The sequence below is a fragment of the Rhinoraja longicauda genome, chromosome 14 (assembly GCF_053455715.1).
Source record: "Rhinoraja longicauda isolate Sanriku21f chromosome 14, sRhiLon1.1, whole genome shotgun sequence".
NCBI lineage: Eukaryota > Metazoa > Chordata > Chondrichthyes > Rajiformes > Arhynchobatidae > Rhinoraja > Rhinoraja longicauda.
Genome location: NC_135966.1, coordinates 11,180,079 through 11,324,257, shown reverse-complemented (window position 1 = coordinate 11,324,257; position 144,179 = coordinate 11,180,079).

Genomic DNA, 144,179 nt, shown 5'->3' with positions numbered 1-144,179 from the left:
CCGCCACAGTCAGGCTGTTGCAAGTAAGAATTTGTTTTGTGCTGCTGCAAGTAAGAATTTTATAACCCATGAACACCTAGCCCACAGCCAACACTGGACCGTTTCCTTGATCATCGTTATTCTTTTGCATATCTTTCATTCATTTGTTCTACATATCTCTCTTTATCACCGTCCATATCTCTCATTTCCCTTTCCCCTGACTCTCAGTCCGAAGAAGGGTCTCAACCTGAAACGTCACCCATCCCTTCTCACCAAAGATGCTGCCTGTCCCATTGGGTTACTCCAACTTTTTGTGCCTGTCTTAGAATTTTCATGTTTTGATTTTGAGACATAAGACAACAAAACACATCTTGAATATTGACTCTAGACTCTGCTTTAGGCAGTCTAGATCCGAAATCATATCCAAGAGAAGATTACACAGGATTGGATCCGATAGGGCAAAGCTAACAACAAAAAACAAGAGTTTCAGGAAAGGAAAAATTAATAATGTATGCGAATATGTGAAAGTTAACAATACTTTTTTCGGACAAATTTCAACAACCTCTCTAACATTGCATCTCTTAACACAACCATAAATTCTTGAATGCCTTATATCAGATTAACCAAACTACCACCTTGCAAACCTGTGTCAACAAATTAGTCAATTATTGGCTTGGGGTCATCACGGTGACGCAGCGGTAGAGTTGATGCCTTACAACGCCAGTGACCCAGGTTCGATTCTGTCTACGGGCGCTGTCTGTATAGAGTTAGTATGTTCTCCTCATGACTCTGTGGGTTTTCTCTGGGTGCTCCGGTTTCCTCCCACACTTCAAAGAAGTGCAGGTTTTTAGGTTAATTGGCTTTGGTAAAAAGTTATAAATTGGATTATAAAGTGTGTGGGGTAATGCTAGTGTGTGAAGATCGCTGATGGGAGCAGACTCGACAGGCTGAAGGGCTTGTTTCCACGCTGTATCTCTAAAACTAAAACTTAAACAATTATCGATTGATACTTCATTATCACATACTGCCAACAAACTATATTCACACAGATATTGGCGTCTTTCATCCAAGTGGGTCCAAGCCTTTGTCATTTATAAAGTCATAGAGTCATAGAGTGATACAGTGTGGAAACATTCCTTTCGGCCTAACTTGCTCACACCGGCCAACATGTCCCAGCTGTACAAGTCCCACCTGCCCGCATTTGGCCCATATCCCTCCAAACCTATCCTACCCCCTAGCCCTTACCTTTCACCCCATCAGCCATCGCATACAACACATAATCCTCTAACATTTTCGCCACCTCTAATGGGATCGCATCACTAGTCACATCTTCCCATCTCCACCCCTTTCTGCCTTCCACAGAGACCGGTCCCTCCGCAACTCCCTGATTAACTCATCCTTTCCCACCTAAACCACCCCCTCCCCAGGTACCTTTCCCTGCAACCGCAGAAGATGCAACACTTGTCCCTATACCTCCTCCCTCGACTCTGTCCAGGGACCCCAGCAGTCCTTTCAGGTTAGGCAGAGGTTCACTTGCACTTCCTCCAACCTCACCTACTGTATCTGTTGTTCAAGATGGGGAGTCTTATAAGAAGGGTCTCGACCCGAAACGGCATCCATTCCTTCTCTTCAGAGATGCTGCCTGTCCCGGTTTTTTGTGTCTATCTTTGGGCACAGCTTTTTGTGTCTATCTTTGGGTGTGAGAAGGCAGGAGAATGGGGTCGAGAGGGAAATATAGAATAGCCATGATTGATCGGCGGAGTAGACTCGATGGGCCGATTGGCCTAATTCTACTCCTATCACTTATGAACTTATGAAATTATTTCACGGGAAGTTTGGAATGAGCAGTGAATGCCAGCAATGTCAGGGACATAACCTGCTGTGAATAAATAATTAAATAAGCAGATAGACAAATTAATCAGTTAATGTCATATGTACATTAGTTCCCAGCTTCTCAATCACAAGAGGAGCTTGGCGTAAAAATGCTGCAAAGTATAATGGGTGATGTGAAATCAAGGCTTAAAACTCACAACAAGCCTTTCTGCACCTTTCAACCGCCGAACCATCCAGCCCAAACTACAATGGTGTGGCTACAACCTTGTCTCGAAGTCTCCTGTGTGCACAAGGATGAAGGTTGCTGGCACGCGACTTATATTAAAGAATTGGATAGAGTGCAGGAGAAAGCAGATTGTATATGCAGTGTGAATCTGCAACTGATGAGCCAAACGTTTTGGTCATTTCTCAAACCAGACTTTATTTTTAAAAATCTTTTAATGTGATTTATATTTGGTAAGAAGCAGTCTTTTCCCAGCGTAGATGTTTAGTTTAGTTTAAGTGTGTGGGAAGGAACTGCAGATGCTGGTATAGTTTAGTTTAGTTTAGTTTAGTTTAGTTTAGTTTAGTTTGGTTTAGTCATATGAAGAAAGACTGGATAGACTAGGCTTGTACTCGCTGGAATTTAGAAGACTGAGGGGGGATCTTATAGAAACATATAAAATTCTTAAGGGGTTGGAGAGGCTAGATGCGGGAAGATTGTTCCCGATGTTGGGGGAGTCCAGAACCAGGGGTCGCAGTTTAAGGATAAGGGGGAAGTCTTTTAGGACCGAGATGAGAAAACATTTCTTCACACAGAGAGTGGTGAGTCTGTGGAATTCTCTGCCACAGAAGGTAGTTGAGGCCAGTTCATTGGCTATATTTAAGAGGGAGTTAGATTTGGCCCTTTTTGCTAAAGGGATCAGGGGGTATGGAGAGAAGGCAGGTACAGGTTACTGAGCTGGATGATCAGCCATGATCATATTGAATGGCGGTGCAGGCTCGAAGGGCCGAATGGCCTACTCCTGCACCTATTTTCTATGTTTCTATGTTTCTAGTTTAGTTTAGTTTAGTTTAGTTTAGTTTAGTTTAGTGATACAGCACGGAAACCAGCCCTTTGGCCCACTGAGTCTGAGAAGACCAGCGATCACACGTACACAAGTTTTATCCTACACTAGGTATAATTCACAGAAGCCAATTAACCTATAAACCTGAACATCTTTGGAGTGTGGGAGGAAACTCACGTGGTCACGGGGAGAACGTTCAAATTCTGTACAGACTGCACCCGTGGTTAGAATTGAACCCGAGTCTCTGGCGCTGTGAGGCAGCAATTATACCGCTGCACTACTGTGCCACCACTAAACAGATGCGTTCATTACATTTAGAAAAGTAGGTACAAGAAATAGAAAATAATAAAAAATGCAGTGTTTACATGGACAGATACAATCTGCTGACATCTGCAAATTGTTGAGGTGATTGATGCTGCATTGATATGATACCACTTGAATTTGCTCAATTTTGATGTGAAAACATTTACACTTCAGGTTTACATAAATTAAAGTGTGCTTAATTCAAAATGTTCCTTGTTTCCTCATTGGTCTACCATCAGTAACATTGTTCCTTACCCAGATAACAGTTAATCTCTACCGTCTAAACCTGTCCAAGATAACATTAACAGAAGATTACATTAATGCGTGTGCCTGCTTGATGTGAAGTATTTCAAGGGCAGCCTTGATGCAATAATGTCCCTATCTTTAGCTGCCTCATTAAACTATAATATTTATAAAGGAAGCCTTATTCCAAAGCGGAAGTTTGGAAAAACAATCACTTTAGTCCGAGAGGTGAGGAATCGATTTCCTTTGGATGTCTTCACGTGGATTGCAGGACAGAGTTGGAAGAAAAGAACCAACAGAAAGTTACAACCAGTTAAAGAGCAACATTACCCTGCTGGAAGAAGGGCAGAAAAGGCAACCATTTCCTAAGTGTAGTTGATGAGAAGAATTTCAAGAGAGACAGGAGTTGAATGTTTTTTTGTCATGTTCCAGATAGAACAATTAAATTCATTACCTGCAGCAGCACAACAGAATATGTGACCACAGTGCATTGTAAACAATATAATAAACAAGAAAGAAAAAAGTTCAGTGCGTGTATATATACACATAACCGCACATACACATATATTATATTCCAATATATATATATATACAGTATATAGGAAGGAACTGCAGATGCTGGTTTAAATCGGATAGACACAAAATGCTGGAGTAACTCAGCGGGACAGGCATGTAGGGTCTGAAAAGGTCTCGACTCGAAATGTCACCCATTCCTTCCCTCCAGAGATACTGCCTGTCCCGTTGAGTTACACCAGCATTTTGTTTCTATCTTCGACACATATACACACATACACATAAAAAACAAACAATAATAGTGCAATAATAATAATAATAGTCTACGTAGTTGATAGCTTATTTGGAGGTTGTAGTGTTTAATAGCCTAATGGCTGTAGGGAAGATTTCCAGAACCTCAAACGAAAACCTGGGGAACCTTTCATCAGCAATGAGAATAAGTAGAGTAATTTTCAGATTCCTAGAGGACTGTACATTTCCTTCTCAGGGAAGGTGATTTAAACTACCTTCACCAGGTCGAGAACTGCCACATGGTGTCAAAAGTGGGTCAGATTGTTCATGAACAGTAATGTGTACATTTACTTTTGTTTTTATTGATGTGCATTCTCGATCACTCTTTACCTCTCATCAGCAATTAGAAATAACCAAATAACGATGAGTAAGGGTGATTGGTACGGGTGTCAAGGGTTATGGGGAGAATACAATACAATACAATACAATACAATATATCTTTATTGTCATTGTACAGGGGTACAACGAGATTGGGAATGCGCCTCCCATACGATGCAATAAATTAATTAGCTAGTCAGTATTAATTTAAACAACCCAATGAAACAAATTAGAACAGTGTTAAAACAGAATAAAATGCAAGTAGATCTGTGCCGGTTCACTGTGCCATGTGACCATCCGGCTCAGCAGGACCGGTTCACCCTCTACACATTTGGGGCAATTTTCGAGAGACCAATTAAGCTGCAAATCCGCACGTCTTTGGCAGGAGAATGAGGTTAAGTGGAAAGATAAAGCAAGTGTGATTGAATGGCAGAGTAGACTCGATGAGCCGAATGGCCTACTTCTGCTCCTATGACCTATGAACTTACGAATGCAGGGCGGCACAGTGACGCAGCTGGTAGAACTGCTCCCTCACAGTGCTAGAGAACCATGTTCGATCCTGACCTCGGGTACTGTCCGTGTGGAGTTTGCAAGTTCTCCATCTGACCGCGTGGGTTTCCTCCAGGTGCTCCTGGTTCCTCCCACATCCCAAAGACGTGCGGATTTGCAGCTTAATTGGTCTCTCGGAAATTGCCCCAAATGTGTAGAGGGTGGATTAAAAATGTGGGATAACATAGAACTAGTATGAACAGGTGATCCATGCTGGTGTAGGGAAAAAAACTGCAGATGCTGGTCTAAATCGAAAGTAGACACAAAAAGCTGGCGTAACTCAGCGGGTCAGGCGGCATCTCGGGAGAGAAGGAACGGGTGATGTTTGGGGTCGAGAATCTGAAGAAGAGTCTCGACCCGAAACATCACCCATTCCTTCTCTCCCGAGATGCTGCCTGACCCGCTGAGTTACTCCAGCTTTTTGTGTCTACCTTGGATCGATGCTGGTCATGGATTTGATGGGCCGAAGGACCAGTTTCTATGCTGTATCTCTGAACTGAACATCAAACTTGCCATCATTCTCCACATCCTCCAAATGATTCGAAAGGCAAAGTGTAAAACAAAATGAGGTAATAATCTTTGATCTCACTTGCTATTCTTCGGAACTTTTTCCTGCCTTCATTAGAAATGCCACTTCTTTACTAATTGAAAGAATTTTAATTGATGGAACAGCAGAGTTAATCAATACTGTAAACAGAAACAGGTCTCCACGAGGCATGTGTCAGAAGATAATGATTATTTTGACCTTTTAATTTTTTTGTTAATTTTCTATTATGGCTGGATTAAAGTAATTGACAATTCCCATGAAGGTCTGATCATTCTCATTCTTGGCAGTCAGTGGGAATATTAAGCATTGGAAGGAAAAAACAATCCCACACAGATGTTGCAAATCCAGACAAACAAAACAGGAATTGCTGGAAGCACTCAGCAGGTCAATAGCACCAACAGCAAGAGAAACAGTGGTGACATTTTGAGTCAAGGGCACTTCATCAGAACTGGGAAGGTGACAAGAAAAGTGTGTAGATACACGAAAGGTGGAGGGAAAATGTCCATGAATGGGGTGTAAACCAGAGTTGTCATGGTAACAATTGTTATAAACTCAAGGGAAAACAAATGGTGGCACAGCGGTAGAGTTGCTGCCTCACAACGCCAGACCCGGGTTCGATCCGGACTACGGGTGCTGCCCGTATGGAGTTTGCACGTTCTCCTCATGACTGTGTGGGTTTTCTCCGGGTGCTCCGGTCTCATCCCACACTCCAAAGATGTGCAGGTTTGCAGGTTAATTGGCAGGTTAATGTCAGTGCACGGGGTGATCATTGGCCGGCATGGACTCGTTGGGCTGAAGGTCCTGCCATATCCCTAGAGCCTAAAGTCCCGCTCACTCATATGCAAAGACAGAGCGGGGCAATGAAAGTGAGCTAAATGGGTTTTTTTTTGGCCGGAGTTTCTTTGTAGCCACGATGAAAAATGTGATGGCGTCTCAGTGCCATAGATAATACCTTAAATAAAGTGCCTTATCCATCCATATTTTGGGAGTCTGCACACACACAATGAATTATACTAATGGACTATCTATCGTATTATTCTCTGCAATAGTCTGAATGTTCTTCTTTTGATCTCATGCTAATATTTTTCTTCCAAGACCAGTAAGTTCACGGAACAAAGTGCAATCAATTTATTTCTTGGCAATTAGTCTGTCTATTTGAGTTCAACAAAAGATAGCCTGACAACATTCTCTTGATATGCGTAGACATGAACGTGGTCAAAATCTAAGAGTCATTGTTGGTCAGAAATATCTGCGCCAGTGATAGTTACTGTGCCTAAAAGAAGAAGCTTAGAGGCTGGGCATTCTATGCCACTTAGTTTAGTCTAGTTTAGACATACAGCGCGGAAACAGGCCCTTTGGTCCACCAAGTGCAATGCTTGTATTTATATCAAGAGGACTGGATTACATCTCTGTTTTTGTAGGCTGAGGCTCTATAAGGTTCTGGTCAGGCCGCATTTGGAGTACCATGAGCAAATCTGGGCCCCATATCTGAGGAAGGACGTACTGGCTCTGGAGAGGATCCAGAGGGGGTTTACAAGAATAATCCCAGGAATGAGTGGGTTAGCATATGATGAGCGTCTGACAGCACTGACATAGCGGAGTGAGGGGGTATGGGGAGAAGGCAGGAACGGGGTATTGATTGAGAGTGATCAGCCATGATCGCATTGAATGGCGGTGCTGGCTCGAAGGGCTGAATGGCCTACTCCTGCACCTATTGTCTATTGTCTATTGTCTATTGTACTCGCTGGAGTTTAGAAGGTTGAGGGGGGACCTCACTGAAACTTACAGAATAACGAAAACATAGATAGAGTGGATGTGGAAAGGATGTTGGGCCGAAGGGCCTGTTTCCCTGCTGTATCTCTAAATTAAACTTAGATAATCAGGAAACAGAATTAAAAGCTGCCTTTGAAATGATGTTCGCATTCCGTGAATGTACATGAAACATTTGGGTAAATCAATGTCTAAAAGGGAGGTCCAGTCCTGAAATATCACCTCGCCATGTTCTCTAGAGATGTTGCCTGATTTTTTTTAATAGCAAGAGATGAGTAGGTGATGGGACCCTTCTTCAGATCTAATCCATGTTTTCCAAAGTCACCACAGAGTTGTCCCGCTGCGTTACTCTAACAATTTGTCTCTCTTTTTGTAAACTCGCTCCTTGTATCTGCAACAAATGCTTGAAGGTTTGGGATGGCTCTGCATGAAATGTATAGCAGGTTGATTGTTAAAATGGTTGGCTCTTCAAGCTCTGACATGATACTGCTCCGTAAGTCGTCGGAGTTGGTTTCCTATGTTTGACTTCTTATCGTTCATTCTCAGCTCGTGTGGGCTCTGTGCAGAGTGCTGACACTCGTGTGTCCCCTGGGGCCGGCCTGTTGCAATGCTGTCACTGGGGAGGTACGCAAGGTCCAAAGAGGCCAGGCCGCTTCATGTAACAGCATGTGCAGGAAGGTACTGCAGATGCTGATTGACACCGAGGATGGACACAACATTGGAGGATTAGGAGGGAGATCAGGGAATTGGGATAAAAGATTGAGGGGGAATCTTATAGAAACTTACAAAATTCTTAAGGGGTTGGACAGGCTAGATGCAGGAAGATTGTTCCCGATGTTGGGGAAGTCCAGAACAAGGGGTCACAGTTTAAGGATAAGGGGGAGGTCTTTTAGGACCGAGATGGGAACGTTTTTTTTCACACAGAGAGTGGTGAATCTGTGGAATTCTCTGCCACAGAAGGTAGTTGAGGCCAGATCATTGGCTATATTTAAGAGGGAGTTAGATGTGGCCCTTGTGGCTAAAGGGATCAGGGGGTATGGAGAGAAGGCAGGTACAGGTTACTGAGTTGGATGATCAGCCATGATCATATTGAATGGCGGTGCAGGCTCGAAGGGCCGAATGGCCTACTCCTGCACCTATTTTCTATGTTTCTATGTCTAAGATCAGGGTGGCACAGTGGCATGGCGGTAGAGTTGCTGCCTCATAGCGTCAGGAGCCCGGCTTCAATCCTGACTACGGGTGCTGCCCGTACAGAGCTTGTGCGTTCTCCCTGTGACCGCGTGGGTTTCCTCCGGGTGCTCTGGTTTCCTCCCACTGGTCTGTAGGTTAATTGGCTTCTGTAAAATTGTCGCCAGTGCGTAGGATAGAACTAGTGTATGGGTGATTGTTGGTCGGTGCAGACTCGATGGGCTGAAGGGCACCTTTTCTCATCGTATTTTTAAGCTAAACTTAACTAAACTAATCAAGGATAGACACAAAATGCTGGAGTAACTCAGCGGGTCAGGCAGCATCTCTGGAGAAAATAGGTGAACCCATTCCTTGCCTTCACCAACCCTTTCCTTCAGAGATGCTGCCTGACCAGCTGAGTCACTCCAGCATTTTGTGTCTATCTTCATGTAGCAGGATCTCTGCCTCACCATCAATCAAACAGGCGATTGAAGTCCCGGGTCTTCCATCATCTCTCCTTGCCTCCATTTCCTGGCTTCTTATTTATCTTCTCATCCATTGTTTTGGCAGCCAATTTGCTTGTAACAGGCTTTGAGCTACATTGTCAAAACTTATTGAATGGGCACAATCACAGGAGTTGAGTGTGAGTTTAGTTTATTGACAAGTGTACCGAGGTACAGTGAAAAGCTTTCTTGTCTTTTGTTGCGTGCTAACCAGTCAGCGGAAAGACAATACTTGATTACAATCGCGCCATCCAGAATGTACAGACACATAATAAAGAGAATAACGTTTAGTGCAAGATAAAGCCAGTAAAGTCTAATCAAAATTAGGAAAAAAAACTTTTGTGTCTACCTAAAGTCTGATCAAAGATAATCTGAGGGTCTCTAATGAGGTAGATAGTAGCTCAGGACCGCTCTCCAGTTGTTGGTCGGATGGTTCAGTTGCTTGACAACAATCATTAGTTTCAGTTTCTGTTTCAGTTTAGATTATTGTCACGTGTACCGAGGTACAGTGAAAAGCTTTTGTTGCGTGCAAACCAGTCAGCGGAAAGGCACTACATGATTACAATCGATCCCTTTACAGTGTATAGATACATGATAAGAGAATAACATTTAGTGCAAGGTAAAGCCAGCAAAGTTCGATCAAGGATAGTCCGAGGGTCATCAAAGAGGTAGGTGGTAGTTCAGCACTGTTCTCTAGTTGTGGTTGGATGATTCAGTTACCTGATAACAGCTGGGAAGAAACTGTCCCCGAATCTAGTGGTGTGCGTTATCACACTTCTATCCCTTTTGCCTGATGGGAGAGGGCAGAAGAGGGAGTGGCCAGGGTGCGACTCATCCTTGATTATGCTGCTGGCCTTGCCGAGGCAGCGTGAGGTATAAATGGAGTCAATAGAAGGGAGGCTGGTTTGTGTGATGGTCTGGGCTGCGTCCACAATTGGCTGCAATTTCTTGTGGTTGTGGATGGAGCAGTTTCCAAACCAAGCCGTGATGCATCCTGATAAAATGCTTTCTGTGGTGCATCTGTAGAAGTTGGTGAGAGTTGTAGGGGACATGCCAAACTTCCTACACCTTCTGAGGAAGTAGAGGGGTGGGTGTGCATTAATGCCAGCAAGCCTTTGGCAAAGCAACCAATGTTTTGTCTCCATTGGGTAGATACATTCTCTTGAAGAGCTGTTGGCACGGCACGTTTGATATTCCACTGATATCACTATTGGCAAGTTATGTTCCCAGTTGGAACATAAAGAAGGCATATGGTATGCTTGCTGGCAGTGGTTGGGGCATTGAATCTAAGAGTCAGGATGTCATGATGCAGCTCTATAGGACTTTGGTTAGGTCAAATTTGGAGTATTGTGGGCAGTTCTCCTTGCTCAATCACGGGAAAGATATGGAGGCTTTGGAAAGGGTGCAGAGGAGGTTTGCCAGAATGTTACATCGAAACATGGAAACAGAGAAAGTAGCTGTAGGAGGAGGCCATTCGGCCCTTTGAGCCAGCACCACCATTCATTGTGATCATGGCTGATCGTCCCCAATCAATAACCCGTGCCTGCCTTCTCCCCATATCCCTTGATTCCGCTAGCCCCTAGAGCTCTATGTAACTCTCTCTTAAATCCATCCAGTGATTTGGCTTCCACTGCCCTCTGTGGAAGAGAATTCCACAAATTCACAACTCTCTGGGTGAAAACATTTTCTTCTCACCTCAGTTTTAAATGGCCTCCCCTTTATTCTAAGACTGTGGCCCCTGGTTCTGGACTCCCCCAACATTGGGAACATTTTTTCCTGCATCTAGCTTGTCCAGTCCTTTTATAATTTTGTATGTTTCTATAAGATCCCCTCACATCCTTCTAAACTCCAGTGTTGCCTGGCACAGGGGGGTGTTCGCTACAGGGAGAGGTTGGACTGACTCGGAATGTTTTCTCTGGAATGCCGGAGGTCGGGGGAAAGATCTGATAGAAGTATTTAAAATGATGAGAGGAATAGATAAGATGGACAGCCAGAACCCTTTTCCCAGCATAGATTTAATGTGAGAGGGGCAAAGTTTAAAGGATATGTGCGGGGCAATTTTTCTACACAGAGGGTGGTGAGCACCTGGAACATGCTGCTGAGGGTGATGGTTGAAGCAGATACGATAGTGGCATTTAAGAGGCATTTGGATATGCAGGGAATGGAGGGATTATGTGCATGGAGACAATAGACAATAGACAATAGGTGCAGGAGTAGGCCATTCGGCCCTTCGAGCCAGCACCGCCATTCAATGTGATCATGGCTGATCATTCTCAATCAGTACCCCGTTCCTGCCTTCTCCCCATACCCCCTGACTCCACTATCCTTAAGAGCTCTATCTAGCTCTCTCTTGAGTGCATTCAGAGAATTGGCCTCCACTGCCTTCTGAGGCAGAGAATTCCACAGATTCACAACTCTCTGACTGAAAGAGTGTTTTCCTCATCTCCGTTCTAAATGGCCTACCCCTTATTCTTAAACTGTGGCCCCTTGTTCTGGACTCCCCCAACATTGGGAACATGTTTCCTGCCTCTAACGTGTCCAACCCCTTAATAATCTTATACGTTTTGATAAGATCCCCTCTCATCCTTCTAAATTCCAGTGTATGGATTAAGAGATAGATAGGCATATGGATATGCAGGGAACGGAGGGATATGGATTATGCGCATGGAGATAAGAGATGGTCTTGGCATAGAAACATAGAACCATAGAAAATAGGTGCAGGAGGAGGCCATTCGGCCCTTCGAGCCAGCACCACCATTCATTGTGATCATCACTGATCGTCCACAATCAGTAACCTGTGCCTGACTTCTTCCCATATCCCTTGATTCCACTAGCTCCCCAGAGCTCTATCCAACTCGCTCTTAAATTCATCCAGTAATTTGGCCTCCACTGCCCTCTGCGGCCGAAAATTCCACAAATTCACAACTCTCTGGGTGAATTCGGCACGGACAGTGCGGGCCGAAGGGCCTGTTTTTGTGCTGTACTGTTCTCTGTTCCATGTTCTTTGTTCCATATTAATGTTGTCCCTAGAGTAACAGTAAGGTTAGCCACAAACTCAAATGCATGGCTTTTAGTTCCCTGATCCACTGGTTATGTGTTTGGATGGGGGTTTTGACCATTCTTTTACATGCACACTAATACCATAAGGACTTTGTCCCGAGCAGCCCGACATCTATCCAATCCAACAACGCAAAGTGACATTTATATTGTTGCCACAAAACTTGCTTTAATGCAGAGATTTGGTATAATTAATGTGAGTTACAAAATAATATTTGGCTTCTTATTTAAAGCAAATGTTTGCTTTATAAATTAATCTAAGTGCATCTCGGAGAAACATTTACATGGCATCTATGCATGCTCCAAATAACTCCTGAGGCTGGCTTTTCTCCAGTTTTTTTGTACATTCCTTGACCTGCGAATTCTTGTACATCAACTATTAATGTTTTGTGGAGCATCAAAAAGTATGTTTGGTTTGTTGAAAGCTTTCAACCGGAGAGCCCTAGGCAAATTTGCTAATTAAAGATTTATGAAATATGAAGTGCAAAGATTTCAGAAAAGTCGTGGCCTATTTGGAAATGTTCAGCATTTTCTGGGGAACTCGTCTGAATTGAATTACTTATTTGACGTTATTGAGATATTTTTCAGGATCTGTATTTGACTGGCAAAATCGGCAATTACTTTAATCTCTCATTGTCCTTGATAAGATAGTGATGATCCATCTTCTCAAATGCTTGCATTCCTTCTGGTGAAAATACTTCAATGACGTTCTTTAGTAGAAGTTTGAATCACCACTGGTGAAGGAATGGCAATTTATGCCCAATATCGGGGGGGAAGTTGATTTGCAAGCGAACCTGTTGATGGAGGTGCTCCCATGTACCTGGTGTTTTTGTCTTTAGACTTTAAACTTTGGTGATACAGCACGGTCACAGGCCCTTTGGTCCACTGAATCCGTGCCGACCAGTGATCAACCCCCTACACGCACTAGGGACAAATATTTATACAACTTATATAACTTCTACAAGCAATAAATGCCATGGGGTAGGTGGTTAGACAATCTCTTGTTTGACATGGTCGATACGTGGCATTTTTGAGGTAGAGCAACTCACTAACCAATTCCTAAATGTTGCATTCACATTCATATTGCTAAACCGTTGTTACTGAGAAACGTGCATTGTATTGCCTGATTGAGGAATGTTCACTCCAACAGCAATGTGAGAGGCAAACTGTGGAGTCAGTGCGAACTGAACTGAACAATGGTCAGCCATTGAATGGCGGAGTAGACGCGGGCCGAATGGCCTATTTCTACTCCTATCACTTAAGATCTTCTGACCTTGTAATGGTACTGAGAGAAGATATAAATTGCATGTTTGTTGGCCAAATGCTTAGCATGTGGATTTGTGTAGGGGGTATCTGCAGATGCTGGTTTAAATCGAAGACAGACACAAAAAGCTGGAGTAACGCAGCGGGTCAGGCAAGCATCTCTGGAGAAAAGCAATAGGTGACGTTTCGGGTCGAGACCCTTCTTCAGATTTGTTGGATTTGGTTAAAGGAAGGAACAAACATATATTGTGCACTTACGGATTGTGAAGTGTGACAAAATGTGTGAGACATTGGCTAGCTGGAGAGATAGAGAGAGAGAGAGAGAGAGAGAGAGAGAGAGAGAGAGAGAGAGAGAGAGAGAGAGAGAGAGAGAGAGAGAGAGAGAGAGAGAGAGAGAGAGAGAGAGAGAGAGAGAGAGAGAGAGAGAGAGAGAGAGAGAGAGAGAGAGAGAGAGAGAGAGAGAGAGAGAGAGAGAGAGAGAGAAACTCCCTGCTAGTTCAACTGAATATAAATGGCCTAAAAGGCTTAAACTCAAAGGACTGGAGCTTCAATAAACATCAGCAGGCCCCATCCAAAGGAAACCTGTGTGGACTGACCGTATGAGACAGGCAGTATCTGTAACCTCAAAATAACTGGTGGCTCGGACAATAATGTCAATTAGTTTGACATGACCTTGAGCTTCTGATTCTTAAAAAACAACATTTCTTTGGGGAATTTGTTACAGCGGGACCTGCTTTCTTTGCTGAGATGATACAAGTAGACCTGCAATCATCAGTGAACATCTTTACTTCTCATTTTATGACAGAAATAAATTCCAAACCCAGATGAATATTGCACTGCACTTAGTTACTGTCAATACCATTACCAGGTTCTCCATTATCGTTGTGGGTCATGGTGGCACGGCGGTAGAGTTACTGCCTTACAGCGCCGGGGTCCAGGGTTCGATCCTGACCACAGGTACTGTCTGTATGGAGTTTGTACGTTCTCCCCGTGACCTGCGTGGGTTTTCCCCGGGATCTCCGGTTTCCTCCCACACTCCAAAGACGTACAGGTTTGTAGATTAATTGGCTTGATATAATTGTAAACTGTCCCCAGTGCGTGTTGGATAGTGTTAGTGTGAGGGGATCGCTGGTCGGTGCGGACTCGGTGGGCCGAAGGACCGGTTTCCATGCTGTATTTCTAAACTGAACTAATTTGGTGCACGTAATTCATCCAGTCTGAAGAAGGGTCTCGACCTCAAACGTCACCCATTCCTTCTCTCCCGAGATGCTGCCTGACCCGCTGAGTTACTCTAGCATTTTGTGTCTACCTTCGATTTAAACCGGCATCTGCAGTTTTTTTCTATACATAATTCATTCTTTACTAGTAATGATTCTCACTCAAGAAATTTCAATTAGTTATCACTGGGACACCATGAGGGAATATAGAATTTATGGAAATGGCGCACGAGCTGAGGTTTCAGACCTAGCTCAAGGCGTTAGCTGGTATCTACATGAAGACAGGTGTAGGTTAACAATCAGAGCCAAGGAGAAGGTGTGGATGTTGGCAATTGGGGAAGTGGTTGGCCAGATGCACACTGGAGAAGCCTGTAGACAGACCATTCCTGTTCTTCCTAAACTCGAGGGCTAAAGAGGGCACTCACTTTTCTAAGCAGGCAGCTTCCACCTCCATCCTACAGCTGAGGTCCATCAACGGTGGAAGACCTGGGGTGGCACGGTGGCGCAGCGGTAGAGTTGCTGCCTCAGGGCGTCACGGACCCGGGTTCGATCCCGCCTACGGGTGCTGCCTGTACGGAATTTGTACGTTCGCCCCCTAACCATGTGTGTTTTTCCCGGGAGCTCCAGATTCCTCCCACCCTCCAAAGATGTACAGTTTTGTAGGTTAATTGGTTTTGGTAAGAATTGTAAATTGTCCCTAGTGTGTGTAGGATCGTCAGCGGGGACTCGGTGGGCCGAAGGGCCTGCTTCCTCGCTATATCTCTAAACTAAACTAAAACCTAAATCTAATCAATATAAGCACATTTCAAACTAGCTTCCCAATTCAGGAGGGCTCGATTTGAATCTTCACTCTGCCTCATTTGTATTGAATACCGGGATCCGGTGAAATCTAAAGGGCCTGGTTCCCCCTGTTTTTGGTCATGGTTCATGTATATCACTTTAACCAACTCTCCTGACTCTCTACCTACCTTCCAGGGTTGGAAAGGGTTATGATCTTAAGACCGTGGCATCTGACTGTGATATTCCACATCTTCCTTTGCTGTGATAAACTAATCCAGCTAAATCCACCCTAATCTGTATGGATTTAAAGGAGAAAGAACATTGTTTTATTCACAACTCAATGCAAAGTCATCAACTTGAAATGTTAATTCTGTTTCCTTTTGAGCTGCTGAGAAGTCCTGGCATTCTCTGTTTTAGTTTAGTTTAGTTTAAAGGTACAGTATGGCGAGTCTGAAGACGTGTAACTTTGTCAAAGAAGTTTATTGCGATAGCAATATTCAGTTTCAAAGATAACAATCGAGATCGCAGACAACCATTAAACTTAAACTATACACATCGAAGTCCTCTCCCAACTAACTGGTTTTGGGTGCCAAACCAACCACGTGACCTCGCTGGCCAATCCGAGGGTTCGACTCTCAGGACCAATCCCTATGGTCGCCACAACAGCGTGGAAACAGGCCTTCGGCCCACCGAGTCCATGCCAATTAACCTACGAATCTGTCCCAGAGAAAACCCACGCAGGTTACGGAGAGAACATACAAACTCCGTACAGTGAGCACCCGTAGTCAGGATTGAACCCGGGTCTCTGGCGCTGTAAGGCAGCAACTCTAATGATTTGGACGAGGGAATTGAATGAAACATCTCTAAGTTTGCGGATGACACGAAGCTGGGTGGCAGTGTTAGCTGTGAGGAGGATGCTAGGAGGCTGCAGAGTGACTTGGATAGATTAGGTGAGTGGGCAAATGCATGGCAGATGCAATATAATGTGGATAAATGTGAGTTTATCCACTTTGGCGGCAAGAACAGGAAAGCAGAGTATTACCTGAATGGTGGCCAATTAGGAAAAGGGGAGATGCAACGTGACCTGGGTGTCATGGTACACCAATCATTGAAAGCAAGCGTGCAGGTGCAGCAGGCAGTGAAGAAAGTGAATGGTATGTTAGCATTCATAGCAAGAGGATTTGAATATAGGAGCAGGGAGGTTCAGCTGCAGTTGTACAGGGCCTTGGTGAGACCGCACCTGGAGTATTGTGTACAGTTTTGGTCTCCTAATCTGAGGAAAGACATTCTAGCCTTAGAGGGAGTACAGAGAAGGTTCACCAGATTGATCCCTGGGATGGCAGGACTTTCATATGAAGAAAGACTGGATAGACTAGGCTTATACTCGCTGGAATTTAGAAGACTGAGGGGGGATCTTATAGAAACATATAAAATTCTTAAGGGGTTGGAGAGGCTAGATGCGGGAAGATTGTTCCCGATGTTGGGGAAGTCCGGAACCAGGGGTCACAGCTTAAGGATAAAGGGGGAAGTCTTTTAGGACCGAGATGAGAAAACATTTCTTCACACAGAGAGTGGTGAGTCTGTGGAATTCTCTGCCACAGAAGGTAGTTGAGGCCAGTTCATTGGCTATATTTAAGAGGGAGTTAGATATGGCCCTTGTGGCTAAAGGGATCAGGGGGTATGGAGAGAAGGCAGGTACAGGTTACTGAGCTGGATGATCAGCCATGATCATATTGAATGGCGGTGCAGGCTCGAAGGGCCGAATGGCCTACTCCTGCACCTATTTTCTATGTTTCTATGTTTCTACCGCTGCACCCTAGTTATTTTATTTAAGGTTTCTGCATTTGCTATATCTTAGCTGCTGCTGCATTCAAGTGAGTTCACACTGTTGCATTTTTTTTTTAGCTCTAAACATCATCTTTACTGTGCTAAAGCCAAAGCCGCACTCAGTACTGGAAATGGCATGTTGTGAAAGTGTTATTAATGTGCATTAGTACATTCTTCATTTGTTAACTGTCTTTAGAGGGGTCCCAGAAGGCTAGAGGATTGAAAGCATTAGAATTATGTTCACAACAGGCAGAACTGCAAATCTAACAATGGGGAAATGGTCAACGTGATCTCATTTGTAGGGAAGCATTTAGAAATATTATCCAAAGAACTTTCTGTCAAAATGGCATAATTCACGCCTTTCCCTGCATAATGCAGCAAATTTGAGCTTATTGAGTCATGGAGACACACAGCGTGCAAACAGGCCCTTCGGCCAAACTTGCTCACACCGACCAACATGTCCCATCTACACTAGTCCCCACCTGCTTGCATTTGACCCATATCCCTCTTAACCTATCCTATCCATATACCTGTCCAACTGTTTCTTAAGTGTTGTGATAGTACCTGCCTCAACTACCTCCTCCGGCGGCTCGTTCCACATACCTACCAACTTTTGTATAAAAAGGCTCCTATTAAATCTTCTCCTCCTCACCATAAACCTATGTCCTCTGGTTCTTGATTCCCCTACTATGGGTGAAAGACTCTGTACATCTACCCTATCTATTCCCCTCATGATTTTATACACCTCTAAATGTTCACCCCTCGCCCTCCTGTGCTGCAAGGAATAAACTCCTAGCCTCCTCAACCTCTCCCTGTAGCTCAGGCCCTCGAGACTTATAGAAATATAGAAAACATAGAAACATTGAAAATAGGTGCAGGAGGAGGCCATTTGGCCCTTCGAGCCAGCACCCCCATTCATTGTGATCATGGCTGATCATCCACAATCAGTAACCCGTGCCTGCCTTCTCCCCATATCCTTTGATTCCGCTAGCTCTATCTAACTCTCTTTTAAATTCATCCAGTGAATTGACCTCCACTGCCCTCTGTGGCAGAGAATTCCACAAATTCACAACTCCCTGGGTGATAAAGTTTTTTCTCATCTCAGTTTGAAATGGCCTCCCCTTTACTCGTAGACTGTGGCCCCTGGTTCTGGAGTCCCCCAACATTGGGAACATTTTTCCTGCATCTAGATTGTCCAGTCCTTTTATAATTTTATATGTTTCTATAAGATCCCCTCTCATCCTTCTAAACTCCGGTGAATACAAGCCCAGTCTTTCCAATCTTTCCTCATATGACAGTCCCGCCACCCCGGGGATTAACCTCGTGAACCTATGCCTCACTGCCTCAACAGTAAAGATGTCCTTCCTCAAATTAGGAGATCAAAACTGCACACAATAACTCCAGATGTGGTCTCACCAGGGCCCCCCTGTACAATTATCTTTTAATTTTTTTTTAAATTTCTGCATCTTGTCCTGCTAATCCATAATGATAGTCCTTTGTGTGGTGGCATGGCCATGGGTATCTAAATTGTGAGGCATTGGGGGTGGAGGGTGTACCAAACAAGCTTCACCCATGAAACAAATGAAAACACCTTGGAAGCCAAGCAAATAGGTTCAGGTTTATTATTGTTCCGTGTACAGTGAAAATCTTTGTCCTGCATGCTATGCAAATAGATCAGACATGCATACATAGATACATAGAAAATAGGTGCAGGAGTAGGCCATTTGGCCCTTCGAGCCTGCACCGCGCCATTCAATATGATCATGGCTGATCATCCAACTCAGTATCCTGTACCTGCCTTCTCTCCATACCCCCTGATCCCTTTAGCCACAAGGGCCACATCTAACTCCCTCTTAAAAATAGCCAATGAACTGGCCTCAACTACCTTCTGTGGCAGAGAATTCCACAGTTTCACCACTCTCTGTGTGAAAAAAAATCTCGGTCCTAAAAGACTTCCCCCTTATCCTTAAACTGCGACCCCTTGTTCTGGACTTCCCAAACATCGGGAACAATCTTCTTGCATCTGGCCTTTCCAAACCCTTAAGAATTTTGTAAGTTTCTATAAGATCCCCCCTCAATCCTCTAAATTCCAGCTCAGTTCAAACTCAAGTGGTCCGGGTGAGGACCATGCAAAGCTTCCAGGACAAAAGGTGGGATACAGAAGATCTCCCTTGCTGAATTTTCCAAGGTACACTTTGCAGATTCATGTAGAAGCAGCACAGGTCAGCAAAGATTGTTCTAATCAAGGTAAACAAAGCTGACATTTCCAATAAATTATAATCGCAGGCCTGCTTCCTCTCCTACTGCTGATTCTTTGCACTGTGGGTCCTTATTCATTCATTTACCAACAAACCCATTTACCATAGGGCTTTATTTTTTTGTTTAGTTTGGTTTAGTTTAGAAATAAGCGCGGAAACGGCCCACTGACTCCGCACCGACCAGAATCAATCCAGCACATGAACACACTAGGGACAATTTACACCTACCAAGCCAATTAACCTACAAAACTGTGTGTCTTTGGAGTGTGGAGGGAAACCGAAGATCTCAGAGAAAACCCACGCAGACATGGGGAGAATGTACAAACTCCGTACAGACAGCACCCCGTAGTCGGGATCGAACCCGGGTCTCTGGCGCTGCAAGCTCCATAAGGCAGCAACTCTACTGCTGCGCCAGCGTGCCGCCCTGACTTTTGAGCCTTTGATAAAGTAAACTGCTCCTGAATCATTATCGTTTTCAAATAAGATTAGATAATTATATTCTTTGCTCACGAGTACAACACAACCCCCATAGCTGCGTAAATGAATTTGAGAATAATTTTCAATGATTAACCACATGAAAATAAATTATATGAATACTAATGATGTAAAACTGACTCAAATTTCTTTGAATCTTTTGCTGATGAACTATCCTTCATGATCACATGCCAACTGAACATTTTCTCCAAGGACAGAAATTTGAACAAAAGTTTCAAGTAGTCTTTATAAACCGTGTTCAATAAAAGAAAAAAAAAGCCTATAAGTGGATGGGATTTTTTTTCCGAGTGAATTCTCAGCCATTTGAGGCTCTGGAATTATTGGTAATCGTCTGCTTCCTGGGGCGCAGATACAGTGACAGAGCCCTTGGAGTGACCTTTGCAGAAGTAAACGCAAGACAAGTGTATAAGAGTTAATTAAAATGAGAGTTTTAGTGGGCCATTAACGAGACCAATGTATTAAGGAATGACAAAGGGTCATTCACACTTTTTACACAAAGCGTTGTGGGTGTATGGAACAAGCTGCCGGAGGAGGTAGTTGAGGCAGGGACTATCCCATCGCTTAAGAAACAGTTAGACAGGTACATGGAAAGGACAGGTTTGGAGGGATATAGGCCAAATGCGCGCAGGTGGGAATAGTGTAGCTGGGACAAATTGGCCGGTGTGGGCAAGTTGGGCTGAAAGACATGTTTCCACGCTCTCTGACTCTATTTCTCTAAATAAAAGGCGTCACGGTGGCGTAACGGTAGAGTTGCTGCCTTACAGCGCCAGAGACCCAGGTTCGATCCTGACTACGGGTGCTATCTTTGTACGGAGTTTGTACGTTCTCCTCTTGACCGCATGGGTTTTCTCCGGGTGCTCAGGATTCTTCCAACACTCCAATGATGTGCAGGTTAGCAGGTTTATTGGCTTTGGTAAACATTGTAAATTGTCCCTAGTGTGTAGGATAGTGTTAGTGTACGGGGTGATCGCTGGTCAGCGTGGACTTGGTGGGCTGGTTTCAGTGCTGTATCTCTAAACTCAAAGTCAAACTAAAATAAAATGTAATAAAAAGGAACTGCAGGTGGTAGTTTATACCTGATAGGCACAAATCGCTGGAGTAACTTAGTGTGTCCACACAGATCCCTCGGCCCCTTCCTAGCTGCGGCTGCCCCCAACCCCGGCGACCCTTGTCTGCAATGCGGCCGACCTTGGGCCACAGCCATTGACCCTGCCGATCCTCGCCTCTCCCCCGGTCGCCAGCTGGCCAGGCCCAGTTCCATACCCAGAGTCTGAAGAAGGGTCCTGACCCAACACTTCACCGATCCATGTTCTCCAGAGATGCTGCCTGACCCGCTGAGTTACTCCAGCACTTAGTGCCTCTTTGTGTATTAACCAGTATCTGCATTTCTTAGTTTCTATTACTAATACCATAATACTCTATTACTCGGTAATCCCTTACTTGGTTATAGCGGACAATCGGCAACAACAGACACCTCCCCTCGGTGGCGCAACGGTAGAGTTGCTGCCTTACAGCGCCAGAGACCCAGGTTCGATCACGACCGCGGGTGCTGCCTGTACGGAGTTTATACTTTGTCCCTGTGATCTGCGTAGGTTTTCTCTGGCATCACTGGTTTCCTCCCACACTTCAAAGGGGTACAGGTTTGTTGGTTAATTGGCTTTGCTAAAATTGTAATTGTCCCAAGTGCGTGTAGGATAGTGTTAGTGTGCGGGGATCGCTGATCCGGGCGGACTCGGTGGGCCAAAGGGCCTGTTTCCACGCTGCGGACGCAAGCTAAGCTAAGCTAAATAGTAAAATCAATAAAGGAAGACTAGAAAAAGGAAGCCTGGGACCCAAGGCCCAGGAACTGAGAGAGCAAATGGACTTTGGGGAAATGCCAACGCATGAGATCATCCACTTTTAGTTTAGCCTAGTTTAGAGATACAGCACGGAAACAGGCCCTTTGGCCCACCGAGTTCGCACCGACCAGCGATCATCGCACATTAACACTACCCCACCCACACTCGGGACAATTTACACTTATACCAAGCCAATTAACCTAAAAACCTGTACGTCTTTGGAGAGTGGGAGGAAACCGAAGATCTCGAAGAAAAACACATGTGGTCACGGGGAGAACGTACAAACTCCATACAGAACAGCACCCGTAGTCGGGATCGAACCTGGATCTCTGGCCCTGTGAGGCAACAACTCGACAGCTGCTCCACCGTGCCACTTACTTTACTGAAAGCAGTGACAAGACATACACATTGAATTACTGGCTCATTAGTTTTAATATTCTTGTTTGGAACAGCCTGAGCAAGAACGTTCAAGGTGAATTCATATCATGCCACACATGAATAAGATGTTACAGTTTAGGGATGTGCATTACCTTAATTTAAAATTGATATGCAACATTTTCATGAACAATGGCTTCTGCTAAAACTCTCCCTTTTCTTAAATTGCCAATTTAGTCCCTTAAAGCATCAATTGCCTTCTGCACATACCTCAGGGGTGAATCTGAAGGTTACGGATTTAATTCTCACCCCAGAATCCAGCACATGAATCAAGGTTTATATCCAATGCAGTACAGAGGAAGTACTGTGCATTTATAAATGCTGTCTTTTGGATAGGAAATTAAACTAAGCTTTTGTTTGTTCACTCAGGTGAATGTAAAAGTCCAGGTGATATTACTTTAAAGATCAGCAGCAGAGTTGTTCCTGAAGTCATGACCTTTCAACCAGCTTCATTTCTTGGGTCGTTATCACTATTTTTGGGAACTTGCTGTGTATTTTGACCACTCTGCATCCAACACAGGATGCCATTTGACCACTATGCTTCCAACACAGCTCCAGATTCAGGGACAGCTTCTTCCCAGCTGTTATCCAGTGACTGAACCGTCCTACCAACAACTAGAGATTATTCTGAACTACTATCTGCCTCATTGAAGACCCTCAGACTATCTTTAATCGTACTTTCCTGGAATTTTTCTTGCACTATACATTAATCCCTTTATCAAGTATCTGTATACTGTGGATGGCTTCATTGTATTTATGTACAGTTTTTTTCACTGACTGGTTAGCATGCAACAAAAAGCTTTTCACTGTACCTTAATGTAAACTGTGCCTCACTGTACACGTGACAAGAAACTAAACGAAGACTAAAGAGGAGTTTCTTTAGCCAGAGTGTAGTGAATCTGTGGAATTCATTGCCACGGACAGCCAAGTCATTGGCTATTTTTAAAACTAAATTGATTGGTTCTTGATCAGTAAGAGTTTCAAAGGTTATGGGAAGGAGGTGGGAGAATGGGGTTGAGAGGGGAAAGTAGATCAGCCATGACAGGCAGCATCTCTGGAGAGAAGGAATGGTGACGTTTCAGGTCGAGACCCTTCTTCTCGACCCGAAACGTCACCCATTCCTTCTCTCCAGAGATGCAGCCTGTCCTGTTGAATCACTCCAGCTTTTTGTATCTATCTTTGGTTTAAACCAGCATCTGCAGTTCCTTCCTACATGGTAGATCAGCCATGATCGAATGGCGGAACAGACTCGATGGGACGAGTGGCCTAATTCTGCTCCAATGTCTTATGAACATATGAAGACTAATCACACATCAAAAGTCCGCAATTGGGATGTTTAGAGATTGTGGAACCTTGTAGAGCATTGTGTAAGAAAATAACTGCAGATGCTGGTACAAATCGATTTATTCACAAAATGCTGGAGTAACTCAGCAGGTCAGGCAGCATCTCGGGAGAGAAGGAATGGGTGACGTTTCGGGTCGAGACCCTTCTTCAGACTGATGTCAGGGGGGCGGGACAAAGGAAGGATATAGGTGCACGTAATTCATCCAGTCTGAAGAAGGGTCTCGACCCCAAACGTCACCCATTCCTTCTCTCCCGAGATGCTGCCTGACCTGCTGAGTTACTCCAGCATTTTGTGAATAGAGCATTGTATAAATGCATGTCTCTTTGATCTCTGCTGAGCATTCACTAGTGAATGCTATCTGCCTCTTGGCCACCGGGATCACAACAAAATCTGTTCTTACCTAATATCAGTACAGTTATACTTTCAGATTACTGGATGTCAAACAATAAGCAGAAGACGAGTCGATTACCCTCTGTACCTCCGTGAGGAGCAAGCTAATTATATGTAGGAAGGAACTGCAGATGCTGGTTTAAACCGAACATCGACACAGAATGCTGGAGTAACTCAACGGGACAGGCAGCGTCTCTGGAGAGGAGGAATGGCTGACATTCCGGGTCGAGACCCTTCTTCAGGCTAATTATTGTTCCCTCTTCCCCTCTCCTCCTCCTTCCTCACCTGTTCAGTGATATATTTGTCGTGCCAGCTGGGTATTCTTGCAAGCAGGCGGCACCAAGACTGCGTGCAACACTGAGTGACTGCAAATGGTTGACAGCACAGAGTCTGGACCGATTAATTATGCAATTAATATCTGTTGGAGATAATAATCATCCTAATCTTTGGCACAGGAGCCTTGAAACCGCACACCATTGTACTCACAACCTCTATTCATCTTGCAGTGAGCAGTTATGTCTTGATCATCTTGAGACTCTTCGCATCTGCGCAAATTTTCAGTGTTTAGTTTAGAGATACAGCGCGGAAACAGGCCCGTCGGCCCTCTGAGTCTGCGCCCACCAGCGATCCCCGCACACTAACACTATCCTACGCACACTAGGGACAATTTACAATTTTACCAAGCCAATTAACCTACAAACCTGTACATCTTTTGAGTGTGGGAGGAAGCTGGAGCACCCGGGGAAAACCCATGCAGGTCACGGGGAGAACGTACAAACTCCGTACAGGCAGCATCCGTAGTCAGGATTGAACCCATGTCGCTGGTGCTCTAAGGCAGCAACTCTACCGCTACGCCACCATGCAATATGACAAAGGCCTTGAAATTAAGGAGGTTAAATTCAACCTACTGAAAAAACATCCAGAACTCCTTCTACGTCCGCTACTTTTCAAATCCATTGGGTAGCTGAGAATCTTGCAGCCCCAACACTACTATCTGATTTATACCTCAGTGAATGGAAATCAAAATCCATGCAGATGCTGGAAACCTGAGATTTAAAAAAAAATGCAGATAAACACTCAGAAATCAGGCTGCATCTGTGGGGAATGAAACAGAGTTAACATTTCAGGAGGACAGCCCTTTGTCAAAACGAATAACCTTTAGTGGACACAAAATGCTGGAGTAACTCAGCGAGACAATCAGCATCTCAGGATAGAAGGAATGGGTGACGTTTCGGGTCGAGACCCTTCTTTAGACCTGAAGAAGTCAGAGTCTGAAGAAGGGTCTCGACCCGAAACGTCACCCATTCCTTCTCTCCAGAGATGCTGCCTGTCCCGCTGAGTTACTCCAGTATTTTGTGTCTATCTTTGGAGAAGGAGCATATTGAATGGTATTCAAAGCCTTGAGGCCAGGCATCAGGAGCACACGCAGGCCTCGCAAGCTGGGCACTAGAACCTCCCCGCTTAACCAGGTACCCCTGATGGTCTGGAGGGATTGTATCGGATGGTAGTAGATTCTTCTTCAGGTAGAGCAGGCAAAATGTCCAGTAAAGTCTGATTAAAGATAGTCCGAGGGTCTCCAACGAGGTAGATAGTAGCTCAGGACCGCACTCTAGTTGATGATAGGATGGAGACACAAAATGCTGGGGTAACTCAGCGGGACAGGCAGCTTCTCTGGAGAGAAGGAAAGGGGTGGCATTTCCGGTCGAGACACTTCTTCAGACTGATATCAGGGGAGTGGGTGGGATGCTTCGGTTGCGTGCTAACAGCTTGGAAGAAACTGTCCCCGAATCTGAAGCTAAGTGTTTTCACACTTCTTTACTTCTTGACTGATGGGAGAGGGGAGAAGAGGGGTGTGTCTACCTTCAGCAGAATATTGCTTGAACTGGAGGACTTTAGCCATGGGGAGAAACTGATTTTCTTGTTGAAAGATTTTCTTGAAAAAGATTTTCTTCTTTTCCTATCATTGATGGAAACTGAGGAACGACCTGTTGGAAGTATATGAGGTTACGATAAATAATCAATATTGTTTTCTCATGGTCAGTTTTTCAAAAACATAAGCGGATAGGGTTGAGATAATGCACAAGGAGTTTTAAAGGGAATGGGAGGGGTATTTTTTTACACAGGGATTGGTTGATATCTGAATCATACGACGGAGAAGGTGGTAGAATTGGATACAGTCACCATGTTTAAGAGACATATAGACAGATGGATAAATAGGCAAGGCATAGAAGTTTTCAAGAGAGAGTTAGATTTAGCTCTGAGGGCTAAGGGAATCAAGGGATATGGGGAAAAAGCCATAACGGGGTACTGATTTTGGATGATCAGCCATGATCTTATTGAATGGCGGTGCTGGCTCGAAGGGTCGAATGGCCTACTCCTGCACCTATTTTCTATGTTTCTATGTTTATTTTCTATGTTTCTAAGAGGGAGTGACCGGTTTAATCAATCCCACTTTAACAATCTCACTGACTTCCTCTATAATTCTTCTCTTCCACCGTATCTTGTAATTGTTTTAATTCTGATCCCATACGGTACGATACGGTAGAATGTTATTTATCCCAGGAGGGAAATTGTTCTTCCAACAGTCGTAAAAACACAAAATACATGAAACATGAAATTAAAGTGAGGAGTGACAAGGATTGGGGGATGTGCAAAGATTGGGGGTTGTGGGGGGGGGGGGGGGGGGGAGGGGGAGAGGGAGGAGAGAGGGGAATCAGTCTCAGTCGACCCCACGACAGAAGGGGGAGGAGTTGTAAAGTTTGATAGCCACAGGGAAGAAGGATCTCCTGTGGCGTTCTGTGCTGCATCTTGGTGGGACCAGTCTGTTGCTGAAGGTGCTCCTCAGGTTGGCCAGTGTGTCATGGAGGGAGGTGAGCTGCATTGTCCAGGATGCTCCACAGTTTGAGGAGCATCCTCCCCTCCATGACCACCTCCCATGAATCCAACTCCACCCCCAGGACAGAGCCAGACTTCCTCATGAGTTTGTTCTCCAGTTCAGTTGAGAGGTGACTGCCCCTCCTTCTGCACAAAGCTCTGCCTGACCTGCTGAGCATTCACTGCTTTTGATTTTGATTTTTAAGCGTGTGGCCGATTCACTGATAATTGCGCGCTGCAGAAAGTAAATGACTTCAGCAGGGGAGAGCGTAGGGGAAAACAACTCCTTTGTGGACAGGCAAAAAAAAGTTGCGATTATCCAAAAAATAATTAATATAAGACTGCCCTTCTCTTCTATTATATGTGCGAAGCTAAGGAGCAGGGAGACAGGGATACGGTTGTATATTGCTGAAAGCAGCCTGATCATTTATCTTTTGAATTCATTTAATGGTCTTCTTTTCAAGCAAAAATGGAAAACTCTAATTCCGCTTCCTATTATGTGCTGCTCGTGACTATCATTTTAAATGGTGATATGCACACGTTCTTACAAATGCAGACTGTCATCTTGAAACTTTCAAATGTCGTTAATTAGATCTGGCACAGAGAGCGAATAATTAGAACAGGTGGCGGAACAGTCAAAGAATAGCCTATTGTCCATTGAATTAAATGCTGTTGAACCACATTGCAAAGCTACTTCTCACCTTCTACCGCTGCACCATAGAGACCATCCTAACACATGGCATCCCTGTGTGGTATCTCAGCTGCAAGGAGGCAGAGAGGAAAGCTCTTCAGCGGGTAGTCCATAGAGCTCAGAAGACCATTGGAACACAGCTACCAGCCTTGGAAGGCATCTACAACACACGATGCCTTAGAAAAGCCACCAGCATCTACAAAGACTCTTCACACCCCTGCAACAGTCTGTTCGAACCTCTACCATCGGGCAAACGATACAAGGCCTTCTACGCCCGCACCTCCAGACTCAGGAACAGCTTCAACCCCAGGGCCATAGCTGCTATGAACCGGTCCTGTTGAGCCGGATGGTCACATTGCACAGTGAACCGGCACAGATCTACTTGCACTTTATTCTGTTTTAAAACTGTTGTAATTTGTTTCATTGGGTTGGTTAAATTAATACTGACTAGCTAATTAATTTATTACATCATATGGGAGGCGCATTCCCAATCTCGTTGTACCCCTGTACAATGACAATAAAGATATATTGTATTGTATTGTATTGTATTGTATTGTATTGTATTGTATTGTATTGTATTGTATTGTATTGTATTGTATTGTATTGTATTGTATTGTATTGTATTGTATTGTATAAATATCTGTGGTTTAAAGGCCTGGATGGAGTGGATTTGGAGAAGATGCTTCCAGTAGTGGGAGAGTCCAGGATCGGAGGCCATAGCCTTAAAATAAAAGAACGTACCTGTAGAAAAGGAGATGAAAAGGAATTTACTTAGTGGTGAATCTGTGGAATTCACTGCCACAGAAGGCTGTAGAGGCCAAGCCATTGGGTATCTTTTAAGATGGAGATTGGCAGATTCTTGATTTGTACGGGTGTCAGGGGTTATGGGGCGGGGGCAGGAGAATGGGGTTGAGAGGGTAAGATACGTCGGCCAGGATTGAATGGCGGAGTAGACTTGATGGGCCGAGTGGCCTAATTCTGCCCCTATGAACATGCTGATACAGTGATATCAGCATGTCAATATGTCCTCTAGTGGTGACGGATGTGAAGAGTGGGCCGGTGGGAAAGGCAGTGGGGTATTGTCTCCAGCGCCTTCAAGGTTGGCTGCAGGAGGCATGCAGGGGACACAGAGGCAGTCGGGCGAGGAGAAGGCCGTCGGGTTGTAGTCCTGCAGCAGCCTGGGGCTTACCTGGACTTACCTGGGCTTACCTGGGCTTACCTGTGGCTTACCTGGAGCTTACCTGGGCTTACCTGGACTTACCTGGGGCTTACCTGGACTTACCTGGGCTTACCTGTGGCTTACCTGGGGCTTACATGGGGGCTTACCTGGGGCTTACCTGGGCGTAACTGGATCAGGGGCGCTCAAGTACTTCCAGCATGTGGACCCGACTTTGAACTTAGAGACTTTTCCTTTGTAGACTGCGCCAAAATATGGTGACGGTGCATTTTTTGGGTTGTGCAAAATAATTTTGCTGTGCTGGGCATGTGAATGCAGAGAGTTGTTTACCCAGACTAATGGAACCAAGAACCAGAGGTCATCGGTTTAAGGTGAGAGGGGAAAGATTTAATAGGAACAAGAAACTGTAGATGCTGGTTTACAAAAAAACAATGCAAAGTGCTGGAGTAAGTCAACAGTCAGGCGGCATTGCTGGAGAACCTGAATAGGCAACGTTTCAGGTTGGGGCTGATGAAGGGTCCTGACCCAAAACATCACCCGTCCATGTTCTCTGGAGATGCTGCCTGACCTGCAGACATTAATGACATTTGAAAGTGACCTCAAGCACTTTGTGTCTAAGATTTACTCGGAACCCGAAGGGCAAATTAATCACACAGAGGGTAGTGGGTACATGGACCAAACTGCCAGAGAAGGTAGATGAGGCAGGTACTATAACACCATTTAAAGGAGATTCAGACAGGTAATGGATAGGAAAGATTTAGAGGGATACTGGCCAAATGCAGGCGGGCGGGATGGGCATAGTTCGGACATCTTGATTGGCATGGGCAAGTTGGGCCGAGGGGCCTGTTTCCATTCTCTACGACTCTGTGCCTTTATAGGCAACCTCAGAAATTGATCAAATTCATTCGAGGGTGGGGTTTACGATTGGTGATGCTGCTAATTATTGTCCGGGGCGGCACGGTGGCGCAGCTGTAGAGTTGCTGCCTTACAGCACCAGGGACCCGGGTTCGATCCTGACTCTGGGTGCTGTCTGTATGAAGTTTGTACGTTCTCCCCGTGACCGCGTGGGCTTTCTCCGAGATCTTCGGTTTCCTCCCACACTCCAAGGACGTACAGGTTTGTAGGTTAGTTGGCTTGGCATAAATGTAAATTGTCCCTAGAGTGTAGGATTGTGTTAATATGTATGCGGGGATCACTGGTCAGCATGCACTCGGTGGGTCGAATGGCCTATTTCCACACCGTATCTCTAAACTAAACTAAACTAAGCTAATGGAGGCAGATGGCAAGGCACTGCCACTTTGGTGTGTCGGCCATTACGTAGGGGCTGCTCTGGGTAAGGACAGTAGATTCCCCTCTCCCGAGGAACTTTTGTGAACCAGAAAGTTTTTCTAAAAAGAATCTGGAAGTGTACGATAATAATGTCAGTCCCACTGATTTCTCTTGATGACAGCATTGAATATAGTCTCTGGCAGCTCACTGAATCAACGAGAGCTCTTGAGTTAGTACCATGCGACCAAATCTTGTAGCCCTGCCAGCATTAATACAGAGAATTTACACCATGAGCGATTAGGGATTGAAACCAGTGCACTGTTGGTACTTTCATGGTCCACTTTGCTCACTTCGTTGTTGCTGGAAACATTGTAATATATACACTGTAAAATGAACACGTACAATTCATGACACTAAATGTCAACAGGTATCTGATAGGGTCACAGAGTCATAGAGTGTGGAAACAGGCCCTTCGGTCCAACTTGCCCACACCTACCAACATGTCCCATTTACACTAGTCCCACTTGCCTGCATTTGTCCTGTCTATGTACCTGTCCAAATGCTTCTTAAACATCGCGATAGTCCCTGCCTAAACTACCTCTTCTGGTAGCTCATCCCACACATGCACCGGCCTTTGTGTGAAAAAGTTACCCCTCTGGTTCCTAGAAAATCTTTCTCACTTCACCTTAAACCTATGCCCTCTGGTTCTCGATTCCCCTATTCTAAGCAAGAAACTGTGCATCTACCCAATCTATTCCTCTCATGATTTTATACCATCTGATATTTTAATTTTATCATTTCAGTGTCTACTATGAGGTAAATGTTTCATTATTCCAGAGTTACACCAGAGTTCATAATTTCATAGCGAGGAAACAAAACAAACAAAACAAACATGAAGGAACATAACACATGATGATTTTCTGATGAAGGGTCTCGACCCAAATTGTCTCCTATCCATGTTCTCTAGAGATGATAGGCGATTGCCAAACATTTTAACTTCCCTTCTCATTCCCACACTGACCGATCTGACCTGGGCCTCCTACACTGTCAGAGTGAGTGAGGCTGCACACAAATTGAAGGAACAGCACCTCATATTTTACTTGGGCAGCTGACAACCCAGCGGCAAATTGTACAGGGCATTGGTGAGGCCGAATCTGGAGTATGGTGTGCAGTTCTGGTCGCCAAATTATAGGAAGGATGTCGACAAAATGGAGAGGATACAGAGGAGATTTACTAGAATGTTGCCTGGGTTTCAGCACTTAAGCTACAGAGAGAGGTTGAACAGGTTGGGTCTTTATTCTTTGGAGCGTAGAAGGTTGAGGGGGGACTTGATAGAGGTTTTTTAAATTTTAAGAGGGATGGACAGAGTTGACGTGGGTAGGCTTTTCCTCTTGAGAGTGGGGAAGATTCCAACAAGGGGACATAACTTTAGAATTGAGGGACAAAAGTTTAGGGGTAACATGAGGGGTAACTTCTTTACTCAGAGGGTGGTGGCTGTATGGAATGGGCTTCCGGTGGAAGTGGTGGAGGCAGGCTCGATTTTATTATTTAAGAGTAAGTTGGATAGGTATATGGATGAGAGGGGATTGGGGGGTTATGGTCTGAGAGCAGGTAGATGAGACTAGGTCAGAGAGAGTGGTCGGCGTGGACTGGTAGGGCCGAACGGGCCTGTTTCCATGCTGTAGTTGTTATATGGTTATATGGTATGAATATTGTTTACTCTAATTTCAAGTAACCCCTGCATTCCCTCTCTCGCCGTTCCTCCCCCACCCTAGTCGGCCTGCTAGTTTCACTGTTCGCATTCATATATCCCTTCGTTATCACCTCTTCCGCAGCCAACAATGGACCATTGTGGGCTCACCTTTCCTTGGTCATCGATGCCGGCTCTGATTTGTTCTGAACCTTTTAGTACCTCTGATTTCAATAGACAATAGACAATAGACAATAGGTGCAGGAGTAGCCCTTCGAGCCAGCCGCCATTCACGATGATCATGGCTGATCATCCACAATCAGTACCCCGTTCCTGCCTTCTCCTCATATCCCTTTGCTCTGCTCTCTTTAAGAGCTCTATCTAACTCTCTCTTGAAAGTTCTGACCTGCTGACTCCAGCATTTTGTGATACCATCTAAGTTATTAATGTATATTGTAAATAGCTGCGATCCCAGCACCGAGCCTTGCGGTACCCCACTAGTCACTGCCAGCCATTCTGAAAGAGACCCATTAATCCCTACTCTTTAGAAACATAGAAACATAGAAAATAGGTGCAGGAGGCCATTCGGCCCTTCGAGCCATTCATTGTGATCATGGCTGATCGTCCCCAATCAATAACCCGTGCCTGCCTTCTCCCCATATCCCTTGATTCCACTAGCCCCTAGAGCTCTATCTAACTCTCTCTTAAATCCATCAAGTGATTTGGCTTCCACTGCCCTCTGTGGCAGAGAATTCCACAAATTCACAACTTTTTGGGTGAAAACGTTTTTCTCACCTCAGTTTTAAATGGCCTTCCCTTTATTCTAAAACTGTGGCCCCTGTTTCTGGACTCACCCAACATTGGGAACATTTTTCCTGCATCTAGCTTGTCCAGTCCTTTTATAATTGTATATGTTTCTGTAAGATCCCCTCTCATCCTTCTAAGCTCCAGTGAATACAAGCCTTTGTTGCCTGTCTGCCAACCAATTTTCTATCCATGTCAGTACCCTACCCCCAATACCATGTGCTCTAATTTTGCCCACTAATCTCCTATGTGGGACTTTATCAAAGGCTTTCAGAAAGTCCAAGAACACTACATCCACTGGCTCCCCCTTATCCATTTTCCTAGTTACATCCTCAAAAAATTCGAGATGATTAGTCAAGCATGATCTCTCCTTCGTAAATCCATGCTGACTCGGACCGATCCTGTTATTGCTATCCAAATTTTCCACTATTTCATCTTTTATTATTGATTCCAGCATCTTCCCCACCACTGATGTCAGACTAACTGGTCTATAATTCCCTGTTTTTCTCTCTCTCCTTTCTTAAAAAGTGGAATAACATTAGCTACCCTCCAATCCACAGGACCTAATCCTGAATCTATAGAACATTGGAAAATGATCACCAATGCACGATTTCGAGGGCCACTTCCTTAAGTACCCTGGAATGCAGACCATCAGGCCCTGGGGATTTATCGGCCTTCAGTCCCATCATTCTACGGAACACCATTTCCTGCCTAATGTGAATTTCCTTCAGTTCCTCCGTCACCCTGGGACCTCTGGCCATTAGTACATCTGGGAGATTATTTGCGTCTTCCTTAGTGAAGACAGATCAAAGTACCGGTTCAACTCATCTGCCATTTACTTGTTCCACATAATAAATTCACCTGCTTCCGTCTTCAAGGGACCCAAATTTGTCTTAACTTTTTTTCTCCTCTTCACATACCTAAAGAAGCTTTTACTATCCTCCTTTATATTCTTGGCTAGCTTACCTTCCTACCTCAACTTTTCTCCCTGAATTGCCTTTATAGTTATCCTCTGTTGCTCTTTAAAAGTTTCCCAATCCTCTGGATTCCTGCTTATCTTTGCTATGTTATACTTCTCTTATATTTTTATACTGTCCTTGACTTCCCTTGTCAGCCACGGTCGCCTCTTACTCCCCTTAGAATCTTTCTTCCTCTTTGGAATGAACTGATCCTGCACCTTCTGTATTATTTCCAGAAATACTTGCCATTGTTGTTCCACCGTCTTCCCTGCTATGGTCTCTTTCCAGTCAACTTTAGCCAGCTCCTCCCTCATGCCTCCATAGTCCCCTTTGCTCAACTGTAATACTGACAATTCCGATTTTCCCTTCCCCCTCTCAAATTGTAGATTAAAACTTATCATATTATGGTCACTACCTCCTAATGGCTCTTTTACCTTGAGTTCCCTTTATCAAATCCGGTTCATTACACAACACTCAACCCGAACTGCCTTCTCCCTGGTCGGCTCCTTCACCCCTGACTCTCAGTCTGAAGAAGGGATTCGACCCAAAACATCGCCTAATCCTTCTCTCCAGAGATGTTGCCTGACCCGCTGAGTTACTCCAGCATGTTGTGTCTATCTTCGGTGTAAGCCAGCATCTGTAGTTCCTTCCGACACATTCTCCAGAGATGACGACTGACCTGCTGAGTTACTGCAGCACTTTGTGCCCTTTCATGAACTTCCCCACTTCTTTCTGAAGGTCCTGCAAATATGATGTCAGTTTTTAATCTGAACATGAAAATTAGGACATTTCTACAATATTAATGATTTATGCATTTTATCAGCCTGATTGTCTCATCCCGAGAAATGAATTAAAAATGAATTTTTAATTTACTTGACGAATTTTATTGGATCAGATTCTCACCCCTGCAAGACATGATCTGATCTGAATGGAAGCAGTATGTCTTTTCATTGAAATATTGGAAAAGTGGAGGGTGAGTGAAGATTTAATTGGTCTGTATGAAATGATGAGGGGTGGATATAAGTTGGATGGAAAGTGCTATTTGTCAATGCTTCGAGGTTGATAATTATGTGATGTAGTCATTAGAAGTTTAAAGGGAGAATTATAGAGTCATAGAGTCATAGAGTCGAATAATGTGGAAACAGGGCCTTTTGCACAACTTCACCACACAGGCCAACATCCCATTTGCATTAGTCCCAGCTGCCTGCGTTTGGTCCATATCCCTCTAAACAATAGACAATAGACAATAGACAATAGGTGCAGGAGGAGGCCATTCGGCCCTTCGAGCCAGCACCGCCATTCAATGTGATCATGGCTGATAACCTGTCCTATCCATGGACCTGTCTAAATGTTTCCTAAAAGTTGCGATAGTACCTGCCTCAATTACCTCCTCCGGCAGCTCGTTCTCTTCGCCCACCCCCCTTTGTGTGAAAATGTTATCCCTGTACACCCTGATAGGAAAGGTTGCGAGGGATATGGGCCAAACCTGGGCAAGTGGGACTAGCTTAGATGGGGCGTGATGAGTTGGGCCAAAGGGCCTGTATCTGTGCTCTGTGACTATGACATGATCTGAAAACAATCAACTTGACAGAAACGAACGTTAGACTAGCGTACATACATTCTCCTCAATCGACCGACTCCAGTCTCATGTTCTTAGACATCTCAGGAGTCTTTGAACTATCTTGAACCACTGGCTCTGAAACTAAGCAAAGGGAAGCATAAGATGTTGCCAGGACTTGAGGGCCTGAGTTTTGGGCAGGCTAGTTCTGTACTGCATGGAGTGTAGAAGAATGAGAAGTGATCTCATGGAGATGTATAAGATCATGAGGGGAATTGATAGGGTAGATGCACTGAGTCTTTTACCCAGAGTAAGGGAATCAAAAAACCAGAGGACATAGGTTGAAGGTGAGAGGGGAATTTTTTAATGGGAATCTAAAGGGCAACTTTTTACACAGACGGCGGTGGGTATATTGAACGAGCTTCCGGAGGAGTATAATAAGTGTAAGAAAATAATTGCAGACGCTGGTACAAATCGAAGGTATTTATTTCACAAAATGCTGGAGTAACTCAGCAGGTCAGGCAGCATCTCAGGAGAGAAGGAATGGGTAGTTGAGGCAAGTACTATGACAATATTTAAAAGGTATTGGAACAGGTACATGGATAGGAGAGGTTTAGAGGGAATGCGGGCAGGTGGGACTAGTGTAGATGGGGTAGCTCGGTCAGCATGGGCAAGCTGGGCTGAAGGGCCTGTTCCCATGCTGTATGACACCATGACTATGAATCTAGGGGTAAGGGTATCATACTTTACTTTTCAAAGTAGCCAATATTCTTCCTAAGGCACAACATTTCTGCACATCACAACAAATAGCTTTTGAAATATATCTGTGTGGCAACACGAGAACAAAGATTAATCAAAGCAAGCAAAGAAGCTGATTTAAATCAATAACATATGCCCACAGCCGACATACGTATCATGCTGCATTCATTTGTAATCTGCATTCAATTCCACCGATGCACTGAAATATTTTCATTTCTATCTCTTCGAGCAGATTCGGAGAATTGCCCATGGCTGGGACATATTTTAGCAGAGTGCTTTTCTGAATTAACTTTTCTCTTTTTTTCCGCAACCTATTCAGAATGGAAGTGGCAGGCACTTTTGGTTATTAAGAGCACCATTCCTCTCCTGGACAATGAACATCATTAGAGATAGAGCACATTATCGACCTTGTGCACAGTAATGCCGCATAATCTGATTTCTTTCATTCAAAGCGGTAATCTCTTGAAAGACTTGCAATGTTCGGTATTTTCTGTTTAGATACCTGATCTGAAGGATTTTAAATTGCTACTTTAACTTTTTTTTTTTTAAACTCTGCCTTCAGAAGAGTGACAACAAACATAGATGGTGTCTGATTATGAAGTAGAGCAGTGTTGAATGGCAATCAGTGGCTGGCTGGCTGCAGTCTTGGTTTTCCTCCATTATGTAGGGCATCAAGTAGCAAAATTTAGGGCAGCAAGGTGGCACAGCGGTAGAGTTGCTGCCTTACAGCGCTTACCCGGGTTCCATCCTGGCTATGGTTGCTTAGCTGTACGGAGTTTGCACATTCTCCCCGTGACACGCATTAGTTTTCTCCGAGAACTTCGGTTTCCACCCACACTCCAAAGAAGTACAGGTTTGTAGGTTAATTGGCTTGTTATTAATGTAAAAATTGTCCTTAGTGTGTAGGACAGTGATAATGTTTGGGGATCACTGGTCGGTGTGGACTCAGTGGGTAGAAGGGTCTGTTTCTGTGCTGTATGTCTAAACTAAACTAAGCTAAACTAAACTAAACTAAACTAAACTCACTGCCTCAGAAGGCAGTGGAGGCCAATTCTCTGAATGCATTCAAGAGAGAGCTAGATAGAGCTCTTAAGGATAGCGGAGTCAGGGGGTATGGGGAGAAGGCAGGAACAGGGTACTGATTGAGAATGATCAGCCATGATCACATTGAATGGTGGTGCTGGCTCGAAGGGCTGAATGGCCTACTCCTGCACCTATTGTCTATTGTCTCAACTAAACTAAACTAAACTAAAAAAAATGGACTCCACTTTCTACCTCTTTGTAAATAAATTGGTGGATTTTCTAATGGGAGACAAGGCAATTTGCAGAGCTAAAAAAGATCAAGCAAAACAACTTTCAAAGGAGCAATGGTAACCCTTCCTTAACTCCATCTGCTATTCAGGCAGACTGAATAAACAGCATTGCAAAATAGGCTTCCATAATCTAAGGCAAGAACCACCAAGATTAAAGTAAGAATCCAGAGTTTAGAAGATGATACGGAATGATATTGTGCGTGAATCAAACATTTCATTACTTGGAACAACATTGCACACAGCAGGCATGGTATCTCATTTTAGTTCTGTACTAAAGCAAGTGAAACGACCATATTTGCAAACTGCAAGAACGTCCTACATTTTAAACTGAAATTTCTACGATGTTCTAATATACCTCGAGTTCTCAGCGGTGGAGTTGTTGCCACACTGTGCCAGAGACCTGGGTTCGATCTTGACTACGGGTGCTGTATGTATGGAGTTTGTACTTTCTCCCTGTGACCACGTGGGCTTTCCTTGGGTGCTCCGGTTTCCTCCCACACTCCAAAGACGTGTGGGTTTGTTGGTTAATTGGCTACTGTAAATTGTCCTTAGTGTGCAGCATAGTGCTGGTGTACGGTATGATTGCTGGTCAGCATTGATTCCATGGGCCTGATAATTTACATTGTATAACGATGCTATTAGCTGGTATAGTTAATTAGAGATATTGATATTTTGTTGTAGATGGTTACTTTTATTGTTGTTTTAGCTAATAGAAAATGAACGTTTATTTTCAGTAGAAAGCAGTGAAATGGATGCTTGTTGCAGAATAGTGTTATCATTGGGAAAGAAGTGAAGAAAGCCAATGGAATGTTGGCCTTCGTAACAAGAGGAGTTGAGTATAGGAGCAAAGAGGTCCTTCTACAGTTGTACCGGGCCCTGGTGAGACCGCAACTGGAGTACTGTGTGCAGTTTTGGTCTCCAAATTTGAGGAAGGATATTCTTGCTATGGAGGGCGTGCAGCGTAGGTTCACTAGGTTAATTCCCGGAATGGCGGGACTGTCATATGTTGAAAGGCTGGAGCGATTGGGCTTGTATACACTGGAATTTAGAAGGATGAGGGGGGATCTTATTGAAACATATAAGATAATTAGGGGATTGGACACATTAGAGGCAGGAAACATGTTCCCAATGTTGGGGGAGTCCAGAACAAGGGGCCACAGTTTAAGAATAAGGGGTAGGCCATTTAGAACGGAGATGAGGAAGAACTTTTTCAGTCAGAGAGTGGTGAAGGTGTGGAATTCTCTGCCTCAGAAGGCAGTGGAGGCCAGTTCGTTGGATGCTTTCAAGAGAGAGCTGGATAGATCTCTTAAGGATAGCGGAGTGAGGGGGTATGGGGAGAAGGCAGGAACGGGGTACTGATTGAGAGTGATCAGCCATGATCGCATTGAATGGCGGTGCTGGCTCGAAGGGCTGAATGGCCTACTCCTGCACGTATTGTCTATTGTCTATTGTCTATTGAATGTGCTTATTCGTATAGGAGTGAGAGGGAACAGACAGGCGCTAAAGGGTTTCTTTGTTCTTAAATGAGCCCCTTGTTCTATAGTGTTAGCTTGGGTGTTGAAGCGGTTCGTAGCAAGGCCATGCAGCTGCAAAGGTTTTCCTTATTCCACAATAACAACTCCTTATATGGGCATGTGTGAAAGAAGGAAAAGTTAGTTTCAAATCCACTTTAGGTGAAAGCTTGTGACCTGTATTAATGGTTTTGTTTTCTCTGTGACCATGTGAATTGTATTTAGATTGTAATTGGTTGTTGACTTCCTATGTAACACCCCTTTTCCTTTCTGTATAAAAAGTAATCAATTGTGGAAAAGTTGTTCTTTCCCTCTCCCTAGTTGAGATCTTTTCAGACACTGCCTATCTGGAGATCCTCACGGGAAGAACCCCACTGTGGAATAAAATCTGTTGTACTCATCCAGTATTCAGAATATTTTATATCCAGACTAAAGGTAAAGAACTTGGATTATCAGGCCAAATTACCTGTTTCCATGCTATATCTCCAAAGTCTAAAGTTAAAAGTGAAGTTCTCAATAAAATAATCATGACAATTTTTTAATTATATGAGATGCTTCATGGGGTCCATTGCAAATAGTTGAATTGTTAAACCCAGGCCATGAGACTGTATTTATAATGCTACCACTCTTTCACTGGCTCATCATGTGCCTATTGTCAGTGCTACCCCTTAGTTTAAGTAAATATGAAAATATTCGATATTTCCTTTTATGGGCGGCATGGCAACGCAGCGGTAGAGTTGCCGCCTTACAGCGCTTACAGCGCCAGAGACCCATGTTCGATCTCCATTACGGGTGCTGTCTGTACGGAGTTTGTACGTTTTCCCTGTGACCGCGTGGGTTTTCTCTGAGATATTCGGTTTCCTCCCACACTCCAAAGACGTGCAGGTTTGTAGGTTAATTGGCTTGCGGGGCAGCGGTAGAGTTGCTGCCTTACAGCGCCAGGGACCTGGATTCAATTCTGACTATGGGTGCTGCCTGTACAGAGTTTGTGACCGCGCGGGTTTTCTCCGGGGTGCTCTGGTTTTTTCCCACATTCCAAAGCCGTGCAGTTCTGTAGGTTAATTGGCCAACGTCCGAGTCAGTGGGCCGAAGGGCCTGTTTCCGCGCTGTATCTCTAAACTAAACTAAACCTTTTCCATTCCTCTAGAGTGAAGAAAAGAATTCATGTAGCATGTACATGTACATCGCCGTATGTATATGTATATGTCCACTCGCTGGAATTTAGAAGATTGAGGGGGGATCTTATAGAAACTTACAAAATTCTTAAGGGGTTGGACAGGCTAGATGCAGGGAGATTGTTCCCGATGTTGGGGAAGTCCAGAACAAGGGGTCACAGTTTAAGGATAAGGGGGAAGTCTTTTAGGACCGAGATGAGAAAACATTTCTTCACACAGAGAGTGGTGAATCTGTGGAATTCTCTGCCACAGAGGGTAGTTGAGGCCAGTTCATTGGCTATATTTAAGAGGGAGTTAGATGTGGCCCTTGTGGCTAAAGGGATCAGGGGGTATGGAGAGAAGGCAGGTACAGGATACTGAGTTGGATGATCAGCCATGATCATATTGAATGGCGGTGCAGGCTCGAAGGGCCGAATGGCCTACTCCTGCACCTATTTTCTATGTTTCTAGGTACACTAATTCATGTACTCTGGAACCCCTGGTCGGCGTGGACCAGTGGGCTGAAGGGGCTGTTTCCGCGGTGCATCTCTGAACTAAACTGAAAGTTCACAGTTGCTGAGATAATACAGTGTTGTGCAGTGTGCAAGAGGCTGATGGTTGTTGGGAAGAAGCTGTTTGTGAACCCGGAGGACTTGGTTTTCAGACTCCTGTACCATCTCCCCAATGGTAGCTTGAACCTGTACCATCGTCCTGATGGTAGTAACGAGATGAGAGCAAGACCAGGGTGATGTGGGTCTTTTAATGATGTCGGCAGCCTTGCTCGAGAGCGTGGGTCTCATCAGTGCTGTAGGTCTCATCAGTGCTGGGGAGGTCAGTACTTGTGATGGACTGGGCAATGACGATCACTCTCTGCAGCCTCCATGGTTCCAGGGTGTTGGAGTTACCAAGCAAGGCCATGATGTGACCAGTCACAATGCTTTCCACTGTACACCAGTAGAGGTTCGATAGAGTATTCAGTGACATACTGAATCTCCTAGTGGGCATTGATGCGTTTTCTTTGTGATTGTACCGATGTGCCTGGGCCCAGGACAAGTCTTCAGAGATAAGGCCACCCACAAACTTGAAGCTCCACTTAATACAAAATACTGTGCCCCAATGTCAAAGTAGTTGCAGAGCATAGAGTGAATTTTATTGCCTTCAATTGCTTAATAGTCTAATCAGAGGTCCTTCATATCATATCATATCATATACATACAGCCGGAAACAGGCCTTTTCGGCCCTCCAAGTCCGTGCCGCCCAGTGATCCCGCCCAGTGATCCCCGTACATTAACATTATCCTACACCCACTAGGGACAATTTTTACATTTACCCAGCCAATTAACCTACATACCTGTACGTCTTTGGAGTTGTATGATTATTTTTAGTTTGAACTGATTGGCAATTGAGTTTGAACACAAGCATTTAGCCAATCAAAATGCTATTATCAAACACTAATTAAATCGTTGTTGGCGTTTAAACTTGTTTAACTGGAAACTGATTCCCGTAAAAATCAGTTGTAGCCTGCTCAGCTAAGAAAGCACACCAACGCCGCTACCTCAGGAGACGAAGGAAATTTGACATGGAAACATCGATTCACAACTCTCTGGGTGCAAAGGTTTTTCTTCATCTCAGTCCCAAATGGCCTTCCCCTTATTCTTAAACTGTGACCCCTGGTTCTGGACTCCCCCAACATCAGGAACATTTTTTTCTGCATCTAGCCTGTCCAATCCCTTAAGAATTTAATATATATGTATAAGATCCCCTCTTGTCCTTCTAAATTCCGGTGAATATAAGCCCAATCGATCCATTCTTTCATCATATGTCAGTCCCGCCATCCCGGGAATTAACCTGGTGAACCTACGCTGCACTTCCTCAATGGCAATAATGTCCTTCCTCAAATTGGGGAAATTGAGCTTTGGGATGGTAAAAAGGATACATTTATTTTGAAAATGACATGAGGCAATTTTGTTCTATTACTGAAGTGAAAGTTCAACGGAGAACAACGGAGGCGCGGTGGCGCAGCGGTAGAGTTGCTACTTTACAGCGCCAGGGACCCAGGTTCGATCCTGACTACGGGTGGTGTCTGTACGGAGTTTGTACGTTCTCCATGTGACCTGCCTGGGTTTTTCCCGGGATCTCCAGTTTCCCCACACACATTCCAAAGACGTACAGCTATTAGGCTATTTGGATTGGTATAATTGTACAAATTGCCCCTAGTGTGTAAGATAGTGTTAGTGTGCGGGGATCGGTGGTTGGAATGGACTCGGTCTAAACTAGACTAAAAACCAAACAAGGGTGCAGAGATTAACGATGAGAGGGAAAAGATTTTAAAAGGTCCTGAGGGGCAACTTTTTGTCACATTTATTTTGAATAAAATGGTGGTTAAATGGAACAGGATGCCAGAGAATGCTGTCGAGGCGGGTTGAAAGGCAATGTTTAAAAGAACATTTGGACAGGTACATTAAAAAATGAAAAGGTTCAGAAGGGATATGAGCCAAACACAGGCAAATGGGACCAACTCAGAAAGACATCTTGGTCAGCATGGATATGGAGCAGGAGATTTAGCTTGGGTTGGGCAGTGTGCCAAGGATCTATGAGTCTGGACTAAGCAGAGATGGGAGCTGTGAAAGTAGATGGCACAAAAGCCAGAGCCACCTTGTAAGTCAATGAGGATAGTGCGATTTTACAGACATCAAGCTGAAGAAAATCGTTTGTCATCCCGGCCCTTCTGACAGGCAATTACAGATTGGTGTAAGAGCTTTTGGGTCAATAGAGGCACGATGTAAAACATAGGAAGAAACAAAAGTCAAGGAGAATTTGACATTTCTGACCTCTTTAAAATTATGTTCCTTACATTTCTGTACCGAAGAATGTTCCAATAAAATATCAAACCTAATCCAGATGAAGCTGCAACATCTTGAAATGATCCAGCAGTCTGATAACAAATGTCTGCAGTACCAAAATCTTAGGTTGCTCTTTTAGTGCCAATAATTAACCTTGTTGTAAAAAGGGAAACAATTGTTCATTTAGTTTACTTTAGTTTAGTTTAGAGATACAGCGTGGAAACAGGCCCCTCGGCCCACCGAGTCCGTGCCGACTGGCGATCTCCCCGCGCACTAGTTCTATCCGACACACCAGGGACGATTTGCAGAGGCCAATTAACCTACAGACCCGCACGTCTTTGGAATGTGGGAGGAAACTGGAGCCCCTGAAGAAAACCCACGCGGTCGCAGGGAGAACGTGCAAACTCCGTACAGACAGCTCCCGTAGTCAGAATTGAATCCGGGTCCCTGGCGCTGTAAGGCAGCAACCCTACCGCTGCGCAGCCATGCCACTGATAATCTGCGATGTACATCGGAAGATTGACAATAGACAATAGACAATAGGTGCAGGAGGAGGCCATTCGGCCCTTCGAGCGAGCACCGCCATTCAATGTGATCATGGCTGATCATTGGCTATCTCATTCTTTCTTTTAGCCAATAAGTAGTTCAGCATTCTGGTCTTTGATCACACAATCCCTCATTGTCCCTTTGACCATTTCAGGGGGCTGTTCAGACTTGGCCACATTGGTGGGACTGCAGTTCACAGTTTGCCTAAAGCAACAGGGAAATTCGTAAGTTGGACATGTTTTACATAGAAACATAGAAAATAGGTGCAGGAGTAGGCCATTCGGCCCTTCGAGCCTGCACCGCCATTCAATATGATCATGTATCCAGCTCAGTAACCTGTACCTGCCTTCTCTCCATACCCCCTGATCCCTTTAGCCACAAGGGCCACATCTAACTCCCTCTTAAATATAGCCAATGAACTGGCCTCAACTACCTTCTGTGGCAGAGAATTCCACAGACTCACCACTCTGTGTGTGAAGAAATATTTTCTCATCTCGGTCCTAAAAGACTTCCCCTTTATCCTTAAGCTGTGACCCCTGGTTCTGGACTTCCCCAACATCGGGAACAATCTCCCCGCATCTAGCCTCTCCAACCCCTTAAGAATTTTATATGTTTCTATAAGATCCCTCCTCAGTCTTCTAAATTCCAGCGAGTATAATCATGGCAATTCACTGTTTTTTAAGTTGTGGATACAAGCTTTTAAAATTCATGTTATTTTTTTTCATGGAATCATGGGATGGTAACAAAATAACAGGAAGGATTTAGATCGATCGTTTCGCTGAACACCTTCGCTCAGTCCGCCCGGACCTACCTGATCTCCCGGTTGCTAAACATTTCAATTCCCCTTCCCATTCATACAATGACCTTTCTGTCCTAGGCCTCTTCCATTGTCAGAGTGAGGCTAAGCACAAATTGGAGGAACAGCATCTCATATTTAGCTCGGGCAGCTTACAGTGGTATGAATATTGATTTCTCCAACTTCAAGTAACCCCGGCATTCCCTCTCTCTCTATCTCTATCTCTCCCCCACCCAAGTCGTACCAGCTTCTCGTTTTCACCCAACAAACGCCTGCTTCCTTTATCATTGTTACTTTTTTGCATATCTTTCATTCATTGTTCTTTATCTCTCTACATCATCATCTATATCTCTCATTTCCCTTTCCCCTGACTAGTCTGAAGAAGAGTCTTTTGACCTGAAACGTCACCCATTCCTTCTCTCCAGAGATGCTGCCTGTCCCGCTGAGTTTCTCCGGCTTTTTGTGTCTCTCTAGGGTTTAGATCTGTTGAGTTTGTGCTGGTTCTGCATAAGAATAGTCTAGCTGCTCCCACACACCCGCCCTCTCCCCAGAGTCCTGCAAGTACTTTCCTCTCATGTAGTTACTCAATTCCCTTTTAAACTTTACAATCGATTCTGCCTCCACTACTACACTCGGCAATGCATTCCAGAGCCCAATCACTTACTGTGTTACAAAACGTTTGCCTTCTTGTCACTTTTGGTGTCTTTGCTGTGAGCTTCATTCCATGTCCGTTAATTCATGATTCCTCCAATAATGGGAACAGTTCTGCTCCATTGACGGTCTTTGCCTTTCCAGATGTTAAATACTTCTCTCACGTCACCTTCACTGAGCCAAGGAGAATAACCCAACATCTTTGGTATCCATTTATTCACAAAATGCTGGAGTAACTCAGCAGGTCAGGCAGCATCTCGGGAAAGAAGGAATGGGTGACGTTTCGGGTCGAGACCCTTCTTCAGTCTGAAGAAGGGTCTCGACCCGAAACGTCACCCATTCCTTCTCTCCCGAGATGCTGCCTGACCTGCTGAGTTACTCCAGCATTTTGTGAATAAATACCTTCGATTTGTACCAGCATCTGCAGTTATCTTCATATATATCTTTGGTATCCATATAACTAAAGGTTATAAATACCTGGTATAATTTTATCAATTCGTTTCTGCACTTTCTCCAACCCGTCACATTGTCCTTAAACTTGTGCACGTTCAGTTTAGTTTATTGGCACATGTACCGAGGTACAGTGAAAAGCTTTGCTGTGTGCCAGCCAGCCAGCGGAAAGACAATACGTGATTACCAATATTGATTAGACAATGCAGATCTTCTTAGATCTGCCTGCTCTTCTCCGTCTTTTAGAATTAGTCCTCTAGTTTATGTTGCCTCATCCCCCCTTTCCTCCCATCAAAGTGTAGCATTTATAATTTAACGCCACTGAATACAAACACCTCCAATCCAAGACCACAAGAAATTGCAGCAAATTATGGACGCAGCCCAGACCATCACACAAACCAACCTCCCTTCCATTTCCAACCTCCCCTCCACTCCCTCTTCTCTTCCCCTCCCCCTTCCCAGATCTCCCTCTATCTTCCTGTCTCCACCTATATCCTTCCTTTGTCCAGCCACCCCTGACATCAGTCTGAAGAAGGGTCTCGACCCGAAACGTCGCCCATTCCTTCTCTCCCGAGATGCTGCCTGACCTGCTGAGTTACTCCAGCATTTTGTAAATAAATCCCTTCCATTGACTCCATTTATACCTCATGCTGCCTCGGCAAGGCCAGCAGCATAATCAAGGACAAGTCGCACCCCGGCCACTCCCTCTTCTCCCCTCTCCCATCAGGCAAAAGGTGTAAAAGTGTGAAAACACACACCTCCAGATTCAGGGACAGTTTCTTCCCAGCTGTTATCAGGCAACTGAATCATCCTCCCACAACCAGAGAGCAGTGCTGAACTACTAGCTACCTCTTTGATGGCCCTCAGACTATCCTTGATCGGACTTCGCTGGCTTTACCTTACACTAAATGTTATTCTCTTGTCATGTATCTATACACTGTAAATGGATCGATTGTAATCAAGTATTGTCACGTGTGGAAACAGGACAAAGTTAACTCCTCCTCCCATTCCCACACTGACCTTTCTGTCCTGGGCCTCCACTTTTGCCAGAGTGAGGCCCAGCGCAAATCGGAGGTACAGCACCTCATATTTCGCTTGGGCAGCTTCCACCCCAGCGGTATGAACAAGTAACTCTTGCTTTCCCTCTCTCCATCCCCTCCCCCCTCTAAATTTATCCGACCAGTCTTCCTGTCTCCGACTACATTTTATCTCATTTTGCTTTGTTGTCACCATTCTCCCAACTAACAATGATCTATTCTACATTTTCCTTGATCTCCATTTCCTTTGTCCTGTTTTCACACCTTGCACTTCCTTATCTGCACACTACCTTATCTATTCCTCTCATGGTTTTGTGCACTTTTTTTTATTTCTCATGGCAAAAGCAGCAACACTGTGGAAATCCAACTGAGGGCAAACAATCACACGGTGGGCAGAAAAAAAAACAGAGTTTGAAAAGCTCTCTTAGAACATCCCTGAAGAGTATCAACATTGACACATGTCACTGGGAATGACAAGCATTGGATCAGTATGTTTGATGACCAGCACAAAAAGTGGTGCCCAGTCACACAAGGAAATGGTGAGCAATTTTGGACACCGTATCTGAGGAAGGATGTGCTGGCTCTGGAGAGGGTCCAGAGGAGGTTTACGCGAATGACCCCAGGAATGAGTAGGTTAACCTTTGATGAGCGTTTGTCGGCACTGGGCCTTTGTACTCACTGGAGTTTAGAAGAATGAAGGGGGACCTCATTCAAACGTACAGAATAGTGAAAGATCTGGATAGAGTGGATGTGGAGAGGATGTTTCCACTAGTGGGAGAGACTTGGACGAAAGGTCATAGGCTCAGAATTAAAGGACGTTCTTTTAGGAAGGAAATGAGGAGAAATTTCTTTGGTCAGAGGGTGGTGAATCTGTGGAACAGATTGCTACAGAAGGCTGTGGAGGCCAAGTCAGTGGATATTTGTAAGGCAGAGATAGATAGATTCTAGATCAGTACAGGTGTCAGAGGTTATGGGGAGAAGGCAGGAGAATGGGGTTAGGTGGGAGAGATAGATCAGCCATGATTGAATGGCGGAGTAGACTTGATGGGCCGAATGGCCTAATTCTACTCCTATTCCTTATGATCTTATGACATTAAGCGCGAATGGAAGAAGCAAAGCTGAAAAGGGAATCTCAAAAGTCATCTCTAATGCCAGGGCATGGCTACTCCTCTCTCACCTGTGTGAAAGGAATTCTCCAGCTCTGGTTGGTCTAAACAGCCACCTCCATTACACATAACAACAGAAGGCTGTGGAGGCCAAGTCAATGGATATTTTTAAGGCAGAGATAGATAGATTCTTGATTAGTATGAGTGTCAGGGGTAATGGGGAGAAGGCAGGAGAATGATGTTGAGAGAAGAAGATAAATCAGCCATGATTGAATGGCAGAGTCGATTTGATGGGCCAAATGGCCTCATTCTGCTTATGAACTCACTTATGAACATTATATGAACATTATAAACTAAATGTCAAGTCAAGTCAAGTTTATTTGTCACATACACATACACGATGTGCAGTGAAATGAAAGTGGCGATGCCTGCGGATTGTGCACAAAAAAGAATTACAGTTACAGCATATAAATAAAGTTAATAAGTTACTATAGTGTAGACAAAAATTTAGTCTCTGGAGTTATAAAAGTTGACAGTCCTGATGGCCTGTGGGAAGAAACTCCGTCTCATCCTCTCCGTTTTCACAGCGTGACAGCGGAGGCGTTTGCCTGACCGTAGCATCTGGAACAGTCCGTTACTGGGGTGGCAGGGGTCCCTCATGATCTTACTTGCTCTGGATCTGCACCTCCTGATGTATAGGTCCCGCAGGGGGACGAGTGTAGTTCCCATGGTGCGTTCTGCCGAACGCACTGCAGGGCCTTCCTGTCCTGGGCAGAGCTGTTCCCAAACAGCTGTCATGTTCTTATTCGAGAATAAGTCTTTACTTTAGACTTTAGAGATACAGCTCGCAAACTGTCCCTTTGGCCCTCAGAGTCCGCGCCGACCAGCGATCACCCTGTACGTCAGCAGTCTCCTACATACTAGGGCCAATTTACAATTTCACTGAAGCCAATTAACCTACAAACCTGCCTGTCTTTGGAGTGTTGGAGAAAACTGGAGCACCCGGAGAAAACCCATGTGGTCACGGGGAGAACGGACAAACTCCATACAGACAGCAACGCTAGTCAGGATTGAACCGGGGTCTCTGGTGCGGTAAGGCAGCAACTCTACCACTGCGCCACCCTGTATCACAATAAGTGATGACCAACAACAAACAATCCACCACTTAAAACCCTCTCCTCGCATTGCTAATCCTCCTCGATATGATGTAAATCTCCCTTCAGCAGTTTTGCATTGGAACTGTTTCTGTAAGTGTTTGCAGAGAATTGCTGGAGTGAGTTGGTTAGAAACTGCTGACGCCATGAAAAGAATTGTCGGTGAACTGATCTAAGTTGAGCCCAGAGACAAAGAACAGCTTGTGAACCCAAAGTTATAATTGGTAAATCCTAAGGCAGAGTTGTGAGCAGCAACCCACGAGGAGGATGAAGGTAATGAGGTAATGTTGACTCGTCCCCTGAGATCATGCCCAATTTGGAAGGGTCACAATCCTGTTGATTGGTTTTTGAGCTCGTGAGGAGAAGTGCAGAAATTGATGGTCAAAATATTTTTTGTGTAGATAAAAAAAGCCGATGCATCAGTGTTTTGCAGATTTGTTGTTTTGGTTTGGCTTGGTAGACTTCCAGTTTGTCTTTAAAGTTTAAATAGACAGAGTGGAAACAGGCCCTTCGGCCCACCGAGTCTGCACCATGCATCGATCGTCTGTGAACTAGTTTTATATTATCCCACTTTTGCATCTTACACACAAGGGGCCATTTAATCTACAAACCCACCGTACTTAGAATGTGAGAGGAAACTGGAGCACCCAGAGAAAACCCATGCGGTCACTGGGAGAACGTAAACATCCCGCACAAACTGTGCCTGTAGTCAGGATCGAACACGGGACTCTGGCGCTGTGAGGCAGCAGCTCAATGGCTGTGCCGCTGTGCCACTCTGCTGGATTTGTCTCCTTTGCCTTGGATATTAACAACTGTAAGCTGTGAATGTTGTTGTTCGTCCTTCGGGTTCGAAGGTGACCATGACTTCACTTTCATATTTTCATATTTTTTTCATATTTCAGATACAGCGCGGAAACAGGCCTTTTCGACCCACCAAGTCCGCACCGCCCAGCGATCCCCGCACACTAACACTATCCTACACACACTAGGGACAATTTTTACATTTACCCAGTCAATTAACCTACATACCTGTACGTCTTTGGAGTGTGGGAGGAAACCGAAGATCTCGGAGAAAACCCGCGCAGGTCACGGGGAGAACGTACAAACTCCTTACAGTACAGTACCCGTAGTCAGGATCGAACCCGAGTCTCCGGCGCTGCCTTCGCTGTAAAGCAGCAACTCTACCGCTGCGCTACCGTGCCGCGTTCAGTTGGAGGATTGGTGACTGTGGGTCCGGAAGTGACTGGTGAGGCCAATCCGGGCCCAGAAGACACGCCCACACGTAGGACACAAGTGGATGGGTGCTGCAATGGAAGTGGAGGTAGCCCGGGCCTTGCGCGCGGTGCGTTTCCTCTGAGCCTCTGCAGTGCGTCTGTTCTCTGTTGCACGGGCTCCTGTGGTGAGCTTGCTACGCCAGGTTGGACAGTCCAGAGCAAGAGACTCCCAAGTGCTGAGGTTGATGTCCAAGTCTTTGAGGGACACTATGAGGCAGTCCTTAAACCAGAGATCCTGGAGAAAACCCACGCAAGTCACGGGGAGAATGTATAAACTCCGTACAGAGACTACCTGTAGTCAGGATTGAAACCGGGTCTCTGTGGAATAAGCTGTGAATAAAGATACCTGAAAACCTACCACCAGACTCTGAGTGTGATTAGCAGTAGTGCAGCGGTAGAGTTGCTGCCTTGCAGCGTCAGAGAGACCCGGTTTCAATCCTGACTACAGGTGGTCTCTGTACGGAGTTTGTACATTCTCCCCGTGACTTGCGTGGGTTTTCTCCAGGATCTCTGGTTTCCTCCCATACTCCAAAGATCTACAGGTTTGTGGGCTAATTGGCTTGGTATAATTGTAAATTGTCCCTAGCGTGTAGGATAGTGTTAGAGTGCAGGGATTGCTGGTTGGCGCGGCCTCTGTGGGGCTAAAGAGTGCAGTGATTGTAATGCGTGGTTGCAGATCCACTTCTGCGACCAACACACAAAGAGTCAGCTGGGTTGGGCGCCTTCTTGGATCAGTTAGTGGAAGAACTACCAGTCGCCAAGAACTACCCATCTTGGAAGCGGACTATACACTGAAAAAAAAGATACGGTTAGCCTCAGGGTCAAGGGGGAAAGTTTAAACGTAAAGCAGAAATGATCTTTTCTGAAGATAAGAGTCCACTAACCATCACTTATAAAGCTGGAACAGTTTCATAGCACTAAAAAGTTGAGATGAAAATCACATTTTGCAGGAAAAGAATGCAATCTCCACTGGAAGTATTTCTTTCTTTTTGTTAAAAAATGGAACTATTAGATCCTTTAATTAAAAAATAATGGGCCACCAAAGTGATTTATATCCATGGATTTTATGTCAGCTTTAAGAATCTGAAGTCGAAATTGTTGTCGTTTTCCTGAGGCAAGCTGCTATAAATCACCCCCCAGATCCATTACTCTGCTAATATACTTTACTATGAGATTAATTTAAAAGCATCATTCAACCTCTTTTCATATTGAACATCTCAAGTATGGACCTCCTGAGAGATTGGAGAAATAAATTAATTGCCTTCCTGCTGAATTGTGTTAATGCTAAAGCAAGGTAATGGGCCATGGTATTTTATTGTTGGTTCAACATCCTCCCATTGACAGTGGGAACATTACAGATGGCCATGGAGGTCAGAGATTGATCTGTGGACACCATGTTCTGGGCACTTGTTCATCAATTTTAAACAGTGGATTGTCAAAAATTATGGACATTACCTTGAAATATCTTGCATCCTTCCAATCTTAAACCTACTAGGTTACAACTTACAAACCAGCGATATGAATATTGATTTCTCTAATTTCAAGTAGCCCTTGCATTCTCCCTCTCTGATGGCGAGGAAGCAGGAGAATGGGGTTAGGAGGGAGAGATAGATCAGCCATGATTGAATGGCGGAGTAGACTTTATGGGCCAAAATGGCCTAATCCTGCTCCTATCACTTATGATGTTATAAACTCTCTCCTTCCCTCCCTCACCCGAGCCGTCTTGCTAGTTTCATTAGCCAGCAATGGGCCATTTCTGGCATCATCGGTGCCTGTTGGGATTTGTCCTGCACCTTTTCATGCCTCTAGTTTCCCTGTCCCCTGACCCCCAGTCTGAAGAAAAGTCTCGACCCGAAACATCACCTATTCCTTTGCTCTAGAGATGCTGCCTGTCCCACTGAGTCACTCCAGCATCTTGTGTCTATCTTTGAATCTACTAGAAGCAGGTTGACGTACAGAGAGGTCTTGGGGGTGAAGTCCATAGCTCCTGAAAAATGGCAACGCAAGTCGATAAAGTGGTAAAGAAAGGGTTTGGTATGTTTGTCTTCATCGGTCAGGGGGGGCCTTGAGTATGAGGACGGGGAAGCCATGTTGCAGCTTTATTGGACAATGGTCAGGGGGGGGCCTTGAGTATGAGGACAAGGAAGCCATGTTGCAGCTTTATTGGACAATGGTTAGGCCGCATTTGGAGCGTTGCGTGGACTTCTGACCACCACATTACAGGTAGGAAGTGGAGGCTCTGGAGCGGGTGCAGAAGACATTTTCCAGACTTCTACCTGGATTAGAGGGTATTAATGATAAAAAGAGATAGACACAAATGCTGGAGTAACTCCGCGGGTCAGGCAGCATTGCCGGAGAAAAGGAATGGGTGAGGTTTAGTGTCGAGACCCTTCTTCAGAGGTAAATAGAGTAGAGTAGCACAAAAGCTATTGGGGGGGTGGGGGGGGGGAGGGGGATTAGCAGGGTGAGCAGCAGGACAGGGGTGGTTGGGAGTTGAGGAGCTGAATGGCCTTGGGGACAAAGGTTGCCCTTTGCCTCTGGGTCCGACAGCCTGGACAGTGAAGCGGGCGTCCTGAGGGGAGCCACTCAAACACAGAGAACAGGACCTTGGCATCTGCTGGTTGCAGAGGGTGGAGAGAGAGGGCTCCGACATGGAGTCCAATAATTTTGGAACAGACTTTGGCTGTGCTCTGCAGGCGATTTCTGTTCTGAAGGCTGATGGAGTGGAACCAAAATCATGCGAGGCATAAATAGGGAAGACAGTCAAAGGGTTGGAAATGTCAAAGTCAAAGACTACAGGGCAAAACTTTTAAGGTCTTCTTCTTCTTCTTTCGTATGTCAACTACAACAATCAAAAGTGGCAATTGGTGCTTCAGTGTACCGCAGTTGACGCTTTGCTGCAAATGTCTCCAGTTCCGTAGAACTACCCAGGGTGTGTAATGAAGACATAAAGCAGCTCCCACCCACTTTTAAGTCAATAGTCAATAGTCAACTTATTTGTCACATACACATAAATGTGCAGTGAAATGAAAAATTACCCGCAGTTCAACAATAAAAGACCAATAAAAATAAGCAATAAAAATATGCAATAACACATACAACCATAGCCCAACACCAAACAAAAGAAACATCCATCACAGTGAGTCCCCTCCAGTCACCTCCTCACTGTGATGGAAGGCCAGAATGTATTTTTCTCTTCCCCTGCCGTCTTCTCCCGCGGTCAGGCTGTTGGAGTTGCCACATCGGGGCGGTCGGGGCTCCCGACACTGAAGCGCCGCGCCGGACGGTGAAAGGTCCGCGGCGGGCCGACCCCCGTGGCGGGCGAAGACGCTGTCGCTGAGAGAGCTGAGAGGTGAGAGGGGCAAAGTTTAAAGGTGATGTGCAGGGCAAGTATTTTTACACATAGGGTGGTGGGTGCCTGAAAAATGTTGACATGTGTGGTGGTGAAGGCAGATAAGATGGTGGCTTTTAAGATGCTTTCAGATAGGTACATGGAAATGCAGGGAATGGAGGGAAATACTCTTGATGGGGTGCAGACAGAGGAGACTAGTTTAATTTAGCATCATGTTTGACACTGATGTTGTGGGCTGAAGGGCCTGTCCAGTGCTGTGTAGTTCCATGTGCTATATCCAGCCACCAAGCAGAGACGTGGCTGCAGGAGGATCGGGCCTGGGAACTTAATATACATCCTATAGAAAGGGCAGGCAGGTGGGCAGAGGCCGTGGGGTAGCTCTGCTGGTGAGGGACGAAATTCAGTCTCTTGCGAGGGAAGACATAGGGACTGATGAGGTAGAGTCACTGTGGATTTAGTTGAGGAATTGTAAAGGCAAGAAGACACTAATTGGTGTTACCTACAGACACCCAAATAGTAGCCCGGATGTTGGGTGTAAGGTGCAGCAGGAGTTAAAACTGGCATGTAAGACAGGTAATGCCACTGTGGTGATGGGGGATTTCAATGTGCAGGTAGACTGGGAAAATCAGGTTGGTTCTGGACCCCAAGAAAGAGAGTTTGTAGAGTGCCTCTGAGATGGATTCTTAGAGCAGCTTGTAATGGAGCCTACCAGAGAAAAGGCAATTCTGGATTTAGTGTTGTCCAATGAACCAGATTTGATAAGAGAACTCGAGGTAAAGGAACCGCTTGGAGGTAGTGACCATAATGTGATTAGTTTTAATCTGCAATTTGAGAAGGAGAAGGTTAATAGGCAATAGACAATAGACAATAGACAATAGGTGCAGGAGTAGGCCATTCAGCCCTTCGAGCCAGCACCGCCATTCAATGCGATCATGGCTGATCACTCTCAATCAGTACCCCGTTCCTGCCTTCTCCCCATACCCCCTCACTCCGCTATCCTTAAGAGCTCTATCCAGCTCTCTCTTGAAAGCATCCAACGAACTGGCCTCCACTGCCTTATGAGGCAGAGAATTCCACACCTTCACCACTCTCTGACTGAAAAAGTTCTTCCTCATCTCCGTTCTAAATGGCCTACCCCTTATTCTTAAACTGTGGCCCCTTGTTCCGGACTCCCCCAACATTGGGAACATGTTTCCTGCCTCTAATGTGTCCAATCCCCTAAGTATCTTATATGTTTCAATAAGATCCCCCCTCATCCTTCTAAATTCCAGTGTATACAAGCCCAATCGCTCCAGCCTTTCAACATACGACAGTCCCGCCATTCCGGGAATTAACCTAGTGAACCTACGCTGCACGCCCTCCATAGCAAGAATATCCTTCCTCAAATTTGGAGACCAAAACTGCACACAGTACTCCAGGTGCGGTCTCACCAGGGCCCGGTACAACTGTAGAAGGACCTCTTTGCTCCTATACTCAACTCCTCTTGTTACGAAGGCCAACATTCCATTGGCTTTCTTCACTGCCTGCTGTACCTGCATGCTTCCTTTCATTGACTGATGCACTAGGACACCCAGATCTCATTGAACTCCCCCTCCTCCTAACTTGACACCATTCAGATAATAATCTGCCTTTCTATTCTTACTTCCAAAGTGAATAACCTCACACTTATCTACATTAAACTGCATCTGCCATGTATCCGCCCACTCACACAACCTGTCCAAGTCACCCTGCAGCCTTATTGCATCTTCCTCACAATTCACACTACCCCCCAGCTTAGTATCATCTGCAAATTTGCTAATGGTACTTTTAATCCCTTCGTCTAAGTCATAAATCGGAAGTGTCAGTGTTGCAGTTGAACAAAGGGGACGATGAAGGCATGAAGGATTTATGAAAGGGAAATCATTTTTGAGGAGCTGGACAAGGTAGACTGGAAAGGGATCCTAGCAGGATTGACGGTGGAACAGCAATGGCAGGAATTTCTGAGCATAATCCGGAAGATGCAGGATCATTTCATTCCAAAAAGGAAGAAAGATTCTAAGGGGAGTAGGAGGCAACCGTGGCCGACAAGGGAAATTAGTGATGGAATAAAACTAAAAGAAAAGATGTATAACACAGCAAAGAGTAGCCAGAAGCCAGAGGATTGGGAAACTTTCATAGGACAACAGAAGGTAACAAAACGGGCAATACGGGCTGAAAAGATGAAGTACGAGGGGAAGCTGGCCAAGAATATAAAGGACAGTAAAAGCTTCTTTAGATATGTTAAGAGAAAAAGAGTAGCAAAGTCAAATGTGGGTCCCTTGAAGGCAGACATGGGTGAAATTATTATGTGTAACAAGGACATGGCAGAAGAGTTCAACAGGTACTTCGGATCTGTCTTCACTAAGGAAGACACAAACAATCTCCCAGATGTATTGGAGGACAGAGGATCTAGGGGGGTAGAAGAACTGAAAGAAATTTTCATTAGGCTAGAAATAGTATTGGGTAGACTAATGGGACTGAAGGATGATAAATCCCTTAGGCCTGATGGTCTGCATCCCAGGGTCCTCAGGGAGGTGGCTCTAGAAATAGTGGATGCATTGGTGATCATTTGCCAATGTTCAATAGATTCAGGATCAGTTCCTGAGGATTGGAGGATAGCTAATGATATCCCACTTTTCAAGAAAGGAGCGAGAGAGAAAACGGGGAATTACAGACCAGTTAGCCTGACTTTGGTGATGGGAAAGATGCTGGAGTCAATTATTAAAGAGGTAATAACGGTGCATTTGGATAGCAGTAAAGGGATAAGTCCAAGTCAGCATGGATTTATGAAAGGGAAATCATGCTTGACTAATCTTCTAGAATTTTTTGAGGACATGACAAGTAAAATGGATGAAGGGGAGCCAAGGATGTAGTGTATCTAGACTTTCAGAAAGCCTTTGATAAGGTCCCGCACGGGAGATTGGTGACTAAAATTAGAGCACATGGTATTGACATGGTAGGGTGTTGACATGGATAGAAAATTGGTTGGCAGACAGGAAGCAAAGAGTAGGAGTAAACGGGTCCTTTTCAGAATGGCAGGCAGTGGCGAGTGGAGTGCCGCAAGGCTCGGTGTTGGGGCCGCAACTGTTTACCATATATATTAATGATTTGGAAGAGGGAATTAGAAGCAACACTAGCAAGTTTTCGGATGACACAAAGCTGGGTGGTAGTGTAAACTGTGAATAGGACGTTAGGAGGTTGCAGGGTGACCTGGACAGGTTGAGTGAGTGGGCAGATGCGTGGCAGATGCAGTATAATATAGATAAATGTGAGGTTATCCACTTTGGCGGCAAATACAAGGAGGCAGATTATTATCTCAATGGAGTTAGGTTAGGTAAGGGAGAGGTACAGAGAGACCTGGGTGTCCTTGTACACCAGTCACTGAAAGTGGGCATGCAGGTACAGCAGGCAGTGAAGAAAGCTAATGGAATGTTGGCCTTCATAACAAGAGGATTTCAGTCCTTCTGCAGTTGTATAGGGCCCTGGTAAGACAACATCTGGAGTATTGTGTACAGTTTTGATCTCCTAATTTGAGGAAGGATATCCATGTAATTGAGGCAGTGCAGCGTAGGTTCACGAGATTGATCCCTGGGATGGCGGGACTGACGTATGAGGAAAGATTGAAAAGACTAGGCTTGTATTCACTGGAGTTTAGAAGGATGAGAGGGGATCTTATAGAAACATATAAAATTATAAAAGGACTGGATAAGCTAGATGCAGGACAAATGTTCCCAATGTTGGGCGAGTCCAGAACCAGGGGCCACAGTCTTAGAATGAAGGGGAGGCCATTTAAAACTGAGGTGAGAACAAACCTTTTCACCCAGAGAGTTGTGAATTTGTGGAATTCTCTGCCACAGAGGGCAGTGGAGGCCAAATCACGGGATGGATTTAAGAGAGAGTTAGATAGAGCTCTAGGGGCTAGTGGAATCAAGGGATATGGGGAGAAGGCAGGCACGGGGTATTGATTGGGGACGATCAGCCAAGATCACAATGAATGGCGGTGCTGGCTCGAAGGGCCGAATGGCCGCCTCCTGCACCTATTTTCTATGTTTCTATGTTTCTAAGCAAATGGAGAACAGTGGATAATGCATGAAAGCTGTGCCAGAAACTCCTTTCTTTTGATAGAGCACAAAAAAAAATGTTTTTCACTGTACCTCAGTATGTGAAAATAAACTAAACTAAACTAAACTAAACTAAACTATAATAATAATAATAATAATGCATTACATTTATATAAAGCTTTTCAAACACTCAAAGACGCTTTACAGGGATTACTAGAACATAGAGAAGAAAATAAATAGATAAATAAGTAAATGAACAGAAAAAGGAGACAGAAGGTGAGGTGACGGTCAGTGGTCGAAGGCAGTGCTGAACAGGTGAGACTTCAGTGATGTTTTGAATGTGATAGCAATGTGGCTATCTACCATTGATCAAAAATTGCAGCACAGTGGCATAACTGGTAGAGTTGCTGTCTCAATACGCCAGAAACCCAGGTTCGATCCTGACCTCGGGTGCTGTCTGTGTGGAGTTTGCACATTCTCCCTGTGACCGCATCGGTTTTCTCCAATATTACAAAGACGTGCGGGTTTGTGGGTTAATTGCCATCTGTAAATTGCTCATAATGCTCAAGGAGTGGAAGCAAATGTGGGATAACTTAGAACTGGTGTGAATGGGCGATCAATGGTCTTCTTGCGCTCAATGGGCTGAAGGGCATGTTTGCGAGTTTTGTCTTTCAACCAATTTTCATAAGCATAATGCTATTCTTTATTTGCCTTGTGGTTTAGCTGCAAGGCTGAATATCAGCTTCGAATAACTAACCTGGCTTGACACCAGTTCTCATTTACTAAAAAGGATTTTGTGTTTGTCCACTATTTCCTTTAATTGTGGCTTTGCAGATTTGAAATGGTTAAATTCCTGCCTGCAATGAGTTTATAGCAATAGATGTATAAAGCTGACACAAGCCTGTCTGACACAATTAAACCAACTGGTTTCATTAGCTTGAAATTTTTATTGTGTATTTGCAGTATGGTATAAAACATTAAAAACAATTTTAAAAATTCCGATTCAGATGAAGATAATTTTATGCTTCAATGGGATGTTTTCTGAACAGTCCATTTGGAGGGAGACAGCTGAAAAAAAAATCAGAAATCATTCAGCTTTCCGATAGAAATTTCATACAAACGAGCCTCTCTATTTTTGAAACCACAACGTTTTTCTTATTAAGTGGTTCGATTAAGTGCGGCACAGCAGCGCAGCAGGTGGAGCTGCTGCCTCACAGCGCCAGAAACCCGGGTTCGCTCCTGACCTCTGGTGCTCTCAGTGTGGAGTTTGCATGTTCATACTGTGGCTGCACATGTTTCTTCCAGATGCTCCGGTTTCCTCTCACATCCTGAAGATATGCAGGTTCGTAGGTTAATTGGCCTCTGTCCATTGCCCCTGGTGTGTTGGGAGTGGATGCAAAAAAAGGGATAACATAGAACCATGATGTTATTTGTTCTATGGTTGATCAATGGTTGGCATGGACTTGGTGGGCCTGTTTAGATACAGCATTGAAACAGGGCCTTTGACCCATTGGGTCCACACCGATCGTTGATCACCCATTCACACTAATTCTATATTATCCCACTTTCGCATCCATTCCCAACACACTAAGGAGAATTTACAGAGGCCAATTAACCTATAAACCCACAGGTGTTTGGGCTGTGGGAGGAACCCGGAGCACCTGGAGGAAACCCACACAGTTACAGGGGGAACGTGCAAACTCCACACAGACAGCGCTCATGGTCAGGATTGTACCCTGAGTTTAGTTTATTGTCATGTGTACCGAGGTACAGTGAAAAGCTTTTGTTGTGCGCTAACCAGTCAATAGACAATAGACAATAGACAATAGACAATAGGTGCAGGAGTAGGCCATTCGGCCCTTCGAGCCAGCACTGCCATTCAATGTGATCATGGCTGATCATTCTCAATCCGTACCCCGTTCCTGCTTTCTCCCCATTCCCCCTGACTCCACTATCCTTAAGAGCTCTATCTAGCTCTCTCTTGAATGTATTCAGAGAATTGGCCTCCACTGCCCTCCGAGGCAGAGAATTCCACAGATTCACAACTCTGACTGAAAAAGTTTTTCCTCATCTCTGTTCTAAATGGCCTACCCCTTATTCTTAAACTGTGGCCCCTGGTTCTGGACTCCCTCAACATTGGGAACATGTTTCCTGCCTCTAATGTGTCCAACCCCTTAATAATCTTATACGTTTCGATAAGTTCCCTCTCATCCTTCTAAATTCCAGTGTATACAAGCCTAGTCGCTCCAGTCTTTCAACATATGACAGTCCCGCCATTCCGGGAATTAACCTAGTAAACCTACGCTGCACGCCCTCAATAGCAAGAATATCCTTCCTCAAATTTGGAGACCAAAACTGCACACAGTACTCCAGGTGCGCTCTCACTAGGGCCCTGTACAACTGCAGAAGGACCTCTTTGCTCCTATACTCAATTCCTCTTGTTATGAAGGCCAACATTCCATTGGCTTTCTTCACTGCCTGCTGTACCTGCATGCTTCCTTTCAGTGACTGATGCACTAGGACACCCAGATCACGTTGTACATCCCCTTTTCCTAACTATGAGGCAGCAGCTCTACCAGCTGCACCACTGTGCCCTCCTTAAATAACCGCCCTTAGGTCTCATGTGGGGGGAAACCCGTACGTTCACAGAGAGAATGTGCAAATTCCATGCAGATAGCACCCAAGGTCAGGATCGAACCCTGATCTCTGGTGCTGTGAGCTGGTAGCTCTACCAGCTGTGCCACCCTGCTGTATCTTTCCCAAGTCGCAACTTTCAATCAATAAAGTAGCTGTGATAAACTCATGTGCACAGGAAGAAGACATGTTTCTTTCAATGTCGAGCACAATGGCTTGCTTTGAAGGTGGCGATGCTGTGCTGATTGTATCTCAGTCCCAGTATGGGGCAGTAAATTACACAAACAGATAGATAAATGCAATCTTTGTTCACTTTTTTTTTTGGACATATTTGTGAGGGCCTTTAGCAAAGGAATCCATTCCATGTTTTATGTTACTATAATTATACTAAAGTCCTTACAGCTGAGCCACCAGGAGCAGATGCGGCTGAATTTTGAACTCCCAGCACCTATTTAAATGGCCTCCCACAGACTAAGCTCTGTTAATCGCCTTCATGCACTGATAATACCGCCACATGGTCAGAATGGATCTTGCAATTTGCCCATTCATTGCAAATGGCATGGCCTGACATACTCCTGAAGTGCAGTTACATTAAATGTAGAAATTGCTGCTTTTACACATTAAATATTTGTGGCATTTTCAACCAGTTCAGTAATAATAATTTTTCAAAAGTGTCTGGAGAGAGAGAAAAAAAATCTTATGGTTGCCTCATCCAATTTTCTGATTAAAAAAAAAAGTCTGTGGCACTAATTAGCATTTTAATGGACTGCAATTATCTGCAATTCACTTTAGGATAACTAGTTCCCAAACAGTTTAGTTTCACTGCTTTCAATGAAACTTTCTGAAGTGAAAATACAAAAAATCAAACACTGCCTGCATATTTTTGTTCCTTGGCGTGGTGTACATTAATGCTTTCTTTGCTGTTTATATGCCCTTATGTCTAAAATACCTTGGTGTTGTAGGGCATTATGGGCAACACGGTGGCGCAGCTGGTAGAGTTGCAGCTTCACAGCGCCAGAGATCCAGGTACGATCCTGACTAAGGGTGCTGTCTGTGTGGAGTTTGCACGTTCTCTCTGTGACCGTTTGGATTTCCTCCTGGTGTTCTGATTTCCTCCCACATCCCAAAGACGAGTAGGTTTGTAGGTTAATTGGGCTCCGTAAATTGCTGCTAGTGTGTAGGAAGTCAAGTCAAGTCAAGTCAATCTCCACCACCACACACTCTACCCTGACAAACTGCATCACTGAAATAAAATCTTGGCTTCAATTCAATTTCCTCAAACTCAACTGCAACAAATCTGAAATCTTCATCATTGGACCAAAAAACGCTCACCAAATCCACCCACAACTTCACCCTCAATATTGATGGTCTCCCAGTATCCACCTCCCCTCACATCCGGAATCTTGGAATCATCTTTGATCAAACCCTCTCCTTCGACAAACACATCAAACACATCACCAAGACAGCCTTCTTCCACCTCAAAAACATCGCCCGTCTCCGTCCATCCCTCTCCTCCACAGCTGCAGAAACCCTCATCCACGCCTTCATCACCTCCCGTCTGGACTACTGCAACAGCCTCCTCTATGGTTCACCCTCAAAAATCATCAATAAACTCCAATACATCCAGAACTCCGCTGCCCGTCTACTCACCCACTCCCCGATCCGTGACCATATCACCCCCGTCCTTTACAAGCTCCACTGGCTCCCCATCCCCCAGAGAATGCAGTACAAAATCCTCCTCATGACCTACAAAGCCCTCCATAACCTGGCCCCATCCTACCTGACTGACCTCCTCCACAGACACACTCCCACCTGCACCCTCCGCTCTGCTGCTGCCAACCTCCTGTCCCCCCCCATCCGGACCAAACTCGGATACTGGGGGGACAGGGCTTTCTCCATCGCTGCTCCCACACTCTGGAACTCACTACCCCAAACTGTCAGAGACTCCTCCTCACTCACCCCATTCAAAACATCACTGAAGTCTCACCTGTTCACCACTGCCTTCAATCACTGACCGTCACCTCACCTTCTGTCTCCTTTTTCTGTTCGTTTACTTATTTATCTATTTATTTATTTTATTTTCTATGTTTTAGTAAACCCTGTAAAGCGTCTTTGAGTGTTTAGAAAAGCGCTATATAAATGTAATGCATTATTATTATTATTATTATTATATGAAGTGAATGAAAAATGAAAAATGGAATATAGAACAGGTACATGGATAGGATAGGTTTAGAGGGAAATGGGCCAAATGCAGGCTGATGGGACTAGTGTAGATGGGGCATGTAGGTCGACATGGGCAAGTTGGGCCAAAGGGCCTGTTTTCATTCTGTATCTCAAAACTAAACTAAACATTTCTCTGTACTCATTCAGGGTCTAAAGAAGGGCTTTAGCTACTGCCACAAAAATCAAGACTGCTCAGAGAGAAAATTAAATAAATATGTCTGAGAAAGGATCTGTGAAAGGAACTGAAGGGGCACTCTGGTAAAGAGCTAGGCAAATACGATGGGCTAAATGGCCTCTTACCTTGTAACCATTCTATTGTTCTCCATGAGGTCAAGCAAGTTGATGTTTCCCAAGATTTAAGTCACATACACCATTATAATAAACCTCAAATAATGGGTTTTATTACATTTAAATCTTTAGCTTGACAACACATTATATATAGTCAGTCATAGAATGATACAGCGTGGAAACAGGCCCTTCGGCCCATCTTGCCGATGCCGGCCACATGTCCCATCTACACTAGTCCCACCCGCCTGCGTTTGGTCCTTATCCCTCTGAACCTGTCCTCTCCATGTACCTGTCTAAATCTTTCTTAAATGTTGCAACAGTCCCTGCCTCAACTACCGATCTGGCAGCTCGTTCCATACACCCACCACCCTTGTGTGGAAAAAGTTATCCCTCAGGTTCTTATTAAATCTTTCCCCCCTCACCTTAAACCTATGTCTGGTTCTCGAATCCCCTACTTTGGGCAAGAGACTCTGTGTATCTACCTGATGTGGGATCCCACTATTTTCCTTATTAGAACAGTGTACATGAGACACTGAAAGAATTTCATCATTGTGAATTGCTTGGAGAAGCCCTGAGGGAGCAAAGGCCCTTATATACGGCACGGTAGCGCAGCGGTAGAGTTGCTGCTTTACAGCGAATGCAGCGCCGGAGACTCAGGTTCGATCCTGACTACGGGTGCTGCACTGTAAGGAGTTTGTACGTTCTCCCCGTGACCTGCGTGGGTTTTCTCCGAGATCTTCGGTTTCCTCCCACACTCCAAAGACGTACAGGTATGTAGGTTAATTGGCTGGGTAAATGTAAAAATTGTCCCTAGTGGGTGTAGGATAGTGTTAATGTGCGGGGATCGCTGGGCGGCACGGACTTGGAGGGCCGAAAAGGCCTGTTTCCGGCTGTATATATATGATGATATGATATAAATTAAAGATTCCTTCTCTTTTAAGTACTGTACTTGTTTTTTTCTGTTTGTCTTTGGGCAAGGTAGCACCTGCCATGTGCTGCATCTTACCACCTCTTGTCCTTTTTATTAGTTTCAATGCTTTGAGGCCACTTTCAGCTAGTTACGATAAACATCACAACCCAAATGAAAATCTGAAGTACACCCTTTCATTCAACTTAATCCGTGTAGCCAGAGTTTCAGCACTTTTGTTTATTCCCTCCCATCTGTGCCTGTTTGACATGCATTTTAATCACCCATGACCACATTATAGATCCATCTTGGGCGTCTATAAATAACTTGTGCTCACTTCGAACCATCGAGCACTGTTGTTTTTCCCCTAACTGCTTCGAGGATTATCTTGGCCAAAACGTCATCCAATCTGTTTCTTTCACACGGTTTATTATAGATCCAGATGTGTTAGTAATTACGGCTTCTGCACTCATGCCCTGTTCTATTCCATTCACATTATGTCATTCCCTTGTACCTCAACAGATCAATGATAACAAATCATCCACCACATCACACACAAAGTGAGGATGTTACAATTTAAAAACATTACATTGTCATAGATGTACATTTATTGAGAGAGGAATTGAGACAAGCAAAATATATTTCCCTCAGGAGCCCTGGCAGGCATCGGAGGCAGGTGACACATTCCATCTGTGTGGAAAGGAATGAAAAGGCGAATCCAGCATTTAAGGAAAAAACGTAACGAGATATTGTTACAAAATCCCTTACAATGCTTTCGTTTTAACCTACCAGCCTGTACGTCTTTGGAGTGTGGGAGGAAACCGAAGATCTCGGAGAAAACCCACGCGGTCACGGAGACAACATACAAACTCGGTACAGACAGCACCCGTAGACAGTATCGAACCCGGATCTCCGGCGCTGCAAGCACTGTAAGGCAGCAACTCTACCATTGTGCCACCATGCCGTACTTTCGTATACGTGACTATAAACTATACTGAACTAAAGAATGTATAAAGTCCATACAGACAGCACCCATAGTTAGGATCACACCCAGGTCTGTGGCGCTGTAAGACAGCAGCTCTACCCGCTGCACTACCTTGCCGCCCTACACTAGGCTAAACTAAATCAGTGTCCATTGGCATTATAGCTGAAACCCCAGGAATGAAAGGTTAGAATTTGGACACACTGACACTGAATCTCTGTAAAGGTGAAATTTGGAGTTACAACATTTTGAAGGTTCAAACTGCCGGACTACTATCTGAATTATAAACATTTTTAAGAAAATATAATGAACTTTCTTACAATTGTGTCAATGCGCTCGCTACACAGTGGTGCAGCGGGTAGAGCTGCTACCTTGCAGTGTGTGCTGTCTGTGTGGAGTTTGCACGTTCTTCTTGTGACCGCCCGGGTTTTCTCTGGTGCTCTGGTTTCCTCCCACATTCGAAAGACATGCGGGTTTGTAGTGTGTAGGATGCGAATGTGGGATAACATAGAACAAGTGTATGGGTGATCGATGGTCGGTGTGGATTCGGTGGATTGAAGGGCCTGTTTTCCCGCTGTATCTCCAAACTGAACTAAACTATACTAAACTAAAAATGCACTATTATTATTAATCTTTAATAGGTTAATTTCCAATGTGTACCTCAGCCATTAGTTTAGTTGAAATTAGTTTGGAGATACAGCGTGGAAATAGGCCCTTCGGCCCACCGAGTCACACAGACCAGCGATCCTCGCACATTAACACTATCCTACACACACTCAGGACAATTTGCATTTATACCAAGCCAAACCTTCACGTCTTTGGAGTTTGGGAGGAAACATCTTGGAGAAAACCCACGCAGTGAATGGGAGAACGTACAAACTCCGTACAGACAGCACTCTTGGTCGGGATCGTATCCAGGTCTCTGGCGCTGTAAGGCAGCATCTCTACTGCTGCGCCACCGTGCCGCACACTAAGTCGAAGGCCAGAAGCTCCTCAGCTGTCCTGAGGTGTTCTTTAATGAGCTGGCAGATTGAGCAATGACTCTGGAGTTCGCTGAAAATGTTCCCTTCTTATTTCAGAACCAGATGGTCTATCTCTTCAAAGGTAACAGCTTGATGCATCAAATACTAGTTTCTTTGAAGTTAGATGCTACAGTGTTAAAAGTGTGGACCATTTACTTATGAGAACTGAATTATCAAAATGAAACTTGCATTGAAAATAGCAAGCACTGAAATAACTTTCACTGGGATTCAAATTTACAACACAATCAAAAATTAGTTACGTTTACTACCCAGTGAAGAGTAAGTGCATTATATTTTTGAAATAATGAACAAAGTCCTGTCCCGAAATTCTCTTGAGAGGAATACAATAAACTTGCTGCCATTGATCATTAGAGTTCAGAAGTGTGGAAAATCTTCTGAAAATTGAAGTGAGAGCAGGTGGTTATATAATGGAGCAGCGTACACCATCTGCAATATATTTCACCAATGTTACATTAAAACAGCGAATATCATATTACGCAGCCAGTGAAAAGATGAATGTTTTCTTATCTTACTTACCTTACCGTGTGGTGCCACAGTGGCTGCCTCGCCAGCAGTCTGTCTCGTCCTTTCCTTTCTTTGATGTTTTTGAGTATTAAATGTACGTTTTCGTGTTCTTTAGCTTTGTTTTATGTGGGGGGTGGGGTGGGTTGTTAATCTCTTACCTCGACAGAGATGCGATGTTTCTCCGTATCGTATCTCCGTCCGCATTGCGGCCTAACATCGAGGAGCTGGCAGCCTCTTGCTGGGTATCGACGTTGGGAGCTCCAACCGTGGGAGCCTGCAGGACTTGACATCGTGGAGCTGGCGGTCCCTGTCGGGGATCGACCTCAGAGCTCTCAAACCGCGGGAGCCTGCGGATTCAACACTGTAGATCTCGCGGTCCCTGGTTAGGGAACGACTTCGGGAGCTTTGGCCGCGGTAGCTTCGACCGCTTTGCTTGCGGGAACTTCGACCGCCCCGACGCTGGAGCTATGACCGCCCCGACGCGGGGGGTTCAACAGCCGGCTGCGGGAGCTTCGACCGCCCAGACTGTGAATGGTTCGATCGCCCCGACTGCGGATGGTTCAACTGCTCTGACGCGGGAGAATAAAGAGTGAAGACGATTAGACTTTATTGCCTTCCATCACAGTGAGGAACGTGGGGAATCCGCTGCGGTGGAAGTTTATGTTAACTTTTATGTACTTGTGTGTCTTGTTGCTTTTTCTGATATGATTGTATGGTAAATCGAGTTTCACTGTATCTTAAATGGTACACGTGACAATAAAATAAATACCTTTGATCCTTTGAAAGAAAAGGCCTATCTGATGGTTTACATTAGAACACACGGTTTTACCCTTTACAGCCTAGTGTGTGTAAACTTACATTATCGGCATGGTGGCACAGCGGTAGAGGTGCAGCCTTACAGCGCCAGAGAGCTGAGTTCCATTCTGACTAAGGGTGCTGCTTGTACGAAGTTCGTACGTTCTCCTTGTGACCGTGTGGGTTTTCTCCGGGAGCTCCGGTTTCCTCCCACATTCCAAACATGTACAGGTTTGTAGGTTTACAAGTTCACAAGTTATAGGAGTAGAATTAGTCCATTCAGCCCATCGAGTCCACTCCGCCATTCAATCATGGCTGATCTCTGCCTCCTAATCCCATTTTCCTGCCTTCTCCCCATAACCCCTTGACACCCGTTAATTTGGCTTTGGTACAAAAAAAATTTGTAAAGTGTTCCTAATGTGTAGGACAGTGCTAGTGTACGGGGTGATCGCTGGTCGAAATGGACTCGGTGGGCCGAAGGGCCTGTTTCCGCTATGTATCTTTAAACTGAACTAAACTCAACTATCAGAACTGGGAGAATAGCTAATCCTTTGCAGGATTATTTTAAAGCCTCTGCTTTTTTGAAACCAAGCCTTGACATTATATTTCTTCTTTTTTGGAGTTCTAAAACATTGTGTGTGTGGTGCTAAGGCAAAATTAGGGCTCCCCACTGATAGCAAAGTTAATCCTCAGTCAGTGTGTAACAAAGCTTGTGATGATACCAATCAGAGGGGCCTGGAAACTGCTGAAAACCAGCACTCGGCAATTTATCTACTGGGCACTAATAATATACAGCTCCATATGGTCGGTTTCCCTTCATGGCACAGCACAAAGGATATCACTGTTCCGTGTCTGTAGATCAAAGCCTGATATTTTTTTTAGTTTAGAGATATAGCCCGGAAACAGGCCCTTCGGCCCACCAGGCCCTTCGATTCACCAAACAGGCCCTTCGGCCCACCAGGCCCTTTGGCCCACCAGGCCCTTCAGTCCACCAAACAGGCCCTTCGGCCCACCAGGCCCTTCAGTCCACCAAACAGGCCCTTCGGTCCACCAAACAGGCCCTTCGGCCCACCAGGCTCTTCAGCCCACCAGGCCCTTCAGTCCACCAAACAGGCCCTTCGGTCCACCAAACAGGCCCTTCGGTCCACCAAACAGGCCTTTCGGCCCGACCAGCGATCCACGCACACTAACGCTATCCTACACACACTCGGGACAATTTACAATTATACCAAGCCGATTAGCCTGCCAACCTGCACGTCTTTACAGCGTGGGAGAAAACCGGAGATCCCAGAAGAAACCCATGGGTCACAGGGAGGATGTACAAATTCGGTACAGACAAGCACTCGTAGTCAGGATTGAACCTGGGCATCTGGCGCTATGGGGCAGCAACTCTACGTGGCCATGGTGTGGCCTATGCTGGATAGCATTTGGAAAAAAACGTTAGACTTTAGAGATACAGCACGGAAACAGGCCCTTCGGCCCACTGAGTCCGTGCCGACCAGCAATCATCCCTTACACGAGCACTATCCTACACACTAGGGACAATTTTTTATTTTTTTTAACCAAAGCCAATTAATCTACACACCCACACATCTTTGGAGTGTGGGAGGAAACCGGAAAGATTTTGAGCTTAGGAAGCACCGTTTATTTTCTTTGCAAATTTAGTTGTGTTTAGTTCAGAGATACTGCATGGTAACAGGCCCTTCGTCCCTCAGAGCCTCAATGAAAACTCAGTCACAGAGGTGAACATGCAAACTCTGTACAGACAGCACCCGTAGTGCCGGAGAAAACCTACACAGGTCACGGCGAGAACATACAAACTCCATACAGACAGCAGTCTTAGTCAGGATCGGACTCGGGACTCTGGCGCTATAGGCAACTATTGCTGCGCCACTGTGCCACCGGAATATGGGCCAAATGCAGGCAAATGGGACTAGCTGAGATGCAGTATCTCGGTCGGCATTGATGAGTTGAGCGGAAGGACCTTTTTCTGTGCTGTACGACTCTATGACATATCAGGTCTGGCACTGTAGTCAACAAATCTACCGCTGATCCACTGTGCTGTCACATTTGTGCAGAAGCTCTACCCAAACCCGTGACGCAGTCCATGTTGAAATCCAGTACAATAACGGTGGCGCAGCGGTAGAGTTGCTGCTTCACAGCGCCAGAGACCCGGGTTCGATCCTGACTATGGGCGCTGTCTGTACGGAGTGTGTACGTTCTCCCCATGACCTAAGGGTTTTCTCCAGGTGTTCCGGTTTCCTTCCACACTCCAAAGACGTACAGGATTGTAGGCTAATTGGCTTGTTAAAATTGTAAATTGTCCCTGGTGTGTAGGATAGTGCTAGTGTATGGGGATCGCTTCGCTGGCCGGCACGGACTTGGTGGGCCGAAGGGTCTATTTCCGCACTGTATCTTCAAACTAAACTAAAGTAAACTAAACAGAATGGCCTTGTACAGCCTCTGACTCGATGCCAAAAGTGGCCATTGATGAACTGCCAGCGCAGATTTGGAAATAATCACTCAGGGACAAGGAAAACTTTTGTTCAGGACTGCATGCCCAAAACATAAAATCATTGGAATTAATGTGTACATTTAATTAAATTGGTCTCAAAGACTAAAGATGTTTGCCTTATGGAAATATGTAACAGGATATGCAAATCTGGTGGGGATTAATAAATTGATAATCTATCTATTACTAAAACTCTCTGTTTGTTTGTTATGAGGCTCGATGTATGTATACATATATATACATATATGTATTAGGATATTTGTGGCGTGTTTTTGAGCCCCGTCACATGACGGTGCTACAATTTTAGGACCTCCTTACTCACCTTTGTCCTGGGGACCTTTTCACCCAAGTTTCATTCAAATTGGTCTTATAGTTTTAAAGTAACAGAAATTTTAAAGTTTAAAAACTACCCTTCACACTGATTTCTTGCCATCTTCAGCGTGTAACGTCACAATGGGACCCCGCCCGAGTGATGGCCAATGGGGGGGGGGGGCTCATGATGACGGTCGGGGGCGGTACCTGGCATGTGGGGGAAGCGACGCCCAATTGGTCCATGCTCCAAGCGGGGGGGGGGGGGGGAGGGGCGCCGCAACCGCTATTCCCACACTTCGCCCACGGCCCACCCGGCCATGGACCAGCTCTCCATGGACCCTTTCCCCGCCCCCGCTCTTCCCTCTCCTTCGAGCTGCATGAAGCGCCAGCAGAGATCCAACAAAATGGCCACCGTCACTCGCTTCGCTTCGCCGTTTGCCTCGCCTCGCCTCGTCGTGCCGCCGATCAGCGCTGTACGCACGGGGCACGGGTAAGTCGCTTTTGCCGCAAACGGGTCCACGGATCGGAAAGGTGAGGCCCGTTGATGTTGAGAGGGGATGGGGTGGGTGAATGGGGGGTGGAGTTGGGATTGGGGGGAGGGGAGGGGGGCAATGGAGGCAGGGGGGCAGTGGAGGTCGAGGGGAATGGGAGTGGGGGTGTGGGGAGGAGGAAGGGGGAAGGGGGGAGTGGGGGTGGGGAGGGGAGTGGGAGTGGACGGGGAAGGGGGAGTGGAGGGGAGGGCGGAATGGGGGCGGGGCAAGGGGTGGGGTAGTGGGGGGGGGGCGTGTGGGGGGTTTAACTTGGCATCTAGTACGGCACGGACTTTGTGGGCCGACAGGCCTCCGCTGTACCTTTCTAGGTTATAAGTTGTATACATCTGCTGCACGGTGGCGCAGCGATAGAGTTGCTGCCTTGCAACGCTTACAGCGCAAAAGACCCGGGTTCCATCCTGGCGATGGGTGCTGTCTGTGTGGGGTTTGTACATTCTCCCCAATGACCTGCGTGGGTTTTCTCCGAGAACTTCGGTTTCCTCCCACACTCTAAAGACGTGCAGGCTTGTAGGTTAAATGGCTTGGTATAAGTGTAAAATTTGTCCCTCGTGTAGGACAGTGTTAATGTGCGGGGATCGCTGGTCAGTGCGGACTCGGTGGGCCGAAGGGCCTGTTTCCACGATGTATCTCTAAACTCAACTAAAATCAGCCATTCCACCCATAGATGCTGCTTGACTCATTGAGTTCCTCATTCTCTCTGATGTAAAGCAAACATCACTGCCTGTTGTCCCAGATTGCAGAACTCTATTAATCTTTCAACATTATCAGCAAAACAAACAATTTTCCAATTATCAAATTGAGTTTATGGTTATTTATTATGCCCAAATTCACTGCCAGAGGGATTTTTTTTTTGTGTATGGCAAGGACACATAAATTAAAATTCAAAAATATATTTTATGCTTCTGTAATACAACGCACTGGGATGTCCTGAGGTTATAAAGCAAAAATAGATAGTTATATCTTTAATCTTGTAATTCTCTCTGATGTAATGCAAACATCACTGGCGTTTCTTCATTTTTGATTTTATTTCACAGGAGGTGACATCCTTGTGATTTTGACCTGTGCACATACTATTGACTCAACGTCCTTTTAGTTTGTTTCAGAGATACAGCGTTGAAACAGGCCCTTCAGCCCACCAAGTCTGTGCCGACCAACGATCACACGCACACTAGTTCTACCCTAAACACCAGGGACAATTTACAGAGGCCAACTAACCTACAAGCCTGTACGTCTTTGGAAAGTGGGAGGAAACCGGAGTGCCCGGAGGAAACCCACGCGGTCACGGGGAGAATGTGCAAACTCCGTACCGGCAGCACCCGTAGTCAGGATCAAACCTAGAACAGTAACAGGCCCTACGGCCCACAATGTCCGTGCTGAACATTTTGAGCCAGCACCGCCATTCAATGTGATCATGGCTGATCATTCTCAATCAGTACCCCGTTCCTGCCTTCTCCCCATACCCCCTGACTCCGCTATCCTTAAGAGCTCTATCTAGCTCTCTCTTGAATGCATTCAGAGAATTGGCCTCCGCTGCCTTCTGAGCTAGAGAATTCCACAGATTCACAACTCTCTGACTGAAAAAGTTTTTTCCTCATCTCCGTTCTAAATGGCCTACCCCTTATTCTTAAACTGTGGCCCCTTGTTCTGGACTCCCCCAACATTGGGAACAGGTTTCCTGCCTCTAACGTGTCCAACCCCTTAATAATCTTATACGTTTCGATAAGATCTCCTCTCATCCTTCTAAATTCCAGTGTATACAAGCCTAGTCGCTCCAGTCTTTCAACATATGACAGTCCCGCCATTCTGGGAACTAACCTAGTAAACCTATGCTGCACGCCCTTCTTTGCCTTCATGTGATCCATATCCCTCCATTCTCTGCATATCCGTGTACCTATCTAAAACTCGCAGTCAAGATCGAACCCTGGTCCCTGTAAGGCAGCACTTCTACCGCTGTGCCACTGTGCCGCCCTACATCATGGAATATAATATTGAACGAGTGCGTACACAGCAAATGATGTTTATTAAGTAAGATCACACAAGAGGAAGACATTAATTTGAATTGTTGAAGTTCCACTGCATGAAGATGTCATGTCAGACATTTATTATGGTGCACAGTAATTCATATTGACGACGAGATTAATAATGCAATTTGATTACAATGATGATTAGAAGGATATTTTGTCGGCACAATGAATTTTGATCTCACCATCATTAAAAGGGAATTAACATCACTCCTGGCATGCATGCATTGGTAATCGGGCAGTGGAGCACAATGGCCTGTCCAATGGTACTGGAAAATAGACACAAAGTGCTGGAGTAACTCAGCGGGTAAGGCAGCATAGAAGATAGACACAAAATGCTGGAGTTACTCAGCGGGTCAGGCAGCATCTCTGGAGAAAAAGGAATGGGTGATATTTCGGGTCGAGTCCCTTCTTCAGAGCGAGAGTCAGAGGAGAGGGAATCTCGAGATATGGAAGGGTAGGGTGTGGAAATGACAGATAAAAGCAGATATTGCTCAAGGAAATGTAGAATGGTTCAGCATCCCTGGAGAAACATCCATACTCATCTTGGATGCTGCCTGACCCGCTGAGTTACTCCAGCACTTTTTTTTGTAAACCAGCATCTGCAGTTTTTTTTTGGTAAACCAGCATCTGCAGTTCTTTATTTCTACAATTGGTACTGGAGTTGGTCATGGTTTATGATCGTCACATGTACCAAGAAGCTTTTGTTTGCGTGCTATCCGATTAAATCAGATAACGCTATCCATGAACACAGTCAAGCCATAACAAGTACAACAGGAGAGGATGTTTCCACTAGTGGGATAGTCTGGGACCAGAGGAACAGCCTGGGAATAAAAGTACATACCTTTAGAAAGATTATGAGAACGAATTTCTTTAGCTAGAGGGCGATGAATCTGTGGAATTAATTGCCACAGACGGCTGTGGAGGCCAAGTCAGGGGTTATGGGGAGAAGGCAGGAGAATAGAGTTGAGAGGGAAAGATAGATCAGCCATGATTGAATGGCGGACTAGACTTGATGGGCCAAATGGCCTAATTCTGCTCCGATAACTTACAAACATGATTGATAAGTACAGCTAGCAAAACATAGAATTACAAAATGAAAAGAGATTTAGAAGAATGGAGTGATTGTCATGGATGATGGTGGGTCCTCTTCTGGGGCCGTTCACAGGTGATAGTAGAATTAGGCCATTCGGCCCATCGTCTACTCCACCATTCAATCATGGCTGATCTCTGCCTCCTAATCCCATCTTCCTCATAACCCTTGACACCCGTTCTAATCAAGAATTTGTCCATCTATGTCTTAAATTGGCAATGAGTTCCACAGATTAACTGCCCTCTGAATAAAGAATTTCCTCCTCACTTAGAGAGCGCCCTTTAATTCTGAGGCTATGACCTCTGGTCCAAGACTCTCCCACCAGTGGAAACATCCTTTCCTCATCCGCTCTATCTAGGCCTTTCATTATTCTGTAATTTTCAGTGAGGTCCCCCCTCAACCTTCTAAACTCCAGCGAGTACAGGCCCAGTGCTGTCAAACGCTCATCATATACTAACCCACTCATTCCTGGGATCATTCTTGTAAACCTTCTCTGGACCCTCTCCAGAGCCAACACGTCCTTCCTCAGACATGGGGGCCCAAATTTGCTCACGGTACTCCAAATGCGGCCTGACCAGCACCTTATAGAGCCTCAGCATTACATCTCTGTTTCTGTATTCCAGTCCTCTTGATATTAATGCTAGCGCACTTGCTAATACTAATGCAAACGGTCGCTATGCTCCTCCACCATCTTGCCCTGAAGGAAACATATCCACTGCGGGATTTGCTGCACAGCCACATTGTCTCACCATTAATAATATTCGGCAGAACACAGTTTTAATAAACTTTGAAGTAGAAACATAATGCAACATCTTTTTGATCACAGCAGTGATTTGTAGAAGGCAAACACACATGGCCATAGTTAATCGCGATTTTAATAATAATAATTATGAATAATTTCTTGAGGGCACCTTTGAAACTGTTTTTGCACATAATTATAAAAATAATTATATGCTCCATAATCGTGTTGTGTTGGATAATCGCGTTAGACCTTGTCTCGTATACACCTGTCACGTTGACTCAACAATTGTTTCAAGTTTGAAATAAGTGTAACTGTGAACTTAGGGGCTGTTACTGCTCTCTAATTACAACATAACTTGTGTGGCGAAGGTGTCTGAAATCGAAAGTAAGACATCTATGTTACAATGTTGCATTGTTTCCATCATGAATTTAGTTTAAACAAAACGTGGGCAGCGCGGTGGTGTCGCGGTAGGGCTGTTGCCTTACAGCGCTAGAGACTCGGGTTCAATCCTAACTACAGGTACTGTCTGCACGAAGTTTGTATAATATCCCCCGGTCTGTATAGAGTTAGTTCTCCCTATAACCGCTTAGTATGTTCTCCAGTTTCCTCCCACACTCCAAACATGTACAGATTTGTAGGTTAATTGGCTTTGGTAAAAATTGTAAATTGTCCCTAGTGTGTGTGGGATACTGCTAGACAATAGACAATAGACAATAGGTGCAGGAGTAGGCCATTCAGCCCTTCGAGCTAGCACCGCCATTCAATGCGATCATGGCTGATCACTCTCAATCAGTACCCCGTTCCTGCCTTCTTCCCATACCCCCTCACTCCGCTATCCTTAAGAGCTCTATCCAGCTCTCTCTTGAAAGCATCCAACGAACTGGCCTCCACTGCCTTCTGAGGCAGAGAATTCCACACCTTCACCACTCTCTGACTGAAAAAGTTCTTCCTCATCTCCGTTCTAAATGGCCTACCCCTTATTCTTAAACTGTGGCCCCTTGTTCTGGACTCCCCCAACATTGGGAACCGCTGGTTAGCACGGACTCGGTGGGCCGAAGGGCCTGTTTCCACCCAGTACCTCTAAACTAAACCAAGCTAAAAGAGATAATTTCATGTAGTCTGTGATTACGAATCTGAAAATAATTTTAACGAAGGAAACAGGCCCTTCGGCCCACCGGGTCCGCACCGACCAGCGATCCACGCACATTACCACTATCCTACACTCATTAGGGACAATTTACACACACACCAAGCCAATTAACCTACACACCTGTACGTCTTTGGAGTGTGGGAGGAAACCGAAGATCTCGGAGAAAACCCATGCGGTCACAGGGAGAACGTACAAACTCCGTACAGACAGCACCCGTAGTCGGAATTGAACCCAGGTTTCCGGCGTTGTAAGGCAGCAACTCCACCACTGCCCCACCGTGGCCACCCAAATACCTGCACTCAATCCACCCTTTCTCGCAACAGTTCTCCAGTCTGAATTAGGGTTCTGACCTGAAATATTACCTGTCCATTTATTTTGAGAGGACTACAATATAAAAACAGGGATGTAATGCTAAGGATTTATACGGCATCGGTCAGACCACGTTTGGAGTCGTGTGTGTGTTTTGTGCCCTCGTATCTGAGAAAGGATGTGCTGGCATTGGAAAGGGTCCAGAGGAAGTTGATGAGAATGATCCCAGGAATGATTGGGTTAACATATGATGAGCGTTTGAGGGCACTGGGCTTGTACTCACTGGAGTTTAGAAGGATGAGGGGCGACCACGTCGAAACCTACCCAATAGTGAAAGGCTTGGATAGAGTGGATGTGGAGAGGATGTTTCCACTGGTGAGAGAGTCTAGGACCAGTGTCCGTAGCCTCAGAATTAAAGGACGCACCTTCAAAAAGGGGATGAGGAGGAATTTCTTTAGTCAGAGGGTGGTGAATCTGTAGAATTCATTGCCACAGAAGACTGTGGAGGCCAAATCAATGGATATTTTTAAGGATGAGATTGACAGATTCTTGATCAGTACAGGTGTCATTGATTATGGGGAGAAGGCAGGAGAATGGGGTTGAGAGGGAGAGATGGATCAGCCATGATTGAATGGCGGAGGAGGCTTAATGGCCCGAATGGCCTAATTCTGCTCCTATAACGTATGAACTTACGAACTATTCATGTTCCTCAAGGTTGCTCTCTGACCCGTAGAGTTACTCCAGCATTTTGTGTCCTTCTTTGTAAATCGGCATCAGCAGTCCCTTTTTCCCTACAGTCCCAATGTTCGGCAGTTCCGAATCAACATTGTCCAACGTATCTCACAAGGCCCCAGCAGCAGCATTGAATGGGGGAGTAACGTCAGCTCATGTGGAAAAAAAATAGAATTTTAAATCGACGAAGTTTAAAGAATACAGCTTTGTGCAAATGAAACAACACAAGCCTGCAATTTGGAATAAATTACCATTTACAAAGTGGCAGTGTATTGGCAAGAGATACAATTACAATTAGTATAAGAAAATAACTGCAGATGCTGGTACAAATCGAAGGTATTTATTCACAAAATGCTGGAGTAACTCAGCAGGTCAGGCAGCATCTCAGACTGAAGAAGGGTCTCGACCCGAAACGTCACCCATTCCTTCTCTCCTGAGATGTTGCCTGACCTGCTGAGTTACTCCAGCATTTTGTGAATAAATACCTTCAATTACAATTAGTGATAACCCAGTTGCCCAGTTGCCCCTTAAAGTTCTTTTTTTTTAAATGGACTCTTAAAGTATAAGAATGTGTCAGAAGGATCAAGAAATCAATAAAGCATCTTCATAGACACTCGCACATGCTTTCTCACTTCATGGAGAAATTGGTGCTCATTTTGTGCAAAAGAGGTAAAATTGCAGCTTGCAACAAAATATATAACTGTACAGAATACTAGAAACCCGTAAGATTAAGAAATAGTCCACTTTTTTGTCCCTTTGGTAACCATTGAGACATTGTAGCTAAAGAGAATCTTATCATCTTTAACCTGTCAAGTGTACGTATTTCCAATAAAGATTCATGATTACATTCAGTATAACAGCATTAGTCATTTTGCTATTGTAAGCTACTTCCAACCTACAGAATATTAAAGTTGCCAAAGTGTCATTTATCTTCGTTGTGTGATGTGGGTCTGAACCAGCATTATCCTGCAGGGCAATGTTCTCTCCTTTGGAACTGTGATTGAAACGCTGTCCATGCAGAAACAATGTAGATCTCCCTCTTTAAAGACAGCTTCGAGCCAGTTTCTAAACCAATGAAATGTTCTTAGTCACAACATGCATGACGTGATATGATGAGTCTCCACTATTCTTGATTCTTGATTATCAGGGGTTATGGGGAGAAGGCAGGAGAATGGGTTTAAGAGGGAGAGATAGATCAGCCATGATTGAATGGCGGAGTAGACTCAATCTGTCCGAATGGCCTAATTCTGCTCATCACTTATGACCTTATAGACAATAGACAATAGACAATAGGTGCAGGAGTAGGCCATTCAGCCCTTCGAGCCAGCACCGCCATTCAATGCGATCATGGCTGATCACTCTCAATCAGTACCCCGTTCCTGCCTTCTCCCCATACCCCCTCACTCCGCTATCCTTAAGAGCTCTATCCAGCTCTCTCTTGAAAGCATCCAACGAACTGGCCTCCACTGCCTTCTGAGGCAGAGAATTCCACACCTTCCATCTCCGTTCTAAATGGCCTACCCCTTATTCTTAAACTGTGGCCCCTTGTTCTGGACTCCCCCAACATTGGGAACATGTTTCCTGCCTCTAATGTGTCCAATCCCCTAATTATCTTATATGTTTCAATAAGATCCCCCCTCATCCTTCTAAATTCCAGTGACCTTTTGTCTCCCAACATTAACCTTAATGTCTCTGTAGTGTCGAGGATTCTTGGGGCTGGATTACAGTAATACTGATTCCAATCGCCAGGGTTCAACATGGAGCGACTGGCCTGTCAGATCATGTTCATAAGTGATAGTAGAATTAGACTATTCAGCCCATCAAGTCTACTCCACCATCACAGCACATTTATCTTTCCCTTCTAACCCCATTCTCCACATAACCCCTGATACCCGTACCAATCAACAATCTATCTATCGCTGTCTTTAAAAAATATCCATTGACTTGGCCTCCACAGCCTTAACGGAAATAATTTCACAGATTCATCACCCTCTGACTAAAGAAATTGCTCTTCATCTCCTTCCTAAAGGAACGTCCTTTAATCCTGAGGCTATGACCTCTGGTCCTAGACTCTCCCACTAGCGGAAACATCCTCTCCACATCCACTCTATCTAGGCCTTTCACTATCCGATAAGTTTCAATGAGGTCCTCCCTCATCCTTTATTAGTCCAGTAAGTAGAGGCTCATCATGTGTTAACCCACTCATTCCTGGGATCATTCTCGTAAACCTCCTCTGGACCCTCTTCAGTGCCAGTACATCCTTCCTCATATATGGGGCCCAAAATTGCTCACAATACTCCAAATGCAGTCTGACCTGCGCCTCATCAGCGATCACCCTGTGGAGTGAAGAGACCTGTGGAAGAAGTCTGTAACTCAGAGACGTAGATATCTGATCATCTGCAAATTGATTTTTCTTTGGGAGTTGAACCTAATTAGAACTGATTTTAAGTTGAATTCAACCACTATGGACTTGACTGGCTACTTCCACTTGGAGCAATTTACAGAGACCGATTAACCTACAAACCTACGCACGCCTTTGGGATGTGGGAGGAAACCGGAGCACCCGGAGGAAACCCGCGCGGCGCCGGGGAAAACGTACAAACTCCACACAGACAGCACCCGGGATCAGGATCGAACACGGGTCTCTGGCACTGTGAGGCAGCAACTCTACCAGCTGCACTTACACGGGCAGGTCTTAAACCATCCTGAATCCCATTCTATGTTAAAATCGGGTTGATAGAATATAGACACAAGATAGACACAAAAAGCTGGAGTAACTCAGCGGGTCAGACGGCATTTCTAGAGAAAAGGAACAGGTGACGTTTCGTGTCGAGACTGACTGCTACCAAATCAACATCCTTCATTTGCCGTTCACTATTTTGCTGGTGGAAATGAACGATGAATGATTTGTTAATCTTTACTGCTTATTTCTTACTCAAGGGATTCAAGCACAAGGTTTTAGCAAAGTTAGTGGAGAAAAAAGGATCAGCTTTTACGATATGAAACGACACGACAGAACTTTATTTATCCCAGGAGGGAAATTGATCTGCCAATGGTCATAAAAACACAAAACACAAAATACATGAAACATGAAATTAAAATGACGAGTGGAAAGGCTTGGAGGATGTGCAAAGATTGTGGAGGGAGAGGGGGGGAGGGGGGGGGGGGGGTCAGTCTCATTCTACCGCACGACAGAAGGGGGAGGGGTTGTACACTTTGATTGCCACAGGGAAGAAGGATCTCCTGTGGCGTTCTGTCCTGTATCTTGGTGGAACCAGTCGGTTGCTGAATATGCTCCTCAGGTTGACCAGTGTGTCATGGAGGGGGTGGGCTGTATTGTCCAGGATGCTCCGTAGTCCTTTTCCAAGTTTTGCGGACATAATGAATGCCCAAGGATTAGGACTCAATGCCAGTAAAACAGCCTAGAAATCCAAATGAACTCTAATGGGTGCCACAAATGTCTCTTACTAATGTTTTGTTCATAGAGTCATACAGACACACATCATGGAAAAAGCCCCCCTCAGCCCAATTTCTCCCATCAAGCAAAAGTTATAGAAGTGTGAAAATGCACACCTCCATATTCAGCGACAGTTTCTTCCCAGATGTATAACAATATAACAGTATAACAGAGCTTTATTTGTCATTCGGTACCGAGGTACCGAACGAAACTACATAGCAGTCATACAAAAAAAGAACACAAGACACATGACCCCAACACAAACGTCCATCACAGTGACTCCAAACACCCCCTCACTGTGATGGAGGCAACAAAACTTCCACTCTCTTCCCCACGCCCACGGACAGACAGCTCGTCCCCGACCGACCCGCACAGTCCCCGCAAGGGGATGGAAGCCCCCGCGGCCGAATCGCACCGGGTGCTGAAACGTCTCGCGGCCGAGCCGGGCGATGAAAGGCCCCGCGACCAAGCCTTGCGCAGCTAAATCCCGTGGCCGAGCCGCACCGGGCGATGTTAAGTCCCGCGGCCGAGCCGCACCAGCGATGAAAAGTCCCGCGGCCGAGCTGCACCAGGCGATGTAAAGTCCCGCGGCCGAGCCGCACCGGGCGATGTTAGGCCCCGCAGCCGAGCTGCACCGGGCACTGTTAAGTCCAGCGGCCAAGCCGCACCAGCGATGTAAAGTCCCGCGGCCAAGCCGCACCGGGCACTGTTAAGTCCAGCGGCCGAGCCGCACCAGCAATGAAAAGTCCCGCGGCCGAGCCGCACCGGGCACTGTTAAGTCCAGCGGCCGAGCCGCACCGGGCGATGTTAGGCCCCGCAGCCGAGCTGCACCGGGCGATGTAAAGTCCAGCGGCCAAGCCGCACCGGGCGATGTAAAGTCCAGCGGCCAAGCCGCACCGGGCGATGTAAAGTCCAGCGGCCAAGCCGCACCGGGCGATGTAAAGTCCAGCGGCCAAGCCGCACCGGGCGATGTAAAGTCCAGCGGCCGAGCCGCACCGGGCGATGTTAGGCCCCGCAGCCGAGCCGCACCCCGCGCCGTGAGGAAGAGAAAAGTTTCCCCCACCCCCCCCACCACCCCCCCACCCACACCACCACCCCCCACACATACACAACCAAAAAAATAATACAAAAACCATCCCAACACCGACACACAACAAAAAAAAAGGAAAAAAGACGAACAGACTGCTAGCGAGCCGCAACCGTTAGGCGCCGCCACTTCCATGCTTATCAGGCAACTGAATCATCCTACCACAACCAGAGAGCAGTGCTGAACTACTATCTGCCTCTTTGGTGACCCTTGGACTATACCTTGAATGGACTTTGCTGGCTTTTCCTTGCACTACACGTTATTCCCTTATCATGTATCTGCACACTGCAAATGGCTCGATTGTAATCATGTATGCTGCTGGATAGTATGCCACAAAAGCTTTTTACTGTGTCCGGTACACGTGACAATAAACTAAACCGAACTGAACTTGTCCATGCTGATCAAGATGTCCATCTGAGTTGGTCCCATTTGCCTGTGTTTGGCTCATATCCCTTCTGAACCTTTTCTTTATCTATGTACCTGTCCAAATGTTCTTTTAAACGTTGCCTTTCAACCCATCTCCATAGCATTCTCTGGCAGCCTGTTCCATTTAACCACCCCTTTTAAAATCTTTTCCCTCTCATCTTTAATCTATGCACCCTTGTTTGGCTTTTAGTCTAGTTTAGAGATGCAGCGCGGGAACAGGCCCTTCGGCCCACCGAGTCCATTCCGACCAGCGATCCCCGCACACTAACGCTATCTTACTCACGCTAAGGACAATTTTACAATTTTACCAAGCCAATTAACCTACAGACCAGTACATCTTTGGACTGTGGGTGGAAACTGGAGTTCCCATTGAAAACCCATGCTGGTAACGGGGAGAACATACAAACTCCGTACAACAGCAGCCGTAGTTAGGATCGAACCCGGGTCTCTGGCACAGTATGGCAGCAACTGAGCCACCATGCCACCCAGATCAGCCATAATTAGATGGCAGAATAGACTTGATGGGTCAAATGGCCTAATTCTGCTCCACTGGCTTATGAGCCGTTCAAACCGGTGCTTTTACTCACCATCTCCTCCATTTCAGGTGTATGAAGGAACTGCAGATGCTGATTTATACCCAAGATAGACGCAAAAAGCTGGGGTAACCCAGCGGGTCTGGCAGCATCTCTGGAGAAAAGAAATAGGTGACGTTTCGGGTCGAGATCCTCCTTCAGACGGGATCAGCCATAAACTTTCATCTCTTTCTTGCAAAAGGCACAGCATGTCAAAGCTTAAAGGCCTAGTTACAAGCCGGCAGGGATTTTGGAGACATAAGACTCCGGTTACAAATTATTTATGAGGCTTTCTGCCTGCAAAAGAATGTTGGTATTGTTGAGTTTGACCGAGTAAATATTTTAGTGGTCAACCAGACTGAATCCTGTTGAGGGAATGGTGTTAATATCGACCCGAGGGATGCCTCCCCCCGTTTTAGAAATGTATCTATTGCTGGAGTTTTAAGAAATATTAATCTTCTGAAAAAAATGGTCAGCTGGCAGGCTTCTATGTGTCCGGATGATGGGCTGATATGGATTACTAAGTGGTCTAGCGAGACACGCTTTACTCCCGAGATCGCTTGTACGATAATCTCCAATCTCAGAGCAAAGAATTGATTTTCAACTGACAATTGGGGACCAGTCCCAAAAACGTCCAATAAAATCAGTAATATATACGGATGCAAAGATGTAGGCACCTCATGTCTGAAAATGGAGATAATAGCTAGTGATCCCATTAATTTTAATGCATGAAAGGATCATAAATATGATATAAAAGAGCATAATGCTATTAGATTGACATTTGCAAAGTGGAAAACATTAAGGAATCAATCCGGTGCATTTAACAATGACAAATCAATGATTCAAGGTCAAACGAGATTTATTAATAGACAGTTATTGGAATTCTTAGAAGGATTAGCAGATGAGGATAAAGTGATGTTTTTAGGTGGGTTTCCCCCCTCTTTGGGACAATTGGCTGGTTATTAATGAAGAGTTAAGAATACTCTCAACCCTTCTCTTAAGTGGTCAGGCATGGAATTGTTTGTCCACTGCAGGGTGTTCAGAAAGTAATAACTTAAACCTTTGGTTAACATTTTGTTAGTTACCTCATAGCAGAGGAAAGGGCATTTTCTTTAACAATACTGTTGAGGAGGACATTTTTTAATGTATAGACACTGAGAATGTACGAAGACGTTTTGTACAGTTATTGTTTGTATATGTATTTTAATTCTCAACAAAGTTTATTTTTTTAATTTAAAAAATCTCATATCAGACTCATAGCTAATAGTGGAAATTATTAGAATAAGTGAGGCACCTCGTGTTTTATATGTGTTTGACTTGCGCGTTTTTGGAATAATGCATTTGTTTAATTAATACCAAAGCCTAATTTACCTGGCAGCAGAATTGCACATGTGTTTAATTTACCTGTTTTTGAATTATGTGCTGCTTCAAGAACATAACTCCCATGTAATGTAAAATGTGAGGTGCCTGTACACTTAATAGGTTGACTTAAAGGGCCTGTCCCACTTAGGCGATTTTAGGGCGACTGCCAGCGACTAGGCTGTCGCCGACAGTTCGCCGGGGTGTCGCGGGCACGATCGTGAGGAGTCTTCCAAAGATCGTAGTGGATCGTAGTGGATCTCGGCGCGTCGCTGAGAAATCGAACGGTTTGAAATTTCTTGGCGACAGCTGGCTTGTCGCCAGGTATCGTTGCTTATTGCGGTCGCTGTCGCCTGCTGTCCCCAGGTTTGCTAGGTTCTCTTAAGATGCATTTAGAAGCACATAATATTAAAATAAGTAAAGTCATTCCAAAATACCATGAAATGCTTGTGTTTAACGAATTTATTTACCGTCAGGACATTTGACAGGTAGATTGGAGGCGACAGTTTGACGGTCAGGTAAGCGTGGGAATTTTTGCGATGTTTTTGGCCTCAGCCATTACATTTAAAGTGGGCTCCAAATCCAGATATGCAACCCAGAAACCAGATATGCATCTCCCTTACATTTTCAAAGAATGCCCACACACTTTTCACAAAAATCCACTTAACCACTTTTTAAATTATTTTCTTTAATACAGCTATTAGTAAACTGGAAGTAAATCCAGTTTATTCCTTCTTACAGTGAAGCTTGGTTTTTAAGTAACCCATACAAGATGTTATATTTCAAAACTCTCAAGTACTTACCGACTTGTCAGTGATTTCAGCGAAAACCAGGATGCCGGAGAAGCATTGACAGCGTGGGAATTTTCGCGATGTTTCCGAAGACGCTGTAATCTCGACCTGACTCGGCACTGTCGTGGTCATTGTCGTCGGGTAAAAGAAAAGTTTGCCGATCTGCTACGACTTTGACAGTCGCAGTCGCCAAAAAAATCGCCTAAGTGGGACAGGCCCTTATTAGTCACACAAAAAAAGCACCGTAATCATTGTTATCAGCAAGTGCCCAGTAATTTTCTTCCCTCCAGAAGATTTCTAGAAATTTAGGTGTTCACAGTGTTATGATCTGCAGACGATGCAAGTGAAAGCAGAGAGTCATAAAGTGATACAGCGTGGAAACAGGTCCTTCGGCCCAACTTGCCCACACCAACCAACATGCCCCATCTATACTAGTCCCACCTGCCTGCATTTGGCACATATCCTTCCAAACCTAACCTATCTCTGAACCTGTCCAAATGTTTTTAAACATTGTGATAGTCACTGCCACAACAACGTCCTCCAGCAGCTTATTCCATATACCTACCTTTTGTGTAAAGAAAAGTTGCCCCTCAGGTTCCTATTAAATCTTTCCCCTCTCACCTTAAACCTACATCCTCTGGTTCTTGACTCCACTACTCTGGGTAAAAGACTGTGCATTTACCCTCTCTGCTCCTCTCGTGATCTTGTACACCTCGACAAGATCACCCCTCATCCTCCTGTGCTCCAAGGAATAAAGTCCTAACCTGCTTAACCTCTCCCTGTAGCTCAGGCCCTCGGGTCCTGGCAACACCCTCGTAAATGTGCTGGGAGAAAACAATGAGGTCATTCAGAATCATATACAATGTATGCACAACTTAATAAATGCCCATATATGATTACATATATTCATGTTAAGAAAATACATTTTCCAGGTTTAGTTTACTAAGCCTTGAGTATAATAACATGGCACAGTGGCACAGCTGATAAAGCTGCTGCCTCATAGCGCCAGAGGCCCGGGTTCCATCTTGACCATGGGTGCTGTCTGTGTGGAGTTTGCATGCTCTCCCTGAGACCACCTGGGTTTCCTCCAGGTGCTCCAGTTTCCTCCCACATCTCAAAGACATGCGGGTTTGTAGGTTAATTGGTGTTATAAGTTGCGCCTAGTCTGTAGGGAGTGGATGTGAAAGTGGGATTGATGGTCAGTGTGATGTGTCTTTAAATGAAAACGAAACAACACAAAATAGCAAATCCAATTTAAACATAAAATATCAAAACATCGGGTAAAACAGCAATTGTTTGTTATAGTCATATATAGTCAGAGAGTCATATAGTCATATGGCATGGAAACAGGCCCTTCGGCCCAACTTGCCCACGTCAACCAATGTCCCATCTTCACTAGTCCCACCTGTCGACGTTTGGACCAGATCCCTCTAAACCTGTCTTATCTGTGTACCTGTCTAAATGCTTCTTAAACGTTGCGATAGTACCTGCCTCAACTACCTGCTCTGGCAGCTCGTTCCATACACCCACCATCTTTTGTGTAAAAAAGTTACCCCTCAGGTTCCTATTACTGGTATTATTATCAGGCTCCTCGGTTTCACTGAGAAATCTGTCATAGAGCAATAATAGCAGGCAGAAACAAGGGAAATGAAGGCTCTGTCACCCTCAATCCCAAATGTTATGCCTTCTTTCAGGCTACAACTGATAATATTAACCACCAGAGATCTTTACAGAAACAAAATACTTTCAGACACAAAGTGCTGGAGTAACTCATCAGTCAGAACCAAGAAACAAGACAGCATCTCTGGAGAAGATGGATAGGCGACATTTTGGGTCGGGACACATCCTCAGAATTATCCAGTTTCCCTTTGATGGTGGAGACTAACAAGGTTTTCCAAGGATAGCCAGGGTGCTGGAGTAACTCAGCGGGCTAGGCAGCATCTCTGGAGAAAAAGGATGGGTGATGTTTCGGGTCAGGACCCTTCTTCTGACTGAAAGTACTTTAAGGGTCCCGACCAAAAAAGTCACCCACCCTCTTTCTCCAGAGACGCTGCCTGACCCATTGAGTTACTACAGCAATTTGTGTTAATCTTTGGTATAAACCAGCATCTGCAGTTCATTGTTTCTGCAGACCCATCAATTTGGTTGATTCCTAACAGTCCTCTAAAATAGACTGGGAAACCAGTTTCCAGGGAACTGGGAATAAACCAGGTATAAACCAACAGGTATAAGCAGGGAATTATAGACCAGCTGGCCTGACATCAGTGTTGGAGAAGACACTGGAGTCGATTATCAAAGATGTAATAGCAGCGTATTTGGATAGCAGTAACAGGATCAGTCCAAGTCAGCATGGATTTACGAAGGGGAAATCATGCTTGACAAATCGTCTGGAATTTTTTGAGGGTGTGACAAGTAAAATGGACAAGGGAGAGCCAGTGGATGTAGTGTACCTGGACTTTCAGAAAGCCTATGATAAGGTCCCACACACGAGATTAGTGGGCAAAATTTGAGCACATGGTATTGGGGGTAGGGTATTGACATGGATAGAAAATTGGTTGGCAGACAGGAAACAGAAAGTAGGGATTAACATGTCCATTTCAGAATGGCAGGCAGTGACTAGTGGGGTGCCGCAAGGCTCGGTGTTGGGACCGCAGCTATTTACAATATACATTAATGATTTAGATGAAGGAATTTGCAGATGACACAAAGCTGGGTGGCAGCGTGAACTGTGAAGAGAATGTTATGAAGATGCAGGGTGATTTGGACAGGTTGGGTGTGTGGGCAAATGCATGGCAGATGCAGTTTAATGTGGATAAATGTGAGGTTATCCACTTTGGTGGCAAGAATGGAAAAGCAGATTATTATCTGAATGGTGTCAGATTAGGAAAAGGGGAAGTACAATGAGACCTGGGTGTCCTTGTACATCAATCACTGAAAGTAAGCATGCAGGTACAACAGGCAGTGAAGAAAGCTAATGTCATGTTGGTCTTCATAATGAGAGGAGTTGCGTATAGGAGCAAAGAGGTCCTTCTGCAGTTGTATAGGGCCCTGGTGAGACCACACCTGGAGTATTGTGTGCAGTTTTGGTCTCCTAATTTGAGGAAGGACATTCTTGCTATTGAGGGAGTGCAGCGTAGGTTCATGAGGTTAATTCCCGGGATGGTGGGACTGTCATATGATAAAGGACTTTAGCAACTGGGGTTGTTTACACTGGAATTTAGGAGGATGAGAGGGGATCTTATAGAAACGGATAAAATTATTAAGGGATTGGACAGGCTAGATGCAGGAAATGTGTTCCCGATGTTGGGGGAGTCCAGAACCAGGGGCCACAGTTTAAGAATAAGGGGTTGGCCATTTAGAACGATGAGGAAACATTTTTTCACCCAGAGTTGTGAATTTGTAGAATTCTCTGCCTTAGAAGGCAGTGGAGGCCGATTCACTGGATGCATTCAAAAGAAAGTTAGATAGAACTCTCGGGGCTAGCGGAATCAAGGGGTATGGGGAGAAGGCAGGAACGGGATACTGATTGTGGATGATCATCCATGATCACATTGAATGGAGGTGCTGGCTTGAAGGGCCGAATGGCTTACTTCTGCACCTATTGTCTATGTATCTATGTATCTGCAGTTTCTTACTACACAAGATTTTCCAAGGTACAAGTTGCACACACACACACTGCCTAACATGGTCAATGTAATCTGTTGCCACCTTGTCAATGGAAAATAATTTGCCTCAGACTGGTTTGACACTGCAGTCTGGTCAAAGCTACCGCCTCTGTAAGATTTTGTTTACCCGAATCTTATTTTTGTTTCTCGTGCAGTGCAACAATGTCCCCCATTGTTTTAGTTTTAGTTTTTTTAGTTTGAGTGGTACTGCGCGGAAACAGGCCCCTTCGGCCCACCGAGTCTGCACAGACCAGCGATCCCCGCACATTAACACTATCCCACACACACACTAGGGACAATTTACATTTATACCAAGCCAATCAACCAACAAACCTCCCCCACCTGGAGTGTGGGAGAAACTGAAGATCTCGGAGAAAACTCACGCAGGTCACGGGGGGGACGTGAAAACTCCATACAGACGGGCACCCATAGTCAGGATCAAACCCTGGCGCTGTAAGGCAGTTGCTCTACTTAAGAATAAGGGGTCGGCCATTTAGAACAGAGATGAGGAAAAACCTTTTCAGTCAGAGAGTTGTGAATCTGTGGAATTCTCTGCCTCAGAAGGCAGTGGAGGCCAATTCTCTGAATGCATTCAAGAGAGAGCTAGATAGAGTTCTTAAGGATAGCGGAGTCAGGGAGTATGGGGAGAAGGCAGGAACGGGGTACTGATTGAGAATGATCAGCCATGATCATATTGAATGGTGGTGCTGGCTCGAAGGGCCGAATGGCCTCCTCCTGCACCTATTGTCTATTGTCTCCTGCAATGCCACCATGCCACCCACTACGACACACACACACACACACACACTGCCTAACATGGTCAATATATTCTGTTGCCACCTTGTCAATGGGGAAATAAATCGCCAGAGACTATCACTGGTTTGACACTGCAGTCTGGTGAATACTCCTGCCCCTGTGCGATATTGTTTTTTCCCAATCTTATTTTTGTGTCTCTTGCAGTGTAGCCATGTTCCTCAGCTGTCGGCTGATGATATATAAGATGGAAAGGGCTGTGCTGTCAGGATGGGGCTTACGACTGGGCAGATGAGTGCTACAATGAGAGCCAGACCAGCCACGAGCCACAGCCATGAGCAGACAGGCACCACACTCAGCCAGCATTACCGTGTCCTGGAAATCATCAAAGCAGCTTTGCAGGACGTCAGAGTGCAGACCAGTTGTCACTGGTTACTTAATCCGCAATCAGTCCATCAGTGGGAGCCGCCGTCACTTGTACGGTGGACTGATTGTCGCCGGAGGCTTGCGCCCTTTTCAGGACGGACGATGACAGCGATGTAACATTTGAAACGTGGACGATGGACACGAAAGAAGGAGCAGATCCGAAATATCAATATCAATGGTTCAATGATACTTTATTGTCACATGTACCTAGGTCCAGTGAAATATTCTGTTTTGCACACGACCTGGTAAATGTAGCAATCCTCGCCTAGGCATGGTCTAACTGCCTAACGTGGTCAATATAATCTGTTGCCACCTTGTCAATGGGAAATAATTTGCCTCAGACTATCACTGGTTTGACACTGCAGTCTGGTCAAAGCTACTGCCTCTGTAAGATTTTGTTTACCCGAATCTTATTTTTGTTTCTCGTGCAGTGCCACAATGTCCTCCATTGTTTTAGTTTTAGTTTTTTTAGTTTGAGTGGTACTGCGCGGAAACAGGCCCCTTCGGCCCACCGAGTCTGCACAGACCAGTGATCCCCGCACATTAACACTATCCCACACACACACTAGGGACAATTTACATTTATACCAAGCCAATCAACCAACAAACCTCCCCCCACCTGGAATGTGGGAGAAACCGAAGATCTCGGAGAAAACTCACGCAGGTCACGGGGGGGATCGTGAAAACTCCGTACAGACGGGCACCCGTAGTCAGGATCAAACCCGGGTCCCTGGCGCTGTAAGGCAGTTGCTCTACTTAAGAATAAGGGGTAGGCCATTTAGAACGGAGATGAGGAACAACTTTTCAGTCAGAGAGTTGGTCGCCACCTTTTACCACCGACAAGGTTGCAAAACTTCACCGAACAGTCCTATCTACTGCCTCCCCCCCCCCCCCCCCTCCTTTTCATTCTCAGCTCGGAGTCACTGCCTTACAGCGCCACAGACCCGGGTTCGATCCTGACTAGGGGTGCTTGTCTGTACGGAATTTGTACGTTCTCCCCGTGACCTGCGTGGGTTTTCTCCGGGTGCTCCGGTTTCCTCCGCAGTCAAAAGACACAATGCTACTCAAAGGGCGGCACGGTGGCGCAGCGGTAGAGTCGGTGCCTTACAGCGCTTGCAACGCCGGAGACCCGGGTCCCATGCCGACTACGGGTGCTGTCTGTACGGAGTTTGTACGTTCTCCCCGTGACCCGCGTGGGTTTTTTTCTCCGAGATCTTCGGTTACCGCCCACACTCAAAAGACGTACAGGTTTGTAGGTTAATTGGCTTGGTATATTTGTAAATTGTCATAAGGTCATAAGGAATAGGAGTAGAATTAGGCCATTCGGCCCATCAAGTCTACCCCGCCATTCAATCATGGCTGATCCATCTCTTCCTCCTAACCGCATTCTCCTGCCTTCTCCCCATAACCTCTGACACCTGTACTAATCAAGAGGCATTGTGTCTAGTGTGTGTAGGATAGTGTTAATGTATGGGGATCGCTGGTCGGCACCAACTCGGTGTGCCGAAGGGCTTGTATTCACACTCTATCTCTGAACTGAACTACACTATACTAAACTAAAAAGTTTTCCAAATCTTGATCTCTCTTACAGCCACTCGATAGCCTTCCTTCAGAACAAATTACTTCATCTGCCTCATAATAATTAAATATGCAAAAACTGATAACAAATCCGGAGCAAAAAAACTTACATCCCAGAATTTAACACAAAAATGGATTCACTCTCAAGTTAGGTCCAAGATTAATGATGACACTGGAAAATATTGTGTTTCCTAATACTGACCATGACGAGTCTAAAATTGCCCAAACATAAAGAACTATTGTCGCTGAAAGAACTACATATATATTAATGAGAAAAGAGCCTTGAATGCCATGTAGTAAATCACTCTGAAATAGTTCTGGGACTTATAAATGTAACTTAATACCCTCCTGATTTATTATATCATTAGAACCCCTAGAGTGTGTTACTGTCGTGTAACGCAGTCCAGCTAGTGCTTCATTTGATAAACAAAAAGCTTTTCACAAGCAGCGCAGAGCATAAATTCTTCAGTCATACGATGTCAGGCCGAGGTGAAGGTGCATTAATAACTGTGTGATAAATATAGCAGCACAAGATTTAGTCCTGATTCGATGCCAGTGCAGATGACGTTAGATAAATGATGGCAGTCTGAGAAGCCAGGCATTGATTTCCTTTAAGGTGGTCCACGCTATTGGGAGTCAGAGCTACTTTATATGTATGTAATACTTTGTATTACTATGGCGCATTCAGAGGGACGGATTGAAGCTACTTTTAATTGGAGATTTAATTCACAAAGTGTGCAAAAGAGGACGATAAAAAGAGAACGAATGATAATTAGAATGGGCCAGAAATATTGTCTCTTTGGGGAGGCACGGTGGCGCAGCGGTACAGTTGCTGCCTTACAGCACAAGAACATCAGGGACCCAGGTTTGATCCTGACTACGGGTGCTGGCTGAACAGAGTTTGTCTGTTCTTCCTGTGACCACGTGGGTTTTCACCGGGAGCTCAGGTTTCCTCCCACAATCCAAGGGCGTAAAGCTTTGTCGGTTAATTGGCTCCAGTAAAATTGTAAATAGGTTTACAATTTAAAAGGTAGTTATAAACTTGGCGGCACAGTGGCACAACAGTAGAGTTGCTGGCAAACTGCTCCAGACACCCACTTTCGATCCTGACTACGGGTGTTGTCTGTACAGAGTTTGTACGTCCACCCTGTAACTGCATGGGTTTTCCTCGGGTGCTCCGGCTTCCTCTAACACTCCAAAGAGTTTGAAGGTTAATTGGCTTCAGTAAAATTGTAAATTGTTCCTAGTGTGTAGGATAGTGCTAGTGTACTATCTTTCACTATCAGTGAAACAGTGTTCTTCCTGTGACCACGTGGGTTTTCACCGGGAGCTCAGGTTTCCTCCCACAGTGTACTATCTCACCCACGGGTGGTCGGTGTGGACTCGGTGGGCCAAAGGACCTGTTTCCGTGCTGTAGGGTTGCCAACTTTCTCACTCCCAAATAAGGGACAAGGTGACGTCACCGCCCCGCGCCCCACGTGACCTCACCCAGCCAGTGGCCACGTGTTCTCGCTCCACCAATGGCGGCCGCCCGGGCCGGGAGGCGGGTTGCTACGCAACCTCCGTTAGGCGGTGCCTGGGGCTCCGGACCTACAGTGCCCGGGCCTACAGCGGCCCCGGGCTTACACCGCCCCCCGTGCCTAATGCGGGACAAGGGCGGTCCCGTACGGGACAAACCAATTTAGCCCAAAATATGGGATGTCCCGGCTAATACAGGACAGTTGGCAAACTTACCATGCTGTGTCTCCAATACTAAAACTAAAAAACAAAATCTATCTAGGGAGACTTTATGAAGGTTTACCCAGTGACATGTACTCCTGGGTGGGTCAATATAATCACTGTATTTATTTTTAGACTTTAGACTTTAGCTTCTAGTTTCACAAATCACAATTCCAGTGCTTTTTTCTTACACCATCGTTTTTTTTCATTTCAGGCCTTTGTCCAACCATCTTCCTATAACCCCCCTCGGGGCCCTTCCTCAGACCGAAAGTAGACGGGAGGGAACTGGAGGTTAGGAAAGGCCTCCCCCGAGTTACTCCAGCATTTTGTGTCTTTTTCAGTTTTATCTGGTACCTGGCTAGTATTTATCTCCCACTCAACATAATTAGGGAAATTGGTCTGTTCATTATTGCATTCCTGTTGTAGAAACATGCAGTGTGCAAATTGGCCACTGTGTTTTCACTGTTACAACGGTAAATGCTTTTCAAGGGTTGCTCATCACAGGTTCGATGGCTGGACAATGCTTTGTGTCGGAAGGAACTGCAGATGCTGGTTTGCACCGTAGGTAGACAGACACAGAATGCTGGAGTCACTCAGTGGGACAGGCAGCATCCCTGGGGAGAAGGAATGGGTGACGTTTCAGACTTTGACAGGTTTGGGATGGATGCGGAAGACGCCGCGTAAATTCAACCTCTGTTTTATTGCAGGCGTCCTTGAGGCAGTGTGGGCAATCAGCAGCAGGAAAGCTGCACTTCACTGCGACCTGCAAAGCATTGCCTGGGGCTGCCTGCAGTCTATCATTACTATCGAGCCCGGCCCAAAGCAGAAGAGCAGATTATACAGCAGCAACGGGCATTTCTACAATTGAAATGGCAATCCAGGGAAATGGTAGAGCGACAAACATACTAAACAGCTGAAACCGTGTGCTGTGGACAGACTCCAGGGATCTCCCAACTAATGCCTCAGAGTTTCACACAGCTGCCACATTCTGCCTTGCATGCTGGTGGCCTATTACTATAATACATGCAGACACTACCAGCAACACCTACAGCAATGGAAACCGTAGCAGTGTGGGAATGGAAATCCATTTCATGATATAACACTATCTTGATTTCACACAGCAGAGACAACCATGTCCCAATGTAACCACAAACCCCCAGCTCAACAGGCACATTGGTCGAAAGATTGGTTGAAAGATACAGTATGGAGACAATACAATACAATACAATACAATACAATACAATATATCTTTATTGTCATTGTACAGGGGTACAACGAGATTGGGAATGCGCCTCCCATACGATGCAATAAATTAATTAGCTAATCAGTATAAATTTAGACAACCCAGTGAAACAAAATTAGAAACAGTTTTAAAACAGAATAAAGTTCAAGTAGATCTGTGCCGGTTCATAGCAGCTATGGCCCTGGGGATGAAGCTGTTCCTGAGACTGGAGGTGCGGGCGTAGAAGGCCTTGTAGCGTCTGCCCCATGGTAGAATTTCAAACAGACTGTTGCAGGGGTGTGAAGAGTCTTTGTGGATGCTGGTGGCTTTTCTGAGGCATCGTGTGTTGTAGATGCCCTCCAAGGCTGGTAGTTGTGTTCCGATGGTCCTCTGAGCTCTACGGACTACCCGCTGAAGAGCTCTCCTCTCTGCCTCTATGCAGCTGAGGTACCACACAGGGATGCCATGCGTTAGGATGCTCTCTATGATGCAGCGGTAGAAGGTCGTCAGCAGCTTTTGGGGCAGACCAGACTTTTTCAGTGTTCTCAGGTAGAACAGTCGTTGCTGTGCCTTCTTGACCAGCGCAGCGGTGTTAGTGGACCATGTGAGATCCTCTGAAATGTGAGTGCCCAGAAACTTGAAGCTGGACACTCTCTCCACACTGTCCCCGTTGATAAAGATCGGGGCGTATTCCCCGTTGTGTGATCTACGGAAGTTGATGATCAGCTCCTTGGTCTTGGAGGTGTTTAGGGACAAGATCTGGGCGGCAAAGTGGCGCAGCGGTAGAGTTGCCGCCTCACAGCACTTACAGCGCCTGAGACCCGGGTTCAATCCCGACTACAGGTGCTGCCTGTACAGAGTTTGTACGTTCTCCCTGTGGCCGTGTGGATCTTCTCTGAGATCTTTGGTTTCCTCCCACACTCCAAAGACGTACAGGTTTGTAGGTTAATTGACTTGTTATAAATGTAAATTGTCCCTGGTGTGTGTAAGATAGTGTTAATGTGCGGGGATCGCTGGTCAGTGCGGACCTGGTGGGCCGAAGGGCCTGTTTCCGTGCTGTATCTCTAAACTAAATTAAATTGATTTTTGGACTACGTAGTCCACGCTTATCAATGAGCACCCATTCACACTAGTTCTATAATATCCCATTTCTCATCCAATCCCTAAACACAGGGGGAGGCGGCAATTTACAGAGGCCAATTAACCTCCAAACCCACAAATCTTTGGTGTGTGGACGATGTATGTGATGGGAAACTGAAGCACCCGATGGAAACCCACGTGGTCGCAGTGAGAACGTGCAAAGTCTATACAGACAGCACCCAAGGTCAGGATCAAACTCAGGTCTCTGGCGTTGTGAGGCAGCAGCTCTACCAGCTGCCCCACGGTGCCACCATAAAATATATTACTCGACACATTCAGAATCTGTGAATTTTACTGTATCAAAAAAAGGGGGGGTTGTAAAGTCCAATACATACCCACAGATCTGGCTGAGGTGCACTTCTCAGCTCAACTTTACATCAAGAATAGTTTCCAAAGCACACTCGGCTCAGGAATAAATTCAGTGAAAACAAAATATTTATATCATAAGACAAGCAGCCAAGACAACGTTAAAGAATCATAAGATGGATGGACTCCTTCTGCCCATTATAAATGAGGTGATCTATTTCTCTGCCGCAGTGCTGGCACTTTATCAGGAGGACTAAGTGGTTTGGGTAGGGAACACTGTACGAATGTCCTTGGAAACTGAAAGATGGTTAATACATTATGGCTGTTTATAGTGTTAACTTAATAGATAGTTTATTAGTTATTAGTTTTCAAAAAGTTATTAGTTTTATCAAGAGATGAATCTTGCAAACATTTTCGCTCTGCATGTTTGTCATTTATACGCATACAATAAACGGTTGTACAAATCACGCATGTTATTTCTAAGTGTTCCGAATCTTTAGCATGCTCACACTGACACACTCCATTATTCTGCATAAAATGATGGTGGTTGTCAAATGCACTGAAGTATCCTTCATGAATTGGCCATAAAATCAGATCAGACTTTCACAACTTACCCCAATCAGATTAATTTATGAATACTTATGCATTTGAATCCTCCAAATATGTAAGTGGAGCCATAGAGTCACAGGGTGATACATCGAGGAAACGGGCCCTTCATCCCAACCTGCCCACACCGGCCAGCATGTCCCAGCTACGCTAGTCCCAGCTGCCTGCGTTTGGCCCATATCCCTCCAAACCTGTCCTGTCCATGTACCTGTCTAACTGTTTCTTACACATCGGGAGTATATTTTTTCAAATGGGGTAATTTTGTTCAACAAAATAAATAGTAATTATGCAGACATAAGGAACTGCAGATATTGGTTTGCAAAAGAAGACACAGAGTGCTGGAGTAACTCAATGGGCCAGGCAGCATTTCAGGAGAATGTGTTTTTAGTTCAGTTTAGAGCTTAGAGGTACAGTGCGGAAACAGGCCCTTCGGCCCACCATGTCCGTGCTGACCAGCGATCCCCGCCCACTAACACAATCCTACACACTCTAGGCACAATTTACAATTTTACCAGGCCAATTAGATCATAAGGTCATAAGTGATAGGAGCAGAATTAGGCCATTTGGCCCATCAAGTCTACTCCGCCATTCAATCATGGCTGATCTATCTCTCCCTCCTAGCCCCATTCTCCTGCCTTCTCCACATAACCATTGACACCCCTTCTCATCAAGAATTTGTCTATCACTCTGCCTTAAAAATATCTGCTGATTTGGCCTCAACAGGTCTCTGTGGCAATGAGTTCCACAGATTTACTACCCTCTGACTAACAAAGTTCCTCCTCAACTCCTTTCTAAAAGCGCCCTTTAATTCTGAGGCTATGACCTCTGGTCCTAGGCTCTCCCACCGGTGGAAACATCCTTTCCACGTCCACTCTATCTATGCCTTTCATTATTCTGTAAATTTCAATGAGGTCCCCCGCTCAACCTTCCAGCGAGTACAGGCCCAGTGCTGCTCATCATGTGCTAACCCACTCATTACTGGGATCATTCTTGTAAACCTCCTCTGGACCCTCTCCAGAGCCAGCACATCCTTCCTCAGAGATGGGGCCCAAATTTGTTCACGGTACTCCAAATGCGGCCTGACCAGCGCCTTATAGAGCCTCAGCATTACATCTCTGTTTTTGTATTCCAGTTCTCTCGATATAAAAATACACGCGTTGAATTTGCCTTCCTTAATCCTTAAGGTCGGGTCATCTAAACTGCCTCTGAAGTGAGATCGTTGTCGTCAGCTTAGAATTGTTGCAGCCAATTTGCAGGCAGCCAGCTGGCACACAAGCATCTATGCAGGAAGTAGAATGCTACTTGCAAATTGCAAATCATGCTCATTGAAGATTTACACAAAAAGCTGGAGTAACTCAGCGGGTCAGACAACAGCTCTGGAGAAAAGGAAGTGGTGACATTTCAGGTCGAGACCCTTACTTCAGACACGTCTGACTCGCTGAGTTACTCCAGCTCTAAGTGTCTATCTCATCCTCATTCAATTTGGTTCATGTTCGACTCGATACACTGTGGTCTTATTTTGCGATAGATAAGTTGAATTGTTAGCCTAATTTTAGTTTCGTTTAGTTTAGTTTAGAGATACTGCGTGGAAACAGGCCCTTTGGCCACTGAGTCCGCACCGATCAGCGATCCCTGCACACTAACACTACTTTACCCACACTAGGGACAATTTACACTCATACCAAGCCAATTAACCTACAAACCCTGGGCTCTAACACTTGTGCTGTTTAATGCTGCACTTTCTACCTGAGGCCAATTACCTTTGCGGTGTCTGGTTTTGCAAGCACTGCATCAGTTTGCACTGGAGTAATTATTTGAACTGATGACCAGACACCTGACTTGGGTGAAGAACAATCCATTTTACACAGATGTCGCAGAGCCAGAGGGGACAGGGGTACATTCACCCTTCAGTCTGAATGGAGAACTCACAGCTGAATGCACGGATGCTGCATTGTATATCACAATACTCTCATCTCCGGCGATTACAATGTCCCAGATTCACATTCTTTTAAATGCCAAGCATCAAAAGAACATCCAAACTACCCTCTAATTATTTGAGCTGCTGATGGCAGTCATTAATATAAAATAATAAAGTTGTTTTACTTCATGCTTTCAAAATTATGCTGAGGGAGGTCAATGAAGTTATCAAGCAATTGCCTCAATCGACACACAGTTTAGTTTAGTTTAGTTTAGTTTAGTTTAGAGGCACAGCACAGAAACAGGCCCTTCGCCCACCGAGTCCCCAATGATCCCTGCACACAAACGCTATCCTACACACATAAGGAACAATTTACACTTATACCAAGTCAATTAACCTACAAACTTTTACGTCTTTGGATTGTGGGAGGAAACGGGAGATCTAGGAGTAAACCCACGTGGTCACAGGGAGAACATACTAAGGGGCCTGTCCCACTTAGGCGTTTTTTTAGGCGACTGCCAGCGACTGCAATAGTTGTAGCAGTTCGCCGAAAAACTGGCGACTGTACCTACCACCTAGTCGACATCAAGCTACAGCAAGCGACCAAAAACTGGCGACCCAATCGTCGCGACTTAGGACGTCCACCTACGACCGCACCTACGACACCCTACAACCACACAGGCGGGAACCTACGACAACCGGTCAACCTACGACTACCCGCGACAAGCTACGACCAGCTACAACCGCGTCGGCGACAACTGCAGACAATTCACGTCATTTTGGCCTACGGTTTTGACGCCGGTTGACGTAGGGAGTCGCCATTGGAATTCAACGAAGTCAGCACCGGCGACAACCTACGTCACCTGGCGACAACCTATGACAGCGCCCACGTCAAGAGACGTCACGCTACGATCATTGGCGTCAAACCAAGAGTCGCCAGAATTTTTTGTACATTTCAAAATCCAGCGGCGACCAGAAAAACGCTACGACTCTTTGGAGACGACTCACGACCGCACAGGTGACACCCCCGGCAACCGTGTGGCGACAGCCTAGTCGCCAGTAGTCGCCTAAAAAATCGCCTAAGTGGGACAGGGGTTTAACTCCGTACAGACAGCCCCCGCAGTCAGGATCGAACCTGGGTCTCCAGTGCTGCAAGCGTTGTAAGGCAGCAACTCTACCGCTGCACCACCGTGCCACCTCTGAGCAGCATTATCAATTGAGACAAATAATATATTTATGGAATTAATTTGCCTTTTTAGCTGAGATTCCCCTTGACCAAATGAACTATTGTACCAAGTACTATAAGCTGGTGTCTGTCGATAATATATTAATCGAATGATGTATGACACTAGGATTTTGGCATGCTGCAATGGATACAATTTATATTATGTTGTGAAAGTTAATTTATTTAATATGCCCCAATAACTTTTAATCGTTTAACATACAAATTAAATTTTGCTTTGGTGCTTACTTGCCACTAACTTCCCTCAGTTATAAATAGGTATAACTCTGCACAAGTGATCACGGCACGGTGGCGCAGCAGTAGAGTTGCTGCCTTACAGCGAATGCAGCGCCGGAGACCCGGGTTCAATACTGACTACGGGCGCCATCTGTACGGAGTTTGTACGTTCTCCCCGTGACCTGCGTGGGTTTTCTCCGAGATCTTCGGTTTCCTCCCACACTCCAAAGACGTACAGGTATGTAGGTTCATTGACTGGGTAAAAATGTAAAAATTGTCCCTAGTGTGTGTAGGATAGTGTTAATGTGCGGGGATCGCTGGGCGGCGCGGACTCGGTGGGCCGAAGGGCCTGTTTCCGCGCTGTATCTCTAAATCTAAAAAATCTAAAAAAAAATCTAGAAACATTGTGAGCACTGAACTGAAAATTATAGGGCAGATTTGACACCTCATTATAGTGTACAAGATGTATTTGCTTTTGCAAATCCTACATTTAATGAATTGTTTAATAGAGACTTTAATTTGTCACTTTATATTATATATTTATCTTTGTATGCCTCATTGTCACCTTCCCCTAGCTAACAAGGATCTATTCTACATTTTCCTTGATCTTCGTCCCCTTTGATCATAAGGTCATAAGGTCATAAGGACAAGGACAAGTAGGATTAGGCCATTCGGCCATTCGGCCCATCAAGAGGACTCTTGCCATTCAATCATGCGCTGATCTATCTCTCCCTCCTGACCCCATTCTGCTGCCTTCTCCCCATGATCTCTGACGCCTGTACTAATCAAGATTAGTCACACTTTAGCCTTCCACATGTCCGTGTCTCCCTCTCCCCAGACTCAGTCTCGACCTGAAACATCACCCATTCCTTCCTTCTATCCAGAGATACTGCCTGTCCCACTGAGTTTCTCCAGCATTTTGTCTCTATCTTATATCATATATTGTTGCGACTAAACTGCACTGCTTGCCATTGTGATTGTTTCCCCATGATTTCATGCTCACAAGATGTCAGAAACGACAAAGCAGGAAATTACATTGACCTTTTCTTGGTCTTCTGTGGTAACAAACTGTATTTAAAAGTGCTGCTTCCCACAGTGACAGGTCCCTTTATTAGTGTTACGCCAAAGAGTTCTGTCTATTGTCCAACCTTTTGACCGTGAACCACCAAGAATTTCCAAAATCGAGTCAATGAAGCCTACAGCCGCTACTTCAGTGAGACATCGGCCATTGAAATCGCTGAACACTGCAGAGATTTTCTGATCTCTGTCATATGCAACATATCTTGAAGCATGGGTATGCACAACTTTGTCTTATGACGAAGGGCGCTGCCTTTTAGCACCAGATACCCGCGTTCTGGAGTTGAGGAGGGTACAATAACAACAGGAAACGTTTTCACACAGAGGGTGGTGGATATATGGAACGACCTGCCAGAGGAGGTACTTGAGGCGGGCACGATAACAACAGTGAAAAGACACTTGGACAGGTCGACACAAAGTGCTGGCATAACTCACCGGATCATCTCCGGATTAAAAAGGATGGGTGACGTTTCAGGTCAGGACCTGAACCCCTTCTTTGGACAGGTACATGGATTGGAAAGGTGTCATGGGATCTGGGCCAAACGTAGGGAGGTGGGTCTAGCTTCAATGGGGCATCTTGGTCGGCATGGACGGTTTGAGCCGATAGGCCTGTTTCCATGGTGTGTGACCCCATGTTTGGAAAGTGCTTCCATCGGAGTTTATGCTTAGGTTCTCAAAAAGAATTGTGATCCTACGCACATTCAGTCAGCCAGGCTTCAGTGGGCAATAAGGTTACTTTAAACCAGAAGTTTGTGTATAAAATCCAGACTTTCCTGTCCTTTATTATTGTTATGATGTCCAGTTTGTGAAGAAGAGGAGAAGTATTCTTTAATGCCCTAACAAATATCAGTTAAAATATCCGTTCGTTGTGGCACAGTGTGATGGCGTAGCAGTACAGTTGTTGCCTTACGGCGCCAGAGACCCGGGTTCGATCCTGACTGTGGGTGGTGTCTGTACGGAGTTTGTACGTTCTCCCCGTGACCTGCCGGGGTTTCCACCGAGATCTCCGGTTTCCTCCCACACTCCAAAGACGTACAGGTTTGTTGGTTAATTGGCTTTGGTAACATTGTAAGTTGTCTCGAGTGTGTAGGATAGTGTTAGTGTGCAGGGATCGCTGGGTTTCTTCTCCCTTGGCCTACACATCCGATATCCTCCACCACCAGCAGCGGGGAACACCAACGGCCACGCTTGGCCAGGCCGACCCCGTAATGTCGCCAGGACAACGGGCCTTCATGGTCAGGTCAAGAATAGTACACTTACAAACTGGGATATGAAGATGGAGCCAAACTGGTGACTTTGTATACTGTCTCAGTGTAATACAGCTACACACTTGCACTGTATCTGAGATGCTTATCTAAGAATCTAAAAATCTAAATTGTCCCTAGTGTGTGTAGGGTAGTGTTAGTGTGTGAAGATCGCTGGTCGGTGCGGACTCGGTGGGCCGAAGGGCTTATTTCCTCGCGGTATCTCTAAACTAAACTAAACCAAGTGTTGTTTGAGGCAATCGCTTGTCAATTTCAATGCCTTCCTTTCCATGCCATAACTTTGAAAGCATGGAGTAAGACTTGGTAGAAATAAAACAAATTTACTATTTTATATGACTGTCTGCTTAACAGCAGCTCAAATAATTAGAGGGTAATTTGGATGTTTTTTTGATGCTCTCTCTTTAAAACGAATGTGACTCTCGGACATGGTAATCGCCGGAGATGAGAGAATTGTGATATACAGTGCAGCATCTCCATGCATCCAGCTGTGGGATCTCCATTCAGACTGAATGGTGAAAGTACCCACTGGTTCTGCGGCTTCTGTGTAAAATGGTTTAGTCTTCCCCAAAGTCACAGTAGGAATCTGTTCACAGAGCAATCCTACTCCAGTACAAACTGCCGCAGGGCTGAAAAACCAGACAGACAATGCAGAGGTAATTGGAGTGGCCTCAGGAAATGACACAGTGCAGCATTAAACAGCACCATCAGCCATTACATTAAAGTAGGCTCCCAACCCAGATATGCAACCCAGAAACCAGATATGCACAGGGATTTGGGGTTAGAGCCCAGTGGCCCACAAGAGAGAGAGAGAGAGAGAGAGAGAGAGAGAGAGAGAGAGAGAGAGAGAGAGAGAGAGAGAGAGAGAGAGAGAGAAGAGAGAGAGAGAGAGAGAGAGAGAGAGAGAGATGAGAGAGAGAGAGAGGGAGGGAGGGAGGGAGGGAGGGAGGGAGGGAGGGAGGGAGGAGGGAGAGAGGAGAGAGGGAGAGAGAGAGAGAGAGAGGAGAGGAGAGAGAGAGAGAGAGAGAGAGTGCGAGAGAGTGAGAGAGAGAGAGAGAGTGAGAGAGAGAGAGAGAGAGAGAGAGAGAGAGAGAGAGAGAGAGAGAGAGAGAGAGAGAGAGAGAGAGATAGGAGAGAGAGAGAGAGAGAGAGAGAGAGAGAGAGAGAGAGAGAGAGAGAGAGAGAGAGAGAGAGAGAGAGAGAGAGAGAGAGAGAGAGAGAGAGAGAGAGAGAGAGAGAGAGAGAGAGAGAGAGAGAGAGAGAGAGAGAGAGAGAGAGAGAGAGAGAGAGAGGAGAGAGAGAGAGAGAGAGAGAGAGAGAGAGAGAGAGATTAACAGATAACCCTGATTGTAACGGACCATGGGGAAGGGGTGGGGGAGGAAATGGTGTCATGGAAACATAGAAACATGGAAAACAGGTGCAGGAGTAGTCCATTCGGTCCTTCGAGCCAGTACCACCACTCAATATGATCATGGCTGATCATCCAGAATCAGTACCCCGTTCCTGCTTTTTCCTCTTTATCCTTGGATTCCGTTAGAGATTCCTTATATCTAAAGGGCCTGACCCACTTAGGCGATTTTTTTGGCGACTGCCGGCGACTGTCAAAGTTGTAGCAGATCGCCGAAATTTTCTTTTACCGGACGACAATGACCACAACAATGCCGAGTCAGGTTGAGATTACACCGTCTTTGGAAACATCGCGATATACCCACGCTGTCAATGCTTCTCCGGCGTCCTACTTTTCGCTGAAATCACTGACAAGTCGGTAAGTATTGAGAGTTTTGAACTATAACATCTTGTATGGGTTACTTAAAAAACAAGCTTCACTGTAACAAGGCATAAACTGGATTTACTTCCAGTTTACTAATAGCTGTATTTAATTCTATTTTTTTTAAAGTGGTTAAGTGGATTTTTGTAAAAAGTGGGTGGGCATTCTTTGAAAATGTACGGGAGATGCATATCTGGTTTCTGGGTTGCATATCTGGGTTGGGAGCCAACTTTAAATGTAATGGCTGAGGCCATAAACATCGCGAAAATTCCCACGCTTACCTGACCGTCAAACTGTCGCCTCCAATCTACCTGTCAAATGTCCTGACGGTAAATAAATTGGTTAAACACAAGCATTTTACGGTATTTTGAAATGACTTTACTTATTTTAATATTATGTGCTTCTAAATGCATCTAAGAGAACCTATCAAACCTGGGGACAGCATGCGACAGCGCCCGCAATAAGCTACAATACCTGGCGACAAGCCAGCTGTTGCCGAGAAATTTCACTCTGGATGATCTCTCAGCGACGCGCTGAGATCCACAACGATTCTTGGAAGACTCCTCACGATCGTGCCCGCGACACCCAGCGAACTGTCGGCAACAGCCTAGTCGCCGGCAGTCGCCTTAAAATCGCGTAAAGTGGGAAAGGCCCTTAACTCTCTCGTGAAAACATCCAGTGAATTGGCCGCCACTGCCTTCTGTGGTAGAGAATTCCACAGATTCACAACTCTTTGGGTGAAAAAGTTTTTCCTCATCTCAGCCCTAAATGGCCTACCCCTTATTCTTAAACTGTGACTTCCTGGTTCTGGACTCCCCCAACATCGGGAACATTTTTCCTTCATCTAGCCTGCCCAATCCCTTAAGAATTTTATATGTTTGCTAAAGGGATCAGGGGGTATGGAGAGAAGGCAGGTACAGGCTACTGAGCTGAATGATCAGCCATGATCATATTGAATGGCGGTGCAGGCTCGAAGGGCCGAATGGCCTACTCCTGCACCTATTTTCTATGTTTCTATGTTTCTATGTTTCTATAAGATTCCCACTCTTCCTACTAAATTCCAGTGAATATAAGCACAGTTGATCCATTTAGTGGATCCAAGGCCAGTGTCCATTATTGGTTATTGCCAGGTAGCCTCTTTGCAGAACATGGACGTTTTGGGTCGGGTTCGTCCGAAGAAGAGTCCCAACCTGAAACGTCACCGTGTTCTCCAGAGATGCTGCCTGATCCACTCCAGCACCTTGTGTCCTTTTGCTCAAACGTTCAAACTTAGTTATGTAGCCGCAACAGACAGGACATTTTCAGAGTGTGACGTTACTTGAGCACAGGTTTATAAAGCACAATTAATGATCATCTGTCCATAGCTGGAAACTTAGTTTAGTTTAGTTTAGTTTAGAGATACAGCGTGGTAACAAGCCCTTCAGCCCACCGAATCCGAGTCGACCAGCGATCACCCCGTACACTAACGCTATCCTACACGCTAGGGGCAATTTACAATCTTTTACCGAAGCCAATTAACCTACAAATCTTTACGTGCTTGGGGTGTTGGAGGAAACCGGAGCACCCGGAGAAAACCCACGCGGGTCACAGGGAGAGCAGGCAGCACCCATGGTCAGATTTAGATTTCGATTTTTTAGATTTAGAGATACAGCGCAGAAACAGGCCCTTCGGCCCACCGGGTCCGCGCCGCCCAGCGATCCCCGCACACTAACACTATCCTACACACACTAGGGACAATTTTTTTTAAACATTTGCCCAGCCAATTAACCTACATACCTGTACGTCTTTGGAGTGTGGGAGGAAACCGAAGATCTCGGAGAAAACCCACGCAGGTCATGGGGAGAACGTACAAACTCCGTACAGACGACACCCGTAGTCAGGATCGAACCTGAGTCTCCGGCGCTGCATTCGCTGTAAGGCAGCAACTCTACCGCTGCGCCACCGTACCGCCCAGCCCCAGAATGTAAGGGCAAAATGAATGTACCGTCATAATCACACTTGCTTCTGAGACTGAGCAGGCAGAGCAGTTCAGAATTACTGCTTGCTGCTGGGCTGAAAGCGAACCTTTTACGAGCCACCCTCTGTATGTTGTGATTCTGAACATGTTTAGCTTGCTGCCGATTGCCTTTATGCTCTAATTCAATTTCTGCCTTGTAACAATGCTGCACAATCAAGGCCAACCATGTCAAAGGCAGCATTTTCTATCCCCTCTTCAGTCGTGCATTCTGGCATTCCCATGTATACGTACGAGTGAGTAATCACAATTGACAGCTGGAGTGCCTTAAAAAATAATGGCTCTAATTCCCTTGGCCGTAGGGGCAGACTAAGTGGATTATCAAACCAGGCTAAAATTAGCAAGAACAGGAACTAAGATTGGGGCCTGGTTTTGTCAGGTCCCCATTGTGCTGGGCTTTCTTGGGGGAGTGCTGAGTTGATGCTGGTTTGTGGCAGCTTGGATTACAGATTAATATCAAAGGCTAGAGTCAGGAAATCATGGTTTATGTTCCATTTCAAGCCTGTTCTCTGTGTGGCAGAAGTCAATCCTTACCTTAGTTTAGTTTAGTTTAGTATAGAGATACAGCACAGAAACAGGCCCTTCGACCCACTGAGTCCACGTCGACCAGCGATCCCCGCACACTAACACTATTCCACACACACTAGGGACAATTTACAATTTTACCGAAGCCAATAAACCTCCAGACCTCTACATCTTTGGAGTGTGGGAGGAAACTGGAGCACCCGGAGAAAATCCACGCAGGTCACGGGGAGAACGTACAAATCTATCTTTCCCTCTCAACCCCATTCTCCGGCCTTCTCCCCATAACCCCTGACACCTGCACTAATCAAGAACCTATCAATCTCTGCTTTAAAAATACTCCAAGGCCTGGCCTCCACGGCTATCTGTGGCCATCAAACACTTGTTTGTTTCCAGTGGCATTTTCTGCATAATTTTACAGCATCTCTTTAATTTCACTCATCAAAACTTGTTCATTTTGAGACAAATTAGGTTTCCCCATGATAAATGCAGATTGCTGCAAACATCTTCAATCTCATCGGAATTCAGCGACAATCACTCACACGGCCTTCAATACGATAATCATATCACACCAAAAAAATCAATGTTGCTTTTGGTGTACAGTATTTATTTAGTTGAGCCAGACTGTCCATCTTGTGGTGAATCGAATTAACCTGCAAACTTGCATGCCTTTAGAGCGTGAGAGGAAACCGGAGCACCTGAAGAAAATCCATGCGGTCACAGAGAACTAGGTTCGGAACTAGGTTCTGAAGAGGGGTCTCGACCCGAAATGTCACCCATTCCTTCTCTCCAGAGATGCTGCCTGCCCCGCTGAATTACTCCAGCATTTTATGTCTATAATCAACTCCTAGTTTTAGTCTTGAATTGGCGTGAACCTGCTGAAGGCCTGGGACTACTGAGTTGCAGATGCCAGCAGAGCTTCTGTTCCCCTCGCTGAACTCCATGTAGGGCCCAATGGAATCAGGGGATATGGGGAGAAAGCAGGATTTCTGATTTTGGTTGATCAGCCATGATCATATTGATTGGCGGTGCTGGCTCGAACGGCCGAACAGTCTGCTCCTGCACCTATTTTCAATGTTTCTATGTTTCTATAAATATGCCGGAATTTCCCAGCATTTCCCAAGCAATCTGCTCGCCCACCCTTTATCACATAGACTTGCTTTTGGGACTAACAATCTCATTCATTTCAACATGAATTCTCACCATTATAGATCAGATGGGAAAAGCCAAGGAAGGCAAATTCATCTATTTGTTTTTGTTTAACCTTTTTTACTTTATGCTTACATTCTAATAATAATTAGTTATTTTAACTACTTATAATTATTATAACTGATTCTAATTCTAATTATTTAGGGTCTTTGAGTCATAGAATCATACAGTATTGAAACTTGCCTGCACCAACCAACATGTCCCATCTACACTAGTCCCACCTGCCTGCCTTTGGCCCATATCCTACCAAACTTGTTGTATCCAACATAATCCGGTCCATTTATTGCACTGCTTGATGAAGGCAGCAAATGTGATTAAACAACCTGAAGTAATAAATCGCACACATCAAATTAAGGCCAGCAATAAGACAAAGAACCATCTTAGTTGCTCGTCTCCAGCTTCTGCCATAGCTTATTGAGTAGTGGATACCTGTAGCTCTGCAGCCATCAATGATCATTACGAGAATCATCGATTTTGACTAATCAATTCCCATCAAAATGCATTTTAGTACGTGATTAATTTTTTTTGTTCATCTCAGCCGCAGTTCGACTTAATAGACTTGTGCACAACCTACTAATCAGAGCCTTTGCAATTTCTGCACTGGGTTTTGTTGATCCCCCATGGTGTCCCGTCTATCTGTTATGGTTTGAAAAGTCCCTGGTTTCAGGAGAGTCTGTGTCGGGAAAGAACCCGATGTGGGAGGGACCGCCGAGAGGGAGAACAAAGAAGGACTCGGCTTGGGGGGAACGCCGAGAACTAAGGGGGGTCACAAATGGAATGTTACTTTAGTCAGAGGGTGGTGAATCTGTGGAATTCTTTGCCACAGAAGGCAGTGGAGGCCAAGTCAATGGGTATATTTAAAAACAGAGATAGATAGATTCTTGATTAGTACAGGTGTCAGAGGTTATGGGGAGAAAGCAGAAGAATGGAGTTAGGAGGCAGAGATAGGTCAGCCGTGATTGAATGGTAGAGGAGACTTGATGGGTCGAATGGCCTAATTCTGCTCCTATCACTTATGATCTTATGAAATAGAATGTTTTTAAAAATGGTTTGTGTCAAAATGGAATACTTGTAACTGTCAGGGCCCTTTATATAGCGACTCTTTGCATACCTTGGGTTTACAAAACAAAGAATATCACTGTGACTTGGCACATGTGACAATAAAGTAACATACATTCATATGCTAAGCAATACAGAAAATGATGCCACACAACCCTTTATAATGCTGTGGCCCTTTTTAATGATTTGATCAGTGAACGCAGCTAGATTCTACTTTTCTTATTATTCTATTCGAAAGATTATTCTAATTATTGTGCATTACTCAAAAAGCGAACAATTATAATATGAATCAGTAACATATAATTCTCAAAATAGTCACTTACTGTGCCTGAGGAATAACAGAAAATATCACAACAGAAAATGTTGGATAAGGGATGTAATGCTGAGGCTCTATAAGACGCTGGTCAGGCCGCATTTGGGGTATCGTGAGCAAGTTTGGGCACCACATCAGAGGAAGGATGTGCTGGCTCTGGGGAGGGTCCCGAGGAGGTTGACAAGAATGATCCCAGGAATGAGTGGGTTAGCATATGATGAGCAAATGCCGGCACTGGGCCTGTACTCACTGGAGTTTAGAAGGTTGAGGGGGGACCTCACTGAAACTTACAGAATAATGAAAGGCCTAGACAGAGTGGATGTGGAGAGGATGTTTCCACTAGTGGGAGAGTCTAGAGTCTAGGTCATAGCCTCAGAATTGAAGGGCGTTCCTTTAGGAAGGAGATGAGGAGGAATATCTTTAGTCAGAGGGTGGTGAATCTGTGGAATTCTTTGCCAAAGAAGGCTGTTATTTTCAATAGACAATAGACAATAGACAATAGGTGCAGGAGTAGGCCATTCAGCCCTTCGAGCCAGCACCGCCATTCAATGCGATCATGGCTGATCACTCTCAATCAGTACCCCGTTCCTGCCTTCTCCCCATACCCCCTAACACCGCTATCCTTAAGAGCTCTATCCAGCTCTCTCTTGAAAGCATCCAACGAACTGGCCTCCACTGCCTTCTGAGGCAGAGAATTCCACACCTTCACCACCCGTTGACTGAAAAAGTTCTTCCTCATCTCCGTTCTAAATGGCCTACCCCTTATTCTTAAACTGTGGCCCCTTGTTCTGGACTCCCCCAACATTGGGAACATGTTATCTGCCTCTAATGTGTCCAATCCCCTAATTATCTTATATGTTTCAATAAGATCCCCCCTCATCCTTCTAAATTCCAGTGTATACAAGCCCAATCGCTCCAGCCTTTCAACATACGACAGTCCCGCCATTCCGGGAATTAACCTAGTGAACCTACGCTGCACGCCCTCCATAGCAAGAATATCCTTCCTCAAATTTGGAGACCAAAACTGCACACAGTACTCCAGGTGCGGTCTCACCAGGGCCCGGTACAACTGTAGAAGGACCTCTTTGCTCCTATACTCAACTCCTCTTGTTACGAAGGCCAACACTCCATTGGCTTTCTTCACTGCCTGCTGTACCTGCATGCTTCCTTTCATTGACTGATGCACTAGGACACCCAGATCTCGTTGAACTCCCCCTCCTCCTAACTTGACACCATTCAGATAATAATCTGCCTTTCTATTCTTGCTTCCAAAGTGAATAACCTCACACTTATCTACATTAAACTGCATCTGCCATGTATCCGCCCACTCACACAACCTGTCCAAGTCACCCTGCAGCCTTATTGCATCTTCCTCACCATTCACACTACCCCCCAACTTAGTATCATCTGCAAATTCAAGGCAGATTCTTGATTAGTACGGGTGTCAGGGGTTACGAGGAGAAGGCAAGGGAATGGGGTTGAGATGCAATGTGTACTGTTCTCATTATGTGGCAACACAATTTAACAGCCAGCCAAACTCCGTCCAATAAATGCATAAGAGTCAGGGATCATCTTAGATGTGCCTTTTATTAAGATGCCATTGTAGGTGCATTCTTGAATCAAGAGTGAAACTGTAGAAGGCAAGAGAATGGGGTTGAGATGGAATGATAGATCAGCCATGAATGAATGGTGGAGCAGACTTGATGGGTCGCATGGTCTAACTCTGCTCTTATGACTTATGACCTTATGACATATTCAGTGGCTCAGGTAGTATTTGTGGACTATTTTGCTCTTAGATTGGCTTGTACCATTTTTCCCAAACTCAGTGCTTAATTCCCACCACCTTGTGCAACAAACTTGCATCTCTTTCCAACTAGCAACCTTTCACTCACCTGATTTCGCCCGATAGTATAATAAATTACTAATGATTTCGCCCGATAGTAAAATAAATTCAATGTTAATCAACATATAAAAGATAAGTGCAGGAAGGAACTGCAGATGCTGGCTTAAACTGAAGACAGGCAGCATGGTGGCACAGCGGTAGAGTTGCTGCCTTACAGCAAATACAGCGCCGGAGACACGGGTTCGATCCCGACTACGGGCGCCGTCTGTACGGAGTTTGTAGGTTCTCCCCGTTACCTGCCTGGATTCTCTCCGAGATTTTCGGTTTCCTCCCACACTCCAAAGACGTACAGGTATGTAGATTAATTGGCTTGGTAAATGTGAAAATTGTCCCTAGTGGGTATAGAATAGTGTTAATGTGCGGGGATCGGTGGTTGGCGTGGACCCGGTGGGCCGAAAGGGTCTGTTTCCGCGCTGTATCTCTAAACTAAACAAAACTAAACAGACACAAAAACCTTGAGTAACTCAGCGGGACAGGCAGCATCTCTGGAGAGGTGACGTTTCGTATCGAGACCCTTCTTCAGATTCTTTTCTTTAACTTCTCACAAGATCATTAGATTCAGTTTATGCATTCTTGAAGCATTTTGCTCCATCTAAAGACCAGTCCCAGTCCGAAATATTGCCCATCCATGTCCTCCAGAGATGCTGCCTGAACTGCTGAGTTACTCCAGCACTTTTTGTCCTTTTTTGAATCCCATTGCTACTTTCTATTCAAGCTGATTGCTAATTTGCTAGTTGCCAGAGCAAGCAGCATTGAAAAATCAACACTGGATGCACACAGATTTACAAACAATGAAAGAAAGCATGAGAAAGCTCTGGAGGTGTGATGTTGGCAGTCTTCACAGTGACACACAATGGCTCCTATTAATCACATGGAACAAAGGCACTTAATTGTCACTGATGCTACTTTAACAGACACTTGCTGCAGTGGGAGGAACTTCAAGAACAGTTCAGCAATGGTTGCAATGATTTTGGACACAAATCTTCCTACTAGAGTCAGTAGAAGGAAGGTGAAAGATCGTTGGGTCTCAGAATTCTGCCACTGAATGATTAGTAGGGGTGTCAGAGGTTATGGGGAGAAGGCAGGAGAATGGGGTTAGGAGGGAGAGATAGATCAGCCATGATTGCATGGCGCAATAGACTTGATGGGCCGAAAGGTCTAATTCTGCTCATACCACATGATCTCATGAATGCTGAAGTCTGATAATTACGGAATATCCAGTGAAGGAATGATTGCCCTTGTAATTCATGTGGAGGTTCCGGTTTAGAAGGGAGCACAAATCTTTTCTCTCTGAGTTTCCAGGAAACCTGCAATCCTTAAATCTATGTGCTGCAGATGTACATTAGAGTGCACATTGACTGGTTGCATCACGGCCTACCACGTCAACTCGAACACCCAGGAATGAAGGAGATTACAGAGAGTGGTTGACACTGCCAGGTCCATCACAGTTACTGACCTCCCCACCATCGCGGAGCCGCACGGGCCTGATCCACCCGCCGAACAACCGCGCCGCCGCCGGCGGCCAGAACGACGACCGAAGACCGGAACGCGTCCCGACAGGCCCGACTCGCCCCTCCGGCCTCCCAGGGGACTGCGCTGAAGCCGGGCGGCGAGGCCTGTCTGGGCCGAAGGAGCCTCAGCGGTGGTGGCGATGGGAGCCTTGGCTGCAATGGGAGCCTCAGTGGCAGTGGGCCAAGGCGGCGGCAGGAGCCACGGCGGGAACATGAGCCTCGGCAGGAACGGGAGCCTCGGTGGCGGTGGGGCCTTGCGGTCGATGAGCGTCGAGGGGTGACGGGAAGACAATGGGGATCCGGTGTGGGAGAGAGGTGGGGGGGCACTCTAGTTTAGAATCCTCTGCCCAGGGGATAAGTCTGTGTTTGTTTGTTTGTTTGTTCATTTGTTCCGGGGAAGGCGCCGTGCACACAGTCGCTTGTCTTTTTCTTTTTGTTTTCACTTTTAATTTCAAGTTTTTGAGTACCGTGTGTGTTGTGACTGTCAGCAGACCAATTTCCCTCCTGGGATGAGTGAATAAAGTTTATCGTATCGTATCAAAGGGTTCTTTTGGAGCCGCTGCCTCAAAAAGACAAAGGTAGAGTAGTTGCCTTACAATGCCTGATGCAATCAAGCTAGAAGATGTTACTACAAATGTTGGATTGCTTTATTATTGTAGCTCCTGAACATGTAAGATCTACCCGTCTTCCTCACATTATCGTGCACAGAATTGATCACGCTTCCCCACCTCAATGTCCCGTGTAAGTGTTCAACGAGACTTTCTAAGTATAACAATCTTTAGATATTAGACTTTAGCAATACAGCGTAGAAACAGGCCCTTCGGCCCACTGAATCTCCGCCAACCAATACCCAGCACACTTGCACTATCCTACACAGTAGGGACAATATACAATTTACGGAAGCCAAATAACTTACAAACCTGCACGTCTTTGGAGTGTGAGAGAAAACCGGAGCACCCGGAGAAAACCCACATGGTCAAGGGGAGAACATCCAACCTCCGCATGGACAGCACCCGCAGTCAGGATCGAACCCGGGTCTCTGGCGCCGTAAGGCAGCAACTTTGCCGCGGGGCCACCGTGCCACCCTTGACAGACCTGATCTTTTATGTAGAAACCTGCATCAATCTGACTACCACGACTGTTTATCATTCAGCTAGAATTGACTGTCTCTCTGCTCATTATGCTTTTTCCAGGTCCCAGTCTGAAGAAAGATCCCGCCTCGAAATGTCACCGACCCATGTTCTCCAGAGACGCTGCCTGACCCGCTGAGTTACTCCAGCTTTTTGTGTCTGTGTTGTGTATATATTTATGTGTGTGTGTGTGTTTATATTGTACATCTGTTTCTGTGTGTGTATATCATCTCTCTCTCTCTCTATATATATATATATATATATATATATCAAAGGATAGAATGACTTCATCTACTTTATTTTTCCAAGCAGGGAAGCATACTCAATGAGAGACGAGTCAAGTGTTTAATTGTCACATGCAAGTAGTACAGTGAAAATCTTACTTGAAAATCTTAGCTTAACACGTCTGTAAACGTAATGCACACAGATTTTATATATATATATGCGTGCACAGTGCACACAGTACACTGTACATGTGCACACAGATTATATATGTATGTGTATATATATATATATATATATATATATATATATACATATATACACATACACACGTGCACACGTAGACACACACACACACACGCACATATATATATATATATAATCTGTGTGCATTACGTTTACAGACGTGTTAAGCTAAGATTTTCAAGTAAGATTTTCACTGTACTACTTGCATGTGACAATTAAACACTTGACTCTCATCTCTCATTGAGTATGCTTCCCTGCTTGGAAAAATAAAGTAGATGAAGTCATTCTATCCTTTGAGAAGACAGCTTCAGGGGCCTTGCTGATGCGATGGCGCTCTGAGTGCTGGGAATACCAAGCACATCAGCCACAATAACCGGCAATAATGTGGAGGTTACTAAGTTCAGGGTGACAGCGGTGTTGAAGCAAGTATAAAAATGTGTGAGTTGAATTTCTTTCTTGTAATCTTCGGAGGAGTCTGTGAAATCCACAGCAGAGGGATGAGTCTCACTTTCACTTGGTAATATTCGGGATGATGGAAACGTGACAAATAATCTCACTCTGTCTATGACCTGGATGTCAAATCAAGTGCATCTCACATGCCAAACATGTGGCCAAAGTAAAAGAATGTTCTGGGTCAAATTTCTCTAACTATGCAATTTTTAGAAATGATTTGCAAAATACTTCCATTGTCATGCACTTGAAGAAAACAATGCTGCTTGATGCAATTTAGTTTAGCTTAGTTTAATTTAGTTTAGTTTAGCTTAGCTTAGTTTAGTGTAGTTTAGTTTAGTTTAGAGTTACGGCGCGGAAACAGGCCCTTCGGCCCACCAAGTCCACACCGACCAGCGATCCCCGCACACTAACACTATCCTACACACACTAGGGACAATTTACAATTACACCAAGCCAATTTGCCTACAAACCTGTATGTCTTTCGAGTGCGGGAGGAAACCGGAGATCCTGGAGAAAACCCATGCAAGTCATAGTGAGAATGTACAAACTCCGCACAGCCTAGGGTTGCCAACTGTCCCATATTAGCTGGGACATTCCGTATTTTAGGCTAAATTGGTTTGTCTCTTATGGGACCGCCCTTGCCCCATATATGGCCTGGGGGGCACTATAGGCCCTGAAGCTGTAGGCCCTGAAGCTGTAGGCCCCGAAGCTGTAGGCCTTGAAGCTGTAGGCCCCGACACTGTAGGCCCCAACACTGTAGACCCGACAGTTTAGGTCCCGACACTCTAGGTTTCCGACATTTTAACTCCGGACAGAATAAGTCCAAAGAAACGGGCGCCGCCTAACGGAGGTTGCGTAGCAACCAGTCTCCCAGCCCGGGCGGCCACCATTGGTGGAGCGGGAGCAAGTGGTCACTGGCTGGGTGAGGTCATGTGGAACGCGGTGCGGTGACATCACCTTGTCCCGTATTTGGGAGTGAGATAGTTGGCACCCCTAGTACAGACAGCACCCGTAGTTAGGATCGAACCCGGGTCTCTGGTGCTGTAAGGCAGCAACTCTAACGCTGTAAGGCAGCAACTCTAATGCTGTAAGGCAGCAACTCTAGCGCTGCTCCACAGACAATTGTTATTTAGTATTTCTACGGTGTCCACATGTTATTAATATGAGGTGTCCTTCCCCCCTCAATCTATGCACAGGAGAAAACGTTGTATTCATAACAAACATAGGCAGGAAAGGTGGAGGCTCTTTGAAATATTCAGCCATGCCAACTAATGAGTTCTTTCAAAACTTCCTGATAGGTATCACATCATGGATATACAAGGAGCCGTTGACGTGTAAACTAGTAAACTGGTGTAAACCAGCATCTGCAGTTCCTTCCTACACAATCCATTGCCACAGATGCCAGTGGAGGCAAAGTCATGGGGTAGTTTTAGTGGGAGGGGAGGGGGGGGAAATTGACAGATTCTTGATTAGTACGGGTGTCAGGAGTTATGGGGTGAAGGCATGAGAGCGGGGTTGAGAGGGAACGATAGATCAGCGATGATTGAATGGCCCTGTGACCGCGTGTGTTTCCACCGGGTGCTCCGGTTTCCTCCCACACTCTAAAGACGTACAGGTTTGTGGGTTAATGGGTGTCGGTAAAATTGTAAGTTTCCCCTAGTGCGTAGGGTAGTGCTAGTAGTACATGGGGTGGTCGCTGGTCGGTGCGGTGGGTAGTGCTAGTAGTACATGGGGTGGTCGCTGGTTGGTATAACAGGTATAACAGAGCTTTATTTGTCGTTCGGTACCGAAGTACCGAACGAAACTACATAGCAGTCATAGAAAAAAAAAGAACACAAGACACATAGCCCCAACACAAACGTCCATCACAGTGACTCCAAACACCCCCTCACTGTGATGGAGGCAACAAAACTTCCACTCTCTTCCCCACGCCCACGGACAGACAGCTCGTCCCCGACCGACCCGCACAGTCCCCGCACCGGGCGCTGAAACGTCCCGCGGCCGAACCGGGCGATGAAAGGCCCGCGACCAAGGCTTGCGCAGCTAAGTCCCGTGGTCGAGCCGCACCAGCGGTGAAAAGTCCTGCAGCCGAGCTGCACCGGGCGATGTTAAGCCCCGCAGCCGAGCTGCACCGGGCACTGTTAAGTCCAGCGGCCAAGCCGCACCGGGATGTAAAGTCCAGCGGCCAAGCCGCACCGGGTGATGTAAAGTCCAGCGGCCGAGCCGCAGCGGGCGATGTTAGGCCCCGCAGCCGAGCCGCACCCCGCGCCGTGAGGAAGAGAAAAGTTCTCCCCCCACACCCACCCACCCACACCACCACCCCCTCCCACACATACACAACCAAAAAAAATATATATAAAAACCATCCCAACACCGACACACAACAAAAAAAAGGGGGAAAAAAAGACGGACAGACTGTGGGTAGTGCTAGTAGTACATGGGGTGGTCGCTGGTCGGTGCGGTGGGTAGTGCTAGTAGTACATGGGGTGGTCGCTGGTCGGTGCGGTGGGTAGTGCTAGTAGTACATGGGGTGGTCGCTGGTCAGTGCGGTGGGTAGTGCTAGTAGTACATGGGGTGATCGCTGGTCGGTGCGGTGGGTAGTGCTAGTAGTACATGGGGTGATCGCTGGTCGGTGCGGTGGGTAGTGCTAGTAGTACATGGGGTGATCGCTGGTCGGTGCGGTGGGTAGTGCTAGTAGTACATGGGGTGATCGCTGGTCGGTGTGTTTCCCCTTTGTGTCTCCAAAGTCGAAAGTCATTAAAAAAAAACTGTGCTGGAGAGTATCCTAATGGTGTGTGTTATGTGATCACCTCAACATACCACCCACCCCCACATAATTTATACTTCAAATAATTTAACGAAAATAAATCTGAAGGCCTTATTTTCGTCTGTTCAGAGTGGGAAATGGGCTACTTATACAAGTCTAGCTAAGTTATATTTCGGATGATTGAGGTCATGCAGAATAAATTATTTAAAACCTGCAAGATGCCAGGAAGTTCAGTTCAATGCCTGATGCACTCAAGCTGGAAGATGTTACTACAAATGTTGGATTGCTTTATTATTGTAGCTCCTGAACATGTAAGATCTACCTGTCTTCCTCACATTATCTTGCACAGAATTGATCACGCTTCCCCGCCTCAATGTCCCGTGTAAGTGTTCAATGAGACTTTCTAAGTATAACAATCTTTAGACTTTAGACGTCAGAGATACAGCGTAGAAACAGGCCCTTCGGCCCACTGAATCTCCACCAACCAACGATTGCCCTGCACACTTGCACTATCCTACACAGTAGGGACAATATACAATTTACAGAAGCCAATTAACCTACAAACCTGCACGTCTTTGGAGTGTGAGAGAAAACCGGAGCACCCGGAGAAAACCCACATGGTCAAGGGGAGAACGTCCAAACTCCGCATGGACAGCACCCGCAGTCAGGATCGAACCCGGGTCTCTGGCGCCGTAAGGCAGCAACTTTGCCGCTGGGCCACCGTGCTGCCTTTGACAGACCTGATCTTTTATGTAGAAACCTGCATCAATCTGACTACCATGACTGTTTATCATTCAGCTAGAATTGACTGTCTCTCTGCTCATTATGCTTTTTCCAGGTCCCAGTCTGAAGAAGAGCCCCGCCCTGAAATGTCACCGACCCATGTTCTCCAGAGACGCTGCCTGACCCGCTGAGTTACTCCAGCACTTTGTGTCTTATTTCTCCCTGTTGGCTTCCGTTGTTTTCCGTAGATTGAATCAGTTTACTGATGGCGGTTGTTAACTGTCATTTATTGTTGCTCTCTGCGGTTCAATATTGCCCTGCAGATAAGAGGAATGTACAGAGCTCACACCCTGCTGGCTTCAGCTTGTCTAACACTGACTTGATTGCACAGACCAGCTCCCAAATTGCTGATATAAGAGTATGGTACATGAGCTGAAATATAAAATTATTCTGTAGCCCCAGGGTTGCACTATGTAGCCTTTTATATTATAAATGTGCCACAAGTAGGCAACAGGATTGACAGCCCGGAGATTTGGAGTGCTTTCTGAATTCAAAGTAATCTGCCAGTGAAAGCGGGACACAGTTTTGCTTTAAACCACCTGAAAGAAAGGTGTCAATTTTCTGATGATTCCATCGATGGAGGACACAGGTCTCAACCTTGCCTGATTTCGGTATGAATAATTTTGATATGAATGCAGAGGCAATCTTAATGGCAAACAAATATGTATTACATGTGAGTGGCATAAGACTCAGGCACAGCTGTGTTTTGCTGTTTACCCACAACGGAAGAATATTTCTTTGTGGATTAGACATCTTGTCCACCATTTTGTCCCTGAACATTTTAGCTCAAAGCACATCTTTCAAAGGTGCACTACTTCCCTGGTCCATTTACCACTTCATGCAATCGAGGTCAATAACTTGGAAGGCCAGGAATCCTAGTTTAGTTTAGTTTAGTTTAGTTTAATTTAGTTTAGAGATCCAGCGAGGAAACAGGCCCTTCGGTCCACCGAGTCCACAGCCACAAGCGATCCCCACACACTAACACTATCCTGCGCACACAAGGGACAATTTACAATTTAACCAAGCCAATTAAGCTATAAACCTGCACGTCTTTGGAGTGTGGGAGGAAACCGGAGCTTCTGAAGAAAACCCACCGCAGGTCACAGGGAGAAATTATAAATTCCATACAGACAGCACCAGTAGTCAGGATCTAACCCGGGTCTCTGACGCAAGATTATGAGGGACCCCTGCCACCCCAGAAACAGACTGTTCCAGATGCTACGGTCAGGCAAACGCCTCCGCTGTCACGCTGTGAAAACGGAGGGGAAGAGACGGAGTTTCTTCCCACAGGCCATCAGGACTGTTAACTTTTACAACTCCAGGGACTAATTTTTGTCTTCTCTGTATTAACTGTATTAACTTTATTTATATGCTGTAACTGTAACTCTTTTTTGTGCACAATCTGCAGGCATTGCCACTTTCATTTCACTGCACATCGTGTATGTGCATGTGACAAATAAACTTGACTTGACTTGACTTGACTTGTAAGGCAGCAAGTCTACCGCTGCGCCACCGTGCCGCCCTTATTTGAATGATTGTGAATGAACTGAGTAGAATTGGTTGACATGGGGCCTTCAGCCTAATCATTTTTTTGCCAACTCCTTCTTGACGCTGGAACATTGAACAATCTCCTGCACAATGGCGATTAACCAATCAATAGACACCAAACATATAAACTGGATTCTTATGAGAGTGTAACTTTGCAAGGTTTAGTTCATCCCATCATGTACATCAGTCAAATTCACCTGGTTGGAAGACCTACCTTGCGACTCAGGCTGCTAATCAGCCAACTGAACAGTCCTCTTATCAGGTAGAGTGTGGTCCTGACCTCCCGTCTATCTCTTTGGAGATCTTTGAACATTTCTGAAACCAGTCTGAAGAATGGTCTCGACCCGAAACGTCACCCATTCCTTCTCTCCAGAGATGCTGTCTGCCCCGCTGAGTTACTCCAACATTTTGTGTCTATCTTCGGTTTAAACCAGCATCTGCAGTTCCCTCCAACACAATACTCTAAATGCGGCCTCACCAACGTCCTTTATAACTGCAACATGACCTCCCAACCTCTACACTCAATACTCTAACTGATGAAGGGCAATGTGCCAAAGGCCTTTTTTAACCACCCCATCTACCAGTGATGCCACCTTCAAAGAACAACTTGAAGTTATTTTGCAATTTGCAATTTATACAAATTTATTTGCAATTTATTCTTCTGCAAGATGAGGTGATTGACATTATACTATCAGGGTAACAGTCTTATCACCTGCCTGAGGAAGGATGTGCTGGCTCTGGAGAAGGTCCAGTGGAGGTCAAGTCAAGTCAAGTCAAGTTAAATTTATTTGTCACATACACATACTCGATGTGCAGTGAAATGAAAGTGGCAATGCCTGCGGGTTGTGCACAAAAAGAATTACAGTTACAGCATATAAATAAAGTTAATAAGTTACTAAACATAGCACAAAAAGTGTCGACAAAAATTTAGTCTCTGGGGTTATCAAAGTTGACAGTCCTGATGGCCTGTGGGAAGAAGCTCCGTCTCATCCTCTCCGTTTTCACAGCGTGACAGCGGAGGCGTTTGCCTGACCGTAGCATCTGGAACAGTCCGTTACTGGGGTGGCAGGGGTCCCTCATGATCTTGCTTGCTCTGGATCTGCACCTCCTGATGTATAGGTCCTGCAGGGGGACGAATGACCCCAGGAATGAGTGGGTTAACATATGATGAGCGTGTGACAGCACTACTCGCTGGTGTTTAGAAAGACCTCATTGAAACTTACTGAATAGTGAAAGGCCTCGATGGAGTGGATGTGGAGAGGATGTTTCCACTGGTGGGAGAGTCTAGGACCAGGGCCCATAGCCTCAGAATAAAGGATGTTCCTTCAGGAAGGAGATGAGGAGGAATTTCTTTAGTCGGGCAGTGGTGAATCTGTGGAATACATTGCCACAGAAGGCTGCAGAGGCCAAGTCAATGGATATTTTTAAGGCAGAGATTGACAGATTCTTGATTAGTACAGGTGTCAGGGGTTATGGGAAGAAGCTAGAAGAATGGGGTTAAGAGGGAGAGATAGATCAGCCATTATTGAATGCCGGAATAGACATGATGGGCCGAGCGGCCCAATTCTGCTCCTATCACCTCTGAACTTATGACCTTATGACCTTATAAATTAAAATATCAGATATAAGTATCAAATATAAAAGCATGAGGAATAGATCGGAGAGTCTCGGTCAGAACATCCCATTTCCAGTGGAAGTGAGCCACCAACAAAGGGTGTAAAACCTTCCCTACTTGGTAAGCTTGCCACGTGCTCAGGCCATGATAAGTACAACCCAAATGGCCGTAGGGAATGCACATGTCAAGCCTAATACATATAACAACACAAGGAATTCCACCTCATAAATGCTATTTCAGACCAAAGGAATATCATCCTGTACACTCATGTCAGGTATCCAGACAATTAGCCTGATACTTTTATTCTGTAGCAATCCACAAGTCCTGCAGGACTAACCCTTTCACATCAGCCCTTGGTAAACAAAAAGCTTGTGTTCCCTGGATCATTCAGTCAATAGTCAATAGTCGTTTATTTGTTACATACACATAAATGTGTAGTAAAATGAAACATATACCCGCAGTTGAACAATAAGACCAATAAGATTAATCAATAAAAATGCAATAACACATACAATCACAACTAACACCAAACAAAAAGAAACATCCATCACAGTGAGTCTCCTCCAGTCCCTCCTCACTGTGATGGAAGGCCAGAATGTCTTTTTCTCTTCCCTGCCGTCTTGTCCCGCGGTCAGGCTGTTGGAGTTGCCACGTCGGGGCGGTCGGGGCTCCCGATATTGAAGCCCCCGCTGGGCGGTGAAAAAAAATCCCGCGGCCTATTTCAGGCCGCGCCAGATGGTGAAAGGTCCGTGGCGGGCCGACCCAAGCCCCGCGATTCGGGGCGGGCGAACACGTTGCCTCTGCCGCTGCCGGAGCTCCCGATGTCGGCCCCCATCCAGGGGCCTGCGGGCTTCCGACGTCCACGCGGCCCGCGCCGGAGCCTCCGGAGACGAGTCGCAGCCGTTCCCGCAGCATTCGCAGGCAGCCAGCGCCACAGGTGGTGAGTCCGGACCGCGGGCTCTGCGAACCAGAGACCCAGGTGGTCCCAGGTGCATGGCCGGTGGTAGGCCGCAACGGGAACGGAGACACGGCACAGAACAAAGGTCGCGTCTCCGTTCTGGAGAGAGAATGTTACAGTTACAGTTCCCGTTCCCTCCCACCCCCCCCCCCCCAAAACATAACATACAACACTACATCATATTAACACTACAATTGAGACAAAAACAACAAAAAACACAAAAGACAGACGGGACTGCAGGCAAGCCGCAGATAACTCCCTCACTGTGACCTGCAATTTTTGTATTGCCTTCAAGGGACAAAAATGTCCCAGGGCATTCATGGAAGCATAATGAGGGCAAAAGTGACAACACAAACAACATCTAAAATCTGATTTAATTGACTAACACAGGGACAAACCTTGCTCACTGTTAACAATGGTTGCAATTACAAGGACAAGGCCAACTAGAGAGCAGTCCTGAACTACTATCTACCTCATTGGTGACCCTCGAACTATCTTTGATCGGACTTTACTGGCTTTACCTTGCACTAAACATGATATTCCCTTATCATGTATCTATATACTGTAAATGGCTCGATTGTAATCATATACTATCTTTCCGCTTTATTCACAAAATGCTGGAGTAACTCAGCAGGTCAGGCAGCATCTCGGGAGAGAAGGAATGGGTGACGTTTTGGGTTGAGACCCTTCTTCAGACTGATGATCAGACTTTGATCAGTCTGAAGAAGGGTCTTGACTCGAAACGTCACCGATTCCTTCCCTCCAAAGATGTTGCCTGTCCCGCTGAATTACTCCAGCATTTTGTGTCTATCTATTGACAATAAACTAAACTGAATTAGATCCGAGCCGAAGATGTTGCCAGGACTTGAAGGGATTGAGCTTATGGGAAAGGTTGGGCTGGCTCGGACATTATTCTTCGGAGCGCAGAAGGCTGAGGGACTGATTGGTGATCTTCCAAAAAAGATGTGTATAAAATCACGAGAGGAAAAAGATAGGATGAATGCACAGAGCCTTTTACCCACGATAGCGGAATTCAAAACAAGAGGACATATGTTTAAGGTAAGAGGGGCAAGATTTAATAGGTACCTGAGGGGCAACTTTACCCGGGTTCGATCCTGACAACAGGTGCTTGTCTGTACCAGAGTATACCACCATTCGGTATATGGAACGAGCTGCCAGAGGAGGTAGTTGAGGCAGAAACTATAACACCTTTTAAAAGACATTTGGACAGGTATGTGGATGAGAAAGGTTTAGAGGTATATGGGCAAATGGGACTAGCTTAGATGGGGTATCTCGATCATCATGTTGGACCAATGTGCCTATTTCTGTGCTGTATAAGTCTATGACTATATGATTCTAAGTGCTGGCTTTCAGTATTTTAATCGGTTATTCAGCCTTGGAGACCCATGCACATGTAACCGAACGTATAACTCGGAGCTTGATCCTGCTACATTTGCTCCATAGTTGGATCACGCAAGGAGTCCAGGGATGGAGGACTTTCATCTAGCATGGAGCCTTGTAGTGACCATGGGACATCTTCCTCTCCAATTCCAGACCTGACATTGGGTGGAAGAGGAGAGATATAGAAGGTACATAGGACAAATGAATGAAAAGTGTGCAAAAATCAGCGCCATCAAGGAACAGTGGAAGAAGAGTCTCAACCCGAAATGTCACCAATTCCTTTTCTCCTGCTGCCTGACCCACTGAGTTACTCCAGCGTTTTGTGTCTATCTTCGGTGTAAACCGGCATCAGCAGTTCCTTCCTACACATGAGATGGAAGTCCTCATTCATAAAGTCATAGTCATATAGAGAAGAGTCAGGACTTTGGTCCAACTTGCCCATGTCGACCAACATGCCCCATCTGCACGAATCTCACCTGCCTGCATTTTGGCCCATATCCTTCTAAACCTATCCTATCCATGTACCTGTCTAAATGTTTCCTAATCGCTGTGGTAGAATTTTACGAAAGGGATTCCTGATCTGAAGATTAGGAGAAAGATAAGTTTTTTTGCTGATTTTGCAATCTTGTAATGCTTGATGCTCTGTCAGGCCTGCTGTGTATACTCAATATTGAGGCCCTATGGTACCTATTGACCTCCAGGCCTGGCTGCCCCAGTGATGACATCCCATGTCTCATAAGCTTTGACTAGTTCTCAGGTGTCAGATCCTGAGACCCGGATCCCAAAATGTTCTGACAGCTTTCTAACAGCCCAGAGATACTTAAAAACAGTTCAGATGGATGCAATTTTATTTTAGTTTAGTTTACAGCTACAGCATGGAAGCAGGCCCTTCGGCTCACCGAGTCCGCACCAACCAGCGATCCCCGCAGACTTACACCATCCTACGTATACTAGGGGACAATTTACAATTACATCAAGGCAATTAACCAATAAACCTGTACATCTTTAGAGTGCGGGAGGAAACCGGAGATCCTGGAGAAAACCCACACAGGTCACAGGGAGAACGTACAAACTCTGGTACGGACAAGCACCCGTTGACAGGATCGAACCCGGGTCTCTGGCGCTGCAAGGCAGCAACTCTACCGTTGCGCCACCATGCCGCCTGTTGGTGCAATTAAAACTAATGTAAAGTTAATTCCATTAAAAATAGATTTACTGCTTGGTTCTGAAGTAAAATGAAGAATTGGGGGCCCAGATGAACACCCAAATGCCGAAGTTACTGGTGGAAACGTTAGAAATGATTTATAACACGAGAATAGGCACCAAATAACAAAAATAAAGCACATTCTATGGGACTGCCACAACCAACTCATCAAACCCACTTTAACAATTTCTGCTGCTCTCTCTGCTGGCTGACCACTAGCTGGCCACTGGCTTTATGGATCATGACAGCTCATTGAGCCAAACATAAGTCCTCATTTCCCCCTTGACCTTTGTGCCATTTATCTCAAATCTGTGTCCTCTGGTTATTGATCCTCTGTGTCCTCTGGTTATTGATCACCCCAACTTGCCCCAAAGCCGATAGATCCACTTTTTTTTCTAATCTCCTTCATCATCTTGAACACCATTGGTATATTTTTTTTAACTTATCCTTCTTTGCTGCAGTCCCCAGAAGTCACTGCAGGGAGATTGAATGGAGGGAGATTGTAAAGAGTTTGATGCTGAAGGTAATGTCAGCACCAGGAGAAGAACCATGCATTATCTGGGTGACATTTGAAGGAAGGACACAAATTTCTGATATTCCCTCCTCCTCTGTCTCAATGAAGCGCAAGTAGTGAAACCTGTTTATCTATAAATCCGTGGTATGCTCTATGGATCTACATCCTTTTGTGCCATCAGGAGAGGCACATTGGCGCAAGGGTAGAGTTGCTGCCTCACAAGGCCAAAGACCCGGTTCGATTCTGACTAACACAGGGACAAACCTTGCTCACTGTTAACAATGGTTGCAATTACAAGGACAAGGCCAACTAGAGAGCAGTCCTGAACTACTACCTACCTCATTGGTGACCCTCGAACTATCTTTGATCGGACTTTACTGGCTTTACCTTGCACTAAACATGATATTCCCTTATCATGTATCTATATACTGTAAATGGCTCGATTGTAATCATATACTATCTTTCCGCTTTATTCACAAAATGCTGGAGTAACTCAGCAGGTCAGGCAGCATCTCGGGAGAGAAGGAATGGGTGACGTTTCGGGTCGAGACCCTTCTTCAGACTGATGATCAGACTTTGATCAGTCTGAAGAAGGGTCTTGACCCGAAACGTCACCGATTCGGTTCGATTCTGACTACGGGTGCTGTCTGTCCTGAGTTTGTACGTTCTTCCCTTGACCACGTGGGGTTTTCTCCGGGTGCTCCGGATTCCTCCAAAGACGTAAAGGTTTGTAGGTTAATTGGCTTTGGTAAAATTATAAATCATCCCTAGTGTGTAGGATAGTGCTACTATCGTTGGTCGGCACGGGCTCGGTGGGCCGAAGGGCCTGTTTCCACGCTGTATCTCTAACATCTAAAAACTAAAGGGAGATGAGTCAGCCTTTGTACAGACCACATAACTTTGTTAATTTCTATAGAATCCAATTTTTTTGAGTGTGTAGGAAGGAACAGCAGATGCTGGTTTATACCAAAGATAGACACAAAGTGACGGAGTAACTCAGCGGGCCAGGCAGCATCGCTGGAGAAAAAGGATGGGTGACGTTTTGGGTCGGGACCCTTCTTCAGTCCTTCAGACTCTTCTTTGGTCTTTTTTAAGATCACTAGAGAGAAGACTAATTCCCCAAAATATGCCTAGATTATCAATGGGGAATGCTTCAAATCATTAAAATCTGTTTGAATTGTATGTGGTTTAAAATGACTAAAATACACAATCACATAGCCAGGTGGAAAGTTTCTAAGTTCAGGAGCTGCTTTTTAGCTTTCGAGATACAGCGCAGAAATAGGCCCTTCAGACCACCGAGTCCACTCTGACCAGCGATCTCCGCACACTAACACTATCCTGCACACACTAGGGACATTTTACAATTATACCAAGCCAATTAACCTACAAACCTGTATGTCTTTGGACTGTGGGAGGAATCCGGAGCACCTGGAGAAAACCCACGCAGGTCATGGGGAGAACATACAAGTGTACAGACAGCACCCCGATTGGGCTTGTATTCACTGGAATTTAGAAGGATGAAAGGGGATCTTATAGAAACATATAAAAATCTTAAGGGATTGGACATACTGGATGCAGGAAAAAGGTTCCCGATGTTGGGGGGGGTCCAGAATCAGGGAATCACAGTTTAAGAATAAGGGGGAGGCCATTTAGGACTGAGGTGAGGAAAAACATTTTCAGCCAGAGAGTTGTGAATCTGTGGAATTCTCTGCCACATAAGGCAGTGGAGGCCAATCCACTGGATGTTTTCAAGAGAGAGTTAGATTTAGCTCTTAGGACTAACAGAATCAAGGGATATGGGGAAAAAGCAGGAACAGGGTACTGATTCTGGATGATCAGCCATAATCATATTGAATGGCGGTGCTGGCTCGAAGGGCCAGATGGCCTCCACCTGCACCTATTTTTTCTATGTTCCTCTGTTTCGCCCATAGTCAGGATCTCTCTGGCGCTGTAAGGCTGCAACTTAACCACTGCGCCACCCTGCCACACCGGCATGGACAATAAATGGCAGCATTACATTACTGGCAAAGACCATATCTTTATTCATATTATTATTTTAAAACTGAACAGCAGGAAGAGTGCCCAATACAACCAAGTGGGGAAATTCTGGTCATCTTATTATTCATTCTCTCAACTCTTTTCCTCTCGTCTACCTTGAGTGAATAATCAGAACATCTGCCTTTCGAAGTGCGCTTAAACAAAAATATACATCATTCTTTCCTGATTTTCTTTATGCTCTCTTCAATTAACTGAAAACTGTCTTTAATGGCTAGATAAGTCCTGCAAAAGCAGAGGCTGATTCAGATGACTGGACAGTAGCCACGAGCTACAGTACAAGATGGGTTGTAGCAGACTTGAGGTTGTTTTATGTACTAAAAGGCTTTTCCTTCCTGTTGTGTTTGCCTGCACAATCTGAAACCAAATCAACTTTTGAGAGTACTGAAGTAACTTCAATTACAATATTGAGAATTAATCTGAATGAGAATTGGATAGTACTGATGTACATTCCCCACTTAAAAAGGAACTAATCCTGATTGCAAACATTGATATGGAGTATCAGGGGCGGTACAGTGGCGCAGTGGTAGACTTGCTGCCTTACAGCGCCCGAGACCCAGTCTCCATCCTGACTACGGGTGCTGTCCGAACGGGGTTTGTACGTTCTCCCCATGACCTGCATGGGTTTTCACTGGGTGCTCTGGTTTCCTCTTCAACTCCAAAGACGTGCGGGATTGTAGGTTAATTGGCTTCGGTAATAATTGTGAAGTTGTCCCGAGTGTGTAGGATAGTGTTAGTGTACGGGGTGATCACTGGTTGGCGCGGGCTCGGTGGGCCAAAGGGCCTGTTTCCGTGCTGTATGTCTAAAGTCTAAAGTCTATCTCTCCATCAGTGGAAACAAAGAACAGATGCCGGTGAACGCACAAAAGGACCCAAAGTGCTGGAGTGACACAGCAGTTTTTTTTTAGATTTAGATTTAGAGATACAGTGCAGAAACAGGCCCTTTGGCCCACCGGGTCCGCGCTGCCCAGCGATCCCCGCACATTAACACTATCCTACACCCACTAGGGACAATTTTTACATTTTACCCAGCCAATTAACCGACAAACCTGTACGTCTTTGGAGTGTGGGAGGAAACCGAAGATCTCGGAGAAAACCCACGCAGGTCACGGGGAGAACGTACAAACTCCATACAGACGGCGCCCTTAGTCAGAATTGAACCTGAATCTCCGGCGTTGCATTCGCTGTAAGGCAGCAACTCTACCGCTGCGCCACCGTGCCACCAGTTCACGCAGCATCTTTGGAGGACATGGATAGGTGACCTTTCGGGGTCGAGACACTTCTGCAGACCTCTCTCCATCAGTCTCAGTACATGCATCTGAATAATGACTGAGGAGTAAACGTTGACAAGGGTAGCTCTCAGCATTTTTCCAATTGGTCCCATGAGTTTCTTTACGACCATTTGCCAAGGCAAACGACATTTCAGTTTAAAATTTCATTTGATTACTGGCACCTTCAACAAAATGCTTTTTACTCAGGACCACACTGGATTACATTTGGAATGAGACCAGAATGCACAAACAGTGATACCAGTGAGCTTTGACTGGGGTTTGAGTAACAGCTATACATTTTGGTTACATTCATAATCACATATGAACCAAGATTTTTGTGAGCAACTTGGCTAAGGTATTTTATTGGAAGACTAGCATTTACACAGGCAGTCTAAGCATATTAAAATAAAAACTGAAATATCCTCCAAATGAAGTGCATTATTTTTATTTGTCTAGAAATCTTATTTCAATAAAAATTACCTATATTAAATAAATTTTCATAACTGGCTATTGCCTTTTCTCCATTTGTACACAAGATGCATTACATTATCACACCGGGATGGCTTTCCCATCTAATACGATTGAATTCATAAAAAAAGAGTGGGACTTAAGTATCAAAACATTAAAATGGCAATTAGTCAAAAAAGTATTATTTCCACATTCCCTGTAGCAGCCATGTTTTTTCGCTTCTCGTGAGAATAGTTACCTGATACCTGGTTTCTTTTTGGTACATCTATAAACAGAACATAAACAGTACAGCATAGAACTGGCCTTTCAGCAATGACTATGCTGAACACGATGGCAAGATTAGCTAATATCATTTGGGCAGCACGGTGGCATTGCAGTAGAGCTACTGCCTTACAGCACCAGAGACCCGGATCAATCCTGATTATGGGTTGGGAATTCTGTAGGGAATTTGTATGTTCTCCCCGTGACCTGCGTGGGTTTTCTCTGAGATCTTCGGTTTCCTCCCACACTCCAAAGACGTACAGGTTTGTAGGTTAATTGGCTTGGTATAAACGTAAAAGATTGTCCCTAGTGTGTGTGTAGGATAGTGTTAATGTGCGGGGATCGCTGGTCGGCGTGGACTCGGTGGGCCGAAGGGCCTGCTTCCATGCTATATCTCTAAACTAAACGAAATCTTCCTGGACATGATTCATATCATATTTGCATGTCTATCTAAAAGCCTCTTAAAAGTCACTCTTGTAGCTGCCTCCATCACTACCCCTGGTAGTGTGTTCCAGACACACACCACCCTCTCCGTTAATAACTTGCCCCACACATCTCCTTCAAATGTTTCCCTTTTCACCTAAAACCTATGGCCATCAGTCTTTGACATTTCCACCCTTGGAAAAAGGTTCTAACTGTCTACGCTAATCCAGGCAACATTTAGGTTTATTAGTGTTCCTGATCAACTATAGGCATCTCACCTCTAACGATGGAATTAGGTCTAGTACGGGTTTTATCGGCTTTTCTTTCAAGTAAACGAATACCAGGAATATGTGACAAATTGTCATTATCTCCCAGGTATGAATTTCCTGCTTGATCTTTATAGGTTTAGTTTAGTTTAATTTAGTTTCATTTAGAGTTTCGTGGAAACAGGCCCTTCGGGCCAAAGGCATCGACCAGAGATTCCCACACATTAACTCTATCCTACACACACTAGGGACAATTTACACATGCACCAATCCAATTAACTTACATAACTGTACGTCTTTGGAGTGCGGAAGGAAACCGAAGATCTCAGAGAAAACCCAGGCGGTTACAAGGAGAACGTACAAACTCCATACAGACAACACCCATAGTCAGAATCGAACCCAGTTCTCCAGCGCTGTAAGCGCTGTAAGGCAGCAACTCTACCACTGTGCCACCGGTATTTTAAGTTTATCTGAAAACATTGGGCGGCACGATAGCGCAGCGGTAGAGTTGCTGCTTTACAGCGAATGCAGCACCGGAGACTCAGGTTCGATCCTGACTACGGGCGCTGCACTGTAAGGAGTTTGTACGTTCTCCCCGTGACCTGCGTGGGTTTTCTCCGAGATCTTCCGTTTCCTCCCACACTCCAAAGACGTACAGGTATGTAGGTTAATTGGCTGGGTAAATGAAAAATTGTTCCTAAATTGTGTAGGATAGTGTTAGTGTACGGGGATCGCTGGGCGGCACGGACTTGGAGGGCCGAAAAGGCCTGTTTCCGGCTGTATATGATATATGATATATGATATATATATATATATTGCATTTTGATTGCGTAGGAAGGAACGACAGATGGTGGTTTACACCAAAGATAGACACAAAATGCCGGTGTAACTCAGCGGGTCAGGCAGCATCTCTAGAGAAAAAGAATTGGTGATGTTTCGGGTCGAGACCCTTCTTTAGTCTCTTCTGGTTGCACTTTGATTGCCAATTATTGTCTGTTCTGATAGTACTAATATCTTTTAAGTTTTATTAGGCAGTTTGAAATTATAAGGTCATAGGGTCATGTGATAGGAGCAGAATTAGGCCAATCAGCCCATCGTCTACTCCGCCATTCAATCATGGCTGATCTATCTCTCCCTCCTAACCCCATTCTCCTGCCTTCTCCCCATATCCCCTGATAATCATACTAATCAAGAATCTACCTGTCTCTGTCTTAAAAATATCCACTGACTTGGCCTCCACAGCCTTCTGTAGCAAATAATTCCATAGATTCACCACCCTCTGATTAAGAAATTCACCCTCATCTCCTTCCTAAAGGAACATCCTTTAATTCTGACATTATGACCTCTAGTCTTAGACTCTTCCACTAGTGGAAACATCCTCTCCACACCCACTCTATCCAGGCCTTTCACTATTCGGTAAGTTTCAATGAGGTCCCCCCTCATCCTTCTAAACTCCAGCGAGTACAGGCCCAGTGCTGTCAACCGCTCATCATATGTTAACCCACTCATTCCTGGGATCATTCTTTAAACCTCTTCTCCAGAGCCAACACATTCTATGAACTAAATGTGTTGCGTCCTTAATAGGCATCAAACAACAGATATATTCAATGTTTATACATTTCCAATAGTACCAGTTTATTTGAAAATAAATTATTCATGGAGTGTTATCATGTTTTGCTTTTGAAGCATGTATGTGCAAGTTAAAATGAGAAAGAACAAAAAGGTAATGGTAATAGTAATTTAGGCCTAAACAGTTCTTTCATCCTAAGTTTCTAAGGAGAAATACCACCCATTGGAGAATTCTCGGCAATCGGTATAATTAAACTTTGATGGTCAAATTCTGATCTACACAGAATCCATCATGATACACTTTCTATCAGAATGAGAGATAATAAAACCAGGACATTTTAAATCTTTGCATGAAACGTAACAAAGTAATAAATCATATCCAGAAATTTTAAAATATCCCACATTTTAGTTTGGTTTAGTGTAGAGATACTAGCGACCCCCTTACACATACACTATTCTACATACTAGGGACAATTTTACAATCATTACTGAAGGCAATTAACCTACAAAACCTGTGCGTCTTTGGAGTGTGGGAGGAAACAGAGAAAACCCATGCGGTCGCAGGGAGAACGGACAAACTCCATACAGACAGCATCTGTAATCAGGATCGAACCCAGATCCCTGGCGTTGTGAGGCAGCAACTCTATCGCTGAGATGCCCTAAAGATTCTGTTTCTGCAATGCTTTCTGGCGGAGGAACAAAGTGTTGAAGATCACAACCAAAATGGACACTGACGTTATCAAGTAAAGGCCAGGTGTCCTTTTACTCGCGAGGTAAGAAGAGCCGGGAGATTTGTGTGTGTCTTTTTTTCCACCCACAAATGTCAAAAGCTTTTAAATTTTATTGCAAGAGATCAACAATGAATGGATCAGCTTCCATCAATTCAAGGTAAGATCAGTCTCAGGGGTTAGTGAATGTTGGGACAAGGTACTGGAGATTAAAATTCTGACTGCAAGGCATTCTTGAAACAAAGCTTAGTATCAGGTCACTGGAGTGCTGCAGGGCTGTGTGCTGTGCCTGTACTCAAGAGCCATGGAATGTAAATAAAACAATAAACAATTAAAAACTAAAGGATGTCATATCCATAATCTCCATCTCGTAAATTCTTACTTTACTTTAGTTTAGTTTGGAGATACTGCGCGGAAACAGGTCCTTCGGCCCACCGAGTCCACACCGACCTGCAATCCCCACACATTAACCCTACCCTGCACACACTAGGGACAAGTTTACATTAGCCAATTAACCTTCAAACCTGTACGTTTTCAGTGTGAGAGGAGACCAAAGATCTCGGAGAAAACCCACACAGGTCATGGGGAGAATGTACAAACTCCGCACAGACAAGCACCCATAGTCGGGATCGAACCCTGGTCTCTGGCGCTGTAAGGCAGTAGCTCTACCGCTGCGCCACCGTGCCTCCGGTACCTCTTCCTATTCAGTATGCTGAATCTGCACAGCTTGTACATGACAAAGTTCGAGGTCACAACACAGATGATCCCAACATAATTGTATGTAATGAGGCCAATTGTGTGCAGCGTGATTTCAAAAGCAGACTGGCTTAATATTCTCTCGCCTAGCGAGATACAGTGAGAAACTTGGTTTTGCGTGTGATCCAGGCAATAATACCGTACATTAGTACAATCACACCATATACCAGTACAGCAGGTAGAGTAAAAAGTGAAAAGAAGAGAAAGGTAAAAAGAGAAAGATTCTAGCATTACGGCTACAGAGAAAATGCAAGTGCAGCAGAGGTAGATAGGAAGATCAGAACTTCACCCACAGATAATGAGAGGTCGGAATAATGGTCTGGTAACAGAAGAATTTGTTCTTGAATCTAACGGTACATGATTTCACGTTTTGGTATCTTCACGTAACATAGAGCAGGAGAGGGGAGAAGAGGGAATGACTGGGGTATAAACATTCCTTGATTATGTTGGCTGCTTTCCCAAAGTGGCATGAAGTGTAGACGGAGTCAATGGGGGTTGGGGATGGATGCTAGTCTGCGTGATGGACTGGGCTGAGCAAAAAACTTGCTGCAATTTCTTGTGGTCTTGGGCAGCGCAGTTGTCAAACCACCCCATCCCCGGGCACTTTCCCCTGCAACCGCACGAGATGCAACACCTGTCCCTTTACCTCCCCCCTCAACTCCATCCAAGGACCCAAACAGTCTTTCCAGGTGAGACAAAGGTTCACCTGCACCTCCTCCAACCTCATCTATTGCACCGCTGCTCTAGATGTCAACTTATTTACATCGGCGAAACCAAGCGCAGGTTCGGCGATCGCTTCGCTCAACACCTGCGCTCGGTCCGCATTAACTGAACTGATCTCCCGGTGGCCGAGCACTTCAACTCCCCCTCCCATTCCCAGTCTGACCTTTCTGTCATGGGCCTCCTCCAGTGCCATAGTGAGGCCCACCGGAAATTGGAGGAACAGCACCTCATATTTCGCCTGGGCAGTTTGCAGCCCAGTGGTATGAACATCGACTTCTCCAACTTTAGATAGTTCCTCTGTCCCTCCCTTCCCCTCCTCCTTCCCAGATCTCCCTCTATCTTCCTGTCTCCACCTATATCCTTCCTTTGTCCCGCCCCCCTGACATCAGTCTAAGAAGGGTCTCGACCCGAAACGTCACCCATTCCTTCTCTCCCGAGATGCTGCCTGACCTGCTGAGTTACTCCAGCATTTTGTGAATAAATACCTTCGATTTGTACTAACATCTGCAGTTATTTTCTTATACAAGTTGTGATGCATCCTGACAGGATGCTTTCTATGGAGTCATTGGAGACATGCCAACTTTGAACTTCTGAGGAACATTGGTGTGCCATAGCACCAAAGTGGTCAGCCTAGTGTAGTTTAGTTTAGTTTAGTTTACAGATACAGCGTGGAAACAGGCCCTTCTGCCCATCGAGTCCACTCTGGGCACACTCCTGGCCACGCTGCAAACTTGTAAATGGAGATTGATTAAAAAAAAGATTACAAAGTAAAAAAGTCAAACAGCTCCTTGAAATCTGAAGTCAAAGCAGGAAAAGTAGCAGGAACTCAGCGCGAGAGAGAGAGACAAACAAGAGTTAAAACCAGATCTATGGCTTTACGAGGGAATTAAATATTGGAACGAATCGTCTGACAGAACCTGAGGATTATCTGAGTGTTCCAGCTAGCTGGCTCCTTCAATGGGCATATGAATGTATTATGTGCATATTGTTGGCTGTAGGCTTGGATTTCTTTCGCTCTTCGAGTTAGTGAGAGAAGGGATGAATGTATTGTCATGGCAGCAGCGCTGACTGACCTTCTGTGCATTGTCAGCACAGTTGCCGGAGTGCTGCACACTGTCTCTCTGCGATGACGCTTCAAACGCAAACATGATGAAGAGGCATCAGGCCAAAGCAAGAACAGCATAACAGCACTTACTATTGAGGGCGTGCAGCGTAGGTTTACTAGGTTAATTCTCGGCATGGCGAGACTGTCAAATGTTGAAAGACTGGAGCGACTAGGCTTGTATACACTGGAATTTAGAAGGATGAGAGGAGATCTTATCGAAACGTACAAGATTATTAAGGGGTTGGACACGTTAGAGGCAGGAAACATGTTCCCAATGTTGGGGGAGTCCAGAGCAAGGGGCCACAGTTTAAGAAAAAGGGGTAGGCCATTTAGAACTGAGATGAGGAAAAACCTTTTCAGTCAGAGAGTTGCGAATCTGTGGAATTCTCTGCCTCAGAAGGCAGTGGAGGCCAATTCTCTGAATGCATTCAAGAGAGAGCTAGATAGAGCTCCTAAGGATAGCAGAGTCAGGGGGTATGGGGAGAAGGCAGGAACGGGGTACTGATTGAGAATGATCAGCCATGATCACATTGAATGGCGGTGCTGGCTCGAAGGGCCGAATGGCCTCTTCCTGCACCTATTGTCTATTGTCTATTGTCTATAACCATTCTCAGGCCAACAAGTAATTTCCTACCATTTCACCAGCAACCGGTCCTGGACCAGCCATGTCGAACCAATGCCCAAGAAAACACACCAATACCTCTACTTCTGAAGAAGGGTCTCGACCCGAAAAGTCGCCCATTCCTTCTCTCCAGAGATGCTGCCTGTCCCGTGGAGTTACGCCTGCATTTTGTGTCTATCCTTTAGAAGGCTTAGGAAGTTCGGCAGGTTCCCATCAACTCTCACCAACTTCTACAGATGCGCCATTGAAGGCATTTCATCGGGACGCATCACAGCCTGGTTCGGGAACAGCTTTGTCCAAGACCGCAGGAAATTGCAGAGAATTGTGGACTCAGCCCAGAACATCACACAAACCAACCTCCCTTCCACTGACTCCATTTGCGTCTCACGCTGCCTCAGCAAGGCCAGCAGCATAATCGAGAATGAGTCACTCCCTCTTCTCCCCTCTGACAAGATGTACAGAAGTGTGAAAACTCACTCCTCCAGATTCAAGGACAGTTTCTTCCCAACTGAAATATCCTATCAACAACTAGAGAGTGGCTTTTTTCACAAAATGCTGGAGTAACTCAGCAGGTCAGGCAGCATCTCGGGAGAGAAGGAATAGGTGACGTTTCGGGTCGAGACCCTTCTTCAGACTGATGTCAGGGGGGCGGGATCCCCTGGGCTACTATTTACCTCATTGGAGACCCTCAGACCACCTTTAATCAGACTTTACTGGACTTTATATTGCACTAAAATTATTCCCCTCATCCTGTATCTGTGCACTGTGGATCATGCATAGTCTTTCCGCTGGTTGGTTAGCATGTAACTAAAGATTTTCACTGTGCCTTGGTACTCGTGACAATAAACTAAAGAAAACTAAACTGAACAACATTCAGGTCTGCAGCTATTCATTCCACCGAAGCTTTGTGTACCACCCTATCTATGCCCCGTCAGCAGACCGCAAAAAGACCATCTTCCGCCCCACATCCTTCATATGGCCCTTCCATTGCAACACTTTCAAAGTAGCTCCCCTGAAACAGGTTTGATCAATGGCTTTCACCATATCACACCTCATTATGGGCTGAGTCAGACGTAGAACATCGAACAGCACAGTGCAGGAGGAGGTGAGGTCCTTTGGCCCACAATGTCTGTGCCGAACATGATGCCAAGTTTAACTAATCTACTCCGCCTCTGTAGGATAGTGTTAGTGTGCGGGGATCCGCAGGTTGGCATAGGTTTAGTGGGCCGAAGGGCCTTTTTCCGCCCTGCATCACTAAACTAATGTAAACTAAACTAAACTAAACTAATCGTGATCCATATCCTTCCATTCCCTGCATACCCAGGTACCTAGCCAATAAAACCCTCTTATACTATTGTATCAGTCTCCACCACCACCCCAGGCAAGGCATTCACCATGGTTTGTGTAAAACAATGTGCCCTTTAAGCTTTGCCCCTCATACCTTAAAGCTCTGCCCACCAGTCTGTATTCCACCCTGGGTAAAAGGTTCTGACTACCTACCCTGTCTACACCTCTCCTAATTTTATATAAAGCTTTTCACTGTACCTCGGTACGCGTGACAATAAACTAAACTGAAACTGAAAGTGAAAGTGAGCCCGTCATGGTCTGCACTGGCACGCCGTATACTTACGTTACTGCATTGGTAATCCGGGTGAATGATCCAGGAATGTGAGTTTCAATCATACCATGCCAACCGGGAGACATCCAAAATGGTGGGCGGCAGGGCGGCACGGTGGAGTTGCTGCCTTACAGCGAACGCAGCGCCGGAGACTCAGGTTCGATCCTGACTACGGGTGCCGTCTGTACGGAGTTTGTACGTTCTCCCCGTGACCTGCGTGGGTTTTCTCCGAGATCTTCGGTTTCCTCCCACACTCCAAAGACGTACAGGTTTGTAGGTTAATTGGCTGGGCAAAATGTAAAAATTGTCCCTAGTGGGTGTAGGATAGTGTTAATGTGCGGGGATCGCCGGGCGGCGCGGACCCGGTGGGCCGAAGGGCCTGTTTCTGCGTTTTAACTCTAAATCTAAAAATCTAGAAATAAAAATAAAGCTGATATCAGTACCGGTGAGCATGAAATGACTGGATTTCTGAAAACCCATGGAGTTCATTAACAGGATTTAGGGAAAGAGATTGGCTTTCTTTATCTTTAATGCTTAATTGGCCTTGCAAGCTGCTCATTTTAAGGTGAAGTGGGAAATTGTAGCATGCCATCATCCCCAAAATGCAATAATATTAAGGTCCATTACAGCCCAGTTTCTGATTACAATCGCTTTAGTTTAGTTTAGAGATACAGCTCAGAAACAGGCTCTTTGGCCCACTGAGTCCGCGCCGACCAGTGATCCCTGCTACTAACATTATCCTACACGCACTACACTCGGGACAATTTACGTTGACACCAAGCCACTTAACTTACAAACCTGTACGTCTTTGGAGTGTGGGAGGAAACCAGAGCACCCGGAGACAACCCATGAAGGTCATGAGGAGAACGTACATACTCTGCATAGACCGCACTCGTAGTCAGGATTGAATCCGGGTCTCTGGTGCTGCAAGGCCGCAACTCTACCGCTGCACCATTGCTTCAATGCACCACTCAGCATTATGCTTAGTTCAGTTTAGTTTATCGTCACGTGTACTGAGGTACAGTGAAAAGCTTTGGATGTGTGCTAACCAGTCAGTGGAAAGGCAGTACATGATTACAATCGAGCCATTTACAATGTATAGATACACGATAAGGGAATAACGTTTAGTGCAAGGTAAAGCCAGCAAATTCCAATCAAAGATAGTCCGAGGGTCACCAATGAGGTAGGTAGTAGTTCAGCACTGCTCTCTGGTTGTGGTTGGATGGTTCAGCTGCCTGATGACAGCTGGGAAGAAACTGTCCCTGAATCTGGAGGTGTGCGTGTTCACACCCCTATACCTTTTGCCTGATGGGAGGGGGGAGAGGGGAGAGGGGAGAGGGGAGAGGGGAGAGGGGAGAGGGGGGAGCGGCCAGGCTTCGACTCGTCCTTGGTCATGCTGCTGGCCTTGCCGTGGCAGCGTGAGGTATAAATGGAGTCAATGGGAGGGAGCTTGGGTTGTTCTTATTATGCTATTATCATGAGAATTGGATGCGAACGAATGATGCCTCAAAAATGGCGTCCTATTAATCTCTGCTTATTTCCCCCATTATGTGTCACGGGAGGAATGCGATCATTCATTGGAAACCAAAGGCAGCAAAGTGGCTATCCGCGGTCATTTTGACATGCTTCAAAGCAAAGAAAAATGACAGTGGAATGATTAATATCAGAAAGATGCATGCATCACCTACCCACATATTTGTGCACCCTTCAGTCTCAATGGTGCCCGGAGTCTGCGGTTAAATCTCTGCTTACACAGTTATAAATGAGGTTTGTGTGATCCCCCGAGCCTCCTGTTTGCTGAACAGTTTCATTTAGCAACTGTCACGTTGATGACAAATTTAAATCCCCCTCCTTTGGAGGTTTTGACCAAGCTCGCAAATCATTGTCTACGCAGGTGTCACAAAGCATTTAAGGCTGATAGAGTTGGCAGAGGAGGCCGAATTAGAAAGTAGCCAAGTGTGACACAGACCAGCGGGGCTCTGATCTGACGGCAGGTGCACAAAACAGGTAGAAAATAGCCTCTTTGGCTTTTTCGTTTCATAAGGTCCTCAGTGAGAGGAGCAGAATTAGGCCATTCGGCCCATCAAGTCTACTCCGCCATTCAATCATGGCTGATCTATCTCTCCCTCCTAACCCCATTCACCTACCTTCTACCATTAACCACTGCCTGAAGGGGCAGCTGATTAATATTGGTTACGGTAACTCAGTCAATCAAAGACATTTCCTACCATATTATAAAGATGAAGAACTGGATATTATAATATTGTCATCATCAAATTATCTTTACGTTTTTGAATGAATTTCAGAGATGTTTTTTACAATTTGGGACTTATGATAAAGGCAGTCGGGGCGGGACGGTGGCGCAGCGGTAAGTTCACTGCCTTGCAGCCCTTATAGCGCCAGAGACCCGGGTTTGATCCCGACTACGGGTGCTGTCTGTACAGAGTTTGTACGGTCTCCCCGTGACCAGCGTGGGTTTTCTCCAAGATCTGCGGTTTCCTTCCACGCTCCAAAGACGTACAGGTTTGTTGGTTAATTGGCTTGGTGTGAAAGTAACTTGTTTGCGGTGATCAGCCATGATCACATTGAATGGCGGTACGGGCTCGAAGGGCCGAATGGCTTACTCCTGCACCTATTGTCTATTGTCTATTGTCTGTTGTCAGTGTGTGTAGGATCGTGTTAGTGTATGGGGATCGCTGGTCGGTGCGGATTTGGTGGGCCAAAGGGCCAGCTTCCGAGCTGTATCTCCAAACTAAAATAAACTAAACTAAACAGATAATATTGTATTGGTTTATTGAGCAGGTTTAAGGCATGGCTGACTCTTTCCCCTCATTCTTATCTGCTTAGATATTACAAACTATTTGGTAATAAAAACATGATAGTATTATTAAATATATGTCCCCTGATAGAGCTGGTTAACTTGGTTACACTTATGAAGGGCTGGTTTTCTACATTGAAAAGAATTTAAGAATAATTGTTCATATAGCTTTACATTCTTCATACCTACGGACACTTCTGTACCTCCCTCTGTTTGTCCCTATCTTCATAGAACATAGAACAGTACAGAAGAACAGGCCCTTATGCCCACAATGTCTGTGCCGAACAAGATGCCAAGACCTTCATTTATCTGCCTGCACACAATCTATGTCCATCCATTCCGTACATGTCCATATGCCTCTCCAAAAGCCTTCTAAATGTCATATCTGCTTCAACTCAATCAACTCCCGTAGTATGTTCCAATCACCATCTGTATAAAAAAGGTTACCCTGCACATCTTTAAACTTTGCCCCTCTCACCTTCGAGCTATGCCCTCTAGTATTTCATTTTGCCAATCTGGGAGCAAGGTTCTGACTGTCTACCCCATCTACGCCTCTTATAATTTGATATATTTCTGTCAGGTCTCCCTGCAACCTCTGGCATTCCAGAGAGAACAATCCAAGTCTGTCCAACCTCTCCCTACTGCTAATTTTAGTTCACATTATCAATTTTATGGCAATATCGCCATATGTACCAGCAGTAGGACGCACAAGCATTTACACATGGACAACTAGTTCATCTTTCTATGCTTACTGATGGAAGGTAAGGTGGGAACTGTGACAAAATGACACTTTATTTTATTGGGCCAAAATATATCTAGTTCATAAGTTCATAAGTTCGAGGAGAAGAATTAGGCCATTTGGCCCATCAAGTCTACTCCGCCATTCAGTCATGGCTGATCTATTTTCCCCTCACAACCCCATTCTTCTGCCTTCTCCCCATAACCCCAGGCACCATTACTAATCAAGAATCTGTCAATCTCTACCTTAAAAATATCCATTGACTTGGCCTCTGCAGCCATCGGTGGCAATGAATTCCACAGATTCACCACCCTCTGACTAAAGAAATTCCTCCTCACCTCTTTTCTAAAGGTCTGTCCTTTAATTCTGAGGCAATGCCCTCTGGTCCTAGACTCTCCCACTAGTGGAATCATCCGCTCCACATCCGCTCTATCCAGGCCTTTCACTATTCGGTAGGTTTCAATGAGGTCGCCCCTCATCCTTCTAAACTCCAGCGAGTACAGGCCCAGTGCCGTCAAACGATATGAAATGTTGACTTTGGAAATGGGCTGGAGGTTAACAAAGAACAACCAGCCTGAGATGAAAGCCCAAATGTACTTCACATCTGACCCCTCAGAAACAAGCCACAATCTCATGAATGGGCTAGAGAAGGCAATTATTGTTGGTTATTTTTATGTTTCATTTTGCCTTTGTATTTTAATTAATTTCTGGTAGTTAAAGCTATTTTAAGTGAATTCATTGTTTTTAATTCTTAAAAAGTTAAGATGGATAATTGGACAAAGAGTTCCATTGGGTACAATAGAAGACGGTACGAAAGCCTTCACAAACCTCAAGAAGGACATATCTGATTAATTTGCTGCTGCAATCCATGAAAGATAGGAGAAACGAAAGCAAAAGGCTACATAAAATGTACATAGAACAGCGAATGAACATTACAAAAGAAATGTAGCTTTTTATCTTTAGTTTCATTATAGTTTAAAGTACGATTGATGATCTTAGCTTTATTATTTCGTGTCATACTATTGATTACAGTTCCACGCATTTCAAAATGACAATTTCTCCAGATTTAATAAATGAGGTGCCACCATTATTCAGTGTTCCTTCAAAAATAAATTAAATCAGCAAAATGTTGCGATTTAATTAATTCATTATTTGTTGTTATTATTTTTATTGTTATTATTCTATTGGTTATCACAGTCAAGGAAATGTAGAAGATCGGGATAATATCGAACCATGAGATTCCAAGACAGCAAGGTATACTCTGGGTGTAGGAAGGAACTGCAGATGCCGGTATATAACCAAAGATAAGACACAAAATGCTGGATTAATTCAAAAGGTCAGGCAGCGTCTCTGGAGAGAAACGATAGGTGGCGTTTCGGATCGAGATTTCAGACCCTTCAGAAGGGTCCCGACTCGAAACATCACCTATCCCTTTTCTCCAGACTTGCCGCCTGGCCCACTGAGTTACGCCAACTTAATGTCTACTCTGGAACTGGTTCTACTCCATTACTGTACAATATGCTTTAAAATAAATGCCAATTTTACAGGGATGGATAAATAACAAAAATGACCACAAAATTATTATAGTCCAGCAATATCCAGCGAAAATAGGAATTCTTAAGAACTTATTGGGTTTTAAAAAAAATTAATTTTATTTAAATTTTAACAAAACAAATACATGTATGAACTCTTAGTACGCGACTTATTGTTGTCCTCTTTCTTCCTAACATCAATGTTTCTAGGAGAGTTAGAAAGATTTAATCTTGATTGATAATATCATGAATGCCCAGTACAGTGGGAGACATGTTTAAAACATGGCAGTAGCCTCTAGCCATCACATCCATGGCTCCAAAGATAGACACAAAAAGCTGGAGTAAGTCAGCGGGTCAGGCAGCATCTCTGGAGAGAAGGAATAGGTGACGTTTCAAGACCAGACCCTTCTTCAGACTACATCAATAGTTCCATATCTGCGGCACGATGGCGCAGTGGTAGAGTTGGTGCCTTACAGCGAATGCAGCGCCGGAGACACAGGTTCGATCCTGACTACGGGCGCCGTCTGTACGGAGTTTGTACGTTCTCCCCGTGGCCTGCGTGGGTTTTCTCCGAGATCTTCGGTTTCCTCCCACACTCCAAAGACGTACAGGTAATTAGGTTAATTGACTGGATAAATTTAAAAAAAAATTGTCCCTAGTGTGTGTAGGATAGTGTTAATGTGCGGGGATCGCTGGGCGGCGCGGACTCGGTGGGCCGAAGGGCCTGTTTCCGCGCTGTATCTCTAAATCTAAATCTAAATCTAAATCTAAACACAATGAAACTTTAGAGTTTAGAGTCTTTGGTTATTTTCTTGTTCCTGACAACATACGTAGTGTAAGCAAAAGGCAACAAGTGTAAAATAGATATTCAGTTTAATCATCTCCATGTTAAGCATTATCTGGGTAGGATGCACTGCTCTTACAAAAACCACTAAGTGAAATGCAAATCTGTTACTGGCTTGTAACTTGCACATGGCTGTAGGATTTTGAGTTAATGAGGTTGATTTGCACCATTAGACTGGGCGACACAATTCAATGACAGAGAGGCACAGGGTCCGAGCCATTGGGACTGAACCTGGGATCATCCACCAACTTCTGCCTGAGTGGAGTTTGCACGTTCTTCCTGTGACCACATGGGTTTTGTGCAAGTCCCAAGAATATATGGGTGAGTAAGTTACAGGGCCACTGTAAATTGCCGCTCATGTGCTGGGGAGCAGTGGGACTGGCAACGTTTGTTGAGAATGTGGTTGAATAAATTGGGATGAATGTAGCATTAGTGTTTATGGGAAGAGGGGTTGAGTCTCAATGAAGGGACTGTTTTCTCTGTCTGTCTGTTTCTCCCTCTCTCCCTCTCTCCCTCTCTCCCTCTCTCCCTCTCTCCCTCTCCCCCTCTCCCTCTCCCTCTCCCTCTCCCTCTCCCTCTCCCTCTCCCTCTCCCTCTCCCTCTCCCTCTCCCTCTCCCTCTCCCTCTCCCTCTCCCTCTCCCTCTCCCTCTCCCTCTCCCTCTCCCTCTCCCTCTCCCTCTCCCTCTCCCTCTCCCTCTCTCCCTCTCCCACACCCTCTCTCTCCCTCTCTCTCTCTCTCTCCCTCCCTCCCTCCCTCCCTCCCTCCCTCCCTCCCTCCCTCCCTCCCTCCCTCCCTCCCTTTCCCTCTCCCTCCATCTTCCTCTTGCTCTCCCTCCCACACTTACTCTCTCCCCTCTCTCCCTCTCCTACACACTCTCTGTCTCTCACTCCTTCTCTCTCCCTCTCTCTCTCTCTCCCCTCCCCATCCCTCTCTTTATTTCTTTAATAACAAGGTGAAAAGCCTACGGTATTAGCAGGAAACCTTTTTTTTCACATGGGGACTGCGAGAAAACAAATGAGACTTTCAGACAGCATTTAGCAGAAGGCATAGAGGAGACCCAGAGAGTGGATTTTCGACAGGCTGTTTCAGTTGAAGCAGCAATTTGCACAGTCTGATCAATTGCAGGCCTGTTCGCACACCTGGCACCCTGGTTGTTCTGGAGAGGAACCAGGGTTAGTTAATATGGCTCGAAATCTCCACTTATCATTTAACCCGCGGCAGTTACTTCTGAGCTCTGGTGAGCTGGAAAATAGAGCTTCCAAGTAGCAAGGTTATACTGTACTTAATCAATTGTATCTGTCCTCTTTAAGTTGCATTGGTCTGTTATACCTCCAGCCACGACACCCATTCATAGGTTTCTTTAATTTAGTTTAGAGATACAGCGCAGAACCAGGCCCTTCGGCCCACCGAGTCCACTACTACCAGCGATCCCCGCACACTAACACTACCCTATACACACTAGGGACAGTTTACATTTATGCCAAGCCAATTAGTCCACAAACCTGCACAACTTTGGAATGTTGGGGTTAACCAGAGCACCCGGAGAAAACTCACACAGGTCAAGAGGAGAATGTACAAACTGTGTACAGACAGCACCTGTAGTCAAGATCGAGCAGAGTCTATTTTTCATTTTTTCCCCTTAATTGCAAGAGGACCATACTGAGGATGGAAGGGGAGTGAAGCACTCTTCCCCTCAGCTGTCCCGCCCCCACCCACGTCATCTTGCTGGTTTCACTGTTTGTATCCCTTCCTTCTCACCTCTTCCACAGCCAACAATGGACCATTGTGGGCTCCACCTTTCCTGAGACATCAGTGCCGGCTCTGATTTGTTCTGCATCTTTTCATACCTCTAGTTCCCCTTTCCCCTGAATCTCAGCCTGAAGGAAGGTCTCGACCCGAAACGCCACCTATTCCTTTTCTCCAAAGATGCTGCCTTACCCCCTGAGTTACTCCAGTATAGCCTCTTCGGATCATTCACCTTGTTGTGGTGAAGAGGCTTGCATGCCCCCGTGATTTCGAGAGCGATGCCGTCGGAAGCACTAGCTTCTGGGGAGGCCACCCATGGCGGTAAGGTTGAGGATGAGGGTCCAGACTAAGAACGATCCAACCTACAAGATCCAACCTCAACGGCGGACCAGGCGGACAACGTTATCGTGAACTCAACGGCTGTAAAGGCGGATGAAGGCTGCAACAGATCTATCAGCTCCAATCATCTTAGTTCCCTTGCCATTGGAATTAGTTGATTGATTTGTGAAGGACCGTGTGCTTCTTGGAGTGCAACATCAAGTACACGTTAAACACACATGCGCACAGGCATCTTCGTTCTGTGAAGGAACGTAGACCATCATCCTCGACCTCGAGGGATAGCCACGACGATGACCCCAGTATAGGCATGGTATAGATTAATCAAGGCACATTAATCCTTGATTTGTTAAGGAATGGTTGTGCCTGCCTAACACGATTCATTTCTCTGAGGCCGTGCCAAGGAGACTTGTTGAGGCCAATATATTTGATATTGTCCACATGGATTCAACAAATTTGTGGCAAGGTCGCACAGAGCACGCAGGAAAAGGAAGTCAAAAGAGATTGGCAAATTGGATCTGA